This window comes from Amphiprion ocellaris, chromosome 19, assembly GCF_022539595.1.
Source record: "Amphiprion ocellaris isolate individual 3 ecotype Okinawa chromosome 19, ASM2253959v1, whole genome shotgun sequence".
NCBI classification, from domain to species: Eukaryota; Metazoa; Chordata; class Actinopteri; family Pomacentridae; genus Amphiprion; species Amphiprion ocellaris.
Window position 1 is genome coordinate 9,084,475 of NC_072784.1, and position 111,205 is coordinate 9,195,679.

Here is a 111,205-nt window from a genome sequence, read left to right on the forward strand (position 1 = left end):
AGTTACACTAGTTAGTATGATGATGAGATTCTCCACAGAACAAGAGTCCGGTCGATCTGAACATAGTCTGTAAATGTTCTGCAGGCAGATGTCCATTAGATAATAAAGTTTAGGTCCTGAGAGGTTCTTAATCCAGTGTTCTCTATGTTCTGGTGACTCCATCATACATGTGCAGGGCGTCATGTCTGCCAAACATGAAACATCACATGTAGCAACAACAAATGATGAAAAATGATCATTGTTTTATCAGCAGCTCCGTTAATTAATTAATCAGTTTAATCAGTCAGTCACTTAAGTCGGTCGGTCAGTTAGTCGGTTAGTTAGTTACTTAGAATGGAGCCTCCTTACCTGGTGATGAGGTTAGTTCGTTAGTTTTGTTGAAGGAAATAAACAGTTGCAGCTTGACTCATCTTAATTAATTGTGATTAAACTCCGCTATTGATCAGTTTTTCTTCTGATCAATTGATTCTGACGTTTAGTTGATCAGTTGAGCCTGCAGCCTACCAGCTGTTTGATCAGCAACTGTCCAGTTGATCACATATCAGTAATCGATACGGTCATTGATCAGTGTACCACGTGCTGCTGTGCATCGCTGTCTCTCTCTCTCTCTCTCTCTCTCTCTCTCTCTCTCTCTCTCTCTCTCTCTCTCTCTCTCTCTCTCTCTCTCTCTCTCTCTCTCTCTCTCTCTCTCTTCTCCTCTCCTCTCCTCTCCTCTCCTCTCCTCTGATTGGCTGCTGCTCTGCAGCATCCTCCTCACCGGCAGCACGCGCTACTCCGGTCTGTCAGTGTTCACTTCGACATTCAGTCTGAACGGGACCAGGACGGGACCAGGACGGGGCCAGGAACCAGGACCGGAACAGAACCGTGATAACAGGAACCTTCCTCTTTTTCTTGTCCCGCTCTGGTGGCTCTAACTCGGCTCGGCTCAGCTTGGATTGTCCTCGTGTGTTGCAGATCTGTGAGCTCGAACTGTTCCGGTACCGACATGTCGCCGGACATGAACGGGACCGGACCGCGCGGGACGGATCTGTGACCGCCGCGTGCCAGAGCGCGCGCGTCCAAGCGTATGAATGAATGACAGAAGATGGAGCGAAAAGTACTGAGTCAGGTCAGTGAGCTGTTTGTGTGTGTATGCTTGTGTGTGCGTGTGTGTATGCGCGCGCACACACACGCACACACACGGCTCTGCTGTGTGTTATTGTGTTTTACACCACCTCACCTGTACTGAACCAGGACTCAGGTTGAAGATGATAATGCAGCTCAGATCTGCATTCTAAGTACCTGGTAAGTGATGTCATAGATCCCCGTTATTTAAGTAATCAGTAAATTTAGTCAGTTGATGAGTCAGGATTTGCTGGTCTGTGTTCTTCTGTAGTTTATTCTCCTATATAAAGGTTTGTGTTCTGTGGTTTATTCTCTTCCATATAAAGGTCTGTGTTCTCCTTAGCTGCAGATACATCACTGCTGCTTGGCATTTTATCCTCAGGATGAACCAGTTTGTATCTAACAGGGTGTGATAATAATATACACCTGGGACTCCCCACTGGCCAGTTAGACCTGAAAAGGTCCTTTGGTTTGGTGAAACATCTTGTCAGCCAGTATTTTGGTTTATCCTCAGACATTCTTGGTGCATCTACAAATGTCATCAACATCTTTTGCACTCATGCAGCCCCAGATCATCACACTCCCACCTCTGTGCTTCACTGTCAGGACTCTGCATTCACTGTGGTAGTCCTGGTCAGGTTCACACCAAACATGATGGACTCCATCTGAGCCCAACTAATCTTATCTTCATTTGACCAAAGAATGTTCTCCAAAATTCATCAGGCTTCTTTTCATGTTCTTCAGCAAACTTGCATCTGGAAGTTTAGTTCTGAGCAGCAGCCAGGTTTTGTTCTTGTCCTTCGTCTTTCACACTGTCTGAGCTTCACACAAACTCTGATTTCCATTGATAACCGCTGTGCCACGTCTGAAGAAGCTGCCGTCTGTTTTTCACAGCTAGATTGTGAAAGTAGTTCACTGTCCATTTTCCATCCATGAGTCATTTTAGGGGCTCTGATTAGTGGTACTATGGCTCCTCCTGATTACTGCTGACTCTGTGCTTCACTGTTTTTAGTTGCTCACTGATCTTCCTGGATCCTTTTCCATCTTTGTCAAGTCTCACAGTCAGATTTTTCACTTCCTCTGTTCAATTGTTTTCCATGTGGAGCCATGATGCAGACATAGATAGACACAGTCCATTGGTCCAGAACTGAGAAGGTTCTGCTGTTCTCAGCTCATTTTAGAACCATGTTCATCAGTTAGACTGACTGGGAATCACAGATGGACTCTGTTTAGTTTCATTGATCACAGCTGGATTCACTTTGGTTCACCGACTTTCTACTTTGGGTTCTGAACTTTCAATTTAGTCTTTATAAAGTTTGTTTTGATTGTTGATCAGAAGAAATACTCTGCTGCTACAAGTAATCTGATTACTGTGAGGGGATACAATTTAGAATCAGCTCCAATCAGGTTTCAGTGTTGATGCTGAGCTCCACCCTGCTTCCATATTTGGAAGCTCTTGCTTCCTGTCAGTGTGTGTGAACACAGACACACACACTGAAACACACACTGACACACACGCACACACAGTCAGGGAGAGAAACATCCAAAGTGAGTTACAGAGAGGTGATATATGAATGGAAATTGGAATTTCTGCAGCATATATCAGTCTATTTATAGAACACACACACACACACACACACACACACACACACACACACACACACACACACACACACACACACACACACACACACACACACACACACAGAGACCTCAGAGTGTGTTCAGCTGTGGAATGAGGAGAGAGAGGGCAGAAATGACTGGCAGCGACTGAGGGGGCGATCGACACCGTCATCCATCACTTCTTGTTTCTGTCTCTTCCTCCTCACAGTGTGAGTCTGTCTGTGTGAGTTTTGCGTCTCTTTGTGGTTGTTTTTTGTGTCTCTCTGTGGTGGATTTGTGTCACTGTTTGATACACGTAAAACTAAGTTCTTGTTAGAAAGACAAACTTCATATAAACTGAGATCAGTAGCAACAGAGAATGAATCTACATGTAACAGGAATCAATAATGTGATCCGTCTGATCGACCAGATGCGCTCTGATTGTTTGGCAGCGTGTTCCTTCACATTAAGAGCCTGCTGCTGTTTGTCCGCAGTGGCAGAGGGAGGATGAAGGTGATAATCATCATCACCACACCTCCACAGACACACTGAGGACACACAAACATGACAGCAGTCAGTGTGAACAGGTGTACAGGTGAGGGGGCGGAGCTTCACTCATCATATATCTGACCATGTGTGACTCTTTTTGGTCCTTTGGTGTCTCTTTCAGTCTTTGTGGGTCTGTAGGAAACTCTCAGCAGCTGAACACGTGAACATTTGCATGTACCACGTGAAATGTTTCACACGTGTTATGAGACCTCATTATTCACGTGTGAATTTATTACCTGTGAAAATCATGTCGACACTTCACACATGAAACATTAATAAACATCTCATTTGTGCGGCTTTGATTCATAAAAGAAAAATTAATGCAGAAGGATTTTAAATATTTAAACTGAAAAAAACCATGAATGAAAACTTTGAGTATATAAAAATGAAAATGATTTAGTTTCTGTTAAATTGAGCAAGAAATTTAATGTTTTGGTGGCTGATTTTATCATCTTTAATAGACAAAACAATCTAAAGAATTTCCAAAACTGTGAATTAAAAAGTAAAATCAATCAATCAATGCTTATTCTTGTAAATAAACTAAATAATTATTTTATTTATTTCATTAAATTAGTAATTAACTTTTTAAACCTTACTTCAGTTTGATGTTTTCTACACAGGATTTTCTCGCTAAATTGAATCAGTCGTTTAATGTAAAATCTCAATCAGAGGTTTTTCTTGGACTTCATAATGTTTTCATTTGATTTTAAAATTAATTTCACCCCTAATCTGTGCCAGTAAAATAACATTAAACAGAGGTTGCTGCAGGTGACAACATTCATGTTACAGAGTACATTTAAATAAAAAAAAACCAATGTTTAATTTTTAAAGTTTAATATGAAAAACAACACAAGTGTCATAAACTCAACAGCTGCGAACAAACACACAGCAGCAAATCTACAGGGATGACAACCGCAGTACTACTGTACTCAAAGTACTCTCAATACTCTCATTACTGTTAACTCTCTGAAGTACAGTTTGTTGTGTGTTCAGCTTTAATCAACAGCTGTGATCAGGACTGAGTTTAACATGCAGATGTGGCCACACACACACGCGCACACACACACACACACACACACACACACACACACACACACACACACACACACACACACACACACACACACACACACACACACACACACACACACACACACACTAACAGCTGATCACCTGAATTTGACTCAAAATGACCAGAAACAGAATCATGTAACGTGTCGAGAAACAACCAACATGTTTTAGTTTTGTCTGAATAATCTAATCTAATCTAATCTAATCTAATCTAATCTAATCTAATCTAATATAATATAATATAATATAATATAATATAATATAATATAATATAATATAATATAATATAATATAATATAATATAATATAATAATATAATTAGAGCTGTCAAAATTAATGTGTTAATTTGGATTAATCCATCATCATGATTAAAATTTTAAATGCAATTAACCCATCTGCAGCTTAGAATGACTCAAGATCCCTGAAACGTCTCTGGCAACGCATTTCGGGCAGTTTGTCCAAGCAGACCTCCGTCCCACATGAGCAAATAGGCAGTTGATCCGGTGGTGGCAGAACCAACCAACTCGAAATGGAAGATGCTAAACAGCATGTTGGACCTTTTGGTGGGAAATTTGAATGCAGAAAAGCCCAAAATGGAACAGTGCTGCCTTCACTGCCTTCTGATCTTGTGGGACTGCACACAAAATCTACCAGAAGGTTTGAAGGTTTTGTTCTAAAAAGTCACCATGATAAAAGCTAGTTTTTTATCCACAGTAACTTTATTTATGATCTAATTTTTACGTTCATACTATGAATATTTCCAGAGTCCCAGGCCCTTGAAGTACATAGAGGTGGGTCCAAATTTATCACTTTTTAATGGACCTTTTCCATCATTTCTGAGCCTCAGAACTTTGTCAGTACAGCAGATAGACTCATAACATTTTAGGATGAAAAACACATTTGAGTTCTGGTAAAAACTGACACCAGATCAGTTTTACATGCATCCAGGTGTCACAGTTTAAACACTAAATCTGGTTTCTGTTCATTTTATATATAACTAACTTTGATCATCAGTACTATGGGATGTAGCTTAGTTTGAATAGTAAAACTGGAGCAGTTTAATGTCACACATTACCCTGGATGTGTTTCCATTTTCTGATAATTCACCAGAAAAAAAACTAAAAAGTGCATTTTGAGTAAACCTTCAAGGCTCATATCAGCATGTGTGATAGGTGGTTGGTCAGAACGAGTTCTAGACAATGACAGGATCATTTTACACACAAAATAGACAAATAGGATTCACTCTGTGGATAGAACAATTATATTATCACAGTGAAAGAGCCAACAGCGAGTACAAACTGACAGAAAACACACTAAGTGAACCTGGGCTCTGCTACCAATCTGATAGACTGGACCTCCGCCTGGAGAAGCAGCTCAGACACATGGAGCTGCACTCATTAAAACCACGTTAACAGAATCTGGGACAGCTGTTGTACCTCGTGTTTCCCATTTTATGCCACATTTTGTCGCTGATTTTGTCTGTTTCAGTTTGTGTTTCGGTTTGGTCTCATTTTACTGAAAAGAATCCTGCAGAGACAATCTGCTCCTAAATGTATTAGACAGTTTATTAGTGTGTATGTCTAGCTCTTCATGCAGCTTCTTCAGTCGTTTTACATCAACATCACAGAGAAACTATAAATGTTCATTTATACACACCTTGTTCCTGGAGTAAGCTGGTTTAATATGTCTGAGAATAAATAAATACAAAGGCAGCAGCAGTAACAGCAGTTTCATTATATAGAGAACAAACAGGGCAGTTTCTATAGGAGGAGAATCAGCTGGAGACCAGACACATGGACTACAACCCCCAGAGAGCTCTGAGCCAATCAGATTGCAGGGTCTGAACACACACACACACACACACACACACACACACACACACACACACACACACACACACACACATACACACACACGCGCGCACACATCTCTGCCTGTGTGTTGCTGTATTAATCAGTATTGTCATTCTGTTTGTGGTTCCTGCAAGATGTCTGAACTTTTGATGAACCAGTCAAATCATCTCTTGACATGTCACCACGGTAACGAGTGACTCACAGCTGAAATGAGCAGAATTTAACAGGACGTCTGTTCTGATCGACCTCATCACACTCACACATTAAATAACAACACAATAAACAATTTTTAGTTCCACAAAGAACATTTTAGCAACAGCTTGAGGCATCTTTGGTCGTTCTTTAAAAACCATTTGCAGAAATGTCTTTTAAAGAGCAACCAAAAGTATTTTAAAGAACCATCAAAACGTGCTTCCTTTTGGCATCATAAATACGTTCCACCAAAGAACTTCACCAAGCATAGATTAAGGAATCATTTTTCACGATAATTAAAAGTATTTCGGACAAATTTTGAGTCACTTTGTTATTTTAAGAACCTTTAATTTTGTGGGAGTTTGAGAGTGGAACTCACAAACCCAGGTGAGCAGGTGTGTTGGGCAGGTACGGTGTTAGTTACAGTCAGGAGAAAGGAAGGGGAGTTCTGACTGATGTTCGTGAACGTCAGGTAAAGTTCCCTTCAAGTAATCTTAAAGCATTGATGAACTTAAAGACCTAAACTAAAACCTGATTCTCATATATTCATGTCATGGTAAAGACCTGGTTAAATAAAAAGTCCAGTTTGTGCTTTTTACTAAAGTTCTCAGGATTATTTAAAACTAATTTCTTGAAGAATTCGGTTCAGAGTCACTGTTAGTGGAACCAGCAGCTGAACATTTTGTGGTGTTCTGCAGTCCAGATTCTGTTTGCTGTTCGTTGCTTCTGTTGACACATTCAGTTTTTGTCTGGCTCCTAAACCAACAATCCTCTGTTGGGTCTGAATTCATCCTGAGACACTGAAAGCTCTGGACACTGCTGGACTGCTCAGTGATTCGTCTCTTCAGGGTCGTAAACATCGAGGTGGTGGTTCTTGTTTTAAAAGCTCGGAACCGGAGGGTTCTGCTCCAATGATCACACTGTTCAGCCTCCCCAGGAAAGTTTATTCCAAGATGTTAAAGAGGGGGCTCTGACTGGACTAGCATCGAGGATATCCAGAAGGACCATCCATGAGATTCAGAAGGAGCATCCAGGAGGAGCATCCAGGGGATCAAGAGGGAGCATCCAGGAGATCCAGGAGGAGCATCCAGGCAATCTAGGAGGAGCATCCAGGCAATCTAGGAGGAGCATCCAGGATATTTAGAAGGAGCATCCACAAGGACCATCCAGGAGATTCAGAAGGAGCATCCAGGAGATCCAGGAGGAGCATCCAGGAAAATCAGAAGGAGCATCCAAGAGGAGCACCTAGGAGAACCAGAGAGACCATCCAGGAGATTCAGAAGGAGCACCCAGGAGATCCAGATGGAGCATCAAGGAGATCTAGAAGGAACATCCAGGAGATCCAGGGGGAGCACCCAGGAGATCTAGAAGGAGCATCCAGGAGATCCAGGAGGAGCATCCAGGGGGTGCATCCAGGAGATCCAGGGTTAACCCTAACCATAACAGCAAAGAGATGAGAGGAGCCCATTACATCATGGGAATCCCCCAGCAGGCTAAACCTATAGCAGCATAACTAAGGGAGAACTTCGGTGTTCCTGAGCAGCCCTAACTATAAGCTTTATTAAATAGGACAGCTTTAAGTCGAATCCTAAAGTAGAGATGATGTCTTCCTCCTGAGCCTAAACTGGGAGATGATTCCACAGCAGAGGAGCTGATAATTGAAGGCTCTGCCTCCCATTCTGCTTCTGGAAACTCTGAGTACCACAAGTAAATGTGCAATCTGAAAGTGAGAGGCTCTGTTAGGACAATATGGTACAATAAGGTCTTTAAGATACGAAGGAGCTGGTCATTAGGAGTTTCATATGTTAGAAGCAGGATTTTAAATTCTATCCTGGATTTTACAGGGAGCCAATGAAGAGGAGCTAATATGGGTGAAATATAATTTCTGTTGCTGGTTCCTGTCAGAACTCTGGCTGCAGAATTTTGTATCAGTTGGAGGTTTTTAAGAGAAATATTGGGACATCCTGATAGTAAGGAATTACAGTAATCCAGTCTAGAAGTAAAAAATGCTAGTTTCTCAGCAGATGTTCCTGATTTTTACAATATTACAATACTATTGGACACTGAACACAACCAGTACACAACCAGCACGAAACCAGTACACAACCAGCACACAACCAGTATACAACCAGCACGAAACCAATACCCAACCAGCACACAACCAGTATACAATGAGTACACAACCAGCATGAAATCAGTGCACAACCAGTACACATCCAGTACACAAGCAGTACACAACCAAATGCATAACCAGTACTGAACCAACACACAACCAGTTAACAACTAGTACACAACCAGTACTCATCAGCTGCAGAAAGATGTTTCACCATGCTGAATGTAGCTTCAACAACTTGCTCCTCTGTTCACTGTTTCTCAGCCATGATGCACTTATTTTATTGATCCAGTAGATTTTATTTTCCTCTCAGTCTCTCTGTGGAAACACTGCCTGCAGTTCAGCCTGAAAACCCTCTGAATGTTTCACTGTTGGTCACAGCTGAGTCAGTCCTGGAGAACCAGAACCAGGAAGAAGGTTCTGGTTTTACAGAATATGTTACTTTTTGAACATTTTTGATTGAGACATGTAGCATGAAGTGATATTAAGCACAAGTGTCTTGTGCTTAAACTAACTAAATATTTTAAGCTCAGATTTGATAGATTTTCCCAAATAAAACGCAAAACATATGCTTATTGTCATTACTGATGGAAAGCTGAAAATATGAACCTTCTTTCTGTCTGAACAGTTTCTGGCTGATAAATCTAATTGTATTGATTTTCTAAAGACAACATGGTTTAGATCACAGGGCGCCGAAACCTTCCTACACGTTCTACTGTCTTGTTTAGCAGCATGTTTATTTCTAACTGGAATCATCCTCAGTCAGGAAACAGAGAGGACAGTTGGAGATGCAGCCCCTCCCTCTGAGCTGCTGCCAACACAAACCTTCACTGGGTGTAGCTGCTCAGCTGCTAATTTTAGCTGCAGCGTCACCACAATAAATCTCTGTGGACACATTTACTTGGTGTGTGTTTGAACACGATCCCTGCCAGCGTCTGAGCGCTGAATTCCAAACACAGTGAAGTCACGCTGAGCAAATAATGAATCAGTGACATTAGTGAATAATGAACAGAAGGTGAGAACATCATCGCAGCCTGAACGGCTGATTAACCGTCAATTACTGACTTAATTGGTGATGAAAGAATGAGTGGATCAGTGCAGAGACTCACTGTCGACCAGAACAAGCCACACAGCAGCTGATGTTCAAGAGCAAACCTACAGCTGATGTTCAAGAACAAACCTACAGCTGATGTTCAAGAACAAACTTGCAGCTGATGTTTCCGCAGCTGATGCTTCCGCAGCTGATGCTTCCGCAGCTGATGTTTCTGCAGATCTGTGCAGTCAGCATGCAGTGGGGTTTGCAGCTACAGCAGTTCAGTCTGTTGAATGATGAACCGACCATCTGGCCTGCTGGACGAACAGCAGCAGGACTCGGCGACAGAAACAAGTTCAGACAGAAATAAAAAGTGAAAGATTCATCAGCCTGCGGGCAGCTGAGCTTCCTCTGAGCTGCATTTTATTATCTGCTTCATTTTTCACTTATATTACTGCGACACTTCATCCTCTGAGACACTCTGATATATGAGAGTCTGTCTGTCTCCACATTCCTTTATTAATGTCAGTTATAACGTCATGTGTTTCAAAGGTTCAACCATTCAGAGAGCATCCGACAGAGTAAATGATGAAATAATTTGGGTTAAATGCATTTCTGCTGTATTTCGTTTTACTTTTTCAGGGCTGATATTGGTGAAAGTTGATTTTCTCATGTTGTGGGTAAATAACTGTCAGCTGCTCACCTAAACAACCAGCTGAGTGACAGGTTAAAACCCCGCCTACTGCCTCACCTGGCCAATCGTGCCACAGCGTGACACTGAGGAGACTCCTTCTGTTGATGGATATTATTAGCACATGGTTTCAACCTTTAAGTAATCGCACACAACGGCTTCAGAGTGTCTCCAGTGCTCCCAATGTTCCTAGTGGTCCCAGTGGTCCCAGATTGAAGCTATTGAATGGAAACTGAAGGACTTTTTCGAGCAGCTGGTTTTCAAACTGAACTATTAATTTGGGGACCTGATGTCAGGAAATTTTCAACAAACTAAAAGTTCCTTCCATTTGTTATCAGCTGTTCCAACAAAACAAACTAAATGTTAATGTCCATCTTGGTTATTTACACTTTTATGTGATAATACCCAGGTTATTAATACTTTAATGTGGTTATACTAAGGTTGTGTGTTCATGTCTAGGTTTTTGACATTTTAATCCATTAATTAGTGCTTCAATCCTAAAGTGCAATTTTTTTTTGAATCTATGTAAGAGTCAATGACAAACTTAAATCTGCAGTCAAAGTTCCTGATCCAAACAGAACCTCTACAAACTCAGTTGTTCTGTCAGGACCTTCCTGCAGACTGATGCATTTGGTAACGGCTTGATGTGCAGCAGGTGAATGTGTGAGACATCAGTCACTGATGCCACGCTGCATGTTTACTGGTTTCCTGTTTATGCATTTTCTTTCTCTACCTGTATGTACCTCTAGATCAGGGGTGCCCAACCTTTTTTGACCCAAGATCTACTTTTCAAGTAGCCAACCTCCTGAGATCTACCAGTCCAGTGTCAACATCGCAAACCCACGCACATCATTTCCAGCCTGCAGTAAAGAACCAAACAACATTTTTTCTTGTTGTCACAAAACCACTCGACATCACATCACAAACCCTCCATCTCACAAACACACACAGACACAAATTCCTCTCACGCAGTTTCCAGTTTGCATAATGCGCTATAGCACAAACCCACTCTCTCTGCTCCTCTTTCTCACACACGCATGCCAATCTGCATGGTGAGCAATAGTCATAACTGACCTTAATATGAACTAAACAGAAAAATAAACGAGATACAAAACAGGTAGATCTCTGAGTTTGAAAAAAGGAAATCCCTTCCTACCTTAGTGGGAGACCTGGCACTGGGAGGAGGAGGCTAGCTTCTCGTGGTCAGGAGTGTAGGAACTGGTTGCAAGGCGTAGGCAGGCTGCAAGGTGGTCATCTGTTGTTGCTGATCTGTGCTTGGACTTGATGATTGTCATGTGCGAGAAAGCAGACTCACACAAATACGTTGATCCAAAAAGAGCTGTCAGGTTCAAGGCACATCTTCTGAGATTGGGATATTTCTCCTCCACCAGTAGTTTCCAGAACACCACATGCTCTCCAGGTTGAGCAGATGTTGATCTGGCCTTGATCTCAATGTCATTTTGCAATGTCAGAATCTCATCCTCAAGAGCGGAGCTTTCCAAGTCAAAAAGTGATTTGACTTTGGCGGCAATGTCACCAACATCAATACTAACACATATAGCTGGCTACAGGCTCGATGGATGCAGTCAGTAAAACGTCTCTCAAACTCTGAGGAGATGCTCTGAACATGCTCTTCATGACGTGCACTGTCAAGCTGTGTCACACCTTTACCTTGACGTTGTAGTTTTGCTTGCATGTGAGGGAAGTTGTGCAGGTTACCAGGCTGCAGCCTGCTGGACATCAGCTGTAGCTTGCTTTTAGACGTGTTCACTGAACTCATCATGTTGACTACATCTTTACCCTGCAGCTCTAAATTCAATTCATTGAGCTCACCAGCCAGATCAGTGAGGAAAGATAAATCTAAAAGCCACTGGTGGTCCTCTAGCTTTCTATGGTAATCCACATGTTTTGAAAGCTTCAGGAAGTCCTTGATTTCAGGCAACAGCTCCATAAATCTGGCCAAAAATTTAGCTCTGCTTAACCACCTAACATCCGTGTGAAGCAGCAGGTCTGTGTGCTCAGCATCATTCTCCTCCAAGTAAGCATGGAAAAGCCTTCTCTGCAGACTCCTGGTTTGAACTGAACACAGTCTTCATCGCAATATCCATCACTTCTTTCATATTTAAAATCTTTCCACATAACGCTTGCTGGTGAATTATACAATGATAATTCAGGATATCCGGGAAAGATTCACATTCTTTGCACAGTGCAATAAACCCACGGGTGCGGCCCATCATAGCAGGTGCCCCATCAGTTGTGATGGAGATCAGCTTGAAGAGGGCAGTTTTGTCTCGCTAACAAAGCTCATGAAAGCATTAAAAATATCCTCACCTCTGGTGTGTCCTTTTAATGGCAAAATGGTGAGTAGCTCTTCCTTGGCACTCATATCTTCAAAAAACCATCCTGATGAAAACACACAATTGACCCACATCCACCATATCAGTCGACGGGATTGGAGGGAAAAACACTCGCAAGCGTCAATATCCTTCTTCGGTTGCTCCTCCACAGCCACAGCCATTCCCTCACATCGCCTTGTAGTAGTATTGCAGGAGAGTTGCACTTCTTTAATGGCCTCCACGATCTGAGTTTTATTTTTTAAAGTCGTCAAACAAGCTATCTGCTGCCTGGAGAAAGGCTTCCTTCACAATATCGCCGTCACCGAACGACTTCTTGTGTTTAGCAAGGATGTGACTGATGCGATAGGAAGCAATAGTTGCGGCCTTATATCACCCTGGGTCTTCGGTTTGGTTCAGGGTGAAAATGGTAGGTCTTGGCTCATTTCCCTTCGGCCATGTTCACGTTTAGGAGTACGTGACCGCTCTGATGGCTAGCTGCTAGCTGCTGTTGACAGCTGTCAACTTCCTGTCATGCATGTCACGCGCAACCATAGGTTAAACGTGACCTACTTTTTTCTTTTTCTCCTTTTTTAAAATACTTTTTTTATGTGGAAGTGTTTAAGAGACTGATAGGGTGCGCAAAAAAACATACAGTCACATAAAAAAAACCCTTATTTAAAACATTTTTTTCCTACAACCCTCGCAGTCGACTTGGGATCAGCCCGTGGTGGACCAGTAGACCGCGATCGACTGTACCTGTATATATACCTCTAGATATAATGTACGTACACCCATTTTGTTTGTTTGTTTGTTTGACCTCTGTCAAAAGGAGTTCCACAAGGTTCAATTCTGTGTCCTGTTCTCTTCACAATTTAAATCAATAATGTCTCATTCACCGCAAAAAAAGTGTTCTCCCCATCTATATGCCTATACACACAATTCTGTACTGCTTGTCTGATAGTGCAGCCATTCAACCCTTGCAACAGGCTTTTGAGGAACTGCAAAATGCACTGTTCCAATTATTTTTATATATATATATATATATATATATATATATATATATATATATATATATATATATATATATATATATATATATATATATATATATATATATATATATATCCTCTTCTCAAAAGCCAGTGAATTCCTCTTACCAGGCAGAACATCGAATCTCTGAATATAAATATCTGGGAATCTATCCAGACCAAAAACTCACATTTAAATTTCATATCAAAACATTAGTCTGCAAGCCACGGCAGAAAATCTGATATTTTTACAGAAACAGAGCCACTATTTCTGTATTTTGCAGAAAGCAAATAATCGAAACAGTCTTCTTGTCTGTCCTAGATTATGGAGATGCCATCTACAGAAATTCCTCTACTTCCATCTTGAAAGCTTTGGATTCAGTTTATCATTCAGCCTTCAGATTCATTACCAACAGCTATTCCACTCAACACTGCTTATTGTATGAAAAAGTTGGCTGGACTGCAGTTTGTAATGATGAGGGTCTGTATGGGCTCTCCATGTCCTAGCAGTCAGTTGGCTCCAGCAGTAGGATGAGACAGGCATTGGTTTCCGTTTATCTATAAAACACTGATTGGCAAAATGCCACAATACATAACTTCCTTGTTAAATTCATTCCAAAGTCAGTATTCTACTCACCGAAGCAGTTGGCTAACACTCCAAGTCCCACGAACCTACACTGCAGGAGGTAAAAATACAGCTTCCCAGCTGCACGTAGTTGGAACATCTGGCAGAAAACAACAAAGCTTGCTGCAGCTCTATCTGTTGACCACTTTAAATCCATGCTCTTCACTATGCAGCTTCTGAATGTGACTGTTTTTAACTGAGCTCCGTCTTTGTTGTCTCGTTGATTGTTGACTTTTTATCCTGTTCACTGGACTCTCGACCTCATTGTAAATGAGGACTTGCCCTCAATGATTCCTTGAGATTTAAATAAAACTTGAAGGAATGAATGACATTTACTTGTACATTTACTTACTAAATATACTTGTACATACTTGCTACATACAGCTGCTGCTCAGCAAGTACAGCATCAGTACTGGACATAAGTGACTGCTGGTGGTCCTGATGTTGAGGAGAATAAACTTTTTGTCTGCTTTCAGGTGATCTGTGTGTTCGTGCTGCTGAGTGGACGAGTCTCTCCGGCCGAGTTAACCTGTGAAACGTTGATCCTGCTGTCAACTAACCTGACAGGTAAACTCTCGCCTCCATGTTTAACTCTATTGACGGGCAAACCGATGCAAACAGCTGATTCCTGTCTCATCTCTGTGTTTCTGTGTCTCTCAGCGAGGACATTGGCATTACTAAACCAGACATTCACCATCAGTAACTCCTCAGGTTTGTACCACTGAGTCCCTCGGCCGACCAACATGCTACCCACTATGTTTCAGATTCTACCATGATTGTTCTCTTTGGATGTTGTTCTATTTGTCGACAGTCATTACAGAGCAATCCTTACCAGTTAGCATCTCTTTGGTTCACCCTGGATCAAAGACCAGAACCTCCTCCTGAACGCTACTCTACCTTCCTCACAAGCACTTTCATTCACTGGCTGTTAGCAGCCTGCAGTGCGTTCCGTTAGTGTAGTGATGTGTTTCCAAAGATGGTGTGTTGTGCTGCCCACTGTTCTTTTACAAGCTGAGGTTGAGGCAACTTTATGCAAATTAAGTTTGTACAGCAACTGGATACCTCTACAAACTCCTGAGACACTTTAAACTAACTGTTGTTGATCTAAAATGAAGACTTAGCAGATCATTTCAGTTTACTGTTTTGAAAGAGAACGTTTCAAGGCGCCATGCTGGTCCAGTTTGAAACCCAGAAGCAGACAGCCTCTGAATGAAGCATTCGTCCAATCAGGTACAGCCGGTGTTTGATTCCTGTTGAAGAGCACCTGTCAATCAAGCATCAAATGCTGTAAATCTGTGCAACACCTTGGATCTAAAAACACCTCAGCAGCCACAAACTATAATACCTGAGCTAGACAGGTGTTCTCTCGAATAACCAACCCTTTTAACACCTCATGGCACCTGATACCTGATCAGTCCCAATCTGAACACTGTCAGTACTTTGATTTGCGAAGAGCTGATTTAGTTTTCTTCTTTGTCTGTCTGTCCACCTGCCTGTCCTCAGGTGTGTACTGTGACCTGTCTGTGGATGGTATAGGAACCTGTTGGCCTCGCAGTGCAGCAGGGGAACTGATCTCCAGACCTTGTCCTGAGCAGTTCAACGGGATCCACTACAACACGACCAGTACGTATCACACAGGACCACACCTGTCCAGGTGTTTCTTCTCAGCTCGTTACTTCTAAAATATCTCTAATCAATCAAACATATTAATCCACACTGACTCTGAGTCATCTAAGAAACATTTTCTTGTCATGTTGCAGTTTAGATGAAATTTAAATGTGAATGTTCTGATCCGATCCCAAAGATCTGGTTGGTATCGAAACTCAGCTTGATGTTTGCGTCTGTTGTCACACAGGTGTCGTAAACAGAAAGCAGAGTTTGTTGTGGGATGCTAGTGGTACTAATTTTGGATAAATTTCTCATTTCCTTAGCGATCAGCAGCATTATTGATCAATGACACAAATTGATCAATTCAATAGTTCTGTGCTGATGCCCTTTCAGTCATCAGACTCCTGGTTTGTCAGTCAGTTCTGTTCCATCAGCTACTGTGATTCAGGAACTCTCTTGATCCTTGTTTGTCATCAACACCTGAGCTCAGGTTGGACGTCATTAACCTCCACAGAAGTCTTTGTCATGGTGCCCGTTGCTAGCTAAACTCCCACTATGCTCTCCGCTTTCTAACATGAACTGTAGTCTGAGTGACGCCTCCTCTGAGCTCTACAGTATTAAACAGTAAGAGGCTCCACCAGGTGGAACAACCAGGTATTACAGCTGATCTACATTTACTGGCATCATGTAGAGAAATCAGGTTTTCTACATCTGTTGGAGCTTGTGGAGCCACAGTATATCTGACCGTCAAACACTACATTTACCCTTTAACGCTATATTCACCCTCAAAAACTACATTTACCCTCTAACACAACATTTACCCTTTAATGTTACATTTACCCTCTAACACTACATTTACCCTCTACCACTACATTTTCCCTGTAATGCTGCATTTACCCTGAAACGCCACATTTACAATACAATACAATACAATGACTTTATTAATCCCCGAAGGGAAATTCAATTGACAGGTCTCATCTGTTTACCCTCTAATACTACATTTACCCTGTAACACAACATTTACCCTTTAATGCTACATTTACCGTGTAACACTACATTTACCCTCTAATACAACATTTACCATCTAACGCTACATTTACCCTCTAATATTACATTTACCCTCTAATACTACATTTACCCTCTGACCCTTTAGACAGTATTTTACTGGAGCTTTACTACAAGCTTCCACCTACAGAACATTTGGGAACAGACTGGAGACAAAAGTACAGCCAGTCACAAATGCAATAATTTTTGTCCCGCCTCTGTCCCCAACCAATCAGATGCCGACAATTAGGTGTCAGCCAATCACAAGTCAGCACTTCGTGGTTGCAGTGACGTATGACACCTCAGTGTGGAGGAGGACTGGCTTCTTCTGCCAACTGCTTGGGGGGGGGGGTGGTAATAAATATCCTGTTTAATTACAGGTTTAGTTGTTGATCTGACTTAATAGCATGAGTCATCTTAGTGCTAACGTGTGTGTGTGTGTGTGTTGTGTGTCCGTATGTATTTGCGTATGTGTGTCAGTTGTGTGTCTGTGTGAGTGTGTGTGTCTGTATGTGTGTGTGTGTTGTGTGTCCGTGTGTATTTGCGCGCGTGTGTGTGAGTGTGTGTGTGTCTTCACCATCATCATATTCATCACAGAAATACCTTCGCTGCTTCTTCTCTCATGAAATCTAACCTCTGGCCTCTGATTGGCTGTTTGTGTGGTCAACTCTGACTCTGCTGACAGGCTGATGAGCCAGCTGTCGGTCAGTATTGATCAGGTGTATTGACTGTGAACTGATCGGATTTATTGACGAAGGCGAACGGTGACACCAGTTAGGACCAGATGACAGCTCTGGTGTTGCTATGGTTACGTTGTGTCTGCTGATAACACCCAGATGGATGATGTGGGAGTTTCTGCTCATATTGATCGATCGCATGTTGAACATGTCTGGACTAATGCAGGTGTCACTGTTTGATCAGAAAAGTGATCAGGAAGCTGCTCTGATCAATACAGTGGTAATCTCCTCAGTCTGTGATCAAACAGCTGATTTACCATCAGAAGCTACATTCAGATCTCACATCACAGCTTCCTTCCAGTTTATCTCCAGTTCTAGTTCCAGATTTATTTAATTCACTTCAGCACACCTGCTCTGTTTGAACTGGTCATAGTGATGCTTTTAGAATTCTTCCTCCTCAGAATGTGATTAAAGATGTGTACCAGAACCAGAGTTCTGACTTGGTGAAATGATGCTACAGATTTCTATTAGTTAGAAGCTGCAGCGAGTGGGTGTTTCAAACATACTATGACTCTGTAACCGCATCTGGCAGCTGTTTGCCTCCATTTTAGAGCAGCTGAGGAACATGTTTACTGTATTTACTGCTGCTGTTCCTGTTCACATATTGTACTGCTGCTGATCCTGTTTAGATATTTTACTGCTGCTGTTCCTGTTCACATATTGTACTTCTGTTGATCCTGTTTAGATGTTGTACTGCTGCTGATCTTGTTTAAATATTTTACTGCTGCTGATCCTGTTCAGATATTTTACTGCTGCTGATCCTTTTCAGACATTGTACTGCTGATGATCCTGTTTAGATGTTGTACTCCTGCTGATCCTTTTCAGGAATTGTACTGCTGCTGATCCTTTTCAGATGTTTTACTGCTGCTGATCCTGCTTAGGTGTTCTGATGGATGTTTCTTCTCCATCCTGTTTCCTTCCTATGAGACTCCAACCAACCTTCAGAACACAGAGCCGGACCTTCAGAGCCTAAATTAATGTGCTTCTTGTTTTTCCTCCTAGTTTTGACTTTCATTCTTGAATGAACTGATTGATTATTGATTATCTGTGTCCAGACCGGGTGTTCAGGGAGTGCCTCTCTAACGGCAGCTGGGCTCCTCGAGGAAACTACAGTCAGTGCACCGAGATCATCATCCTGGTGAGACTCTAATCAATACATCTGATCACTATCACTACGGTAATCAAACACTGATCAATATGTCTGATCAGTGCACTCATCAATCACTGATCAATACATTTGATCACAATGTCAATCAGTTCAGTCACTGTCAGATGGCCTCATCAGTGCAACAGATAAAAAAATCAATCCTCTCATTTAATTAATTAACACAACGACACAGCAGCAGTGACTTGGGATGAATTACTGAAATAAACCAGGAACTAAATTAACAGATCAGAAGATCAATAATCTACAAAATTGATCAGTTGGTTAACTGATTATTATTGATTGATTAACTGATTACTATTTAATGATTAACTGACTGATATTTATTTATTTATTGTTAATTAATTATTGTTAATTGATTAACTGATTGTTATTTATTGATTAACTGATTATTATTTAATGATTAAGTCGTTATTTATTTATTTGTTAACTGATTATTATTCATTGTTTAACTTATTATTATTCATTGATGAACTGGTTATTGTTAATTGATGACAGAGTTAACACTCAATTTTCCAGCAGCAGAAACACTTTTATTTTAAAAAGTGGATCTAAGTTAACGCTGGTGCTAAAAGATGGACAGAGGACACATATGTCCCAATGGACACGGAACAAGGAAACACTCTTACTGTGTGTGTGTGTGTGTGTGGACTGGACTATGTTTAAATTCATCCTCCACAGCACGATTATACTGAAACTGAAGTGAGTTCATGTTGCAATGGGTTCTTGGGTTCCTTCAGTCCTTCATATGTCCACCTTTATTTCTGATGAGTTCACTAATTTCTGTTCACATTCTTCAATCACTGTTTTGTTCTGCTGCTCTTTACTGGAGGGTTTGTGTTGCTCTACATTTCTCTGGAAAATACCACAAAGGTTCTGTTGGATTCAGGCCAGGACTCACACTGTCCAGGTCATAGTTCCACTTTGTTCCTGTGTAGAAGCTCTTGTGTGATGTTGTTCTTTTGATGGTTCTCCTGCTGGAATGTTCCTCGTCTTCCAGCTTCTGCAGACTGGAACTCGTCTTTTCAGTCGGTATTTTAGTTTGTCCTCAGATGTTCATGATGTATCCCGAAATGTCATCAACACCTTTTGCACTCAAGCAGCCCCATATCATCACACTCCCACCTCCGTCCTTCACTGTCAGGACTATGCATTCACTGTTTTAGTCCTGGTCAGGTTCACACCAAACATGATGGACTCCATCTGAGCTCAACTAATCTTATCTTCATCTGACCAAAGAATGTTCTCCAACATTCATCAGGCTTCTTTCCATGTTCTTCAGCATTCTTTCATCTGGAAGTTTACTTCTGAGCAGCAAAGGTTTTATTCTTGTCCTCCGTCCATAGAGGTTGATGTTCTGAAGTGTCCTTCACACTGTCTGAGCTTCACACAAACTCTGATTTCCATTGATAACCGCTGTGCCAAGTCTGAAGCAGCTGCCGTCTGTTTTTCACAGGTAGACTGTGAAAGTAGGTCACTGTCCGTGGAGCATTGTTTGCTGTGAATTGATTCTCGGTGAGGTTTTGAAGTCAGCTACAGTCTGTCAGTGACTGAGCTGGTTCTGGTTCTCTCTGATCTCCTGGGTCAGACCAGGTGTCCAGGACCTGGGTCAGCAGTGGCAGCATCATTAATGGACCATGTGTGCTGGCAGGTGATAGTGGGTGTGAGGGCCTCTGGTGGCTGGAAGGAGAACAGCAGGTCATTCTCAAACATATTTGAAATTTCCGGCTGGTGTTAGTGACTTATGATGTCACATGTGTTTCCATGGAGACATAGTGGTAAACAAACAACATTAGTTGACACAAGCTCTGCAGCATCCATCAGTGCTTCAGAAACTCTGAGCTGTTTCCTCCTCTTTCAGCCTCCATCTTTGTTCTGGAACAAGAGCACATCACTATGAAGGTTCTCATGGATCTGCGTGGTCCTCTACTTGCAGAACTCTCAGGTTCTGCTGCTTCTGGCTTTAAGAAAGTGAACACTGGCTGTGTTATAACCATGGTCTGTCCCAGCAGAACATACTTATCTGGGCAAACTATAGTACACAGTATGCAAAATAGTGAAATGTGCAGTTTATCTCGTCTACTGTGTCCAATGTTCACGTTCATGACACCAACATCTATGGCTTCATAACAGTTTTGTCAACATCACACAACAAAGTTTCACCACCAGAAGACTTCATGACTGGTGAAAGTAAAATGTATTTTTTTATAGGCAGGTGTATAATCCAATCATTGTTACACTAATTTATAACACGTTTCCTGCCCTTGTTTGACTCGATCTAATATCATTTTTCTCAATAAAACACAGATCAGCTGTAGTACCTGGTTGTTCCACCAGGTGGAGCCTCTTACTGTTTGACACTGTAGAGACCAGAGGAGGCGTCACTCAGACTACATGTTGGCAAGCTGAAAGCACTGTAGGAGCTTAGCTAGCAATGGGCACCATGACAAAGACTTTTGAGGTGGTTAATGACCTCCAGCCAGAACTCACGTATCTCAGTGTCAGACGCGACATGTTCAGCATGTGGCTGTTCATTTTATAAAACCAGAAATCAGCTGAGCTGCAAACTCCAGAGTAATATAATTAAACAGGTCCGTACCACATGGTTCAACAGAATGTAGTATGCAGTAAATACGAAATATTACATTCTTACGCATGTAGTACTGCCTTTATCAGTAGCATGTCATAGGATGATTGAAATTTAGTTAATGTTTGTTTGTTAGTTTGTTGTTTAGCTTCAACCATCTTAGCATCACACACACCGGCAGGTTCTCTATGTGCAACACACAACCAGACGCACACAGACACGCGTACACACACACACACGAAATAAACCAATCAGAAATGAGTGTGAGAACATGGATGAGTGATCAAAATGTCAGTGTGAACGAAAGAACCATCTGGACCTCAAAGTGTGTGCGTGCGCACACGTGGGTGTGTTTGTGCGTGTGTGCGCGTTTCTGTGTGTGTGTTCTGGAGTTGTATGCCTGTGAGGACACTCTGTACATTGTGAGTTGTCACTTTCATGTTTTTGGATTCAGTGTCCTCACAGAGACATAAAGACAATATGTGTGACCATATGCCATGTCATGTGACTCTCTGTCTCCCACGGAGAGAATCTGTCACCTATTCCCTGCACTCTTCTGATTGGACGGGGAGCTGGCTGCTGGCCAATCACAGCACCAGAATTAATTAGAGAGGTGTGTGTGTTTACAGAAAGGAAAGTTATATTATATTGAGGACAAACTTCCCTCAGTGTCGGTGCTTTTCATAAATCATAATCTATCCTATAACTAGTATTTATATAGTATATTTTGGTTTATTTTATTTTTGTACTGTAAGATTAATAAAGGCTCATCTTATCTTAAAAATAACGTGGAGATAGGAGACAGCATCACCACGGCAACACACACACACACACACACACACACGATCAGTTTCTCCACAATAATCAATGACCAGCATCAATATCATTCAGTGATGTCATACATCAATCACTAAAGCGGAGGAGAAACTCCATCTTTTTCTCAGGTTAATGTCAGATTATCCAAGTTTTTTTTACTTCTATCTCAGGTATATCACATCACAATCCTGAAAACATTATAGATCAGTTTTGTGGTTTAATTTCATCTGTCACTTTTTTATTGATCGTTTTTGTGGGGGTTTTTTGTGTTTCAGAGGAAGAGTAAAGTTCATTATCATGTGGCCGTCATCATCAACTATCTGGGTCACTGCATCTCTCTGGGAGCTCTGCTGCTCGCCTTCACCCTCTTCATGAGACTCAGGTAACACACCTGTCTGTCTACCTGTCTGTCTGGTTCGTGTCTCAGCTCCTCCCAGCAAGGACGTGACATGAAACGTGAAATCAAGCTGAAGCTTTCTAATTTAAATCCTTCGTAGCTACAGTCCTCAAAGATCATTCTGCTTTATTTCATCCATTTCAGTCATTTTGAATCTGAAACACAAAACACAATCACTGACCGTGTGTTGTGTTGTGACAGATGTTTCACCATGCTGAATGTATCTTCCAGCAACTTGCTCCTCTGTTTGTTGTTTCTGAGCCGTGCTGCACTTATTTTGTTGATCCGGTAGCTTTGATTTTCCTCTCGGTCTCTCTGTGGAAACACTGCCTGCAGTTCAACCTGAAAACTGTCTGAATGTTTCACTGTTGGTCACAGCTGAGTCCGTCCTGGAGAACCAGAACCAGGTTCTTATAGGATGCAGATGATTTGTTTTTGGAGGATTTTTAAATGAGACATGTAGAAAAATTAGATTTTAATTAAAAGAACAAGTGTGTGTGTATGTGTGTGCGTGTGTGTTGCAGGAGCATTCGCTGTCTGAGGAACATCATCCACTGGAATCTGATTTCAGCTTTCATCCTGAGAAATGCAACCTGGTTCATCGTCCAGTTGACGATGAACCCTGCTGTTACCGAGAGCAACCAGGTAACACACACAAACACACTCACACACACATGCACACACACTTCTGTGTAGTTACAATAAGCAACTCTGAAGTCTGAGGAACTGAAAAAGTCACTGAGGAATCAGAAGTGATTGGTGCTGACTATGTATTTGCTATTGCCTGAGTCCCCTTTAAAAGGAGAACTTCCTGATCCAGAGTCACATGGTGCAGTAAGATCCAGTCAGGCATCATAAAGGTGTGCTGCAGGTTGATGACAGTGTGTTATTGCCCCCCCGTCCCCCTCCAGGTGTGGTGCAGGTTGGTGACTGCAGGTTACAATTACTTCCATGTGACCAACTTCTTCTGGATGTTCGGTGAAGGCTGCTACCTGCACACCGCCGTCGTTCTCACATATTCCACCGACAAACTGAGGAAATGGATGTTCATCTGCATCGGCTGGGGTCGGTACACCTGTCCACCTGTCTGTCCACCTGTCTGTCATTGTGTCAGCTTACCTGTCCATCTCTTTACAGGTATTCCGTTCCCCATCATCGTGGCGTGGGCTTTCGGGAAGCTGTACTACGACAACGAGAAGTAAGTCACACGATCAGATAATGAAACACCTTTTTCAGGTAGACTGCAGGAATCTGTAACTCAGGTGGAAGGACTCACCTGTACCTGAGTACTGTGGGTAAAGCAGCACCAAGTGTTGTGTCGGTGGGAAGAAGAAGAAAGATGAAGATCTGTAAGCAGTACAAACACGTCATGTTGTAAAATCAGCCAAGAGGATCTGAGCTCTCATCTGATTGGCCCATGCAGCATGATGATGTCACATGTTGCAGCCATGTCTTTTTTATCGCCTTCACTGCTAGTTACTGACTAAATTAAGTCTAAAACTAAAGTTATTTCTGCCACAGTCCAAGCAGACGAGTCTCTACTGAGCATGTGCAGTGACGGTTTCACTTTATATGAGGAGTTTTCATTCCGTGTTCTTAAACCAGTTACCTCCAGGTTCTGACTTACAACATCCAATCACTGCACAGGGCTCAAGGTGACATCATCACTAATCAGAATGCTGGTTGTGTGTTGATTGGCAGGTGCTGGTTTGGAAAGAGGGCGGGGGTTTATACAGACTACATCTACCAAGGCCCCATGATCCTGGTCCTGCTGGTAAGAACACCGCCAGTCCACCTTAAATACAGCCAGTTGGTCCACCTTAAATCCAGCCAGTCGGTCCACCTTAAATACAGTAAGTCAGTTCACTTTAAATACAGCCAGTCAGTCCATCTTAAATGCAGCCAGTCAGTCCACCTTAAATACAGCCAGTTAGTCCACAGTAAATACAGCTAGTCAGTCCATCTTAATACAGCCAGTCAGTCCACTTTAAAAACAGCCAGTCAGACCATCTTAAATGCAGCGAGTCAGTCCACCTTAAATACAGCTAGTTAGTCTACAGTAAATACAGCTAGTCAGTCAATCTTAATACAGCCAGTCAGTCAACTTTAAATACAGCCAGTCAGTCCATCTTAAATACAGCCAGTCAGTCCACCTTAAATACAGCCAGTTAGTCTACAGTAAATACAGCTAGTCAGTCCATCTTAATACAGCCAGTCAGTCCACTTTAAAAGCAGCCAGTCAGTCCATCTTAAATACAGCTAGTCAGTCCACTTTAAAAACAGCCAGTCGGTCCACCTTAAATACAGTCAGCCAGTCCACCTTAAATACAGCCATCCAGAACATTATTTGTCTGAATAAACTTTATTCCACTGTCTGCTGTGAACGGCACCAGTCTCTTCTTCTTCCCCTCAGATTAACTTCGTCTTCCTGTTTAACATCGTTCGGATCCTGATGACCAAACTGAGGGCGTCAACAACCTCAGAGACCATCCAGTACAGGTAGGAACGACTCACCTGTACAACAGGTGACAACACAAAGTACAACCTCAGAGACCATCCAGTACAGGTGAGGCTCTTTTCTCAGGAGGCTGGGTCCAGATTTATCACTTTTTAATGGACTTTTGCCATCATTTCTGAGCTTCAGAACTTCATCAGTACTTCAGATAGACATATGACATTTTAGGATGAAAAACACATCTGAGTTCTGGTAAAAAAAAAAAAAAAAGGAACCTATCTGTTGAATGTAGAAACAACATTAATATTCTCATGTTTACTAGAACACTTTAATTGATAAACCAGTTTGCAGCATTCAGAGCTTGTTTGAGTCTTTAGATTCTCCTCTACTAGTGTTCGGTTGTGGTTCTGTTAGTTCTGTTTCATCCTCAGACTTTGAACAACAGCGATGATGTGGAATCTGGTATCAACACATTTCTTTTCTACAGAAAATGATGCTGCAGGAATTATCAGAGTTTAATTCATTCAGGAAATAGAATCTCACTGTAAAGCATGAAAAGATCCAGCTACAAGTTCAGGAGAATCAACAGACCTGATCCATGGACCTATAGTGAGAGGATGGTGGACGGTTTACCTGCAGCAGGTGATGATGTCAGATGAGTAACGCTGTGCTGTGGTTGGTCGGTGCAGGAAGGCGGTGAAGGCGACGCTGGTGCTGCTGCCTCTGCTAGGAATCACGTACATGCTGTTCTTTGTGAATCCCGGAGGAGAAGACGAGGTCGCTCAGATCGTCTTCATCTACTTCAACTCCATCCTGGAGTCTTTCCAGGTTCTCTTCTGTTCACTTTGTCATGCTGATGCTGCATCACCTTCAAACCCACAAACTTAATCAGAAAACTCTGCCAGGTCCAGAATTTATGGTGTTTATATGAAATGAAACATGTGGAACTTTTCCATATTAGGACTCATAGCCTGAACTCAAGCACACAGCCAATAAAAATCAGTTACCAAAGAAGGAAAACATATTTCTGTACCTCTAAGGTAGAACAACCATGCTAGCAGCTGACTGACCACCAGGTTAAAAGTGACACCAGGGTTCAAAGACAACCTGCTAGTAGCCTGTTAGCGTCTGTTAGCTCCCTGTTAGCTTCTGTGTGCAACCTGTTAGCACACTTAGCAGCTTGTTAGCATGGTTAGCAGTTTGTTAGCTTCTGTTAGCACTGCTAGCAGCTAAGACAGTCCCTTTTTGTGTCTCTGCAGGGTTTCTTCGTCTCCGTCTTCTACTGCTTCCTCAACAGTGAGGTACTTTCTGTTCTGCTGTTCATTGTGGGGTTCCTCAGGGTTCTGTTGTGTGGGTTTACACCAGACACACAATATTACTATTATAATATATATTTACCTGTCTGTCTACCTGTTGGTGTACAGGTGCGCTCTGCAGTCAGGAAGCGTTGGATTCGTTGGCAGGACCGTCACTCCATCCGCAGCCGGGCGGTGCGCGCCACATCACTGCCCACCTCTCCGAGCAGAGTGTCCTTCCACAGCATCAAACAGTCCTCCAACCTCTGACACACCTGCTGAACTCACCAATCAGAGTCCATGATGGGACTGCACTCAGCTAAACGGAGCTGGACCAGCTGATCAAATCAGCCAATCACAATGTGGGACACTGATTTATGACGCTGATTGATCAGGAGTCTTTTTGGCCCCACCTCACTTTACCTTCTGACCAGTCACTGGACTGACAGCTGCTCTCACGTGGTCACATGACACATCAGGCAGCTGGACTGTGTTCAGTAATCAATAACTTTATTAATAATAAGGTAAATCTGTCTATACTTATAGGTAGTAAGTATATTTATTTATAATTAATGAATGGCATTTGTCAATACTATAATATTGATCACCAGCGTTCTCTTATTGGCCAGAGCTAACACACACACACACACACACACACACACACACACACACACACACACACACACACACACACACACACACACACACACACACACACACACACACACACACACACACACACACACACACACACACACACACACACACACGCACACACACACGCACACACACACACACGCTGCAGTTGATCTAAAATCCTTCCACAGGATGAGGTTCCTGAATGCAACACAAACACACCACCAGGGGGCGCTGCCACCAACTGAACATGTGAATTCTTCTTTGGTTTCTTTAGTATTCTATTCTGATTCATTAAAGCACAAATCACACAGTTCTGACCTGGTTATGGCAGAATAAAAATTAGAACAAATGTCCTGAGGTAAGACAGCAAATATGGAAATTAGAAAGAAATATGCAGATTATTACAAATTCAGAGGATAAAATAGTAATATTGATGATACTTTTTGGAGTTATAAGAAAACACCAGAAACTAGAACTGTGTCCAGGAGTTTCTGTTTCTGTGTGTTTGTGGAACATTTGCACTTTGACGCTGTAAACAGCAGCTTCACGTTAACTGTTTATCATGAATTGTAATTACTGTCCACTGTAAACCTTCATTAAACCAAACAGGGCCTCCTCATCCACACCATTAGTACTAGCTGTAACCATAGCAACCCCAGTGACTATGACTATAGTAACCGTAGTAACCATAGTTTAGTTAGTAGGTCTGAAGGAAACACTCAGGATGAAACACAAACTGCTTTTTATTACCGTGCCTGATGTTTGTCTGAGTGTGTGTGTGTGTGTGTGTGTGTGTGTGTGTGTGTGTGTGTGTCTCTGTGTGAGTGTTGATTGATTGATTGATTCAGAGCTCTGATCAGTGGCATTATTAGCTGGTAAAGCTTGATATGTGATTTCGTAAATGTTGAACAAAGTGAAATCTCTAATGTTTCAGAGAAGGAGTGCTTGCTTTGTGCACCACACACAAGAATAAAGGAGGGCCGGGTGGAGTTTAATCTGACACTGTACATTTAGATGTTACCCTTCTGTATCTGCTGATGTCTGATATGTATGAAATAAATTCATCCTCAGGATTACTGTGGAGTTTCTTCAGTGAACAAGAACACACCATGGTCTGCTGCACCTCAGTATCATTCTGTAATTCCAGAGTGCAGAATGGTCTAACACAACTAATAATTAATATAATCTAATAACAGAATGATAGTGAGGTGCAACAGACCCTTCTACATTAATGTATCATTAAAAACCACATTTGCTATCAGTATGAAGCTAAACTTTACTAAAGTGATATTACAGAAGCTTATGTGAAGTGGAACAGATTTGTACACTGGTCAAGTCAGTGTCAGTGGAACATGCAGCTTCCAGAGTAAAAAGATGAGTCAGATCCACTCCAACGGATGTCACCAGAAAAGGCTTGCATGATCCAAATCTTCAGCAAAATGCAACATCTTCAGTTTGTAGGTTCCTGCACTGAGGTTGTTGTTGTCGTTTCTAGTACAAAGAGGTGTTTTAAAACCAGTAACACACAGAAAACGAAGGAGAAAACAAAATGGACGAGCAGTGGCAATCTGATACCTTAAGTCTTCATCTGGAAGGTCAGATGAGCTTCACTGTGAAGAACATTTAAACAAAATATGATACACATTTGTCAGTTGGGGATATTTAAATCCAATCTCAAAAATCTGGACCAAGGCGGATTCATTTTTAAATTGATCTTCAAGAACATCAACAACATGCATGGCAATATCAGCAACATTCATGGCAACTTCAGCGACATCCACAGCAACATCAGCACCATCCATGGCAACGTCAACACCATCCACGGCAACATCAGTGACATCCACAGCAACATCAACACTATCCACGGCAACATCAATGAGATTCATGACAAAATGAACACCATCCATGTCACCATCAACACCTACAGCAACATCAACACCATCCACAGCAACGTCAACACCATCCACAACAACATCAACACCATCCACGGCAACATCAACACCATCCACAACAACATCAACACCATCCACGGCAACATCAACACCATCCACAACAACATCAACACCATCCACGGCAACATCAACACCATCCACAACAACATCAACACCATCCACGGCAACATCAACACCATCCACAACAACATCAACACCATCCACGGCAACATCAACACCATCCACAACAACATCAACACCATCCTCGGCAACATCAGTGGCATCCATGGCAACATCAACACCATCCACGGCAACGTCAACAATGTCCACGGCAACGTCAACACCATCCACCACGGCAACATCCCCAACATCAATCAGTTTTACAGGCTGATTGATCAGTTTTACAGGCTGATTGATCAGTTTTACAGGCTGATTACTCCGTATGATCAAGCTCTTGGTTTTGTGGAGCATCTAATCGAATAATTTAACTCTGAAAGGGAATTTGTACAAAGTCTTAAAATTTCTGCAGAACATCAGTAAACAACCACTTTTACAAAAATCTGCTGATTCACTTTCCATCAACACGTTAGAAGCTTATTGTTCAGAGCAGGTTGATGTTTCATTTTCTCTTTTCATGGTTGACACAGGAGCTCAGCTGGTCGTCAATGACACAAACTGAACGGAGACACGTCCATTGTTTTCAGGACAAAAACAGAAAATCGGTTAAACTGTGAAAAACCTGCTAAAACTTTGGTTAACCTCTAAAATCAGCAGCAGCCAGAAGGAAACTTAAAGTTGTGTTTCTTTGGCTTTTGTGTGAATGTTTGAAGCGCTCAGAGGAAACCTTCAGTCTGTCATGTGTTTGTTTGTCTGAGGGTCCAGTTAAATGTAAGCAAACTGTGATCATCCTGTCGCTTGTCTCTTGTCTCCGTTGTCATGGCGACGGGATACAAACCCTGCATGATGGTGCTCACAGCATTAGCCTTCATTAGCAGCTCCATCGGCACCACTGTTTTATGGGCTGCTGTCACCATGACGACGGCAAACAACAGAGGCTTCGTTTTGTCTTTCAAGGTGAACAAACAGACGTCAGCATGTTATATCACACATTTACATGATTCACCCACAGATCCAACACGTTTCAAACATCAGACATTCTCCCTGAAGTTCAACCCTGTCAGCAGGGGGCGCCGTGCTGCCTCAGCCCCCTTCCGTCACTAATATCACATGTTTCCACTGAGAACACGCTGCTGTTTAAGTGTTTAATGTGCTCCATGTCACTTCCTGTTCTGTCAGCAGGTAAACAAAGAACCAGTAAACCAACCGGATCCTGACTGATGATACTGTTACGCCAAAAACACCAGGAAGTCTGCAGATATACAACCTTTTACAATCACATGACCATGTCTACATGGTAACGCTATCCCAGGCTAGAGGGTTTGGGCCAATCAGCAGAGGTCCGCTGTGATTCGTTCCAGAAGAAATTCATTTGACCTCCTGACCCTTCCCCCATCTGTGACATCACAGCTGTGTCTGCAGTTGGTTGGATAAAAACTGACACATAGCTGCTGTCAATCAATAACTTCTAATATTGACACATACTTACTGATTTCATAAACTGCAGCATCATCTTTAACTGCAGTTGTGATTGTTTCGTCTCTTTGTGGTCATAACCAGGTCCCACCCACCAACTGCTGCTATGGTAACCAGGCGACCCATGTTTCTCTCTTCACCTGTGGTGGTTTTAATGTGTGCCTGATCAGAGCAAATACATTAAAACTGGAAAACAGACAAAAGACAAATAAGAAATAACACAAACTGACAAATCATGCTAAAACAAAAGCATCAAAAATAAATGAAAATGGAAACGTGTTTTTTTTTTAAAAAAAATCTACGTTTCTAACGTCACCACACTACAGTCTGAAACCATGAAAATATCCTTAATGAAGATCAGAGGAAAAGAAGTCCGTCTGTCAGGTATCAGCTCACACCTGAGCAAATCAGAGTCACAGTGACACCTGGTGGCCACACTGAGGGTCTGCAGCCACCAGCAGGACAATAACATTATTATAAGTACAATAATACATAATATAACATGTACTGAACTGAGCTTATGTCCTACACAAGCAGATAAAACTGTTCAAACTAAATCTACAGTCATGAACAAAACAAATACTTTATACATTGATACCTCATATTTCATATTTACACTACCAGTCAAAAGTTTGGACACGCCTTCTCATTTAATGGTTTTTCTTTATTTTTGTGACTATTTACATTGTTGATTCTCACTGAAGGCATCAAAACTATGAATGAACACATATGGAATTATGTACTAAACAAAAAAAATGTGAAATAAGCCAAAACGTGTTTTATATTTCAGATTCTCCAAAATAGCCACCCTTTGCTTTGATTACCGCTTTATACTTCTTACTTTTGCTTTTCACTGCTCATAGAAGGTGTGTCCAAGTTTTGACTGGTGGTGTATGTATGTTGAAGCGTTTTAACACATTAATCTTTCCAAACTGGAGCATAGAGGACACTGTTTCTGTGCTTTGATCGGAGGAACACGAAGAAGAACATGAAGAAGAACATGGAGAAAATATGAAGGCGAACATGAAGAAGAACATGGAGAAAATATGAAGGCGAACATGAAGAAGAACATCGAGAAAATATGAAGGAGAACATGAAGAAGAACATGAAGGAGAACATGAAAGAGAGCATGACAGAGAACATGAAGGACAACATGAAGGACAACATGAAAGAGAACATGAAAGAGAACATTAAAGAGAAAATTAAGGACAACATAAAGAAGAAGGTGAAGGACAACATGAAGGAGAACATGAAAGAGAATAGGAAAGTTTTATTTATTTAAAATGTAAATTAATAAATTTTCAGTCACCAGATGTTATGTTTAATTTAGCAAAACTCAAAAAAATCTGTGAAACAACAGTAAAATCACAGTTAACAGTTACAGACAACCTGTCACTGCAGGTCCAGGTGTGTCCAGTCAGAGGAAGGCTGGTGGGGAACATCCAGCCAGGATTAGAGCTCTACTGCTGCTAATGGCAGGAATACTAAATATTAATTTGATGATGTGGTGGTTTATTTATTTTTTGTTCAGTGTTGAACACATTCTCTGTTATTTGTTGACTTTGATACCGACAATGTTGAGAACTGACATTGAAACTGTCAAGAATTTAGTTTTGTTAGATTTTCTTGTAAACAATTAACAAACAACAAAAAAAATGTATGTATTTGTGTCTGTCTAACACAGCCACATCTTTTGAAACACAGAAAAGATTTTTTTAAAAAATATTTCATGATAATATTTGAGATTGTGTACAATTTTAAGGGTGTCCCAAAACTTTTTTCCACCACTGTATAATTCAAACTATAATATCAAAGTGATGTTTTATCATAAAGCTGCTTTGAAACGTGTTTGTGAGCGTTGATGTCAGTTGCTGTGTGACGGTTACCCGACCATCCTCCAGTTCACCTCCGTGTCCTAGGGATGCGGTGATGCAGCGGGTTGCCATGGTAACAGCAGCCTCCTCCCGGCATGCAGCAGCGGCCCCCTCCCTCTCCGTGCTTCGGCAGGGTGGAGCAGCAGACGGATCGCAGCAGCAGCAGCGTGGAGGTAAGACACCTGTCTGTCCTCCTCTTCTCCCGGTCTGTCCTCCTCCTCTCCAGTCTGTCCTCCTCCGTGTCCCGGTCCTCCGAACCGCCGCCTCCTCCACAGCCTCTGTGCGGCGGCAGCAGTAATGTTTTCCGTTCCGTGACCGTCTGTCACCGCCCGGACCGCTCCGCCGTCTGCCGCTCGGCATGTTAGCCAGCGGGCTAACGCACAGAGGAGGAGGAGGAGGAGGAGGAGGTGGAGGTGCTGCGGGAGGTGATGCAGGAGGTGCAGCAGATTTAAACAGAAACTTTATTGTGTTTGTTGCTGCATCATCATCATGGAGGATTTACTATTTCTGAGCATGCTCACTGACTCCTCTGCTCCTCCTCATCACTGCTCCTGTTTTCCTCTGCAACCACATGTTCACCTCCTCATTACCTCCTCACATCCTCCTCTCCTCCTTTGTTCCTCTCCCTTCTTTCTCCTCCTCCGCTCTCCCGCTCTTATCCTTTTAACCTCCTATTCTTCTCCTACTTTTCTTCCTCTCCTTCTCTCCTCTTTCTCTCATCCTCCTCCACGCCTCCGGTTTCTCTTGTTCTCCTCCTCTCCTTCTACTCCTCTTTCTCTCCTCCACTCCTCTCCTTCTCTCTTTCTTCATCCTTCTCTCCTCCGCCTCTCCTCCACTCTTTCTCTCGTTCTCCTTCTCTCCTCCTCTCATCCTTTCGTCCTCCTCTCCTTCTCTGTAGGAGTGATGATGGATGGAGACTCCGCCCCCCTCAGAGAAGGCCCCGCCCAAGAGGCGCAGAGGATGATGGGAGGTTGGTGTTTCCTGAAACTCTGTTTATCAATAAATAATCAATCAGTAAAATTAATCAATACACTGAATAACAGCTCAAATGTCCACCCTGATCAATAACAGATTGACTCCTCTCAGACTGACTCCTTTTGTATTGACTCCTCTTATTTGACTCCTCTCTGACTCCTTTAAGATGGACTCCTCTCAAACTGACTCCTCTTATATTGACTCCTCAGACTGATTCCTTTTACACTGACTCCGCTCAGACTGACTCCTTTTGTATTGACTCCCCTCAAATGGACTCCTTTTACACTGACTCCTCTCAGACTGACTGCTTTTACATTGACTCCTCTCAGACTGACTTTTTTTGTATTGACTCCTCTTACATTGACTCCTCTCAGACTGACTCTTTTTGTATTGACTCCTGTCAGACTGACTCTTTTTGTATTGACTCCTGTCAGACTGATTCCTTTTACACTGACTCCTCTCAGACTGACTCCTTTTGTATTGACTCCTCTCAAATGGACTCCTTTTATATTGACGCCTCTCAGACTGACTCCTTTTACAGTGACTCCTCTCAAACTGACTCTTTTTGTATTGACTCCTCTTATATTGACTCCTGTCAGACTGAGTCTTTTTATACTGACTCCTCTCAGACTGACTCCTCTTATATTATCTCCTTTTACATTGACTCGTCTTATTTGACTCCTCTCAGCCTTGTGTTCAGTCAGTGTGTTTGTTCGTCTGGACATCTTTCTCCTTGTGTCTCCTGTCTGTGTTACTCTGCTCCTCCTCTGTTCTCCACCTCCTCCTGTAGAGTCTCCTTGCTTAATGATGGAGAAACAGGACGAGGTGGAGAAAGAGGACAGCTCCGTGATGGGGAAACAGGAGCAAGAGAAAGAGGAGAAGGAGGAAGACAAGCTTTCCGTGATGGAGAAACAGGAAGGCGAGAAGAAAGAGGAGCACTTCATGATGGAGAAACTGGAGAAGGAAGAGAAAGAGGATCATTCAGTGATGGAGAACCAGGAGAAGGAGGAGAAAGAGGAGCGTTTCATGATGGTGAAACAGGAGAAGGAGGAGAAAGAGGATCACTCAGTGATGGAGAACCAGGAGAAGGAGGAGAAAGAGGAGCGCTTCAGGTTGGAGAAACAGGAGAAGGAGGAGAAAGAGGAGTGCATTATGATGGAGAAACAGGAGCAAGAAAAAGAGGAGAAGGAGAAAGACGAGCTTTCCATGATGGAGAAACAGGAGGAGGAGAAAGAGGAGCTTTCCATGATGGAGAAACAGGAGGAGGAGAAGAAGGAGGAGAAAGAGGAGCGCTTCATGATAGAGAAACAGGAGGAGGCAGAGGAGCACTACATGATGGAGAAACAGGAGGAAGAGATGCCAGGAGAAGAGAAAGAGAGGGAGAAGGTTCAACCTCAGACTCCATGCTCCTCCTCCACACCTCCTCCTGAAGATGAAAGAGGAGCTGAAGAAAAGGAGGAGAAAGTGCAAAGAGAAGAACAGAAAGAAGAGGTTCGATCTGAGAGTCCACCTATACAGGAGGAGCAGGAAGGAGACGATGAAGAGGAAGATGGAGTCAGAGGAGAGGAACAGGTGAAGCAGGAGACAGTGGAGGTGATGGAGGGGAGAGAAGAGGAGGTGCATCAGACAGAGACTCCTAGCTCCTCCTCCACACCTCCTCCAGGTGAAGCCGGAGCTGATGAAAAGGAGGAGAAGGAAGCTGTGGTGGGCAGAGGTGAGGAGCTCCACCCACCTCAGGAGGTCCCTGACAGTAACACGAGCGTTCCCTCCCTCTCTGAGCCTCCTGCTGAAGAGGAGCTAGACATCCAGGAGGTGAAAACAAACACACCAGTCCACCAAACTCCGCCTTCAGCAGACCTGAATGTCCCTGCCGACGAAACGAGCGCTCCTCTAACCAATGGCCTCCTCAGCAAGCAGAGAGAGAAGCGTTTGATTCCTGCAGCTGCTCCTCCCTCCACAACCAAAGCTCCACCCAAGGGAGCTGCCACGAGGAGGAAAACCAGCACCTCCTCTTCTAAACAGGCTTCTGCAGTCCAGAAAACAAGCGCTCCTCCTCCCCTGAGGAAAGGTCTGTCCTCCTCCCCCTCACCTCCTCCTCAACCCCCCTCTCCTCCTCCTCACCTCCTCTTCCCAAACTCCCCCCCCCCGGCCCCCACCCACTCACCCCTCCCTCCTCTGTGTCATGTTTCTGTAAAAAAGGTTAAATAAAGGTTTCAGGAACGTTCTCTATGTTTTGTGTTTCCTGCTGAAAGTGACACAGACGGACACTTCCTGATTGACCTGGTTGTCGTGGAGACGAACTCACTAACCCCACTTTCCCCCATCCCCACCCCGACCTTTGACCTCTGCTTGCTGCCAAAGTATTTATTATTAGTAATACTCACGAACATGTGATTATTGATTGTTGCTAATATTCACTAACAATGTAATTATTGATTATTAAAAATACTAATGTGATTATTGATTATTAGCAGAAATACTCAGTACTATCTTTATGAATTATTAGCAATACTAGCATATAATTATTGGTTATTACTAATATTTACTAGCGTGATTATTGATTATTACTAATACTAACGTGATTATTGATTATTAGCAATACTACCATGTGATTATTGGTAATACTCCATAATGTATTTGCTGTAGCTGAAAATCCGGAAGAATCATGTTTACTGAATTCTGTTATCATCAGTTCTTTGTGTTCCTCCAACAGGAAAAGCAGCTGTAAAGGATCCTGCTGATGAAACCAATAAGGTAAAAATCTATGTATTGATTATTGACTATATCAGGTGAGTTAATCCTCACCTGTTGCATCTTTTGTTGTTCCTGAAACCTCGTCCAGACCTGCAGTTCTTTCTGTTAATCTGAATGCTTCATGTCTGAAGGAGATCCTGCACACTTTCCTGTGATAGTCACAATCTTATGAGGTCAGACCAAATAACAAAGTCTGACTTTTCTCCAGCAACAGCAGCAACTTCATTAGTTTCTGATCATTCTAAATGATCCTGTGTCCCATCTGCCACCCAAACCCTGGTGCCTGATTGAAACCATCAGCAACATTTAAGTCACCTGAATGCTGTCCAACACCGATGAAGACTTTAACAGCATGTTTGTTTCAGGCGTCCAGGACAGCGGGAGGCGCCAGAGCAGCCAAGATGATCTCAGCCAAGAGTACAGGTACACTACACCAGTTCAACTGGTGACACTACATCAACCAGTAACACCAGCTCAACCAGTATAGTGCTTATAAAGAGTGGTTTCTTTTTATTGCTTTTCAACATTGAACCATAGTCAGTTTAATTTGGCTTTCTTTTGACCAGAATTATATATATAAAAAAATCTTTCACATCAAAGGTAAAACAGTTACTAAAAAGTAACACCATGATGCTGCTACCACCATGCTTCACATCATGATACTGCCGCCACCGTGCTTCACATCGTGATGCTGCCGCCATCGTGCTTCACATCGTGATGCTGCTACCATCATGCTCCACATCATGATGCTGGCACCAATATGCGTCACACCATGATGCTGCCACCACCGTGCTACAAATCATGATGCCACCACCACTGTGCTTGACATCACAATGTTGCCAACACCATGCTTCACATCATGATACTGCCACCACCGTGCTTCACATCGTGATGCCGCCACCACCGTGCTTCACATCGTGATGCTGTCACCACCGTGCTTCACATCATGATGCCACCACCACCATGCTTCACATCATGATGCCGCCACCACCATGCTTCACATCATGATGCCACCACCACCATGCTTCACATCATGATGCCACCACCACCATGCTTCACATCATGATGCCACCACCACCATGCTTCACATCATGATGCCACCACCACCATGCTTCACATCATGATGCCGCCACCACCATGCTTCACATCATGATGCCGCCACCACCATGCTTCACATCATGATGCTGCCACCACCATGCTTCACATCATGATGCCGCCACCACCATGCTTCACATCATGATGCCGCCACCACCATGCTTCACATCATGATGCCGCCACCACCATGCTTCATATCATGATGCCACCACCACCATGCTTCACATCATGATGCTGCCACCACCATGCTTCACATCATGATGCCACCACCACCATGCTTCACATCATGATGCTGCCACCACCATGCTTCACATCATGATGCCACCACCACCATGCTTCACATCATGATGCCGCCACCACCATGCTTCACATCATGATGCCACCACCACCATGCTTCACATCATGATGCCGCCACCACCATGCTTCACATCATGATGCCGCCACCACCATGCTTCACATCATGATGCCGCCACCACCATGCTTCATATCATGATGCTGCCACCACCATGCTTCACATCATGATGCTGCCACCACCATGCTTCACATCATGATGCCGCCACCACCATGCTTCACATCATGATGCCGCCACCACCATGCTTCACATCATGATGCCGCCACCACCATGCTTCACATCATGATGCCGCCACCACCATGCTTCACATCATGATGCCACCACCACTGTGCTTGACATCACGATGTTGGACCAAAGAACCTTCTTCTACATGTCTTCTGGTGAACTATAGTCCAGATTTAATACAAACTATTTTCAACAGTGGTTTTCTCTTTGCCACTTTCCTATAAAGTGGTGAATACACATGCAATTACCTATTATACATTTCATATTTTTGATTAATTTACTTGAATTTGTAGAAATCCGTTTACACTTTGGCATGAGTCTTTCTTTTACAATTTTTTGTCAGAAAGGTCTACTTAACGTGCCCGGATAGCTCAACGGGTTAAGCGGGCGACCCATGTACAGCGACGCAGCGGCCTGGGTTCAATTCCTTCCCACAGCCCTTTGCTGCATGTCTTCCCCCCAACTCTTCTCCCTCCTTTCCTGTCTGTCTCCACTACACCTATCGAATGAAGGCAAAAAGGCCCAAAAATTAAAAAAAAGGTCTAATCAAATTGACCATGGTTCAATGTTGAAAGGTGATAAAAAGCCAAAACTTTCAGAGGGGATGAGTACTTAGAACCAATAACACCAGTTTAACCAGTTAACCTGTCTGTACCTTAGAGTCAGTTGATGGTGTTAACAGTCCAGGAAGTCGCTCTCCTGCCAGCCGATCATCCACTCCGAACAGAGACGTCAAGAAGGTATGGTCGTCTGTCTGTCCATCCACCTGTCTCTCTGTCCATACACCTGTCTTTATGTCTATCCACCTATCGGTCTGTCTTGTCCTCTCAGATCAGAGTGAGGAATGAAGCCAGCTGGAATGATTTACTGATGACTCACAGCATGATTTTACTGGTTGTTTTTAATGGTTTGCTGGTTTTCTGCTAACTCTGGAGTTTAACTGGTGTCACTGGTTAACATGGTTAAGGTTAGGGTAAGGCTGTGGTCATTGTTTTTACAGGTTCGGATGGTTCCATGCATGTGTTACTTGCTAATCAGTGTCTCTGATGATTGTGATGATGTTTCTAATTGGTTTTACTGCTCAAACTGGTCCCCAGGTGGCAGTGGTACGGACCCCTCCTCGGTCACCTGGCTCTACTCGTGGACGGACACCCCCCCTCCCCTCCCACCCAATGCCTGACCTGAGCAACGTGAAGTCAAAGGTGGGATCCACGGAGAACCTGAAACACTCCCCAGGAGGAGGCAAGGTGAGTCACCTGTCCGGTACCAGTGAGCGGAGCTGGACTCGGGTAGATCTTACCGCTGAGAATCTTGTCTGCAGGTTCAAATTGTTAACAAGAAGCTGGACCTCAGTAACGTGACGTCAAAGTGTGGTTCCAAAAGCAACATCCACCACAAGCCAGGTAACATGTCAGTCCATCACACCTGAGCAGGCTGATGCTTCTTTTTCCCTCAGAGGATGTAAGATTCTGTTTATCGGGATCAGAACTCAAACACTCACATCCATCTGAAGCCGAATCTACTGTCTGACAGGTCCACAGATTGAACCTCAGAGTCATCTGCTGACCAATCAGTGAATGAATGTGATCAATAAAAAGATGCCAAACTGAGTGTTACTGTGCTCTGCAGGTGGAGGGAAGGTGGAGATAAAGTCGGAGAAGGTGGACTTCACAGCGATTCAGTCTAAAGTGGGTTCTCTGGAGAATGTCACTCACGTTCCAGGAGGAGGGAAGAAGAAGGTAACAAACATGATGATAGTAAATTACAGGACAGAAAGTTTCAGTAGCAGCAGATTAAACTCTGAAAGGTTGAACTCAGCAGGAGGCTCCACAGATCACTTAACATCAGTCTGACCTGATGCATGTTCGGTGTTTTACAACATATAAAACACACATCACAGGGTACACTTATCTGGCATCATCTCACACATATATGATCTGTGCAAAGATTTAGTACCACGTGTCTGTTTATTATAGATTGAGAGTCAGAAGCTGCATTTCAGAGAGACCGCCAAAGCTCGGACCGACCACGGTGCTGACATCATCACCCAGGCTGACTCCTCCCCTCATCGCCTTAGCAACACTTCCTCCCCTGGAAGCCTTAATGCGGCCGAAGCTCCGCCCCTCGACACGCTGGCTGACCAGGTGAGAGACTCACTGGTTTGTACCAAATACACAAAATTAAACCCGCATAAAATGCTGTAAAAAAAACAAAACAACAAAAAAAAAAAAAACAACTGCTTTCTCCCCTCAGGTGTCTGCCTCCCTCGCCAAACAAGGCCTGTGATTGGATAACCCTGTGCCTGCAGACCCCACCCACTCCTGTTACCAAGGAAACCACCTGAATAAAGAAAGAAAAATCATCATTCAGCCTTCTCTTTATCACATTCACCTGAAGTCACCGGTGATCAGAGAGATTTTATGATGTTAAAAGCAACGGCCAATCAGCAAGCCAGGTGCAGCATTATTCCATGACAAGAAGTGAAGCTGGTACGAAGTGTTTCTCCACCTGATTATGCTCTGTGTGCTAAGCTAAGCTGAGCTAAACACGTCAAAGCTTCATTTCAACATGAAGAGGACCACTTCAGATGTTTCAGAAGATTTCAGATCTTCTTGTCTGCAGCAGACACACCGTGCTAATTGACCAGCCTGTTAGCATTGCTAATTAGCCTGTTATCATTACTGATTAGCCTATTAACAATGCAGATTTGCCTGTTAGCATTATTGATTAAACTGCTAACAATACTGATTCACTCATTAGCGTTACTGATTAGTCTGCTAACAATACAGATTAACCTGATAGCATTATTGATTAGCCTGCTAACAATACTAATTAGCCTGCTAGCATTATAGATTAACCTGCTAACAATTCTAATTAGCCTGTTAACATTATTGATTAACCTGCTAACTATAATTAGCCTGCTAGCATTATAGATTAACCTGCTAACAATTCTAATTAGCCTGTTAACATTATTGATTAACCTGCTAACAATACTAATTAGCCTGTTAGCATTATTGGTTAATCTGCTAACAATACTAATTAGACTGTTAGCATTATTGATTAGCTTGCTAGCATATTAGCCTATTAGCATTACTGATTAGCCTGGTAACAAAACTGATTAACCCGTTATCATTACTGATTAGCCTGTTGGCCATAGAATCTCCCTGATCACAGAACACCTCTCTGATGTCACCTCTCTCAGCCAATCACCATCTCTCCTCTGTGATCTCCCCCCACCCCAAGCATTAAAAATTACCCAGAATGCCATTTGATACCAGGTGCCAAAACCATTTCTGTCTCTGCCTGTCGGCTGTTGAAGTGCTTTGTACCAATAAAGTTCGTCTTGGATCTGAGCTGTCTATGGTTCTGAACTGAAGCTAAGTTTATCATCATTCTCACATTAATTCAGATGAAGAACTCCTGAAACTCTCATCTGGATGTCTGAGGCTCTACAAAGTCCTACAGATGTTTTATTACAGGTAAAGTTCATACATTGAAAATATCCTGAAGCATGGATACAGAACCAGCAGTAATGCTTCGTCATAATGTAAGACTCAAACCTGCAGCTCAGTTTGATTCCTTTCCTTGTCATCTCATGAATCAGCTGGTAGAAGCTGCTGCAGTCAGACAGCTGCTCTAGCTTTTATGGTGGATAACCCAATTTCATTGCTGTTTTCGTCTCCCTGCAAGAAAATATTTCATAACTCTTCCACATCACCATTTTATCATTTTCAGGACTAAGTTAGCTCCGCAGGATCAGTTACCGTGGAGATCTAACTGTACAGCTTCAGCTACCATGGAGATCTAGCATCTTAGCATCAGTTACCATGGAGCTCTAACTGTACAGCTTCAGCTACCATGGAGATCTAGCATCTTAGCATCAGTTACCATGGAGATCTAACTATGAAGCATTAGTTACCAAGGAGATCTAAGTGTGCAGCATCAGTTAGCATGGAGATCTAACTGTGCAGCATCAGTTTCCACGTAGATTTAACTGTGCATCATCAGTTACCATGGAGATGTAGCACTGCAGCATCAGTTAGCATGGAGATTTAACTGTGCATCATCAGTTACCATGGAGATCTAGCACTGCAGCATCAGTTTCCACGGAGATTTAACTGTGCATCATCAGTTACCATGGAGATGTAGCACTGCAGCATCAGTTACCATGGAGATGTAGCACTGCAGCATCAGTTACCATGGAGATTTAACTGTGCATCATCAGTTACCATGGAGATCTAGCACTGCAGCATCAGTTATCATGGAGATCTAACTGTGCAGCATCAGCTACCATGGAGATCTAGTGCCGCCACATCAGTTACCATGGAAATCTAGCTCTGCAGCATCAGTTACCATGGAAATCTAGCGCCGCAGCATCAGTTACCATGGAGGTCTAGCTCCGCAGCATCAGTTACCATGGAGATGTAGCACTGCAGCATCAGTTATCATGGAGCTCTAACTGTGCAGCATCAGCTACCATGGAGATCTAGTGCCGCCACATCAGTTACCATGGAAATCTAGCTCTGCAGCATCAGGTACCATGGAAATCTAGCGCCGCCACATCAGTTACCATGGAAATCTAGCACCGCCACATCAATTATGATGGAGATCTAGTGCCGCAGCATCAGTTACCATGGAAATCTAGCGCCGCCACATCAGTTACCATGGAAATCTAGCACCGCCACATCAATTATCATGGAGATCTAGCGCCGCAGCATCAGTTACCATGGAGATCTAGCTCCGCAGCATCAGTTACCATGGAGATCTAGCTCCACAGCATCAGTTACCATGGAGATCTAGCGCCGCAGCATCAGTTACCATGGAGATCTTGCTCCACAGCATCAGTTACCATGGAGAGCTAGCACCACAGCATCAGCTACCATGGAGGTCTAACTGTGTGGCATCAGTTACCATGGAGATCAAGCTCTGCATCCTCGGTTACCATGGTGATCTAATTGTGCAGCATCACTTACCATGGAGAACTGGTTGCTCCTGAATAAGAAAAAAAAAAATTCAGAATTAAGAGATGGGAAAAATAAGCAGCAAAGAAGAAACTACAAGTCAAGTTTGTAAAGAGCACTGACTGTTCACACCTGTCCAGGTGCTGCATCACACCTGTCCAGGTGCTGCATCACACCTGTCCAGGTGCTGCATCACACCTGTCCAGGTGCTGCATCACACCTGTCCAGGTGCTGCATCACACCTGTCAGTCACATGACATTACTCACATGATGTCACTGCAGAGATCAGCTGATCAGTCAGCTGACTAGCTGTGACCATAAATCTGTACAGGTGTGGAGTCCAAACCTTTACTTACCTTTCCATTGCTGCTGAGTGCTCTGATTGGTTGCTGTGAACAGAAGAAGGCAGATTTGTGCGTGGGGTTTACATGTTTTTATTGATTTATTTCCATCAGGATAAAAAGAACATAAAAAACAGCTTTGATGTCAGAGGACCGCCTCAATGACATACAAGGGAGGGAACAGGAAGAGGGAGGGGCTTCAGGGCAGCAGCAGTCTGTTTAAGCCAATAGGAGGACAGGGTAAAAGGCTGGGGTGGAGCTAAACTGAAGATCCATCCGTCAGGATGCTGCCGAGCAACAGTACTCTTCTGGCCACTCAGAGCAGGGGGCAGGGCTTGGCTCGAGCAGAGGGGCGGGGCTACACCAAAAGGGCGGGGTTAAAGAACGTCGTCGCTCTCAGCCGTGTGGAGCTGCGTGTCGTCGGCATCTGTCATGATGCTGCTGTCCTGACTGTCGTCCACCTCCGCCGCTGTGAGAGAAAAAGGTGCAGACAGAGAGACAGGTGGAGACAGAGTGAGACAGGTGTCAGGTGTCAGACAGGAGGAAGTCAGGTGTTAATGATGTTGTGGCGTCACTGATTGATCAGTTTAACTGGTGTCATACCTTCGTCCTCAGGCAGGTATCGCTTGTCGATGGCTTCTTTGATCTGATTGTTTGCTCCTTTAGGATCCAGGTCCATTGCCCAGCTAAAGTTCATCAGGGCCAGGTGAGTCTGACCCAACTTCTTATACACCTGAGACACAAGAAAGACATGTTATGATCTGATGCTGCTGACAGGTGAGTCTGACATCACGGAGACCTCAACCTGAACTGGAGTTCACATGCAGTGAACAACCTGTGAGTTTACACCTGTCAGACACTGACATCCTGACTGTGACTGAAACTCCAGAGACTCTGATCATGAGTTAAATTCTACCTGTCAGAGGATCAGCTGATGTCATTCACACCTGTACATGACTGAATTAAACTCTACCTGTCAGTGTCTCACCTTTCCTATAAGGAAGTAAACCAGAGACTCTTTGGGAACAATCTGCTTTAACTCCTCCAACTCCTGAAGAGCCGCCTGCAGAGAGACAGGTCAGAGAGAGACGTTGTCATAGTGACAGATGAATGAGCATTGATTTACTCCTCACAGTATTGACCAGTATTGATTACCTTGTACTTGTCATTGGCGAACAGTATAGATGCTCGGTGGAACTTGCAGAGTGGGTTCTTGGGGTCGATCCCAATCGCTCTGTTCAGAGTCTCTAAAGCGGCATCAGACTTCTTCAAAGCATGTTGCACCTACAAACACACACGTCAGTTACGATTGTTCTATTGTCTTCTTGCTATTTACCCTCTGAACTCCAAGCAGTTTATTTTTTGCTGCCGTCACATTTTTCCTCACTCAGTAAATACAATAAGGCTATAAAACACGTTGACAGGTTTTGGGTTTTGGAGGGTTAATGGACAATGCTACAAGCTAACAAACCTTTCTCAAGTGAAAGAGCAGCACAGAACTCTGACTGGTGATGCTAATGCTAACAGACTGCTGTGGATGGATAAGCTCGAAGCTAACAGAGCATGAGTCACAAATGAACAACGCCAACATACCACTCCGATGTGACAGAGCAGCACAGAGCTCTGAGGGTTGATGCTCAGAGCTTTCTTGAAGTGGATTTCGGCCAAGTTGAACTTCTCCTGTTTGTAGTAAATCATCCCCAGACCATACCTGAACACACAAATACACACTGTACTAATGACTGAATATAGATCCATGTGACAGTTAACTTCATTTGTCACCAGACTCCATTTCAATGGTGTGTTTACATACACACATGCTAGTGCAGCTCAACAAATTAGAATATGGTTTAAAGGTTTATTTTCCATCAGTTATTTAAAAAAAAGGTGAAAATGTAATATATTCTAGACTCATTAAATGTAAAGTTTTAATTAAAATTCAGGCCCCACAGTAGGAACTCAATGCAGTTAAAGTCAGGTCAGCTTTCCAGAGTCCATCTTTCTCTTTAGAATACCACAAAGGGGTTCTTCTAGATTCTGGTGAGGACTCTCAGTCTCCAAGTCCTAGTTTCAATTTGTTCTAGTGAAGAAGCTCTTGTGTGGATGTTGTTCTTTGGCTGGTTCTCCTGCTGGAATACTCCTAATCTTCCAGTTTCTTCAGACTCATCTTGTCAGCCAGTATTTTGGTTTATCCTCAGACATTCATGGTGCATCTACAAATGTCATCACCCATATCATCACACTCCCACCTCCGTGCTTCACTGTCAGGACTCTGCATTCACTGTGGTAGTCCTGGTCAGGTTCACACCAGACATGCTGGACTCCATCTGAGCCCAACTAATCTTATCTTCATCTGACCAAAGAATGTTCTACAACAGTCATCAGCCTTCTTTTCATGTTCTTCAGCAAACTTTCATCTAGAGGTCTAGTTCTGAGCAGCAACCAGGTTTTCTTCTTGTCCTCCTTCCTTCACACTGTCTGAGCTTCACACAAACTCTGATTTCCATTGATAACCCCTGTGCCAAGAATTATGCAGCAGCCATCTGTTAGTTTTTATTATTTGGAGGGAATACTGTACTCTCCAGACTACAAGCCGCTACTTTTTTCTCACACTTTGAACCCTGCGGCTAATGTATAGATTTTTACGGGCTAACGAGCTTCATGCCATTAATACATTTAGCCTCGTCACATCAGACCAGTAAAATTACCGAACAGGTCACAGTGGACCAATGAAACTGTTCGAATTAAATCAAACACACTCACACTAAATTCTTCCGATGAGTCATTTTGCATTTCAAGCACACACCCTCATCATGGAAAACACACGAGGAAATGCATATGATGCAGCTTTTAAGTTAAAGGTAATCGATCTGCCTGTTGAAGAAGGAAATACAGCTGCTGCACGTAAGCTTGACATCAATGAATGATGGTGAAACGTTGGAGTCGGCAGCGTGAACAGCTTGTTTTACGCTTGCCTCGTCCGCGAGGTCCATGCGGCTCCGTGCGGACAAATTGCGTCATTTTAGTGGAACATTTCCGTGTTGTGCACCTCCAAATTTTTCTAACTACCCTGACGGAGACACGCGGAAAACTGGCGGAAGACCAGGAGCTCTGAGCAGCAGAAGTTCAGAAATACAGACATTTAGACGATTCATCACACATAGATCACCGTGATAACTGGGTTATGAACAATTCATGGTGTGAAATTAAAACTAACTGCTGAAATGCAACTATTCGGTACAATGCCATGTTGTAAGTGGTGTTAACGATGGCAAACTTCTTCGACTCTAGTTTAGTACCAGAGTAGACTAGGTAGACGTGTGTTTGCGATACACTGCCCCCTGCAGGTTGGGAGGAGACGCCGCACGGAGTATAAAGTCACACACTGTCTCTCCAGCGGATTTCCAAGCGTCTCATTTCCGCGTAGCTCGTTGATGCAAACAAACTGCCCTGTTACAGGCACTGTTTGGAAAAAAGCATTTATGTAATTAAAAGTTTAAAAAAAATCTTTCTGTGTAAATATCTCATGTTACAACGTGGACACCTGCAGCTTATAGGCAGGTGCGGCATATATATGTACAAACATTTTTTTCTTTTTAAATTTAGTGTGTGCGGCTTATATTCAGGTGCGCTCAATAGTCAGGAAATTACGGTACTCTGGTGTTTAGCATCAAAGTAATCTGATTACTGTGAGGGGATACAGAATGTGCATACTACTGACAGTATTGTGAATATGCTGCTTATATATGGTGCAGTCAGTTCAGGCTGTTGCCATGGTTACCGTACCATGCGTTGTAGTGTCTGTTGTTGACTCTGATGGCGTTCCGGAAGCAGGCGAGGGCCCGATCCAATTCCTCAGTCAGAACAAACTCATGACCCAACAGAGTGTACGCATATGCAAAACTCGGGTCCACCTGTGAGAGACAGGAACAGAAGGTTAGTAGTGAGACGAATATAAAGAGTCAGACAGGTGAACACTGCTCAACAAACCTGCACCGTCTATTTCTGCACCTCACACATTAGTATGGCTTGTCCTACCTGCAGCCAACCACAGTAACCAGAGTAGCAGACTCACCTGGATAGCTCTCTGGAAGAACTTGATGGCGATGTCGTGTTCCCTCTGCAGACTGAAACAGTTTCCTGCTACACACCAGGCCTGCAGAGACACAGAAATTCACAGGTAGTGCCACATGGTCACCTTACCCGAGCAGCGCCAGGTCAGGTGTGTTTCTCACCTCTGGACAGTTCTTGTCCATGTCGGTCAGGTCTTTGGACAGGGCGGACAGCGCCACGTCTTTCTGCAGGTGCCACAGAGTGGTGGAATAAATCTCCATCCCTTCAACTCTGTACGACTCGATCCTGCGCACTTCACTGAACAGACGCTCCGCCTACAAACACACATCAGCATTACTGTAGGACAGGTGCATTCACCAGAGCACCACACACACAACACCTGAATGCAATCGCTGTCACTGGAACACAAGGAACTGTGAGAGTGAGTGCTTACCTGTATGTGTGGTGGAAGTTACCTGTATTCCAGGTGTGAGTTACCCATGTGGTATGTGTGAGTTACCCGTGTGTCATGCGTGAGTTACTCGTGTGTCAGGTGTGATTTTACTGTGTGTCAAGTATGGGTTGCCTGTGCGTCAGGTGTGAGTTACTTGCGTGTCAGGTATGATTTCCCCACGTCATGTGTGATTCTTTCATGTGTCAAGTATTGGTTGCCCGTGTGTCAGGTCTGAGTTACCCATATGTCGAGTGTGAGTTACCCATATGTCGAGTGTGAGTTACCCATATGTCGAGTGTGAGATACCCGTGTGTCGTCTGTGAGTTACCGATATGTCAGGTGTGTGTTACCTGTGTGTACTCGGCCAGTTCGAAGTAGGCCCTGCCGATGTGAGTGAGGACCCAGCCAGTGTTGTAGTGCTGGGGAGGGAGCGAGGTCAGGATGTGGATGGCCTCCCTGCAGTTGTATGAACACAGTGCCTGGTAACCACGTCCCAGTTCCCGTAGCAACGCCATTACACTGTCTAAACACATGGAACAGACACGTGTCTGAAAACTGTGCAACTATGCAATGAATGCTAAACATCATGCCTCTTTAAACCAATTAATGTGCTGACTGTAAAAGACAGAACCAAATTAAGGCTCAGGTTCAAATCCGGGTCCAGAACAAACCTCAGCAGTGCATTTATCACCCAAAGCAGGCCTCTGGAACAGCCGTATTTTATAGTATTTTATGTAGTATTACCTGCAGCAGCCCTCTGGTACTGGGGGATCTTGGTGTCTGGTAGACTTAGACTGGAATCCAGTCTCAGGATGTCCAGACTCTCGTTCAGGTTACTGCTGTTTGATGTCTTCGCTGATTTACATTTGGTTTTCCTATTGGGGATTTTTGTAGGAAACTTCATCTTTAATTTCTTGCTGTTTTCCTGTAGAAACAGAAGAAGTAATAATGCAGTACTTCATAGAAGCATTACTGTAGTAAATGTAGTAGTACCACAGAAATGATGTACCTTGGCAGTAGAGCTGGCACTAGTAAACAGTCTGGAGCTTCTTCTGGGCTGAACATTTGGAGGACCAGACATACTGGGACTGAGGACCTGAGGGGAGCCACTGAGAGAGACAGGTCATCAGACAGACAGGTCACTGAGAAACAGACAAGTCATCAAACACACAGATCACTGAGAAACAGACAGGTCTCAGACAGGCAGGTAATTGAGAGACAGACAGGTTACTGAGACACCGACAGGTCTCAGACAGGAAGGTCACTGAGAAACAGACAGATATGACTCAACAGCTTCCGGTGAATAAGACATAATCTTTAAGTATGATGTCACGGTGAACATGTCTGCTGTCAGAACTGTAAACGATGACAGTGTGAGGTCATACGACAGTGTGATGATGGTTTCTACTCGCTTTCATCACGAGGACACACAGGCAGCAGGTGTTATGATTGGGTACTGTGTTAACAGGTGACCAAGTGGTGACCAGAGCCCTGTGATTGGTTGCTGCAGTTACCTGGTGTGAGGAGCAGAGGTCTGTGATTGGTTGAAGGGGATGGGGAGGACATCTCTACTATTACCACTCTGACTGAAGACAGACTTTGACTGACTGATTCTGGAAACAGACTAACAGAGAGACACAGAGAGACAGGTGAGGACAGACAGGAGACAGCACAGAGTTAGCAGGACAGTAAATGATGAGAGCAAAGTACAAGTGTGAAGGTTCAGAATGTAGCGCCATCTGCTGGACAATCAGAGGTCTTACAGAGAACTCAGTCTGTGAATTAACGAACCTGCAGAGGTTACTGATACTGTGTGTATATCTCTGTGTATCAGTGTGTATTAGTGTGTATACCTTCTTGCTGGGGGCAGTACTTTGTGTTTCCATGGTAGCAGAGTAGTTCTGTAGATATGTGGGGTCTCCTGGGCTGGGCTCCAGTGGCAGAATACCAAAACTAACATGCCCGCGCACACGCACACGCACACGCACACGCACACGCACACGCACACGCACACGCACACGCACACGCACACACACACACACACACACACACACACACACACACACACACACACACACACACACACACACACACACACACAGGTCAGGTATGATGTGGGTGTTAACACAGAGTCACCTGTCCTGTCCTGAACTCACCTGGGCGTCAGAGGGCTGAGGGCTGCAGGTCCTCCCAGTAAACTCCGCCCACTCTTGGGCTTGTTCTGTTTAGCCAATAGAGAGCCGGCTGATGCCATGGAGACCGTGTTACCCAATAGGGAGCCGGTCTCCGGGGAGATGAGGGAGGAGTCAATGTAGGACACTGATAAATCAGATGTCAGCTTTCCATTTGATGATTCTAGATTTAAACGATTCAACTCCTGAAAAACAGCACATCATAATCAATTACCCCACCACAGTAATCTGATTACTCTGTATGATGACTACACTATAACCATGGCTAACAGAAGCTGTCACCTGTGTAACTATTAGTAATTAGCTGACCACAGTAATCTGATTGCAGCTATACTACGTACCAACGTATCCTGTGGCGTCTCCATGAGAGCGGTGTCTAGGCGATGAGAGGCGTTCTGGGCGGGGCTTACAGATGGTGGGGGCGGGGCTAGCGAGGAGTTCTGTAGTGAGGACAACCTAAACACTTGATCTGGATCGGGTTTATCTCCTGGAACACAGACCACAGTGTCACCTGCAGCTACATGACCACACGCCAACAGATGTGTTGAGTAGTAGTGTGTGGTGTGTTACCTAGGTGACAGAGGTTCTGGAAAGGTGACCACAGGAACGGGTTGAGGGTTAAACTCCTCTGGAAACACTCGGCACCTTTAGCAACACGATCTGTCTTACTGCTCAGAGAGATAGAGAGACAGAGAGGTCAGTCAACTGGAAGGGGAACTGGGACAGACTAGGAGGAGAACTGACAGGAGTGGGAGCACTGGTCTCCGTTCTTACCAGTAAATGTGTCCCAGTAATGACAGTGTGAAGGAGGCGGAGTCCCCAAACTCTGTGATGATGTCATCCTGGCTCTTCTGTTTGTTTAGCACTCCACCAATCAGAACCTGCTCTCCTTCAGCGAGCCTGAGAGACAGACAGGTAGGGGGACAGACAAGTAGAGGGACATCAGCCTGTGCAGGCATTTGGACACCGATTTCTGTCTGAGTCTTCGTGATGCTGCAGCGTCCTCAGTCTGAAGGTGACTGAACAGAAGTACAGTAAATCTAACTGGTCAGAGTTTCTGTGGATTTTGATGTGCTGAACTTGAGCTCCATGTTGTGAGTGTAAAGGTGGATCCATTAGTTCCTTTATAAACTGAATTCAGACGGACTTTAAAGAGGTTGTCTTTAAGGGAGCGGCCAATATGGGTTTTTTTGGGCCACCACCGATGCCGATTATTGATAATCAAGAAACTCTGATGACCGATATTTGGAATCAATACATTAAATGCAATGTTTTAACAGCTTGTGATAGCAGGAACCTGTTGTTCATAACGAGTAAGGGAGACTATAACTAAACATGTAAAATAAGAACAGGAGGGATTAAATTAGGAGGCTCTAGTCTGTTTACGTTTGATCGACTGAGATTAATCAGTTTCTCTAGTGCAGTTCCGTCTGCCGTCCTTCTGTTTTCCATTATCAATGATGTTTGATTTCGCTGCTTGCTGATACCTGTGGTGCTGAAACAGAAACAGTCATGGATGTTGAATGCAGGTATCGTTGTACGTGTGACTCTTATTCAGACATGTTCAGCTGGAACAGGTATCAGTCTTCAGGTAAACTGCACACTCCATTTATTTATGCAGGACAAACAATCACATTCACACCTAGGGGCAAATTTAGAATGATCAATTAACCTCAGCATATTTTTGGACTGTGGGAGGAAACCGGAGTACCCACAGGAAACCCACGCATGCACAGGGAGAACATGCACACTCCATGCAGAAAGATCCCAGGAAGGGCGGCACGTGAACCAGGGATCTTCTAGCTGCAAGACGAAAGTGCTAACCACCACGCCACAGTGCAGCCCGTAAAATATACAATAAAACAATAAAATAAACAGCAATAGAACAGCACTGAAATATACATCTAAAAGAAACAAAAGTAATAAAATGTCACCATGCCGCCAGGTATTAAAAGCCATTTTAAACAGGAAGATTTTGAGTTTTGATTTAAAAAGACCTAGGTCAGTGATAGTGTGCATGTCGAGGTGGAGCATGTTCCAGAGCCTGGGTGCAGCTACAACAGGTGAGCGACAAACACTAATCATCCATCCATCCATCCATCCATCCATCCATCCATCCATCCATCCATCCATCATCTTCTGCTTATCCAGGGTTGGGTTGTGGAGGTAGCAGATGAAGCAGGTCATTCCAAACGTCCCCCCCCCCGGCGCCGCTTTGCAGCTCTTCCTGATGGATTCTGAGGCGTCCCCAGGCCAGACGAAAAACATAATCCCTCCAGCGGGTTTTGGGTCTACCCCAGGGTCTCCTCCCAAGCGGACGTGCTAGGAAAAGCTCCAAAGTAAGTCTCTCCAGAGGCATCCAAATCAGATGTCCAAACCACCACAACTGGCTCCTTTCGACACAAAGGAGCAGCGGCTCTACTCAGAGCTCCCTCCGGATGTCCGAGCTTCTCACCTTATCTCTAAGGCTGAGCCCAACCACCCTGTAGAGGAAGCTCATTTCAGCCGTTTGTACCCGCGATCTCATTCTGTCGGTCACTACCCAGAGCTCATGACCATAGGTAAGAGTTGGAACATAGATGGACTGGTACATCGAGAGTTTTGCCTTGCAACTCAGCTCCCTCTTCACCTCAACGGTTCAGTACAACACCCGCATTACTGCGGACACCGTACCAAGCCGCCTGTCCATCTCTTGCTCCATTTAAAAACACTAATCAGCAGAAAAACAAAATTAAACGAACATGTACTTAAATAGCTTTGAAATAATAACGTGAATCCACAGACTCGATGATTCCTAATCCTCGACATCACACGTTCATCCACAAAAATCAGCAGCTGCTACAATAACTTGTACTAACTAGTTCTGTGTGTTCTTACTTGCTGAGCTCGACGCAGCACTTGGCCAACAGGAATCGAACCTGCGGAGTGGAGCAGCTATGGGCCTTCAGCAGCCGGTACGCTTTGTATGGCTTCCCAGAGCGGTAGTAACAGGTAGCCAGCAGGTAGAGCGCCTCCTCCGACCTCACTGACAATGAGACAGGTGGACAGAAAGAAAGACAGATGAACAGGTAGCAAGCAGGTAGAGCGCCTCCTCCGACCTCGCTGACAGGGAGACAGGTAGACAGAGAGGTAGACAGATATATGTTACCTTCAGCGTAAAGTCTCTCAGCGAGGAAAACTGCGTCCAGGTAGGCGTAGTGGTTCAGAGCCTGCCACACTGCAGCCTGAACACGGAGAGATAGGTTGACGTTAACTAGTCCTCATCGGTTCTGAACACTGATCTAAAACTGGTTCTGCATTCATCACAGTTCTGGTTATTATGGTCGGACATGCACATGAAGCTATTCATCGCTCCATAATGGTAAATCAGCAATAAACGTCATAAATCAATAAGCAGTTGACAGTCAATGCACTGAAACCAACAACAACCTGCTACCCACACAAACACAGTCTGAAACCACACTGACACAGGGAGTTCACCTGAGATCACCTGGTTACTGCAGGTGTAGCACAGTTTAAACACAGCTGTCAGTTAGAGGCAAGTAACCGGCAGGTCAATCTGATTTACTGAATTTCTACTGAAGTCCAGCAGAAATCACATTGATTTATTTCAGATTTCGTTCTGACACAAACACACCTGAGATGTAGATTTACTTCCTTTATCAATAACACACCTGACATGTAGGTTTACTTCATTTAGCAATAATACACCGATGGTGTAGTTTCAGGTCATTCTGCCACAAACGCACATGTGGTGTAAAGCCTCATTCAGTCTGATGTAAGTGTGAACAACAGACCTTACTGTTGTTCTCAGTTTTATTGTGGCTAACATGGCAGTTAACCAGCAGCTACCGGCAGATAGCTGACGTTAGCTTCTCTTAGCATCCAGAGGCTAAATAGCTGCGGGATAACTTCAGCCTGACCTGCTGCTCTGGTCTCAGATTTTAACATCAAACTGAACACACTGTAATCGGAGCAGTTTATGTTCACTGACGAACTTTAAAGCTGAATTTCTGCTGACTGAAGCAGCTCAGCTAACAGCTAGCCACAATGTTAGCCAGCTAACAGACCTGCTAGCATTGCTAACAATACAAAACTGCACTTTAAATTTGATGGATTTCAGTCGCTTTGCTGATCAGAACCAACACACAGTTCCATAACAGACCTTCAAACAACCCTTCATGCCCTACGATAAATTCGGCAAAAATACATTGAGTCAAACACGGTCAATTTGGGCGGAATATAAACTTTAAGAAGTGTTTGTGCTGCTTGAGTCGCCCTACGCGGGGCATTTTGACCTCAGACAGACCGAAGGATTATGAGACGAACATGATCAAATTATGTTGTATTTTCTTCGTAGTAAAGCACGGGTCGTGCTTTGCATCAATGCCGAAGCAACGTGTGGAACCAAACATGTCACAAAAGGTCAACAGAGCTGACCCCACTCCGTTTATTTTTACCAACAACACTGAAAACCTCGATCTGACCGATTTTTACATGGAGTCTGGTATGACCTATCTGAACTGTAACCAAGCTGGGGTTAGCTAATAAGGTACAGTTGTGTTAGTCCCAGACGCAGCGGCCGTCAGACGAACTGTTCCTCCATGGAGGGATCGCTGTTCTAACAGTAATAACACCGGGAAAAGCTCCGTGCTGCCACCGGCAGCCTACGCGGCCTGCGGCGGGCCGACAGCTATCTCACCGCGGACTGGACCAGCCGCTGAGGCCGGGACGGAGAAGACAGCGCGGGCTTCATAAATTCTCGGGAGTCTGCTCGTGACAACAAGCTGAAGGGGTGTTTTTACCTGGACAGGTTCCTGCAGCACCGTCATTCCGCCTCGACACTCCGTCCGTGTGTTTTGTCTCGGCTCTTTCTTCACTTCAGTCCGCAGAAGGAGCTGCAGCCGAACATTTGAACTCACCGACCGTTACCAGCCGAACACTGCCGAACAATCCCGAGGACGGTGCAGGGCCCGAGCGGAAATGTCCGAAAGTGACACGGAGAGAGACGAAGTGCCTGCACCGCCCTCTGCCGGTGGACCACAGTACAGCGACACTGTTCCCAGACTGGTGGTTTGTTTGCAGGATTAATTAGGTTTGTGTATTTGTGCCTTAGCATTTTTAATTCTTCAGTTTCTATATAAATCCAAAACTCAATATCTGATCACAATTTGAGCAGCGTTTTTTTCTTTTTTATATCGCAATAATCAGAAGCTCTTTGGCTATTTGACAACATAGCAATGGGCTGTGCAGCTACTCTCTTTTCTGATGTGTTCCAGTTCAAAAGTTTAATTAATTAGGATAGAAAGTGAGAGCTGAAAATGCAATAAAACAACAAGCGCAGGCTGTGGGGGCTGGTTTCCCACACAGACTGACCGTCACTATTGATCAGAAGACCAGAGGTCAACCCTGTCCTCTCCAACTAACCCTAACACTCTTACTCCAACTGGGACATGGGATACGATAATGTGTTGGTGCAGTGATGTATTTGTAACAAATGCAGCTTTCCTCTTCTTCTTCTTCTTCTGTATGCAGAGCTCAGGTAACATCCACCTGTTCTCTCTGCTGCTAAATAAATGACGTACAACTGTGTTTAATTATCAGTGTGAAACTAAGAATAAGGAAACAAATGAGCCAAGGAAACACCTGGTCAACACACATTGATGCAACACAAAACACGCTTTATTTTACTCGCTGACAGTATGACATTGTTTCCTGTTCACAGTTGTCATAACAGTGACATCATAACATCTCAGATGACACCATCATCACTCGACTTGTTAGAACAAACAAATGAGCAGGGCTATGCTAATGCTACTGCTAATGCTGGTTAGTAGAGTCTGCAAATGTGGAGGCAGGGTTTCACAGCACACATAATTACATCATTGACAAGGGCGGGGCTTCGCTGAGGAGAGGCGGGGCTACAGAGTGCAGTTTGCTTCAGGCGACAGTCGACATTTAGCCACCGTCAAGTATGTCTCCACCTGTACACACAAACGTCACTTTAACACCATCATCATCATTAAATCATCATCGTGACATCATCTTTTCCCTCCCTTACCTTGTGCATGTCCTTCTTCAAACAGGCCAGCAGTTCGTAGGTTCGTCGCAGCGACTCGTCGGCACCCAGACTCTGATAATAGTTTCCGTAAGGAGCCAACTGGAGGGCAGAGCTGTCAGGGAACACCTCTGCTGCGTCCTGATTGGCCTGCGGGATCAGGTGGTTAGTCAGACAGGTGAGCTGCATGGTCACAGTAGTACATAGTACTTCAGTTCAGTTTAATTCAGTTAAATTCAGCTTAGTCCAACTTAGTTCAAATCAGTTTAGTTAAGTGAATTCAATGTTCTTGATAAATCACCAGTTCACAGCATCAGTTATGTCATAACCCTTCACATGATAAGAACATTCTGTTAAAGACAGCAACAGATCCAGAGATCCGCTCTGAGACTTGTGTTCTCACCCTGATCAGCAACAGGATCCCTGTCTTCAGTTCAGACAGCTTCGGTGAAATCTGGTTCCTCGGAGCAGAACCTGCAGACAAAGAACGACTGGGAAACTCCCAGGACTCGACCAAACGATAGGAGATAGACAGCAGCTTCAGAACCTAGAACCAGTCAATCAATAGGAGATAGAGAGCAGCTTCAGAACCTAGAACCGATCAATCAATAAGAGATAGACAGCATCTTTAGAACCTAGAACCAATCAATCAATAGGACATAGACAGCAGCTTCAGAACCTACAACCAGTCAATCAATAGGAAACAGACAGCATCTTCAGAACCTAGAACCGATCAATCAGCTAATAACAGCTCTAAACACTGGCATTACATGAATGTAGTACTGTGTATTACTGTACAATATTCTGCAATACTGTATAGTACTGGAAACTACTATGTAGTACTGTGCAGTTCAATGTAGTACGGTGTAGTATTGTGTCATATGTTGTAGTACTGTGCACTATGGTTTAGTATTGTGCAGTACAATGTAGTAGTACTGTGTCATACATTGTAATGCTGTGTAGTACTGTGCAGTACTGTGTAGTATTGTGTAGTACTTTGATTGATTGATAGCACAATGTAGCATACTGACGGAGCTTCGCTGAGTCTCGTGTTTGTCGATCGGACTGATGATGTAGTCGGAGTTGCAGAAATCCTGCAGGAAGATTTTGTTGAGCTGACGTTGTTCCTCCGTCTGCAAAGAACTCTCCTAAAAATACACAACGACACAGAAAAACACCACAAATACACAGCGTTATACACAAAAGTACCATGCTGTTCCTCTGTCTGCAGAGAGCTCTCCTGACGAACATACAAAAATACTACAAACAAATAGTATTGTGTGCAGTGTTATTATCAGACTCACAAATTCAGAGAAGAGTCTCTGAGCCAGCAGGTGGAGGTGTTGGACTCTGCTGACAGCGATGGAGAACAGACGCTGGCTGTCTGTGATTGGCTGAGAGGAGACGCCCAGACACACAACTGACAGTAGGAGGACGACTGAGACAGACAGACAGGTGGGAGACAGACAGGTGAGGCAGGTGATGTCACAATACGCCACAGTGCAGGGTGATACCGCTGAAGAGTGGCAGTTACCATGGTAACCATCATACCATGGTAACAGTTCTGAACAGAGCACGTTAGCTGTGCAGCATCTGTTACCATGGTGATGTAGCTGTATAGCATCAGTTACCGTGGTGATCTAGCTGTGTAGCATCAGTTACCGTGGTGATCTAGCTGTGTAGCATCAGTTACCGTGGTGATCTAGCTGTGTAGCATCAGTTACCGTGGTGATGTAGCTGTGCAGCATCTGTTACCATGGTGATGTAGCTGCGCAGCATCAGTTACCGTGGTGATTTTGCTGTATAGTATCAGTTACCGTGGTGATCTAGCTGTGTAGCATCAGTTACCGTGGTGATGTAGCTGTGCAGCATCTGTTACCATGGTGATGTAGCTGTGAAGCATCAGTTACCGTGGTGATTTTGCTGCATAGCATCAGTTACTGTGGTGATCTAGCTGTGTAGCATCAGTTACCGTGGTGATCTCGCTGTGCAGCATCAGTTACCATGGAGATTTAGCAGGTTAAACAGAGCCTCCTTGGTGAAACTTTGACTTTAGGATCAACACCCCTCCCCAGTCTTACCTCTGTCCATGGCTGGTCCCAGATTAGTTCAGGTCCTGGTTCTAGTTCTAGTTCAGAGTGATCGGCTCTGAGCTCAGCTGTTCAGCGTTCTGATGTTTCCACCTCAGAGTTTAGTCATTTTATAGCTGAAAACTTGATGATTAAATTCATCAGCGGAAACATGAAACCAGCAAACAAGTGTGTGAACATAATTAACATTAACACCTTAAATCAATATTAATGCAGCATCAAACACAGACTGTGGACGGCTGGACTGACTTTAAGGTGGAAACAATGAAACTCCATCAATAAAAGTTTTATACCATACTTTAATGTGAAAGAACTCTAACATGTCAGCATCTTGGTGAGATTTCATTCAGTGAGAGATTTACCTATAAAGGTAAAACACCAGCCACAATTCTCCTCATCTGAACCTGAGAAAAAGCAACCAGTGAAGAATCCTGCAAACAGAAAATCATCAAATTCAGACAAACATGATGGAAATATTGTGATGAACATTTATATGTTTTATCAGGTTTAATTCAAGTGTTTATTACAGACAGTGGATCGCTGCAGCAGGACAGTTTAATATTTGTCTCTCCACCACAGCAGACAAATGTTTTCAGCATTGTCTGTTTGTTCATCGATTTGTTTGTCTGTTTATTTTGTGTTTTCATTTGTTTGTTTGTGAACTGCAGACTGAGCTGAAGGAAGAATCTGTTAGACGTTAAGGCAGATCAGAATGGCATTTAAACGGTGTGTTTGTGTTCATATTTATGTTTGGGTTCCTGGCCTAGTTGTGGTTTTATTCGTGGTTGTGTTTGTGGTCATTGGGAGACAACAGGATTGTGAGTACTTTTCTGTTGTCTGTTTTAATATTGTTTCCCCCTAAACATCTATCTTGCATGATTTTGGTCCTTCAGGATCACTGTAACGTGTTTCTAATATCTAGTTTGAGGACATTAGAATAAAAATGAATTTATTCCACTGTGCTGATGTAGTTTACTGTGTGTTTAAGATAATATTACTTTAAAGAGTTTTTGAACACAGGCTGAAATGGTTTGACTGTGACAAAATTAATATAAGGTTCTAATCCTGTAAACAAATGAATGTGCTGATCTTAAAAAGATGTCAGCGTCAGCAACTCACAAATAAAATTTACAGAACAAAAACCAGCTCGAAACACCTGAATATTTATATTCATTGAGCAGATTTACAGGAAACATGATGTACTGATGATGAAAAGACTTTTAAAAACAGCATCAGATCTTTGATGTTTGTGTCCTGAGAGATGTGAATATATTCAGCGCTGTCACTGATCTGAGTTACACCATACAGGAGGCTGAATATATTCAACACTGCATGACACTGACACTGAAGCCACAAACGGGGACCTGTTTAGTATCTTGGTATCAACAACTTGTTAACAGCATTACGTGATGTGCATCGAAAGCAGAGAAAACCTTTTTACAAGTTCGCAAACAAATAAATCACCAGCAGTTCAGGTTAGAACCACGTCAACACTTCCAGACTTCAGCAGCTGTTGTCAGCAGACTCTGAGAATGAGAACTTCATGGTGAAACTGCTGCTGAGAAAACTCAATACCAAGTATTGTAACTACTCACTGGTGTACTTGATACTATGAATTTGATAAGTGCCACTCATAAATTCAAAATCTGAGGACGGAAGGCACAGTTCGGTCAGTTTGTAGTTAAAGCAGCAGCATGTTGATGGAATCACCACGTTAACTGGTTTATTCTGGTCATCTTCACTGTAAAGAACATTTACCACAAAACAAAGTCTAATATAAAACACAGCCCTGCCTCGTTTTCCATCCATTATCTGTACAGCATTGAATACTCTGCTGGAGTCTCTCCCAGCTGACTCAACGTGAAGGCAGGGTTCACCTGGACAGGTCACCAGTCTATCACAGAACTACACATAGAGACAAACAATGACACCCACATTTACAGCTACGGACAAATTAGAATCACCAGTTAACCTCAGCATGTCTTTGGACTGTGGGAGGAAACTGGAGAACCCAGTAGGGAGAACATGCAAACTCCCAAAAAAAAAAAAAAAAAACAGAACCAGGCCAGGGGATCTTCTAGCTACGAGGCAATGGTGCTAACCATCGAGCCACTGCAATATTATGTAAATATTTTCAGGGTTCTAAGATCTTTATATAACCTTTATTTTATGCTTTACAGGTGTTGAGGAAGCTTTTTTCAGCTGTAGTTTGTTAAACTGTGGTGTGTGATTCTGAGGTGTTCATACTGTTCAGTTCATCCATTTCGTCTGACAAGTGTTGTTGCATCCACAAACACTTGTCAGACGCAGGTTACTGAACAATTTGTCTGTTCAATTAGAGCACATGAGGTTTATCTGTATCTGTTCATAAAATGGGAGGGAACCACTTTAAATATTAATATTATTAAAATTCATTAGCCAACATTCAATATACAAACCTTCTGTTTGTCTTCAAACATTCAGAGGTTTATAATCTGACAGGTGCACTAACAGCACTATATATTATGTAAGTCCCTATACCTCATCTGTAAAGGCTGGCATCTTACAGGTAAGTGTGTGTGTTAGTGGAAGAATCATCATTAACATGAGCAAACTAGAATCTGTCTAATAGATATGGTTTAAACCAGTTTAGTTCCTTTAATTCCGATAACATGCTCCAGTCTGTGTAACATAGACTGAATAAAAAAGATGGACGCATCAACCAGCCCGAAAAATGAAGCCTACCCGGAAGTGTCAAAAAATTGCAAAACCATTACGTCTGACAGGGGCTGACTCCAAAAAGCTCTGTAGTCACCAGTTTTACACAGCAAAAACTAAAACACCAAAGACTGCTATTCTACAGCTCAGGATTTTTTTCATTAGTTTTCATAGTCAAAACAAGAGATCGGGTTACTAATATGAAAATAAATCAATATTGAATTTTATATAAAGCATCAAAGTTTTAGTGACATCATGGGGCGTGGCTACTTGATTGACAGTCTGGTCTGGAATGATTGACAGATTGTCTGAAAGAGGCAGCCACGACTTCATTTACCGTAAACTCTGTTCTCCTTGTCTGGATTTAAATGGTAGCTACGTCCATCTTTCTTATACAGTCTGTGCTCTGTAATAAGATGATGGGATCAACTGTATCCAACGCAGCACTCAGATCCAGTAGGACCAGTATAGAAACCAGTGAGACCCAGCAGGACCAGTATAGAAACCAGTGAGACCCAGTAGGACCAGTATAGAAACCAGTGAGATCCAGTAGGACCAGTATAGAAACCAGTGAGATCCAGTAGGACCAGTATAGAAACCAGTGAGATCCAGTAGGATCAGTATAAAAACCAGTGAGACCCAGTATGATCAGTATAGAAACCAGTGAGATCCATCAGGACCAGTATAGAAACCAGTGAGACCCAGCAGGACCAGTATAGAAACCAGTGAGATCCAGTAGGCCGGTATGGAAACCAGTGAGACCCAGCAGGACCAGTATAGAAACCAGTGAGACCCAGCAGGACCAGTATAGAAACCAGTGAGACCCAGCAGGACCAGTATAGAAACCAGTGAGACCCAGCAGGACCAGTATAGAAACCAGTGAGACCCAGCAGGACCAGTATAGAAACCAGTGAGATCCAGTAGGACCAGTATAGAAACCAGTGAGATCCAGTAGGACCAGTATAGAAACCAGTGAGATCCAGTAGGACCAGTATAGAAACCAGTGAGACCCAGCAGGACCAGTATAGAAACCAGTAAAATGTATCAGGACCAGCATAGGGTTTAGGGATGTGGTTCTGGATCCAGTTGACCTTTTAATTACAGCGACATTATAATCATGTTAACAAAGAGGTTGATGTTGTGTTTGTATTATATTCGGAAGACGTGTTTGTGCTGTTTGTTGTATAAATGTTCTTATGAGTTGTGTTCGTGGCGTCCTTCTTGTATATTAACAGTGTGTTTGTGTCGATCCACTTGTTTTATTAATGATCTGTCTGTATATTTGTACTTTGGGAGTCAATCTGACCTTCTTGTTGTTTAAATATTTACACTCTGATAGCAAATACAGTCTTGTGAATCTTCATCATCTGGTCTCCATGGCGATTATGACTCACAGTGAGCAGCTCACCTGTGCAGGTAAAGCTGTGTTTTCAAACATCTGGAGCTGATGTCTGATATAAAGACTTGAATGTGAAACGCATATTTATTTGGTTTTATTATAAGTTTAAGTGAAACACTACACGTGTTCAGGGACTTTGAGTGTGTCAAGTGTTTGAAATTCAAACAGAATCAGACAGACGTTTGATGGTGAAATGTTGCTCAGGTTTAACAGAGTCAAGGTCAGAGAACGTCCAGCAGGGGGCGACAGCAGCACACAGTTTAAAAAAGGAACAAACTCAAATGGTGACGCCACCTGTAATCCCAAACTGTCATTCATAATTACAACCTCAGATGTGTTTTAATGGAGACACTTTAATGAGATTTCAGCAAAAAAGTTAAATTCATCTTTTGACAGCAGCAGCTTAATGTGACCACAAGCTCAACAGGAAGTGATGCATTTATTAATGCAGAATTAATAGCTCCACAGCATCAATTACTATCGAGATCTAGCACCACGGCATCAGTTACCATGGTGATATAGTTGTGCAGTTCAATTTCTATGGTGATGTAGCTGTGCAGCATCAGTTACTATGGAGATCTAGCACCACAGCATCAGTTACCACGGTGATGTAGCTGTGTAGCATCAGTTACCATGGAGATCTAGTACCACAGCATCAGTTACCACGGTGATGTAGCTGTGTAGCATCAGTTTCCATGGAGATCTAGTACCACAGCATCAGTTACCATGGTGATGTTGCTGTGTAGCATCAGTTTCCATGGAGATCTAGTACCACAGCATCAGTTACCACGGTGATGTAGCTGTGTAGCATCAGTTACCGTGGAGATCTAGTACCACAGCATCAGTTACCATGGTGATGTAGCTGTGTAGCATCAGTTTCCATGGAGATCTAGTACCACAGCATCAGTTACCATGGTGATGTTGCTGTGTAGCATCAGTTTCCATGGAGATCTAGTACCACAGCATCAGTTACCATGCTGCACACCTACATTATCTTTAAGCTGATCATATTGGTTTAAGATAGACACCTTCATGATGCTGTAAACTCTGACTTTAAACTCAACATCAGCTCAACATGAACAGGTGTAAACATGAACAGGTGTTGACAGCTTTAATCGCGTTGTCTTCATGCTGTCACAAATATTAATCTCCCCCAAACACTGAAACAGTAAAAATATTTGTTTTTAAAAACTTTATTTACAAATAAAAATAAACCAATTGGGGCACATTCATGAGTTGAACCAAAAAAAACTTTACAGGGTTGTAGTACACTCATGCAAATACAGAATTAAGATCCAGTATCTGAATAAATGGCTGCAGTGAAACATCAACACTCATGATCTTCATCAGTGGAAACTTTCAGCAGTGCAACAAACGAGAATACTAAATCCTCATGTGAACCATTTTCACATCAAAGAAAGAAAGAGAGCTCTGAGGAAATAAAGTCATTAATGATTAGTTTCTTTTCTTAATGTAAATCCTCAGAAATATTTTGTTGTATTTCGAAGAGTTTATTTTTATTTTGTTGTCAGACTCATGTCACATGACTCAGAGACAAAACATTTTATACCTCTGCTGACATCACAGTCACAGCTTTTCCCTACTGGTCAACTTCACTGTCAGTGACCTGTTGAAAACCAGGTTCAGTTTCAGTCTGAAGCGGTGCTGATTGGCTGTTGGCTCGACTATTCCAAGCTCTCATTGGTTGGCCTACCCCGTCATCACCCATGCGCACCTGTTACAGCCTCAGTCGAAGAAAACACCTGCAGCTGAACCGGCCAATCAGAGGAAGACACGGAGAGCCATCTCTGAAGTCTTTTTAGTGGATGTAGAGAATCTTTAGGAGACTGACCAACTGTTGTATGCCATCAGGAGAAGGTGTTCACTGTGCTCAGAGTTTTGTTCAAATAAGAAAAAATCGTCCCTCAACCTGTTTGTTCCGATGCTGCCGCCTTATTGGCTGTCAGTTCTGTTGGGCTTCGCTGGGGCTCTTCTGGATCGCTGCCGTTTTTGAATCAGGAAACAAGTTCACCAAGTATGTCAGACAAAAAACAAAAACTCTGGTTTGTGTAATTATCAAAGATGCATATGATTCTGTCTGAATAGCTGAGCTATTTACTGCAGATCATTTTCTCAGATTTGACACCAAAAAACATCACAGGATTGTTATCTTAAAAGTCCATCAGTGTATTTTTCTGGTCAAAGCAGTCCGACTCAGAAATCATCACCTGATCAGCAACAGAGAGCTGGAAATTAAGTGTTAGTAACAGTCCTGACAGGAAGTTAAATCAGGTTAATTTGTAAGTTAAATATCACGTACAAACCTGGGTTCTGTTAGAACGCGAAAGCCCCCAAACAGCTCGGAACAGACAGAACAAGAAGAACATTCTCATATGAAGCCAGAAGAAGAGCAGAGAACCGAGCAACTCGCAGCAGATTTTTATCTGCAGTCAAACTTTGTGCCAACGTCTCAGTTTCGCTGCTGAGTCGGTACAGAAGCTGAAGCTAACGGACAGGTGAGTCTGCTGCGACAGGTACACTCCACAGGTGAGTTCACAGAGCAACACCTTCACCATCACACCACTGACTCCCTCAGGTTCTCGTCTCGCAGGAGGGCGGAGGTGCGGATTGGAGGAGCGGCATGGAGAAGAAACTCGCTCTGAAGCTCCACCCGGGCTGGAGGATCCTCACCTGAACCCGACTGCTCGCTTCCGTACAGCTGACTGATCCGTTCACAGAGAAGTCCTTCTGTCTCCGGCGGCTTCTCTCGCCGTCCCTCCGTCTTCTCTCGGTATTTGTAGGACGCCAGTTTGACGGTCCGCTGCAGGAGGTGTTTCCTGTACGCCCTCTGGATAACCATCGCCGCCACCTCTTCCTGCTTCCTCCGCAGGGTGCTGCTGATTGGCTCATACGATACCTGTAGGTCACAATAGTTATCTGTCACTCCGCACAGCTGGATAAATTATAACAGCAGTTCTCTTAGAGTATTTGCAGCATCCTGTCTGGGAGATGTGAGAAATATTTCTGCAAAACAAACACTCAAACACTAGACATGACGCACCATCTACTGTTTCCACAGTATTTCTGTAGTATGTATTTACTGTGTGTTTGTAGAAGAAAGGAAATGTCAAGAAAAGGTTCTGCACTTCAGTGTAAACGTCCAAACCATCTGTAGGTTTGGTGTTATGTCAAGTCACAAAAGTTTTACTTGATAAATACCAAGAATAAATGTGTATAAACAATTTACATTTACATTCTAAACGCCATTCATTATATCTGTAAACTTATCTGCATCTTCTTATGTCATTTGCACATCTAAGCATATTCTCATCTGCACATTTTGTTCATTTGCACATTTCTGTATCACTTGTATATTCTGTAGATTTTTTCTAAATTACATTTTTTATATTTTTATTTTATTTATTTTATTTTACCTTCACTTCCCTTGTATTGTCTTACTGTTAACCCCTTCACTGAATATTTATGCTGCTGTAACAACTTAACTTCCCTCCGGGGACTAATAAAGTCATGTAAGTCTAAGTTCAGTTGTAAAACCATTAAAACCGAAGATAAAATATGATTGCAGGTAACTTAGTGATAGAATAGAGCAAACCTTTGAAGGGTTGTTGGCCATGAACTTCTCCTCCATGCTGGCTTTAAGGGCGTCCATTGACCCCGAATCACCCAAAACCTGAACACAAGGTGAGTTTAAGACCATATAAGATAATATACATTCAGATCAGATCAGATCAGGTAAGATGAGTGAGCAGGTGATGTTGCCTGTGCAGTGAGTGCCAGCAGGATGTCCAGACAATGGATCTTGTCTCCTGGAACCAGAGGAAGGTCCATTTGGATCAGTTTGATGGTGTTGGGTTTGGGAATCCTCAGAGGATCCTGCAGAGTGTCACAGAAGTCTGACAGCTCACTGTGGAACACATCAGAGTCTGTTAGAGTTCAATAGAACCTCCCTGTCAGAGCTCTTACAGAACACCTCGGAGTCACATTTGATCACCTGACCCAGATAGTAAAACTTTCTTCGATTCTGATGCACGTCTGACTCACCTGTACTGTATAAACTGTGAGGCGTCACGGTCAAACTTCTCCCAGGTTTCGTAGAACATCTCGAAGTCATCCTCGCACAGCGGGTCAGTGCTCTCCTCCGTCGCCACGTTGAAGTTCTCCAGGATGATGGCGATGTACATGTTGACCACCACCAAGAAGGACATGATGATGTAGGTGGTGAAGAACACAATGCCCACACCCGGGTTTCCACAGTTCCCTCTGACTGGAGATCCCGGGTTCTCGATGTCCGGGTCACAGTCCGGCGGCATGTTCATGATGGGACTCAGCAGACCGTCCCAACCGGCCGACGTGGTGATCATGAACAGGCAGATCATGCTGTTTCCAAAGCTCTCAAAGTTGAACATGTCGTCGATCATGGCCTCCTTCTTCACGTAGGCGAAGTTCGACATGCCAAAGATGGAGAAGATAAACATGATGAGGAAGAGGAGCAGGCCAATGTTGAAGAGCGCTGGCAGTGACATCATCAAGGCGAACAGCAGTGTCCGGATCCCCTTCGCTCCACGAATCAGCCGAAGGATCCGACCGATACGAGCCAATCGGATCACACGGAACAGTGTGGGCGAGACAAAATACTTCTCTATGATGTCAGCAAGGAGGAGACCTGAAGGGAACGAAGTAAGGATGCAGGGAAGGACGAGAGGAAGGAAGGAAGGAAGGAAAAGAAAGGAAAAGAAAATGGTTGCCGTTTTGTTGTTAAATTAAATAAATATATAATTAATAAAATTGTTGTTTGTTGCTAATGTCTTCTATACTTTTAACATGATTTTTAAAAAAAGGTTTTGGTTTTAAAGTCCTGACTCACCTACAATGGAGAGAATCACCACCACAAAATCAAAGATGTTCCAGCCGACAGCAAAGTAATGCTGCCGCAGAGCGATGATCTTCAGGCTGCACTCGGTGGTGAAGACCACGATGAAGACCAAGTTGACCCAGTACAGGATCGTCTCTTTCTCCTCGCTCTGCTCATCCGTCTCCACCATCATGGTCACCATGTTGAGGCAGATTAACACCATGATGAAGATGTCAAAGAACTGTTTGGTGACCAGGTCAAAGACCAGACCCTGGAACTTATTCTGCACAGAAACAGGAGAATTAAGTCCTGCTGTCCCAAAACCTTCATCTGGTTTTAATAAAGCAGAACTGAACCTACATTTGGTCGTGGAACAGGTTTCTGAGGTTTCTTGGAGCCCAACTTCTTCATGGCGTTGTAATATTTCTTCTGCTCCTCTGTCATGAAAATATCTGTCCCTCCCAAGTAAAGACAGAGAACCCAGTTAACTGAGAGAACAGAAGCTAGAAACTTTAAACTGTTTAAATGTGACAAGAGTAAAAACATATCTTTGCTTTCTGCTGGTTGAAGTTGTCGATGATGACTCCGATGAAGAGGTTCAGAGTGAAGAACGAGCCAAAGATGATGAAGCAGACGAAGTACAAGTACATGTACAGGTTGACCTCATACATTGGCTGAGACTCCTCCTACACCGCAACATGGTAACCATGGTAACCAGGTCAAATAAGGACTGACATAGCCCTCCGACACTTCACAATGTCGTTTCTTTTTTACAACATGAAAGATAGTCTAAAATAGACAGATTTAAAGAAGTTGTTGACAGTATTTGTGAAACACCTGTTCCACCTGAACAGCTGTTTCCAGCAGCTGGGGAAACTACAGATTGAGTACAGTGAACATGTTTCTGCCTCATGTACATCAGCTGTGAGGATTACAGTGGTCTGAACACATTAAAACGGTCCAGAGTATTTCCTGGTGCAGCTCTTCTGCTGCCTTTTATTCTCTGGAGTTCGTTGTTGAACGGCAGTTTTTTAATGAAGTCAGTGTTTTTGTTTTTCAGTGTTTAATTCAGTAACTGGCTCTTGGTTCTCTAGAGAACACTGATCAGATGGAATATATTCACTGACTTTCCATTAATTCAATTAATTTTTTTCATTCAATAAAAAAATCTACCAATAATTGATTATTGATTGTTAATATGGCCGACTATTGCTTAAGAAAACTACTCGCAGTACACTAGTCTCATTCCCTGTCCCAGTCCCAGTGTCCCAGTCCTAGTGTTCCAGTCCCCCAGTCCTAGTGTCCCAGTCCTAGTGTCCCAGTCTCCCAGTACCTGTCCAGTCCACTGACCTCTCTGGAGTCCACTGCAGCATACATTATGTCCATCCAGCCTTTAAATGTTGCCTGAAAAACACAAATAGCAATTTTTATGTCAACAGCAGTAAATAAAAGTTCAAAGATCAGAATCACTGACTGATAGTGAGTCTCTGGTGTACTTAATTATTTATTGGTGTATTGATCCTCTGGTGTACTTGAATTTCCTTCGGGATTAATAAAGTATCTATCTATCTATCTATCTATCTATCTATCTATCTATCTATCTATCTATCTATCTATCTATCTATCTATCTATCTATCTATCTATCTATCTATCTATCTATCTATCTATGTATTATCATTCTGGTGTATTGATCCTCTGGTGTATTGATTTAGTCTTTGTTTCTCAGGTGTTCACACAGACCACTTGCAGCAGCGACAGGTAGCCCATTCCCACGTTGTCGTAGTTGACCTTGACGTTCTTCCAGCGGACCTCAGTGAAGTTTTCCTGAATCAGAGCCAGACACTCCGTCTTGTTGTTGACCTTCTCAGGCAGGAAATACTCCTCCGCCGTCTCGTTGAAACAGTAATAAAACTTCCCTGCGAACAGGTTGACGCCCATGATGCTGAAGATCAGCCAGAAGATCAGACACACGAGCAGAACGTTGAAGATGGATGGGATCGCTCCCACCAGAGCGTTCACCACCACCTCCAGACAGGTGAGGAGAGGGGAAGCAGGGGAGGACAGACAGGTGAGTTTTCACAAAAATTAAAAGCAAAATTAAAGATGTTGATTCATTCGCTAAAACTAAAATGAAACATAATCTACATCCTCTGTCTCTCAGCCTGTCTGCCTGTCTCACCCTCATGCCCTCGAAGCGAGACAGGGCCCTCAGAGGCCTCAGAGCTCTCAGCGTCCTCAGAGACTTGATGGCTCCCAGCTCAGAGTATCCCAGTATGTTTGCTGTCAGCGATATCAGAGACACCTGCAGACACACAAGCTGGTGATGACATCACACTGAGGAAACCAGTGAACCGAGGTCACAGAGTGAAGACGTGACAGTCAAAATTAATCAGAGTTGCTTTTTGTGTATAAAGAATGTATCTTCGATCACAGCATCATCAAACCTCAGGACTTCAAATATCAGTCTGAAATCTGGTGGCAATGAAACAAACTTAGAGCTTGATGATTTGGATTTTAACAGTCACTAAAACAGCAGACTTTTATTTTGAGATAATTTAATGGTATGAACATTGTCCTCAGTTTAAACCATGAAGAAATTATTGACCATTAAATGCAGAAATATTTCAGACCACAGAGGAAACATTATGCATTAATTTGCTACCAGTAATCACTGTTATTGATCAGGTTCTTACGTCTACGATGAGGAAGTCGAGCCAGCACCAGGCATTGGTGAAGTAGGTCTTGAATCCGTAGGCGACCCACTTGAGGATCATCTCCACCACAAACACGTAGGTGAACACCTGATCTGCGTACTCCAGGATGGTCTTTATGACGCGACGCTGCTCCATGTAGATGTCCTCAAAGGCCTGTTCACACAGTCACCACCATTAGCACCTGCACAGGTATTCACTGATAACACACCTGTCAACACCTCACCACTACTCCAGCCTACTACAGAAAGTCCTCAAACTAAACCAAACTCATCATTGTACAAGTCCACGGAAGTAAATTGCAGTCTCAGTGCTCTCTGATGTCACGTCTTTTAAGAGATAAAACTACCTGGTTAAGAGCTGGATGATATTCATGATGAAAATAACTGGATTTTCCAACAAGACAATGCCCCTTGCTACATGACAAGGTCAGTTAAAGCCTGGATGGAGAACCAGAACATTGGAACCATGCCTTGGCCTGCTCAATCACCAGATCTAAATCCAATTAAAAAACTCTGGAAAATCATGAAATACAAAATGGAGAACCACAAGCAAATAAACAAAGCAAATTAGTTTGAATTTGTGCAACAGGAATGGGCTGCTGTGACAGCAGAACAATGTCATAAGCTGGTGGAGAGCATCCAAGATGCATGGATGCAGTCATCAGAAACTATGGTTATGAATCAGTACTAACTCCTGTGTATCATGTGACTAAAACAGACAGAAAAGAAAACATGGAATGCCTAAAAGCTGTTTTTGACAGTACGATGCCATAGCTATTGATGTAAGAACTTATTATAGGTTATAGGTTATTTGGTTACTGTATATCATGTGTTAGGATGAAAACTTCTGAGCAACATTTTTCATGGACATTTGGAACAGATTTTTATTCCACATTTTTGATTTGTTTCTGGGACAACCACAGGGCTGTAACCATCACAGTTCACTCTGTCATCATGCTGTTAATAACCTGATAAATCTCACCTGCGTAACATGTAGCAGCTGTGTTAGTAGTCAGAATGCCCATCATGTTTGTAGTCCACTGTTAACCATCTCAGCCATGTGGTCTCCAGAGGTTAGTACTCACTCTGCACACATCTCTGAGAACCAGTCAGTTCACACCATCAGTTCAAACCAACCAGCACCCACAAAACCCACGAGCAGCTTTCAGACTTAGGGAGTATTTTAAAATGCAAATATTACAATGTGTTTTGAAGCAAAATTAAAAAATATAAACAAGATCTTTAAAAAAAAAAAAAAAACCTTCAACACAGTCTCATACCAGCAGGCTTAGAGTTAAAACTAATCAGGAAGAAATCAGTAATCTATAATATTGATTCACTGTGTTTACCAGAGCTCCACTGCTCAACAGGATCATGAAGATGATGAATGTTTCAAAGTAGTTGTGTTCTACAATGGAAAAACAAGTTCTTCTGACGTTAGACCAGACCTTCCCTCTGCCTTGGGACGTGTCTATGTCCAGGAAGGGACAGCGACTGTAACACTCTGAAATATAAATGCACAAACAGTTATCTGTATAGGCCGATGATGCTGCAGTACACACAGGACTGACATGTTTGAAGAGGCCTTACTTTCACTGCAGCAGTCTTCGGGTGTGTTTGTTTCGTCATCGGCATTGTCTTCGTCCTCCGGGACTTCAGGAGGTTTCTGTACAGTGCTGCAGACTGATGACTCATCACCCTGAACAAACACGGCAGACTTTACGCCAAATGACACTTAATACTGTGATCACACACTATTTCATACAGGCTCATGTTGAAGTTTGACAGATCGGCAGTCCAGTTTAGAAGATTCATGTTTGATCTGTTTACGCATATAGAAACTGCAGATGCTACAGTTTGAAGCAGAACAAAAGAAGGTTTACTTGGGAGTGCTTCTCTTCATCCTCTTCATCATCTTCATCCTCCTCATCCTCCTCATCTTCAGTTTCAGGAGTCTCGAAATCGGACTCGGCCTCTGCGATGGGGACCCTCAGGGAAGCGATGTTGTGGTAGTTGCTGGTCATGTTGTCATGGTAACTGGTTGCTGTGACGTTTGACGCCGGCTGCTCGGAGGCTACAAAGGTCAAAGCTAAAACCTCCTTTGTTGTCCTGTCATCTTCCTCACAAGCAACTGAAAACAGTAAGAAAATTTTAAAATGTAAATGAATCTATCTCATACACAGCTACTCTTCTTATATGTTTATTGTCCAGCTCTGGTCCCACCGGTGACATCTGGGCTGACATGGGTCTTCTTTCCCAATAGAATCCAAATGTGTTCCAGGATCCAGGCCTTGACCCAGGCCACAGCCCGGCTGATCCGGTTTATGGCAATCTGCAGATTGTTTTCTCCTTCCTCTTCTGGAGCTGCCAGATTATCACCGCTGAATGAGCTCAGCAACAAGGCCAGGAACAGATTCAGGACCTGAAACGAAGCCAGGAACAGATTCAGGACCTGAAACAAGACACGAGCAAATCTAGGGCCTGTACTTTTATTGGTTTAGAAAGTTCAGACTTGTGTTAATGTTGACTGCCCTAAGTCAGCCTTATTCAAGGCAGAGCCCCAACCCCTGGCCTCAGACTGGGATCTGTTTGTAGCTTTAGCTGTCCTACTGGACTCTGGAGGATGTGATATGCTGAACCAGACCCAGGTCAGACACTGTCCACCTGCAGAGACTCACCACCAGGTTTCCAATAACCATGACCATCATGAAGACGATCAGACACATGGCCTGACCCGCGACCTCCATGCAGTCCCACATGGTTTCGATCCACTCGCCACACAGGACCCTGAAGATGATGAGGAAGGCATGAAAGAAGTCATGCATGTGCCAACGAGGAAGCTCGCAGTCCTCTGCAATGCGACAGACGCAGTCTTTGTAGCTCTTCCCAAACAGCTGCATGCCGACAACAGCGAAGATGAAGACGATGATGGCAAGAACCAGAGTCAGGTTCCCCAGAGCTCCCACCGAGTTCCCAATGATCTTTATCAGCATGTTGAGGGTTGGCCACGACTTGGCCAACTTAAATACTCGCATCTGGACATGAGACAGGCGAGGACAGAGGCAGGTAGACAGGTAATATAACTAGGTTTCACAACAAAGTTTGTTAATAAGTGACGACTATGGTGATGATGTACTGACCAATCGGAAGGAGCGCAGCACAGAAAGACCTTGAACGTTAGCCAGTCCCAGCTCGACTAGACTCATGGTGACGATAATGCTGTCAAAGATGTTCCAACCCACCTGCAACCATGACAACAATGGGCACGTTACCACGGGAACAGCTGTCAGCGGTGTGATCAGTGAGCTGCTCACTAACAAAGTCTGACCTGGAAGTAGTAATACGGGTCCATGGCCAGAAGTTTGAGGACCATCTCAGCTGTAAAGATCCCTGTGAAGACCTGAGTGGTCAGAGGGTAAAAGTTAGAGGACAGAGGTTAAAGGTTAGTCTTCTTGGGTTCTCTAACAGAAATATAATGCAGGTAGAGAAACAAGCAAGTACAAAAGGTACAGATATGTGATCACCTGAGGGAAACCTGTCTTACACACAGGAAGTAAGATGTATACTGTTCATTTTCCAGGAGATACCTTTGCACTTCAATTTAAGGGTTATTTTATTTTAAGTCCACTCTGAGTTTTACCAGCATGACAGGAATTTTACATGGTTTCAGGTTTTCATTTCATTGGTTTATCTGTCAGTGCCTTGCTCCAATGCCAATCTGTGGATTTCTTCTTTCAGTAAGTCTGTTAATGTCACCAGCAGGTGGTGGTATTTTCAACCAGACCTCAGATCGAACAGAGCTTATAATGATTCAAATGTATAATCAAACTGTTTCTCATCACTGACCAGATTCCCGACAGTCAGCAGCTCCTCGAACTTCTCCGTCATCGGATAATGCTCCATGGCCATGAAGACAGTGTTGAGGACGATGCAGATGGTGATGCCGAGGTCAACGAATGGGTCCATGACAAAGATGTAAAGCCACTGTTTTACCATTCGCCAACACCCACAACAGTTCCACTTCAGGAAGATGTTAGCAAATGCATACCAACATGGAGGACATGGCCTCTGGTCCTCCTCAAAGTCTGAAACACAGCAGCACAGTGGGAATATGAACTTGAAAATACACTTTCTCTAAGTTTGTGTTGATGGTGGAATGTTAGGATGCTGTGCCTGCAGCAACCGGCAGCAACAACAGTGATTACAGATGAAATTCACACACTAAGGGCTGGAGGGTGGATTGCTTTGATGTAGACACATAAGTGAGCAAAAAGGGAAAACAGCATCTAAACTGTCTTAAACACTAAGATCATCAAATGTAGACCAGACACTTTACATCTTTCAGACCATGACCACAAGATTCAGTGTAAAACAAAGCAGATCTTTAGACTAGCATTTTAATCAAAAATTTCCTTTAAATGTAGTTTAGTTTTGCCGTTTAATCTATTTTGATAGTAGACTGGTTCTGCTTCATTGTTAATACAGACACTAATGTTTCAACAGACTTAGCCAGCTCAGTGTTAATTACCAGACACACATCACGCAGTTAACAATTGATGATACTGAAAAGTATAATATTAATGATGTGATGTAGAATACTGCAGTACCATGTGTACCTTCCATGCCTGTATGGTCTTGCTCAGGGCTCTTTATGTCTGCAGATGAGTTCTTCTCCTGTGGTGTTGAATCTTGCTTCTCTAGGAGCTCTGCCTTGTTGGCCGCCTGCTTTAATGACAAAAAACAAACGTTCAGCTGTGTTGAGACGAATCTTTGTAAGTTTTCATGCATCACATCAGACCTCCTCCTCTCTCTTCTTCAGTGTCTCCAGGATCTGAGCGTACTCTTCCTCCTTCTGTTTGGCCTCGGCAATGGTGGCCTCGTTCTGCTCGGCATATGCCATGGCAACCACTGCCAGGATGAGGTTGATGAGGTAGAAGGACCCGAGGAAGATGACGATCACAAAGAAGATCATGTAGGTTTTACCTGCCGCTCGAAGAGTCTGCAGAGAGACAGACAGGTGAGACCTTATTATTTTGCTAATGCCTATATGGGCTTTTGAACTGTTATGCTGACATCACACAGCGGTGTGTATCTGATGTGACCGCTTTGTGTTTTATTCGCCATTCTGGATTCTCATCCTCACATAAGAAACTCTTGTAATCATGCTGCTTCTAGCTATGAAATAGTTCAAAGATCAGGTGAATTTCCATCTAACCAGCCTAAGTTTTAGTAAACAAGTGACTGGATGACTGTAGCTGGTGAAGCTCCGGCCTCAGCTGCAGCTTCCTCTGATCAACACTAAGCTCAGACTGCAGTTTCAGCCTCATTTCACTGGCTGCTGGTCGAGGTTACAGTTCTGCATAAAAGCTCACTATTAGATCTGAGATCTTCACCAGCTAAATATGCTGAAAGCTCAGATGGAGAAAGACTGAAATTGCGCTGCGTCTAAACTCTGGAATCATTCACAGTGAGATTACCCAGTTCATCTGAAACACTAAAGAATCTTCTCTACATGGTTTGACTCACTTTTTTCACTTTGGTGGTATAAATAAAGGACCAGTCTCTGTACTGGGACATGTTAGTTACTGACCAGCTGGAATAGGTTTTCCCAGAAGTCCTGGGTCATGAGTCTGAACAGAGCCAAGAATGCCCAACCAAAAGAGTCGTAGCTGGTATAGCCGTAGTTTGGGTTTCTCCCTGCCTTCAGACAGATGTAACCATCTGGACAGATCCTGAAATCATCGTCAATCATTGACCATTAAATCAGTCATCAGTCATCAGTCATCAATCATCAGTCATCAATCATCAGTCATCATTATCTCTATGTGAACTTACCCGGCATCTGAACTGTTGCCACACAACATAGCATCACGGTTTCCAGGCAGGTAGTAATAGTTGTCTGACGGACAGACAGACAGACACAGACAGTGTAAGTTAGTATCTCAGATGGATGATGAAAATGCGTTGAAACATCAGAACAATATTTGCAACCATCTTGAGGTCTTCCTACCTGGATTGTTGATGAACTCATAGTAATCAAAGTCACTGCTTCCTGTGTTGTTGCTATGGGTGTCATTACCAAGGAAATCTGTCTCGAGGACAAGGTCTGACGTGTGGTTCATAAGTGACGGCGGCATCAGGACACATTTTTGCTTCAAGTTTCCCATGAAAAGCTGCAGACCGATCAGAGCGAAGACGCTGAGGCAGAACACCGTCAGGATCATGACATCAGCCAGCTTCTTCACTGACTGGATGAGAGCTCCAACAATTGTCTTTAAACCTGCAGAGAGGACGGGTGTTACAGACTCCCAGCCAATCAGGTGTTTAAACCATCAAAGCGTTCACATGAACAGACTGAAGGTTAAGCTGAAGCTTGAAACTAAATTACAAATGCACACACACACACACACACACACACACACACACACCGGGGATGACAGTGATGGTCTTCAGGGCTCGAAGAACTCTGAACGTCCTCAATGCAGAAACATTTCCCAAATCAACAAACTCTGTTAGATACCTGAAACACAGAAACACACACCGTCATTGTCATCATCATCATTGTTGTCATCATTATTGCAAATATGCAGGTGTTCAGGTCAAAATGGCTTCTGCTGAGTTCTGTTCAGCCCAGTTAGAATCAATAAAAACATTCTGTGACAAAAAAATTTTACAAACTGTATGCTGTAGGATCAATAAGTTTCTCTCAGGGGTATTATTGATTATTGATTAGTGATTATTAGTCTGTGATCATTGTCTCTCAGGTGTGGTATTGATTATTAGAATATGTGAACAGTGTCTCTCGGGTGTGTTTTTGATTATTACAATCTGTGATCAGTGTCTATCAGGTGTGTTATTGATTATTACGCCATGCTGATGACCATGAAGTCCAGCCAGTTCCAGGGGTCTCTGAGGAAGGTGAAATCTCCGACACAGAATCCTCGCGACAGAACTTTGACTGTTGCCTCAAACGTGTAGATTCCAGTGAACACATATCTGTAGAACCAAAGAAGCATCCACTGAGACACGGAAACAGTAAAATACAGCAGAAAGACACTTTACAGCTGTTTGGACAACATGTTTCTTATCGTGTCATTAGACTGAGAACCCCCCACATGTTAACAACAATTATTAGTATTATCATCTCTAATAAATGAAAAGATCTCTGTCCGTCTGTCTTTTGCTTTTCTCGACAGTCATTTGTCAGATCTGCTTCACACTGCTGAGATCAGGGTCACTGTGACAAGTTAACAAACACATCACAGTTTATGGAAAAGGTATGGTAGCTGGTACAGCAGAGACGTGATCCTGAGGTCCCCAAAACGAACACCCTCCTCACCCCGGCAGCACTTTGAGATCCTGTCCATGAACGATACAAACAGGATCGGAAACAAAAGGCAGTCCAACACCCACAGGAAACAAGTCTGACTTTGTGTCGAGTATGTGGATATAGCATGTTATATTGTATTATATTGAAGTGTATTGTTGTGTATTATTCTGCATTGTAGTGTACTATGGTGTATTATATTGTAGTGTATTGTTGTGCGTCTGGACTCACTCAACAGTCTTGCTCCACGGTGGAGGATCGCTCATTGTCATGAACACGCAGTTGGTCAGAATCGTCACCATGATGAATAAACTGAATAAAGTTTTAGTTTTAAGAAACAAAAATCAATTCGCTGATCGATTATCAATAAACTGCAGATCAGTCAAACATTACGTTTCAAAGATCAGTCAGAGAGATGTCATGTGCTTCCAGAGCTGAACACCTGAACTGAAGCTCAGGTACACTGTGATGTTATTGTAAGTACACTACAAAGTACTGAGTGACGTCAGAGTAAATACGCTAAAAAAACTATACGGTGATGTCATGTAAAAGGATATGAATGAATGAGGATCTTGATGGCGAAGGTCCTCAGTGGGTTGAAGGGACTCAGCAGGTAACAGGCAGGTTCAGCATTAAATCTGTAGATAACGTTTCCTTTACTGAGGACGATGAAGGTCTGCAGACAGACAGACAGACAGACAGACAGACAGACAGACAGACAGACAGACAGACAGATAATGTGAAGGATCTAATGTACTTCAGTTTCCCAGAATGCATTTCACACACTCAGTTACTGAGTGATAATTTGAGTTTAAAATATTTCTGTGATTCTTTGATGTGATGTTCTAATGTTGTTCTGTCCATTTGACTGTTTTCTGTCCTTCAGACTGGGGTCTTGTGATGTTCCCCCTACAGACTCCTCTTAGGGCTTGATTTTTTAAAATTCTGAAGTCTAAAACATGAAATATTAAGAAATAAAAAAAATTGTTGAATTCAGAGGTAAAAAATTCTGACACATAATTTCAATGCCAAAACAGTTTAGTGCTTAAAAAATTGTAGAATTTTAAAATGTGCTGACGCAAATTTTCTGCCATAGAATTCTTGCTTCTCTGACCCTTCTGAGACAGATTAACATCATTTCCATGACCACAGGATATGAGAAGCTTCTCACTGCATCAGCTAGGATTAAATAAATTGTTGCAGCTGAAACATATTCATCACTGCAGTAATTATCTAATGGAAGGCTCTTACCTATTTGTTTAATTAAATCCAGGTGGTGACTTTTTTTTTTTTGGCCAGGCAGTGTATGTCCCTCTGTAGCTGTATGTTTTGTCACGCCTCGTCTATACTTCACAGAATGGGTTTAATAAAATATCAATTTAAAACATCTTTATATTCTCATTACATTCTGCCATGTTGTGAGATAAACTATAAATGAATATAAACTAAGTTCTCATGAATGCTGTTCTGCTCATCTGATCATAAAATACAATAAAACCTTCTGATGTTGAGATCCTAACATTACAATATTTTACTGCCAATTTCACAGATATTGATCTGTTTTCCAGCGACTCAGGGAATAGATAGCATTAAAGAGAGACCTTGTGTGATTGGTAGAAGGGATCCAGCTCCTCCAATGGGGTGTTGAGAAGGTTAGGGGGCGGATCTCCAAAGATGAAGGGGAGGGGCTTCCCGGCCTCCAGGTCACTGGCAGGCTTTGGAAGATCCTCCTCTGCTATCTGTCACTCACAGAGACAGCCAATCAGCAACAAGCTACTGAGATTATCATCAATCAGCACATTCTGGATGGTGTATTGATTAGGTGTCAGTGATTACAGGGTATTGACAGCCGATCAGTTTGTTTTATACCTCGATGTTCCTCTCCTTTCTCCTTTGTCGCTCCTTTTCCTCGACTTCGTATCGTCGTTGGATTTCCTCCAGTGAGGCTGGCGTGAAGCGTCTGAAAACCTCCGTACCAACAGGGGGCAGCAGAGACGGCATCTTGGCATCATGCGGCACCGCCCGATCCCTCCGTTGCTCAGTAACTGCCTCCTGGAAGAAGAAAGAGGAATGTCAGGTATTGTAACAGAACCATTAGGAGGTCTAGTCCACCTCGCTGACCAATCTCTTCATCAGATACAAGAACGTTGCTAGACAGTTAGACAGAAAACATGGAAACTAGTGGTGGGACGCGATTAAATTTTTTAAATCTAATTAATTACAGGCTTTGTAATTAATTAATCGCAATTAATTGCAGTTTTGTCAAATAGCATATTTGACACAATAAGTGAAGTTTTTCAATTCAAATAAAATTGTTGACAGTTGAATCAATGAATAGACAGATACGTGTTTATAATTTAAAATTTATTTAAAAAAGGAAAATGGGACATATAGAAAAAGTGATTTTGATGACTTAGCCTGAATTTAGTTGTTTTTCCACTGTATGGCACATAAAATCAGCATAAGTAGTTCAAGGAGCTTCAGAAAGTTGAAAATACAGAGATTCATTCTGTTTTCATCTTTTCTGGGTCTGATAAATGGTGTAATTTTGATGGTTCTTTTTATAGGAATATCAATTTTTATTTATGCAATTTTTTTTTATAAACAAAAAGTTTATATTTAAGTTATTAAAAGAGATATTTTTGTTGTTTAGGTTATTCCTCCTCCAAGGAGGCAGAGCCTCGACGGAGTAAAAACTTAAACCACAAAAATGTTTCATTTCTATTTATCTGCATTTTTCATCTGTCTGCTACATTCACAGATTACTGCAAATCTAAGTGCAATTATAGCGATTTTATTCAACATTTAAAGACTTTCTGTAAACTCAAGCACTGTCTAGAAAAGTGGTCTATTATGGGATGGCTACACCATTAGCATGACTCGTAGCTAACGTTAGCTCTGGTGCTAACAGCAACATGTTTTACATTGAGGTGATACCGTCGGCTTGAAGTGACGCAGTGATCAGAAAACTCTTTGTTGTACAATTTGCACACAACCAGGATTTTATCCAAGCTGCCATCAGGAAGATTTTTAAAAGGAAACCTTCTGTCCAACAAGCTCAATCTCATCTTCCTTCACTGTTTACCAGTGTCTGACTTCACTCAGTACTTCCTGTGCTTCTTCTTCATGGCTACAAACAGACTTTAGGTTCATTACCGCCACCTACTGGGCTGGAGTGTTCATCAGAGTTACCGTGTGCCAGAAACGAGGGAACTGAGGAGGGTGCAATTAATTGCGTTATCATTGTAACGCGTTATTTGCGCTGTAATTAATTAATCGAAATTAACGCGTTAATGTCCCTGCCCTAATGGAAACAAATCCAAAGAAAAACACACAAAAACAAGTATGAGAACTCGTCACAGAGTCAGTGCTGAAAACAACAGACAGAGACCGTGATGGACTGAGGTTTGCGGCAAACATGTCAACTCCTCTCGTACTGCATCAGGAGGAGTTACATCATCAGGAGGAGGAGATACATCATCAAGAGGAGAAAATCATCTGAAGGAGTTCCATCATCATCAGGAGGAGATAAATCATCAAGAGGAGATAGATCATCAGAAGGAGGAGATGCATCATCAGGAGGAGCTACATCATCGAGGAGTGACATCATCAGGAGGAGTGACATCATCAGGAGGAGCTACATCATCAGGAGGAGCTACATCATCATGAGAAGCGACATCATCAGGAGGAGATACATCATCTGAAGGAGATACATCATCAGGATGAAGAACTGTGTGTGTTCTGTACGTGCACACACAGTAGCACGCACAGAAACACAAAGAAACACACACAGTATTACACACAGACACACACAGTAACACCCCCCCTCGTGTCTCTGTTGCCAGGGGTGACCCCGCCCTTCGTTGCCATGGCAGCAGCAGCTGCTAGGAGTCATCAGTTTGACCCTCTGGTGTAAAATTACAGAGAGTACGATGACCCAGCTCATTCCAACACACACACACTGACGCACACTGACACACACAGTAACACACACACTTCATTCCTCTCTGTGTTCCAACATGATTTTCTTTCAGACCCTCCTCACCTCCCTCTGATCAACCGCCGACCTCGTGTCCTCCTCCTCCCCTTTTCCTTTCCTAATCTCTCAGAGAGCTTTCAGGTGGACTGCAGGCAGTGCTTCCACAGAGAGACTGGGAGGAAAATCAAAGCTACTGGATCAGTAAAATAAATGCAGCATGGCTGAAAAACAGTGAACAGAGGAGCGAGTTGTTGGACGGTACATTCAGCATGGTGAAACATCGTTCTACAGCTTAGAGTAGAGAAAAAAAGTCTGGAGGGGGAAACATGGAGATAGAGGAGACAACTTTAGTTCAGAGTTTTAACATCTGAGGAAACATGTTGGACACAATGGTTTTCCAGGTTTTTATTGACATTTTTGTAAAATAATTAACTTTTAAATGATGTGTAATTGAGTCCTATTGACAGAAGACATTTCTGAGTTCTCTCTCCTTCTTCATGTTGTTCTGTTTCTGCAGGACTTTAGATTGAAAAATGAACCACAGTGAAGAAAAATGAGACAGACACTAGAGTTCAGAGCGTTGAACAACTTCATTCTCATTGAGTTCTAAAAGTGTGTTTGTTGTGCTCCTGATGAAGAAGGTGCTCTGATTGGTTGATCGCCTATGTGTGATCTGTTGATCAGCATTAAAACATTTACTACTGTTCAGGTAGAACACAGCTCATGACTTTAACTGAGACTGAGAAAGTTTGAATGCTGGTGTTGAGGCAGTGGCAGTCGGATATATTGTGCAACTCACTGATTTGGACACAGTGAACCAGTTAGCAGACAGACAACAGAAGCAGTTGGTTTTTAAATGTCTAGTTAACTCTGCTGGGTCTTTCCTTCAGTCCTCAATCAGGGCTTCCACATGAGGACCACTGCTGCTCTCCATATCATTCAACTATTATAATATATATAATATAGCTCAAAAACGATGACACAGTTATCTAAAGCTCATTTAATTCCTGCAGTCTGTTCAGTCACCTGTAATCCACTACAGTGTCACACAGACAAACCCAAGTTCATGCTGTTTTCAAACTGTGAAGGTCTCAGTTTCAGACGACTGTCCTCCTGGAGGAGTCCAGGACAACATGTTCCGTGTTACAACAACTTGTTAAAACATGTTCTAATCCGACATGGACTTTTGTCTGCTTGCAATCCACACAATACAACGCTGTGCTACACAACGATCAATAATGTTTAGTGCTGATAATCAGTAGAGCTACTGAGTGAACCAATGAACCAGTAAACAAGTGAACTGGTGAAAGATTTCAGATGTGAAACTTTAGATCTGAGAAAGAAGCCCCCTGGAGAACAATCTGTCTGTCTGTCTGTCTGTTGGTCAGGCTGTCCACCTACTCAGTGACTCCTCTGGTTCCCACAAATATTAGGCTACAGGCAGCTAAATACAGCAAGACACACACACACACACACACACACACACACACACACACACACACACACGCACACATGCACACACACACACGCACGCGCGCACACACACACACACACACACACACACACACACACACACACACGTTTTCTCTGCTGTCAGTGCTGAGATGAGGGTGTGAATAGTGAAGTGTTTGAAGCACAGCAGGTCAGTTTAGTTCCACCTGCTCATATTCAGCATCAGTGGGAATAAAGTGATTTATGTGTGATTCATTTGTTGTATAAAAATGCCTGTGATTGAGTGATGAGTGTTCTTCTAACAGACAAACTCAACGGCCAAGTCCAGAGCTGATTGTCAGAGGTGTATGAACACTCGTGGTTGAGTTAATGTGACCTGCACTGCGCTGAACTGTATGCTGGTAAAATAAACACTGGTGTTTGTGTAGAAAGCAGTAACCAGCCATGAAAACTGAATTTCAGTTGGTTAATTCTTGACAATAGAGTGGCAATAAAAGCACCATTCACCTCAACTCATTCAGAGTGCAAGTCACCATTGATGCTGTGATCTACAGATGAGCAACAACTATTCCGGTCTATCCTCTTACTGACATCTTCCCAACATCTTACCAACATCTTATCAATATCTTATCAATATCTTAACAAAATCTTACCAGCATCTTACCAACATCTTATCAACATCTTAACAATATCGTAACAAAATCTTACCAGCATCTTACCAACATCTTATCAACATCTTAACAATATCGTAACAAAATCTTACCAACATCTTCCCAACATCATAACAACATCTTAACAACATCTTACCAGCATCTTACCAACATCTTACCAACATCTTACAAACGTTCCAACAGCATCTTACCAGCATCTTTACGTTAACAAAATCTTACCAACATCTTGTCAGCATCGTACCACCATCTTACGAACATCTTATCAACATATTTACAACATCTTAACAACATCTTAACAACATCTTACCAGCATCTCACCAGCTTCTTAACAGCATCTTACAAAGATCTCACCAACATATTAACATCTTATCAACATCTTACCAACATCTCGCCAACATATTAACAACATTTTGACAACATCTTACCAACATCTTTGCAGCATCTTATCAACATTTCACCAATATCTTATCAACATTTTAACAACATTTTTCCAGTGGTAGTTAATGAGTAAACAGCAGCAGCAGGAGTAGCAGATACCACAAAAGGCAACATTTAGTAACGCAGCAGCATTAAGAGGGTATACAAACTGGGGCAATTGACACCGTATCTCAGCGTGGCCTGTTGTTTTTCATTAATAAATACCATGTGAAGATCTTTAAATGTGTTTGTCCAAGCTATTAAATGTGGAAATTTGAAATAAAAGACAGTTGAATAGGGTTGGAGTTGATATAAATGGTCTTTCCAAGTGTAAACTTTTGTTTACAACTACACGTTTATGAGCTCCCAAAATGCAGACATTCAGCTGTATTTAAACATCTTGGATGAAATGAAGAACTCACACTCATCAACATTTAGTCTACAGTCTAAATTGAATGTTTGTCTCTGTTTCTCTTTGTTACTCACACATGCAAATATAAAGCATAAACATGCAAATGTGTAGACATGTACAAAATACACAATCACATCCAACATATATGAAGACATGATTATTAAAATATTAAACAACAGAAACACTAATGATAGTAGAAAACAAGTCTTACTGTTACAGCCGCCGTTGGCTCGATCTCTGCTTTAAACTAAAGGTGTGTGTGTTACGTGCACGTTCGTGTATCTGTGTTTGTAAATGTGTGTGTCCGTCACTAACATGTCATTCAGCCTCTTGTCTTTGTGATAACCGGCGCCACACACAGACTGACAGAGACAAACCGCATTAACGCTCATCATGTCAGTCTTATTTTTCACCTCCAGATGGCGTTGAAGGCAATTAAAATCTACATAAAATTTAAAATTTACAATATTTGAAAGGTATAAACTGTAACTTATTATTTCTGTTTAAAATAAGATAACATAAACTTTGAAAAACTTAATCCCTCATCAAAATTTACAACAAAATAGAATGTAAAATATATAGAACCAGATAGTTTCCTCAAAGGTTAAAGCAACAACACAAGAAAACATAAAAACAAACACATGCAAAGATGAGCCATGCTTCAAAAAAAATATTCTCGCATGGAAACGTGTTGCATCTGAATATTGCCTGCTTGGTGGCCGTGTCACTTGTGGACCACTAGGTGGTCACATGACAGCGCTTTAGCTTCAGTCTGGTAGAAGCGTCGATGTCACCATCTTTCATGAGGAGTCTTCAGTTCTAAAGTGCAGCACTGATGTAGATGTTTGTCTGTTGGGATTGCTGTTGGAGCTGCAGCTGCTTACAGGTTTACTTCAGAGCAGCATTTACTTTGCTGCTCTGCACATGAAGCTGAACCTGAAGATGAAGAGGAGGAGTTGGTTTCTCTGCTGTTCATTATTCACATCATTTACCAGCAGAACCAGAGCATGAGGAAAACAAAGTGACTGAAGCTGAACTCATTTAGTCCCTGAGCTGCCTACATTGGCTGCTATCAACATATAAGTTGTTTTCCAGGACAAATTTGGAGCTTGTGAATCCAGAAAATCTGAAAAAGTGCTAGAAAATCTTCAGCTGCAGAAAAGAAAAGAGGAGCCATGACTTTGAAAAGCAGACGGAGGCTCTAAAACTCTTCAGTTGGTCCAGAATCAGCTAAAATATTACTCAACTGTCCATCCACGGTCAGTTTCAGGTTAACGCCGACCATATGGCTGCGATCAGTGTTTACTGATTGATGTCACTCTGAGAGAAGTTACAGAAACATGAAATCTATCAGTCTGACTAACTCAGTTTCTCTTGAGTTAAATCTTAGAAATATTTGTTATTTTTTCGCTACAAAGGAACATGAGTTCAGTATGTTCTGCTCTTCCTGAAAGAACTGCAGCTGAGAAACGCTCAGACATTCGAGGGTTAATAAAATTACACTTGTCTTTTTCTGAGAGAGAGACAGGTGACTGATGAATACACACACACACACACACACACACACACACACACACACACACACACACACACACACAGCTGTTATCAGTGTTGTTCCAGCAGAGTGTGATGTTGTGTCACACTGATAGAGAAAAGTCCTTCTGCTTTTAATGCAGCCACACACACCATGATATGTGTGTGTAGGTGTGTGTGTGTAGAGGTGTGTGTGTGTGCATGTGTGTGTGCGTGTGTGTAACAGTAGACTGCAGAATGTTGTTGGACTCGGACAGAAACGTCCGGTATTTCCTGTCTCTCTCCTCGCTGAAGTCAAACCAAGTGTTAGAGCAGGAAGTGAATGACAGACCACAGCTGGCAGAGAACTCCAGCAGACAGGGGGCGCTGTTCAGATCATTTCAGGTAAAATTTAACGGTAAACACTTCAATATCTACAACCTGTGTTCATATCCGCCAGTTCTGCTAGTGATTTTATTTTGACCTAAAACACCTCAATTCATTTAAAAGTAGAGAACCAGTCAAACTTTTTTCCCCGATTAGTTTACTGAAGAATGTTTGACTTCACACTTCTTTGATGTGTGAAATACTTTAACTACTGGTCACTGTTTCAGTTTACTTTAAATGAGTCAGTTATTACAACGGTGACAACATGAAAGCATGTGAACAATATTTGACTATGAAATTTTTCTGAACCATTTTTTTTCCCTGAAGTGCCAGGATGAAACCAGGATGTTTAATAGTTGAATATTCACATAAAAGTTTTTCTCTTTAAACCAAAGCTTCCATGTGGAGATTAGGATGTGTATTAATTCTATATTTAATAGTTTTATGGCACAGAAATCTAACATACTTTTTTAACTATGGAGCAGTTCTTCTGTGAGTCAAGGCCTGTTTAGCTTTTTCATGTACATGTACTGTACGTGCACCCAGGTGTGATCTACTCACATGTCAAAAGTTCTACACAAAACAGCCAACGAAGGATGAGGAGAAGATAGTTTTATATATTTATATATATTAGGACTGGGACTTTAACACATTCATTTCGATTAATTAATTACAGAAAAAAATAATGCGTTAAAAACAATAGCGCATTTAATTGGCCCTTTCTCAGTGGAGTTTTTTCTGGCACACCGGTAACACTGATGAACACTCCAGCCCAGTAGGTGGCGGTAATGAACCTAAAGTCTGTTTACCAGCTGCAAAGAAGATACACAGGACACTGGTTCACAAGTAAGTTTGGTGAACAGTGATGGAAGATGAGACTGCATTGCTTAGCTTGTTGGGCGAAAAATTTTCTTTCAAAACTCTTCCTGATGGCAGCTTGGATAAGAGCGTGGCTGTGTGCAAACTGTGCAATAAAGAGTTTTCTTATCTCCGCAGCACTTCAAGCCGACGGTATCACCTCGATGCAAAACATGTTGCTGCGAGCACGAACAAGCTACAGGTCCACAGGGGCATTTTTTCTTATGCGCAAATGCACCTGAATATCGCCTGCTTGGTGGGCGTGCACTGGTGGGCCACTAGGTGGTCACATGACACCACCCAGTGTAAATGTTTGCCACCACTGTCCTAAATTAGCAGTATTGCTGAATACCAAACCATTATTTTATGTTTCTATAATGGTTAATCCACCAGTATGTGCAAGCACTTTAATCAAAGTGATATTTTTATGCTAAAATATAATTATTGTTGTTATCAATGAATTTTCAAATTTACTGTTTTACACAAAAGCAGAATAAAATAATAAAGCACATTATTAATTTTTGATTGAGATGCCAAATTACAATAATTTGCTTGCATTCCTGAACAGAAAAAATTGTTTTAGTGGTTGTATGTTATTCTTGACTCATTTCTGACAGTGCCATGAAAAAATATTTACTCCCTTCTCAAAGTCTTATTTTTTTTTTGCATTTTTTCCCGACTTTAATGTTTAAGATCATCAAACAAATGTAAATATTAGAAAAACATAACTCTAGTAAACACCAAATGCAGTTTTTAAATGATGATTTTATTTATCAAGGGAAAAAATAAATATAGAAATATTGATGATGTGAAGACATTATATATGTGTACAGACTTTGTGTCTGATGTTTGTGTGTCACTCTGATAAATTTGTCTCCTCTAGAGGTTTGTTGGTCCCAAATGTTGGTGTTAAATTTTGCTGTGTGTGTGTCTGATTGAGTCGTATCGAAACTCACAGACAGCCGACTTCAGTTTCTGTCTGAAATCTGTACGACCAACGCACACAGACACACACACACACAGACACACACACATGCACGCACGCACACACACACAGACACACATTTGTGTTCCCGTGTGTGTAGTTTGTGAGGATCACATTGCAATTCAGATGCCAAGAAACTTGTAACTGAAAAACTGCCAAATGTTTTGCAATTGTGCATGTGTGTGTTACTGTGTGTGTTACTGTGTGTGTGTCTGTGTGTTACCATGTGTTAATGTATGTGTGTCTGTGTGTTCATGTGTGCTACTGTGTGTGTCTGCGTGTTACCGTGTGTTAATGTGATTGTCACTGTGTGTCTATGTGTCTTATTGTGTTACTGTGTGTGTCTATGTGTCTTATTGTGTTACTGTGTGTGTTACTGTGTGTGTCTATGTAAAACTTCATTCAGTCTTATTTTTCTTGAATAATTTAAATGAAAAAACTACATTGCTAACCCTGCCGTTACTCGGCAACAGGACCTCCATCTGAGTGCAGCAAATAACAACAACAAAACAACAACATCAGCCTCCTGTGACACAGTTTTTGTTTGTGGCGTACCATAAACTTCAGTGCAGCGGACGGAGCATGCTCAGGTGTAGATCAGGTGACTGACTCGGCCAATCAGGAAGGTAAATCTGACTTACTTAAATTTACTAGAAACCTGTGTTTACTGTTAATTCACAATGTTCAGAATGTGACCAGGATGTACAGATGTCATAGATTCATATTTTTTATTAACACGTGTAGTAAAGCATCGAAGAGTGTTGTCACCCAAAATCATGTCACATCAATGCAGAGATATATATATTTTATATTCTATACACACACTTGTCAGTCCTGTTGTTGACGTGGTTTGTGTCATCCAGCTGTTGCCTCTTTTACACCGATCAGCCACAACATTATGACCACCGGCAGGTGAAGTAAAGAACATCGATAATCTTGTTATAATGCAACGTTCTGCTGGGAAACCTTGAGTCCTGACATTCATGTGGATGTCTGACATGTACCACTCACCTAAACGTTGCAGGTCAAGCAACCCCCCCATTTCAACAGCAGTCCTTGATGCCAGCTGCCACCCTCAGCCGGACAATGCACCCCGAGAAATAACAAAAACTGCTCAGGAGTGGCCAAGAGAGCACAACAAAGCTAAGGTGTTCACCTGGGTTCCACACTCCCCAGATCCAAATCTTACTGAGCATCTGTGGGATGTCCCAGGATAAGTCTGATCTAGGTAGATCCCACCCTGCAACCCACAGGACCCACAGAAATCACTGGTGCCACAGGAAATTCCCAGAGGTCCTGTGTCCATGTCCCACTCGGTCAGAGGAGTTTTAGCAACATAAAGGAGACCAACACAATATTAGGCAGGTGGTTATTATGTCATGCCTGATTGATGTACATCACAGGTCCTGAAGGTTCTTCTTGCAGGACACATCTGAGCTCTTCCTTCCTCTACCTGCAGCTCAGGAACTGAGACATCCTTTTTGAACTTCAACCCTACATTTGATTGCCGGGTTGTGCAGAACGGAGGCGGCTGATATCAGTGAAATGCGATGAGGTTCGTGTTCTGCTGCAGGATGAAGCAGCTCAGAGTTCATTCTGCTCCTCCATCATCTTCACAGATGAGGGAGATGCTTTTAATATCATTTTTCAGCCTCATAAAGGTTGCTTTGACTTTTAATGACACATCTCTGGTCCTCATGTTAAAAATTGGCAACTGCAGGCCGCAAAGGTGATGAGAACCTTGAATCAACCTGAGCCCTCTTCTGTCTGCCCTGATGAAGCAGTGAAACACACCTGAGCACTGCAAACATCTGTGAAGCCAAGAGTTCCAAAGTCTGTCTGAGTAAATTTGAGTGAATGAATGTGACACGATGCAGCAAACATTAGCATGGACATATCTAAGAGCTCTTGGTTTACACTGTGTAAGCTTCACATACGTAGCTCTTAGCTGATTAGCTTAGATGTTAGCAGCTAGCAGCACACATGTTTCTGCTGGCTTGCCACTGTGTGCTGCCACTCCTCTTTCAACACTGAGCAGAGATAGCTTCAGTAACCAGATATGTGTGATAATCCATCTATATTAAAGGTTTCCTGTGTCAGGAGCTGCCACCTCGTCTTATAGCACACTTACGTTCCTGAACTGATGCTAGCAGCGCTAATCTGACCAGCTAAATGCTATTTCCTCTGGCAGACTGTTAACCTTTCTGTGTGACCCTGCTCAGTTAGCGGTTAGCCTGGCCACAGCCACACTGAGCTAATTTAAACTGCAGCAGTTGTTGGTGGCAGCAGTTGTTAATATCTGATCCCTGATCAGCTTGTTCAACAGTCAGCTGGCCTATAAATACTGTGCCTGCTGGCTTATCTTAAACTCTAACCTCAGTCAGCAGTCCGTCTTATAAAACCCAACCTGAAGCTCATCATCCAGCTGATGAGCTCCTCTTTAAAACTATTCTGAGTCACATGGATCTGTGGATAATGTAGCGCTGCAATGCTGCTGCTCACTGATACAGTCTCCTATTAAGACAGACTGGTCATCTGGTTTCTGTCAGCAGCTTATCCACTCACAACATGTAAAGATTTAAGAATATTCCCAGTGAGACACCCGAGAGTCCCTGGCTGTGTCTTCTCTTTAACTTATTAGTTACGGTCACTCAGTTACCTGAAACATGATCAAAGTCGAATACTGATGTTTTGAAAAATGAAATAATCTTAGAGTGAGAAACAAAGACTTTCAGCTCAACAAAATGCACTGTGAATGTAAATTTAATGAATTTATTAACCAAATATTGAAGTTGTTGTTTTGGTGTCGATTGAACAAATGCGTTGCTGATGAACCTTCAACCTTTTCACAATAAAACCTAAAATCTGAACCTGTGTCCAGCTTCAACCAGCAAACTTGAAGCTGCCTCTTCATCCACATCTGTTGTTTGGCCTTTAACCTTTACAGTAAGCTGTCATTAACCCTTCAATTGCTGCAGCCTCTCACACACCGTAAACCTAGCCCTAACACTAACCCTAAGTCCCGAAATCTGAATCTAAACCTAACCCCAACCCAGTTCAATGGGGGGAGTCATTGAGAAAATGTCTCCATCCTAACCCTAACCTTGACCCTGACCCTAAGCCTAAACCTAACCCCAAACCTAAACCTAACCCAGACTCTTAATCTAAACTTATATCCAGCCCTAACTCCCTAAACCGAAACCTGACCATAAACCTAAACCTGAGTTACTGAACCTAAACCAGCACACACACAGAGACCCTGAACATACATACAGACACACAACATGTAAGATAGAAATGAAGACACAACACACACAAACACACAACATGACAGACACACAACTTACACTCAGCACGACTGAGAGGATCAGTGTCACAGCAGCACAGCAGGTGTGCTACACAACACCACACACACTCACACACACGCTAACAGCATTCACAAAAACAGTTTTAATGAGTACAGAAGTCAGACGAGCCACAACCATGACGGACACGCAACGCACACATACACACGATGCGTTCAGGTACAACACAGTAAACATGCAGACGACATGAATGATGCGTTCACAGTCAGCTGACACAGACTCAGTTACTGAACATTTTTGCCTTTTTTCAGTATTTACAGAAATTCAATATTACACTGAAACATCTCAAAAATTCTGGTTCCCATGGATTAGAACCAGAAGCTTAACTCCTGTTAGCGTGAGGATGTCGCTCATCCAGAGATAAATCTCAGGAGGAAAACTTCACACACTTTGAAAGCAACTTCAAACACAGAACAACACAAAGTCCAGCAGAACCAACGGGGACCGGTTCTGTGTAAACAGAGTGAAATAAACACAGGATGGTTCAGTCCTACCTGCTGTAGATTCAAGAATAACTCCAGTAAACATCAGCAGCGTGTCCGTCTGTCTGTCCACCTGTCTATCTGACGTCTGTCTTCCTGTCTATCTGTCTTCCTGTCTATCTGTCTAACTGGCTATCTATCTGTCTGTCTGTCTCTCTCCCTGTCTGTCTGTCTGTCTGTCTGTCTGTCTCTCTCCCTGTCTGTCTGTCTGTCTGTCTGTCTGTCTCCCTGCCTGTCTTACTGCTGCTGTCTTCGAGCGTCGCCTTGCTTCGCCTCTCCGACTGAAACCTGAGAGGTCAGGTAGTGTGTCACACACACATGCGCACACACACATTAAGCCACATGTTCATCAGTTCCCATCATAACTTTAATTCATTTGTTATTTATAGAAATGCATTGCTGAAACAAAACATAACGCTGACATAAAAACAAAACGTAAACAATGACTTCATTAATGAACATTATTTAGTTACTTGTTCAGTATTCCTTCCTTTAAACCAAGAGTTAAGGTAGCAGTTTAAGTGAGACAACAGCTGTTGAAAAGAAGCACAACAGGCGTAAACATTAAATACAGCATGTAAAGAGAACTCTGCTGGGGGGTGTTTTTAAGATAGAAAGTCATTCTTCTGATGAGAAACTTGTCTGTGCACCAAGACAAAAACTATGCTGTCAGAAGATAAACTGTAGAATCAAAATGTGAAGAATATGCTTCCACAAAAAGCAGTTTGTTTGCAGATTACAAAGATGAGTGTAACAGTGAAGCATCCTGTCGGTTTTGTTGAACTAGTAACTTTTATCAGTGTTTTATTTTCTGTACCTACTTGATCCTTTGTAGGATCATAATGATGAATGCTGACCCTTTAATGTTCTGTAACTGTAGATGTCCTGAGCTAAGGTCGACTTTCACACACAGAGCTCGATGCTCACTTACTACTGGGAACAACTTGGGGTTTTAGTGTTTTGACAAAGGTCACTTTGGTACATGGAGCAAACTGCCAACTCTGTCAGTGGAGTCACAGCCACTCCATATAATGTATTGGGAAAATCCTTTCAAGTCAGAAATATGTTATTCTTATTTTATTCAAGTTTTCACAAACATGTAGAAACTTTCAGACTCAAACAGGTAAACACTCTTCTTGTGTTTTACAGCCAGTTTGGAGCTTTGAAGCAGCAGGAACATTGAAGCTTTCAGGAGACTGGTGCATTTTCAAACATTCCCGTCACTGATGCTTCAGTATCAATCAGTATTAATACCAGTATCAATTAGTATCAATATCAGCATCAGTCATTATCAGAATACTGTATTTTGTAGGGTTTTAGACAGACCTCAGGCTGTGTCCATCCAACAGAACAGCTCATGTAGCAGCAGCAGTAAAGTCCTTTCACAGCTGACAGCTGGAGACTCATTAATGAGTTATACTACCCCCTACTGGCAACACAGAATAAGTGCAAAAGATGGAACAGATGAATGAAGGAAGCAGCATGGAAGGATCCCATGTAGAATTTTTCGGTCGGCTAATTTTCACAGTATTTCTATTTATTTTCTGGATGTCATCAGTGTTGCTGCTGCTACAGATTTCTATTCATCTGTCCTGAAACTACAGAGACCGCTGAGGTGTGGTTAAATGGGTCTGGCTAAACCATAACATTCCAACAGTACAAGTCTGCAGACTCTCAGGACCGTACCAATAGGTCCACACTAGAGGTGGGTAGATCGATACAAATATCAATAAAATCGATACCAGCGTTGGCATTGATATTGAATGACACCAGTGTAATAAGATCGATACTTTAGTCTCAGTTTCCCTCCTGCATGCCAATTACAAAGACTAGCACCGTGTGAGCAGCATCTACCACAGTCTGCACACTACATTTACCAGTGTCCCTTAGGGAACATTGGTAAATGTAGTGTCTGTGAATAAGCAAATGTTCAGCTAGTGAGATGCTTCATCTGTAACCAGGTGGGACCAAGTGGGCGTGACAAACTGACAATGTCTGTCATGCTTTATTATCAGACAATAACCATAAGGGGGGAATTTTTTGTATTCATCATTACAAAAGTAACTGCGAAAAATTTAATGTGAAAATGCATCTTAAAAAAGCATTTCCTATTTCAGTGACAGAAGTATTGAATATTGACCAAACTGTCAAAAATGAACACTGTTTCAGGAGGCTATCCCTTGCTTTGTGATTTCATTGGCAACCCAGATTCTTCCTCGTCTGACCCACAGAAAACCTACCCAGGAATTAGTCTGATTCTTAAACACTGTTAGCATTTACAACACAATCTTCATTCCAGACCATATACAGCACCTAACCTTTGTTCTAAACCTACCAACTACTGAAAAAGTTAGTCTGTAGTATTGGTATCAGTATCGATAGTGGCCCTGTATTTACTTGGTGTCGGGTCGATACCAAATCTTGCAGTGTCACACACCATTAGTCTACACTTCTAGGACCTTACATTTACATCCATTTATTCAAGACAGCGCCACCAAGAGCAATGGATGATCACTAAAGTGAACATCTTGCGGTTTTAAAGGATGATTTCACTCTATCAGAACTTTGAAAGGTTTATTTGAGGAGTATTCCACATGAAGTACTACTTCATGTCCAAGTGCCGATAGTTTTAAAGGTTTATTCCACCCAAATAGTGCTTTTTAACTCACAAGTTAAAGTTTGAAAGGTTTAATTCTTATTACAATAATGGTGATAGCTTGGTTGCTAAGACTTGCATTTGGACAGTGTAATTAGCGTACTTATGTCATTATCAGTAAAATAATAATGGAATCATCTGCTGTGGCCTCTGGATCTCAAACAGGATGGTTTGAAAAGTTGAAAGAGGCAAAATGCAAGGACAACTCTGTACGTAACCCCATAGCATTGATGCATCGAAAAACGTCAAAATTATTAACACAATTAAAACTGCAAAACAATGAGTATTAAAAACAAGCATTCACACTGACAGTTGTTGCAGCTTATTGACAGAGATCATTTCATGCTTTTATCATCTGAAGTATTAATTAATATGCTGGCTGGAGTTAATTGCCGTCTGAGAGCTGAGCTGCCAAGATCACACTATGACTGAATGAAACACATCAGCAAACAAGCTGAGTTGGTTTAACAGCAGCTTTCTTTAGTTAAACTGTGGCCATTTGCAGGGTTTAATGGGTCCTGAAAAGTGCAGCCTCCAGGTCTGCAGACACATCCTACTCTAAAGCTCAGCTACTGAGAATACAGCAGACAGAAAGCCTTAGATTGCATCCAAAATCACCTACTATACCTGCAGTTTGCCCAGACTTGGTTAAAATATAGTATGACAAATAAGTGTACAATTCGCCAAACACCAAATGTACTCTGAGATACTTACTCAGAAAAGATGGACCAGTTGACCTCACCTCCTGTATCCCACAATGCAGTGCTGGAACATTAACACTGATTTGTAGAGCATCATTAAAACTTTGCAGGTAACACGCTACTATGGACTTTTACCACCTCAGGAAGTTATACAATGAAATATTGCAGGCTGAGATATAATTTAGGCTTTTGATTAAAAAATTTTTCTCATATGTGCCGTTAACACTCGAAGCTGTGGGCAGAAGCAACATGTCAGACTGAAACAAGAAAAAGGGAAGCATCTCTGGCTGCTGGTCCTGATGAGGGAACTGAGGCTGGATGATGAAGTATTCACCTTCCTAACATAACATAATTGTAGCACAATATACACTCACTGACCACTTTATCAGGTGCACCTTGCTCGCAAAAGTGCACCTAATAACAACTGCCTTAATTCTTCATGGCATGTGTTCAACAAGGTGTTGGAAACATTCCTCAGAGATTTTGGTCCATATTGACATGATAGCATCACTCAGTTGCTGCAGATTTGTCAGCTGTACATCCATGATGCCAATCTCCTGTTCCACCACATCCCAAAGGTTCTATTGGATTGAGATCAGGAAATCTGTTTGAGATGATCTGAGCTTTGTGACATGAAGCATTATCCTGCTGGAGGTAACCATCAGAAGATGGTCCACTGTGGTCATAAAGGGATGGACATGGTTAGCAATAATACTCAGGTAGGCTGTGATGTTTAAACAATGCTCAGTTGGTACTAAGGGGCCCAAAGTGTGCCAAGAAAATATCCACAACACCATTACAGTACCAGCAGCCTGAACCATGTTGTTTACACCAAATTCTGACCATCTGATCTTGCAGCTGAAATGGAGCCTCATCAGACCAGGAAACATTTTTCCAATCTTCTATTGTCCAGTTTTGGTGAACCTGTGTGAATTGTAGCTTCAGTTTCCTGTTCTTAGCTGACAGGAGTGGCACCCGGTGTGGTCTTCTGCTGCTGTAGTCCGTCTTCTTCAAGGTTCAACATGTTGTGCATTCACTATTCTGCATTTCTTGGTTGTAATGAGTGGTTATTTGAGTTACTGTTGCCTTTCTATCATCTCCAACCAGTCTGCCCATTCTCCTCTGATCTCTCATGGCATCCACACAACTGCTGCTCACTGCATATTTTCTTTTTTTGGCTACGAGGCGACGGTGCTAACCACTGAGCCATGCCACATTCAAAGTCTCTTAAATCCCCTTTCTGATGCTTGGTTTGAACTTCAGCAAGTTGTCTTAACCTCATCTACATGAATAAATGCACTGAGATGAGGCCATATGATTGGCTGATTGGTTATTTGTGTTAACAAGCAATTGAACAGGTGTACCTAATGAAGTGGCCGGTGAGTGTATAGTGCACAATAACGTGCTTTAGCTAAAATGGTTAAAAAATAATCAGATTTTTTGCAGTCAACAGAGTATGTGAACAGCTTGGAGCCTCTGGTTTTTAAACCCCAAAGTGTTAATTAGGAAATAATTGGACCAATCTGTTTCTAGAGTGTCTGTATTGTTTCTGACCCAGAGACAAACAGAACCACTCAAGCTAAAAGACAGAGAACAGTAGATGTTCTCTATTTAAGGCAGTGTCAATAGATGCAAGTTCAGTAGAGGCTTGTGGAATTTGTTTGACTTCTATTTAAAGAGTGTCTCTCTTCAGCAGAAATCCTGAGAGGATTCATTCATTAGTTTATTCTGTGACCTTAAATGGACCTGATGAGCTCTGAGTAAGAAGAGTATTTAAACCGTCTCACAGAGAAGTCTCTTTGGTTCCCTCTTCTGCACTTTGTCTTCTCTGTCCTCTCTCTTCTGCTCTACTTGTTTTCATTTCTCTTCTGTCATGGCACCAAAGAAACCAGAACAGAAGAAGGAAGAAGCGAAACTTTCTCTGGAACCAGAATCTGCAAAGAAACTGGACTTCAACCCGCACAGCATCAAGGTCTGTCTGGTTGGAATACATTTGAAGCCAAGTTCCTTTAGTTCATTTGATCCTCACTGATGTATGTAAAGAACTCATTAATTTTTGTATTGGCATTTTCTCTTCTTTTTCAGACTGAGTTCAGCGCAGATCAGATTGAAGGTAAACACACACAGACACACAGAAAGAGAGAGAAAATCAGTAGATTGACCTGCTGTTTACAGACAGACATAATCAATAATCAAAGTTTGAACATTGTGTGTAGAGTTTAAAGAAGCCTTCCAGCTGTTTGACAAAACTCCAGACAATCAGATGAAGATTTTGTTCTCTCAGTGTGGAGATGTGATGAGAGCTCTGGGACAAAATCCAACCAACGCTCAAGTGTCCCGAGTCCTCGGACAGCCCAAACCTGAGGGTGCACAAACAAGAGTTTTTTTTATTATTTAAGACACCAATGTTGTGTCTGTCAGTGAGAATAAATTGACATCGTTATGTGTCTTTTCTTGAACAGAATTGCACAATAAACTGATGGACTTTGAGACGTTCCTGCCAATTTTGCAACATGTTGCTCAGTCCAAGGACAAAGTAAGACCAAAGTTTTCACCTCACATAGGCCAGAACGCAGTTTATTTAGGTAATATAAGTATTTGTTGTTCTTTCTGTGTGGACAGGGGACATATGAGGATTTTGTGGAAGGTCTCCGAGTGTTTGATAAAGACGGAAATGGGACGGTGATGGGTGCAGAGCTGAGACATGTTCTCCTCACTCTGGGTATGGTGATTCATTTTAATTTTCACATGTCTGTATGTGGGCTGCACGGTGGTTTGGTGGTTAGCACTTTCACCTTATAGCTACAAGGTCCCTGGTTCGCTACCCGGCTTTCCCAGGATCTTTCTGCATGGAGTTTGCATGTTCTCCCTGTGCATGTGTGGGTTTTCTCCGGGTTCTCCGGCTTCCTCCCACAGTCCAAAAATATGCTGAGGTTAATTGATCATTCTAAATTGCCCGTAGGTGTGAATGTGAGAGTGCTTGTTTGTCTTTGTATGTAGCCCTGCGACAGACTGGTGACCTGTCTAGGGTGTCCCCTGCCTTCACCTGAGTCAGCTGGGATAGACTCCAGCCCCCCGTGAGCCTAATGAGGATTAAGTGGTGTATAGATAATGGATGGATGGATGGATGTTTGTATGTGTGAAACTCCTTTATAAAGTAACACTGTCGGCATTGAAAAGTAACAGAATCTATTTTGGAACAAATTAAAGAAGAAAAGCAAACTCAGCTGTATCATTTCCGACAGATGAAATCTTTAGCAAAAAATGACCTTGCGTTGAGCACAGGCGTGTGATATGCATGTGTACGTTATGTACAGATACCGAATCACCTGACCTAAATATGTAGCAGGAGGTGGAAATTCATGGGACTTGGAAACACCCCCACAATTTAATCAATTTTTCCTTGTATGATGTAAGCCCCGATAAGTCTGCGGTGACCAGTGTGTGGTAAGATCACAATCATGTGATCATCAGCAGGCAGCTGACGTACTGTTCACTTGTTGTCATAGTTACAGTGATGCCGTGTCGCTATCTCACAATGATACAGAAATATTTAACAAATCCGTGGATCCAGACTATAAGCCGCATCACTGCCAAAATCTAATCAATTGTTCCTTGTGTCATTTTTGACCTTCTCTGAAAGTTTCATCCAAATCCGTTGGTCTATTTTTGAATAACGTTGCTAACAGACAGACAAACGTACAACGATCGTCACATAACTTGCTGCGTTCCTTGGCAGAGTAATAAATATGTTGAAAAGTTTTTCATGTAAATTAAAGCAATGAAGTAAGAAGTAAGCATTTCACAATGTGAAGATAAGTGAAGATATGTTTCCTTGTCAAATGTTATGTTTGTTCCATATTTAGTAAACTTAAATAAATCTATATATATTTTTCCAACCCCTTTTTTTGCATCTCCAAAGGTTTCCAATGCTATCCCAGTATATCTTTCTTTATTTCAGTGTGTTGCTTTCTCTACACAGCCTTAACCCACACTGAGCATGCTGTGACTGTTGTGTAATCTTTGTGTGATCAGGTGAGAGGATGACAGAAGCTGAAGTCAATCAGGTGTTGGCCGGACAGGAAGATGCTGATGGATCTATTCATTATGAAGGTAACAGACAATAAAGCCACAAACCTCAGAAAAACACTGACTGAACCAAACTGTTTTTGAATTTTTCAGCTTTTGTCAAGCACATCATGTCTGGCTGAGCTAAAGTGTGAGTTTATCAGTTGACTTCAGAAGTAAAATCCTTCTGATGTGAACTGTTTAATACAGAGACATGTTTTTGTGTTTCAGGTTGGACGTCCTGCTGCCTCCTTCATTGCTGTGTTCCAGATTATATTCTTTCTCTCTGAGATTGTTACGTTATTTCTGTAAAAACTTTTTTCTTTTCCTTGGATAATAATGGAGGAATTCAATAAAAATCAAAATCACTTATTTAACCTTCAATATTTCAGCTGGCAGCACTTTAATAAGCTTGTATTCATCTCTAGTTTGCTTACAAAAGAGGCTGTGTCGACTCTACATCATGGTGCTGCTGGTTCTGCACACAGAACAAAACCAGACCTTCTCCCAGTACTGAGAAAATAGCAGTCTGTCAGTGCTTTTAGCTCTTAAGTTTATGGATCTGTCTGCGAATTCCTATGTATTCTCAATTTTCTTTGATTTATTAAGTAAAACAACTGTGTGAGCTCTGTGTTGTATACAGTGACTTAAATTGTATGTCACTCTTTATTTGTATAACACTCTTATCTGCCATGCGTCATTTATACTGATCAGCCACAACATTATGAGCACTGACAGGTGAAGTGAATAACATCTAGTTATAACACAATGTTCTGCTGGGAAACCTTGAGTCCTGACGTTAATGTGGATGTTTGACATGTACCACCCACCTAAACATTGCAGGTCAGCAGCAGTCCTTGATACCAGTTGTCACCCTCAGCAGGACAATGCAACCCGACACACAGCAAAAACTGCTCAGGAGTGACCACAGGAACACAACAGAGCTAAGCTGTTCACCTAGGTTCCACACACCCCAGATCCAGATCTTATTGAGCATCTGTGGGATGTCCCAGGATGAGCCTCATCTACGTAGGTCCCACCCTGCAACCCACAGGACCCACAGAATTCACTTACCACAGGACACCCCAGAGGTCCTGTGTCCATGTCCCACTGGGTCAGAGGACTTTTAGCAGCATAAAGGAGACCAACACAGTATGGTGGTCATAATGTTATTCCTGATTGGTGTATACCTCATAGCATTTCTGTGCTAAATAAGAAAGTAAAGCAGTGGAAGCGGCATATGTAGATGACCGGACATCTCACACCTGTTATTGTTTTGATCATTGTATTCTTCTTGATGTTCTTTTTTTTTTAACATTGCCTCAGGAAAATTGGCTCGTCACATGTGTCTGTCAAAGGATAGCAAAAAGAAATGAACACAGAAACAAATACATAATTTTAAAAAACGAACAATTATAGCAGGATTTTCCATTCACCGCATTAAGACAGGTCATGTTGGCATAGGGTCAGTGTGAGGGTTGAAAACCAGCAACATTGCAGTTTTTCAAAATAAATGTTTCGGCTCCATGTGATGAATACAAAAACAAAAGCTGTTTCAAGTTGTGCTGTGTGAGGGAATTCACAGGACTCGCTGTTTCTCAGACCATGATAAACAACAAAATTGCAGCTGTCGCAAAAAATATTTGTAAACATGTTTTGGCTTCACAATCTTTTCAAATATGATAAATGTGAGGGCAAAAGCTGCTTCAAGTCCCTCTGAATGAAGGAATTCAGAAATGGCTTAGAGGAGAGACCACAGTGTTGGCATGGGATGTGGAGGTGAGCAACTCAGTCTGGGTCTAACAGAGGCTCATTTCCTCTTGCATTGTTTTGCCATTCAAGGTACTGAGTTATGATAGAGAAGGGACAGAAAGCATATGAGTGCTGGCAGTGAACATCAGAGCATCTTTGTAATGATATTAATGAGCTTTGAAAGCCTACAGTTGTCCTTATTGGAAGAGAAAACAATATGGTGAGGTCATGCTATGGATAGCATTTCACGTAACACACACCTGTGCTCAGCGCAAGGTCATTTTGTTTGCAGGTACATCTACTGTATATTAAATGGCCACATTCTATCGTGCCGTGATTTCTGATCAATGACTAATAAACAAATGCTGCATTTCTAAATAAAAAAAAATGCTGCATTTCTGACTGCCATATGGGGGAATGAACAGCCTTGGTGGAGTACTACGCTTTTCTTCTTCATATTGTCACATTAACATCCACATGTACTTAATACTTGAGGTTTTTATTTGTACATTTATTTTATTCATTTATTGAATTGCGTATGTATTGATTTGTTTATCTATTTCTCCTGATGGCAGGTTTGGTCCTCCATAGAAACGATCTAACACAGTACAGGCACTTTAAATGAGAGAGAAAGCAGTCACCTGACGAACAGGTGCGTCAGGTAGACCTTTGAACCAGGAAGGAAAAAAACTAAAAGCAGCAGCTCTGTAAACAGGTAAGCACCTACTGAACGGCACAGTAATACTGTTTATCAGTAAAATGTTTTGATTGTAATACAGTAAGAAAGTGTAAATATGGTGATGATGAGTGGTTACTAGTGAACATAAAATGAAATGCCGGTATTTACAGTGGAGATAGGAAGAAGTTGTCAATGTGTGTGTTGTAAGGAAGCGCCTAACGGACTGTTTTCACTGTGGTCTCTTACTGTGTTTTGTGCTCAGCAGCGATAAACACATAAAAATGTAACATGATACCAACCGAGCTGTTCATCCCACACAAGCCTATGGCCAGTTTAGAATTGCCAAATAACCACCATGCATATTTTTGGAGTGTGGGAGGAAGCTGAAGCATTCGGCTCATTTTGGCTGAAACAAACCTAAATGCTGAAGAAATTGTTAGCCAGCCAAGAACACTACAGTGGCAGATATTTCCCTTAAATTTCAATTGCTTTCATTTAATTTTCTTATTATTATTTGTTGAGGAAACACTGGCATTCTTGCCACACATCAAAATAGACACGTCTTTGCTACAGTTGCTACAGTAAGTGGATGAAATTGAATGCAGGAAGTGTTTGCCATTAAACAATCCCATAAACCATTGTAGAATCACCCCATAATTCAATGTTTCACACTGTTTTCTGATAGTACTGTAAGATTCGATGTACTTATGATACATTTTGTATATTACTTCATATAGAGATTATTTTTTAAATGTAATTTACTTCCAATCTCTTTTTTCTGCTCTGTGCTGCTACTCTTCTGTCTGAGCTGAACTGTAACATGTCATCCACTTTGTGTGCTTTTATGAGCAGAATGAATGATGGATCAGTTCGACGATGTGCTCTCCAGACTGCAGGCAAAGCTGGAGTTCGAATCTGAGTGGGACGTTGTTTATTTGGCAGTCTTCTTCATCTTCATTGGTGAGTGAAGGGTGACAGAATGTTCCTCTGTAACTCATGTACGCACACTTCTACTCAGAACTGACAAGTATTCAGGGGACTAAGTAGTAGGCAGGTTCGGCAGGATGATAGCAGAAAAGTTGAAACTCAAATATCATACATCTTTCAGAAATGAGACATGTGATCAGTGTTTCCTGTACAGGGGGTCCTCGGTTTACAACGTCATCGACCTACAACGTTTCGTCATTATGTCGGAACTGGTTGTGGGCCAGTCTTTAGTTTAATGTACGGTGTTTCATTGTTACGTTGGAACTTGTTACATGGAACTAGTTGATGAGTGGAGTGGACGAATACGTAGTCACGCTGTGCTATAAGACAGATTTGTTCACATTCATTGGTTGTATGCCACCTTGGATTACACTACATTCGCTAACTTTTTGCCCTTCATCATGGCTCTTCAACCTAGATAGCATAGATATAATAAAACGCTGGGAACAGGGTGAAACACTGACAAACATCGGTTAAGTTGTAAAAACAGTGCAACAGCGACCCTCTGTCATGAATGAGTGAGACTTTATCTCGTTTCCTGGTTGTTTATTGAACCTTCACACAGGCTATTGAGGGCTGTAGCCAACATCAAAAATAACTACAAAAAACTATGACTTAGCTCCAGAATTAGCCACCATTCCCAGCTCTCTCTACTGCTGACTCTCAGCCAATCAGAGGTGAGCTCACTAAACATGGCATGTCCACTGACATTAGGCAAATCTGGAACTGAACAATAAACACTGAAACCTCAACATCAATAACAATATCAGTCCGTTACAACATTCTGTTGTCTTGTTGTAAAATGATTCAAACATGCATGAAAGTCATTAGTTTTCATAACTTGTCCAAAGAACTGATCATAACGTGATGCACATAACTGCTTTGTTTACATTTTCACTGGAGTTCCAATTTCTGGTGAAAATCAACTTACATCACGCTGTAGGAACGGAACCCTTGTACTTTGTATGAAGTTAAATGAAAAATGAAAACTGTTCAAGCCATCATCATTTCACTTTTAGTGCCTAAAAACAAGATTGTTCTGACAACCATGATTATTATAATAGTATTAATGAATTCATTGATTTATTACTGCTGCTCATTCACTGCTGCATCACTGATATCTCGGCTACGGGTAAAAACAGACTGCTGTTTCTTCAGACCTGCTAACTATTAATTTATCGTCACGCTTTGCACTTGTCCTTGCAAGCTGTTGTGTTTTTTGTCATGATGAGGCTCATAGTGACACCGAATAGCACATTGTTTGAGCAGTGAAACCTGCTGCGAACATGCCAAGCACACAGGTTTACCATTCATCTCTGTAAATAAACAGGAAACTGTCCATTTTTCTTGGAAATTTCTACATTCAGTGTCCACTTTTCTCCTTTTTGGTAATGAGGATGCCACAGAGTGCAATGCTGACAGCAAAAGAACACGTAGAACAGATTATAATAACAATAAGGTAACTTTGGCCTTTATGGAACCCCCCAGCTCTGACCTTTTTTTACCGACAGCTCCAGCATGAACAGTTTGTTTGCTTGTCAGTGATGTGTCTGACCTCCAGTAGACAAATGTAAAAAAAGCACTTACTTTTATTGGAAAAATTGCAGTGAATATCTTCTCTGTAATTTTTTCACTTTGCAAAGTCACCATCTGGTGGGCCGGTTGCAGGCCTGTATGTTTACCAAGCCTGATGTGGACTACAGACCTAAAGATTAGTCACAGAAAATGAAAACAATGCAAGTTTCCATTTGTATCAAGCAGCAAAAAATATTGTAGCATGATGTGTTTAAGTTCACTTGCCTTACATTGTCTCTCCAGTGATGTGACTATTGCTCATGCACACACAGTGATATCTGTGCTGAAATTATATATTGTACAGCCTTAGTCTGAATGCAGATGTTGGAAGGTTTCCACCCTAAGAAGAGTACAGTTGTATAGTAAACAATTTTAGCAATTTATTTGTATTCCCATTTGCTGTTGTGCTGTCAGGTATGCTTCTTCTGCTGTTCATCCTGGTCCTCATCCGCTGCTGTTGCTGCTTCTGCTGTGAGGATGACAAGGTAAACACACATACAAGATTAAGCTGAAAACAATGGCACACCTGTTGTGAAGATTAATGTTTCGTCACACTTCCTTCTTCAGGATAAAATCCAGCAGACACATGACTGACTATAATATTAAAACTTGTGTCTTAACTTGGAGTCAGAGTGAGAAAGGATTCCCATAACAGGACAAATACAGGCAAATCATAATAGATGCACAAATATGAGTGACTGCATGGAAATACAGCTTTCAGTTAGGATACCAAATGATAAAGTTGGCATTTACTGCTCTCGAGTTAACAGATGAGAGTCTGTTCTATAGGTAGGAGTGAGTGAGTTTTTTGGTCATAGAGTCATAGAGACCTGAACCAAAAGACATGTTCACATACCTACATAACAGTAGATTTTATATTCAGATCCATTCCTCCTTCTCCTTCTGTTGTTTTAAAATTGCTAAATTTCTTTCTTTTAAAAATTAAAATTTTTTTTAACGTTTTATACTGTATATTTGAATGTGTTTTAACTTTGTTTCCTCTGTATGGTGACCTTGAGTGTTCTGAAAGGTGCTTATAAATAAAATTTATTATTATTATTATTATTATTATTATTATTATTATTATTATTATTATTATTATTATTATTATTATTATTATTATTATTATTATTATTATCAGTTTGTGAAGCTACAACATGCAATCCAAACCTATATTGACCCTGTATAAAAAAGTAATTGCCAACCCTAAACATAATAAGGGCAGTTAAACATTTGCCATACCTTGTGATCAGTCTTTCACATCGCCGTGAAGGAATTTCGGGTTGTTTCCTTATCAGCTGCCCTGCTTGCTGGGGTCAGAGTTGGGGAAGAGAGCTGTATGTAACTTGAGTGTCTGTTTGTAAAAAGGGATGAAGGCTGTCCGTAGGAAGGGAAGGCACAAGTGTCCACAACTTAATGAAAGCTGCTGTGTCTTGTTGCTTCATCCCTCCACAGGAGGTATGAGACTCACAGTCATACTGTCAGGAAATGAATGTGGCATCATTTGCTCCAGTAAACTACCAGTGGTGATGTTGATTACAACAGGCTCTTGCTGTAATTCTATTTTGTGATGTTAAGGGTGGTTCTTCCTGGGACCAATGGCTTTCCCTGTTCTGTGTAGTGTCCAAGGTGGCAGTTTCATGTTGGTAGTAGGTCCAGAATCTATACAAAATGGGTGTTGGTTACTTGATTGGACCTCGCCTTTGGCATCCCAAAGAGAGTCAAGCTGTGTCTGCTACACAGTATTAGCTTTACACCAGATGTACTGGGACCCATGTCTATCCAAAAAGTTCCACCTTTGACTCATCAGTCCACAGGATGTTATCCTAAGAGTCTTGGGGTTCATCTCTGTTTTTTCAGCAAATGCCAGACAAGTCTTTATGCTCTTTTTGGTCAGGAGATGTTTGCACCTTGCAACTCTCCACTGGATGTCGTTTTTGTCCAGTGTCTTCCTGTATACTGACCTTAACTGAGGCAAGCAAGGCCTGCAAATCGTTTGGTGTTTGTCTGTGTTCTTTTTGTGATCTTTTGGATGAGATGTCGACGCACTCTTGGAGAAATTTTGATAGACTGGCCACTCCTGGGAAGCTTCACCACTGTTCCATGTTTTCTCCATTTCTGGATAATGGCTCTCACTGTGCTTTGCTGGAGTCCCAGAGACTGTGACTTTGTAACCCCTTCCAAACTGATGAATATAAAGGACTTTGTTTTGCATTTGTTCTTGAATCTCTTTAGAGTTTGGCATCATGTACTGCTTTTTGAGACCCTTTAGCTACTTCACAATGCCAGACAGGCTCTATTTAAGGGATGTTTAGATTCAACAGGCCTGGTAGTAACCATATGTGGATGTGGCTGGTGAAATTGAACCCAACTGCCAAATTATTTTGGGTTTTCTTTGTCTTATATTAAAATTAATCTAATGATCTGAAATATTTAACTGTGACAAATATGCAAAAATAGCAGATATCTGGAAGGAGGTGAATTCTTTTTCACAGCACTGTAGTTCTATCAAATGTAGAAGTTATTTGGCATGGCTGCTGCACATGTTGCTTAAAATAGTTTGATAACTAAAAAAACAACCTTTGAAGGTATTTTCTCAAGAATGATCATTTTGAATTTCTTGAGACCCTTTAATCAGAAAGTAGTTACAATCATTTCAGATATATGAAAGCTTGAACGATGTTCTGTTACTCTTTCAAATAATATTTTTTGAAGATAGTTTTTAAAATCCTTTTTCACTAGCTGCAATATTGCATTCAGTAGTTTATTTCATGCATAGGTAATTGTACATGTTGATTGCAGGGTTTTCAGTCTCTGTCATAGCTACTCTCACTGTAAGTTTAATGCAATTCAGCATTCTTTCAGAACTGCCAAATGTCTAATGAAGATGATGGTTCCTTTTTGTTTCCTCAACAGCCTCGGAAACGGAGGTTTGGCATAGACAACATGGCTCTGGAGCCCTGACAGCTGATGCACTGATGAAGCTGGAAGCAGGATGTAGACTCGTGTTGCAGTCTAAACCCTGTAACAAAACAGAGGCTTTCATTCTACTCACCAATCTATATTCAAAATGTTTGCACTTTACCACCCAGCTAAAAAAATTGAACAGATGTGATCTTTCTGACTGCTCTCTCTGCTGTATTGGGTTTATTGTTCAACTACCACAGAGCAGATGGAAACTCTCAGCAGTCTATTTTTTGGTTTGTTATGTTTTGTTTTCAGTGTCTCTTTAGGTTAGAAATCAATTTCATTTTGTCTGCTGAAATAAACTCAGGGAGAAATGTGTTTATGAGTCACAGTTCTGTTTCTGTTCCTTTGTCTGTTCAACCACAACAACGGTTCCCTTCTCAAGGTATTGCTTCCAGGTTTTTAAGCTAACACGCTCAGAGGAACAGGGTGGGCTTGGTTCTCTGAGTGAAAGGATTTTTTCTGGCTTTTAGGCTTATTCCACAAGGTTAGTCATAGCACAGAGGGAAAAGGAGAGTGTTAAGGGTTCTAGTAGGTCACCAAGCCTTCTCCTACTTTTAGGCCTACAGCAGTCCAGTCTCATATTATCCAGGCTTAGAGGTGGAAGATGAGGACGATAGGAAGGAGAAAGTAACTGCAGTGACTGTCTTTTCTTGTGCAGAGAATGATGGGTAACAAATGGCAGACACCATATTTAAAGCGAAGGTAGCCTGGTGTTTTGAAGAGGTTTTTAGCAGAGCAACCAGGGCTCTGGATGTTGCCCTCCATGAAATCTGTATGGCAACCATCTCTTGGTTTAAGGAGGTTATGGAGGGACAACCCACAACAGCACAGGTGCCCCTTCTGCTTGACTTTACAGACCTGATGTGCAAACACTTCAGTTCACCTGCAGCTATGCACAAGAGATGCATCATCCTTAAGAAAGAGACTTTCAGAAATGCACAAAAAAAGATCAGGATGCCCCCTCTGGTGCATGAGTGTTGGCACTCTCTTGTGTCTTAGACCAGCTTCATTTTTGGCAAAGCCAAAGCCGCCTTGGTGGGTAAATATTCAAATGAGAACTTTGAAGGACGAAGTGGAGAAGGGTTCCATGTGAACAGCAGTTGAACATGGGTCAGTCAGTCTGGCAGGAATCGCAGTGATATGGATGGCCTGCAGCTCAATTCCACAGTCCAAAAACATGCTGAGGTTCATTTTTAATCCTCAACTGAGTGTGTTTGTTTGTCTCTCTGTGTAGCCCTGCAATAGACTGGCAACCTGTCCAGGGGGGATACTGCTTGCTCATGGAAAACTTTTATTGTTGCTTCCCCTCATTTCCTGGACTCTCCAAGGAACAGCCATCCATTATCTATACACCGCTTAATTATCATTAAGGTTACATGTAGAGACTTCAAACCTACGGACAATTTAGAGTTACCAATTAACCACACCATGTTTTTGGACTGTGGGAGGAAGCCGGAGAACCCAGAGAAAACCTACACATGTGCAGAGATCCCAGGCCCAGGTTGGGACGCGAACCGGGGATCTTCGAGCTGTGAGGCGACAGTACTAACCACCGAGCCACTGTGCAGCCCTCCAGGAAATCTAACATCTGTTAATAAATGTTGCTTCTCTCATATTAATGTAAATAACCTGCATTCCTACTCTGTGTGTGTATTTGTAAGACATCTTTTTATGTAGTTTCACAGCAGCAAGCAGCAAAATTCAGCAGTGTTCAACAAGGACAGGTTGGTGTTAAGAATAGTTTTATTGCACAACTAAATAATTTCCACATTTTTTTCAACATAGGCAGCTTATTTAAATAGATTAACACTTACTGGGAGGAAGTCATTTGTTAATGATTGAATTAGTGTTTGGTTTACATGGATTCAAAAACATGTGAGAAACAAAAATAAATATGAACACAGAGCAGACAAACATTTAAATTCAAACTGAAGTTACATGAACAAGTGACAAATAGCTCATTATTCAGACATACTTCCAACTTCATTTGCATCAACTAAAAATTAGTTTTTGACTTGGCACTGAATAATAGACAAGTGCCTGAAAACAAAACCTGAATGCCTCATATCTGCCAGTCTCAATATGGTGTTATATTGTGAATATGTAGTATTTCAATCCTCATCGAACCAACTCTGTGATCATACAACCGTCTTGAGGACATAAACATTCATAGTTCTTTACTCTCTCTCATCTCTACCATTCATCACACATGATATAAATACAGTGTAACACTTGAACGCTCACGACTTAATTTGTGTGATCTGTGTAAGGGTTAGGTGATGATTTTAAATTTTCCAACTGGGCACCATCAGGTCAACAACCGGATATATCCATGGAGGCGTCTGACATTATTATACTGAAATTTGAGCCTATTCAGACAATTAATAGCTGATGACAGTAACTTAATAACGTCTGCCAGCATGCACTCACACACATGCAACTTCAACTCCCAGCTCCTATTAGCATTAACTCTGAACTGCACTTCACAGGTTAATTATTCACCAAGTCGAACTGCCAATAAGAGCATGACATTAGCAAAATAAAAGGACAAAAATCACCCTTGCAAACAACCTGCAGTGGATTCAACCAGTCACCGATAGCCGATGTATGCGTCTATCACCTAACCCTAATCGGTGTTGTGTGTATATCTTCAGCAAACACCGCTTGAGGACACAGCTTTTTAACATTAAGTAAATGGCATGGCACTGGTTCTGCATTTTCTCCTGACATACAAAAAACTCCCACAGAGACTTGAACACCTGCTGATTTAACCATGGGGCCCTTTGAGATGTAACAGAAGGCTTGTTGAGAGTCCTGAGGGTGGACGGACTACGGAGCTGGGTGACAAAGAGATTGTACTGTTCAGTCAATGAACGGAGGGGAAATCTTTTTTTTTTTTGGTCACCAACATGTTTGCATTCGCCAAAAAGATCACAGTGGGTGATGTTTTCTCGTTTACTACTGCTTCCCCTCACATTCCCTTTACATTTCCAAACTTCTAACAGACTTTCTGTTAGAAATTCCAAACCTTAAGGGTGTTTTCAAACCTTGCTTTTACTGATGAAACACAGCGAGGAGACACATGGTGCACATTATTTGGATAACTTACATACTGAAATTTGAGACAATTAAGACACGTGATGACTGATGTCTGTAACTTAATCACCTCTGTCAGCTTTCACTTCACAGCATCTGTAGATACATGCTGCTAATTTCACAAACACAGCTCCAACTGCCAGCACCTGTCTGAATTGTACTTTGAAGGTACATTTTTACTGAGTCATATTCCTAGAGGCAGCCTATTAGCAGAATAAAAGGACAAAAATCATCCCCACCAAAAAAACAAAACAAAAAAACAACCAGAAATGGACTCAGCCAGTTGCTGAGAGCAGATATATTCGTCCAACCTTAGTACACTGCCATCTTGACATTCAAGCAGATAGGAACTTTATTAAGACCTTTCTCCTGTCAAGTAGGAGGATAGCCCTCTCTGATGGCAATGTGGCCAGCAGGAGACTTGATGATACAGAGGGTGTGGAGCTTGCAAAGACTGAAGGATTCTCCTTGGTATGCATTGCAACTTTCCCAAAAGAGTTCTATGAGGATTTTTAGCAAAGATTTCTGTCTTTTGCCCAATTATATAAGGGCAACCTCTTCCTCATGTGTTAGACATAATTCCATTTTCCAATCGAGGAACTTGCTGGCCATTTTAGAATGGCCCAAATGTTTGTGTGTGTTCTCTGTCACAGGAACCACCTCAGCTGAACCGCTTTCATTAAAAAGTACCTACTCCAGGGTAAGTTTTCTACACAAAGAGAAAGGCTGATCGGGCCGACTAGGGCGCTGTTAATGTAAATGTTCTGAACACCTTGCACCTGCCCAGAGTTCCTGCAGTGAAAAACCGGCTATTTTCAGTGATGCGAGGACATATTGCCATATGAGACTGGCAAGTCTGACATGTCCAGTAGGTCAATATCTGTTTTCATCACTGCCTCTGAGGGGTTTTGACATAATTACTTTGGAAGCGTAGTTGGTCTCAAAGTTGCTGTCAGTTTGACGAAATGCACAGTATGTGCACGTTCTTAATGCTAATTCTTGGTTTCTGTGTCCATACTCGTCCATTCGCACAAATAAGTTTAACACTGAAAACAAAAAAAAAAACAAAAAAAATGCATAAACAAAAGAGACACTGAGGTCATAGCATTATAGTATATATATATATATATATATATATATATATATATATATATATATATATATATATATAAAAAGTTTTTGATATTTGTTTTATCTTCTGACTGCATTTGCTTGTCATATTTTATGCATTTATTTTTAATTGTTAGTGTACCTTTAAGTTGAGACTACTTTGTGTCATTGCAGTCAGGTATAGCTGAACTTA

General features: G+C 42.3%; 7 protein-coding genes across 15 annotated transcripts; 4 read left to right on the forward strand and 3 right to left on the reverse strand.

The window, feature by feature from the left end:
• The first annotated feature begins 757 nt into the window (after positions 1-757).
• crhr1 (corticotropin releasing hormone receptor 1) lies at positions 758-28,013 on the forward strand. Its single transcript, XM_023269678.3, has 14 exons — positions 758-1,108; positions 14,674-14,764; positions 14,858-14,908; positions 15,701-15,820; positions 18,642-18,724; positions 22,430-22,536; positions 23,076-23,196; positions 23,463-23,616; positions 23,689-23,749; positions 24,253-24,325; positions 24,965-25,050; positions 25,696-25,834; positions 26,266-26,307; positions 26,431-28,013. Exons 1-14 carry the CDS (start codon positions 1,085-1,087, stop codon positions 26,569-26,571), a joined length of 1,293 nt encoding a protein of 430 aa, XP_023125446.2. The 5' UTR covers positions 758-1,084; the 3' UTR covers positions 26,572-28,013.
• A 4,379-nt stretch (positions 28,014-32,392) lies between these two features.
• maptb (microtubule-associated protein tau b) lies at positions 32,393-41,092 on the forward strand. Its single transcript, XM_023269680.3, has 11 exons — positions 32,393-32,511; positions 33,237-33,308; positions 34,104-35,381; positions 36,027-36,067; positions 36,433-36,490; positions 38,400-38,479; positions 38,837-38,986; positions 39,061-39,142; positions 39,369-39,478; positions 39,716-39,883; positions 39,993-41,092. Exons 1-11 carry the CDS (start codon positions 32,394-32,396, stop codon positions 40,023-40,025), a joined length of 2,190 nt encoding a protein of 729 aa, XP_023125448.3. The 5' UTR covers position 32,393; the 3' UTR covers positions 40,026-41,092.
• A 2,026-nt stretch (positions 41,093-43,118) lies between these two features.
• On the reverse strand, positions 43,119-54,702 carry cdc27 (cell division cycle 27). Its single transcript, XM_023269679.3, has 20 exons — positions 54,546-54,702; positions 52,889-52,964; positions 52,618-52,765; positions 50,515-50,640; positions 50,311-50,408; positions 50,082-50,227; positions 49,705-49,925; positions 49,402-49,501; positions 49,063-49,172; positions 48,558-48,657; positions 48,293-48,473; positions 47,899-48,071; positions 47,277-47,429; positions 47,117-47,197; positions 46,828-46,955; positions 44,635-44,752; positions 44,197-44,325; positions 44,030-44,104; positions 43,645-43,774; positions 43,119-43,510 (listed from the first exon to the last, which is right to left on the reverse strand). The coding sequence occupies exons 1-20, from the start codon at positions 54,570-54,572 to the stop codon at positions 43,419-43,421; spliced, it is 2,412 nt and encodes an 803-aa protein (XP_023125447.1). The 5' UTR covers positions 54,573-54,702; the 3' UTR covers positions 43,119-43,418.
• A 698-nt stretch (positions 54,703-55,400) lies between these two features.
• On the reverse strand, positions 55,401-57,966 carry gh1 (growth hormone 1). The gene is made up of 6 exons (XM_023269682.3): positions 57,880-57,966; positions 57,103-57,236; positions 56,830-56,946; positions 56,202-56,345; positions 55,802-55,948; positions 55,401-55,724 (listed from the first exon to the last, which is right to left on the reverse strand). Exons 1-6 carry the CDS (start codon positions 57,887-57,889, stop codon positions 55,662-55,664), a joined length of 615 nt encoding a protein of 204 aa, XP_023125450.1. The 5' UTR covers positions 57,890-57,966; the 3' UTR covers positions 55,401-55,661.
• Positions 57,967-63,161: 5,195 nt separating this feature from the next.
• Positions 63,162-91,678, reverse strand: scn4ab (sodium channel, voltage-gated, type IV, alpha, b). 7 transcript variants are annotated; one of them, XM_055005349.1, is made up of 32 exons: positions 91,431-91,678; positions 80,944-81,098; positions 78,768-78,950; positions 78,500-78,637; positions 77,456-77,574; positions 77,130-77,219; positions 76,439-76,567; positions 76,000-76,091; positions 75,582-75,851; positions 75,407-75,470; positions 75,162-75,303; positions 74,370-74,570; positions 74,179-74,293; positions 73,418-73,656; positions 72,900-72,971; positions 72,712-72,813; positions 72,250-72,606; positions 71,795-71,993; positions 71,455-71,702; positions 71,162-71,270; positions 70,921-71,075; positions 69,552-69,725; positions 69,038-69,160; positions 68,599-68,883; positions 68,208-68,261; positions 67,406-67,543; positions 67,218-67,322; positions 66,870-67,140; positions 66,047-66,668; positions 65,765-65,909; positions 65,598-65,675; positions 63,162-64,901 (listed from the first exon to the last, which is right to left on the reverse strand). In XM_055005349.1, exons 3-32 carry the CDS (start codon positions 78,897-78,899, stop codon positions 64,560-64,562), a joined length of 5,310 nt encoding a protein of 1,769 aa, XP_054861324.1. In that variant the 5' UTR covers positions 78,900-78,950; positions 80,944-81,098; positions 91,431-91,678; the 3' UTR covers positions 63,162-64,559. The 7 variants fall into 7 exon arrangements, with proteins under 7 accessions (XP_054861324.1, XP_054861323.1, XP_035803790.1 ...); XM_055005348.1 differs by having other exon boundaries at positions 74,179-74,296; positions 80,944-81,049; positions 91,431-91,677; XM_035947897.2 differs by having other exon boundaries at positions 74,188-74,293; positions 91,431-91,677.
• A 4,867-nt stretch (positions 91,679-96,545) lies between these two features.
• Positions 96,546-99,227, forward strand: myl4 (myosin, light chain 4, alkali; atrial, embryonic). 2 transcript variants are annotated; one of them, XM_023284147.3, is made up of 8 exons: positions 96,555-96,747; positions 96,861-96,888; positions 96,992-97,141; positions 97,238-97,311; positions 97,398-97,497; positions 98,811-98,888; positions 98,958-98,994; positions 99,075-99,227. In XM_023284147.3, exons 1-7 carry the CDS (start codon positions 96,649-96,651, stop codon positions 98,984-98,986), a joined length of 558 nt encoding a protein of 185 aa, XP_023139915.1. In that variant the 5' UTR covers positions 96,555-96,648; the 3' UTR covers positions 98,987-98,994; positions 99,075-99,227. The 2 variants fall into 2 exon arrangements, with proteins under 2 accessions (XP_023139914.1, XP_023139915.1); XM_023284146.3 differs by lacking the exon at positions 98,958-98,994 and having other exon boundaries at positions 96,546-96,747.
• Positions 99,228-99,615: 388 nt separating this feature from the next.
• smim22 (small integral membrane protein 22) lies at positions 99,616-107,121 on the forward strand. Of its 2 annotated transcripts, none has more exons than XM_023284187.3 (4): positions 99,616-101,310; positions 102,127-102,234; positions 104,251-104,321; positions 106,753-107,121. In XM_023284187.3, the coding sequence occupies exons 2-4, from the start codon at positions 102,132-102,134 to the stop codon at positions 106,798-106,800; spliced, it is 222 nt and encodes a 73-aa protein (XP_023139955.2). In that variant the 5' UTR covers positions 99,616-101,310; positions 102,127-102,131; the 3' UTR covers positions 106,801-107,121. The 2 variants fall into 2 exon arrangements, with proteins under 2 accessions (XP_023139955.2, XP_054860906.1); XM_055004931.1 differs by lacking the exon at positions 99,616-101,310 and adding an exon at positions 101,744-101,855.
• The last annotated feature ends 4,084 nt before the right edge of the window (positions 107,122-111,205 follow it).

Coding starts and splice junctions, on each gene's coding strand:
- crhr1 (XM_023269678.3), top strand. CDS start 1,085: ATGGAGCGAAAAGTACTGAGTCAG. Junction 25,051..25,695: donor TCAGAGACCATCCAGTACAG/GTAGGAACGACT, acceptor TGGTCGGTGCAG/GAAGGCGGTGAAGGCGACGC. Junction 26,308..26,430: donor ACTGCTTCCTCAACAGTGAG/GTACTTTCTGTT, acceptor GTTGGTGTACAG/GTGCGCTCTGCAGTCAGGAA.
- maptb (XM_023269680.3), top strand. CDS start 32,394: ATGCAGCGGGTTGCCATGGTAACAGCAGCCTCCTCCCGGCATGCAGCA. Junction 38,480..38,836: donor CGAACAGAGACGTCAAGAAG/GTATGGTCGTCT, acceptor ACTGGTCCCCAG/GTGGCAGTGGTACGGACCCC. Junction 39,143..39,368: donor CAACATCCACCACAAGCCAG/GTAACATGTCAG, acceptor TGTGCTCTGCAG/GTGGAGGGAAGGTGGAGATA.
- cdc27 (XM_023269679.3), bottom strand. CDS start 54,572: ATGACGGTGCTGCAGGAACCTGTCCAG. Junction 50,641..52,617: donor TGCTGCGTCGAGCTCAGCAA/GTAAGAACACAC, acceptor TCTGTCTCTCAG/GCTCGCTGAAGGAGAGCAGG. Junction 48,658..49,062: donor ACCTCTGCTCCTCACACCAG/GTAACTGCAGCA, acceptor TGTCTCTCTCAG/TGGCTCCCCTCAGGTCCTCA.
- gh1 (XM_023269682.3), bottom strand. Junction 56,947..57,102: donor AGAGACTCTTCTCTGAATTT/GTGAGTCTGATA, acceptor GTGTATTTTTAG/GAGAGTTCTTTGCAGACGGA. Junction 55,725..55,801: donor TGAAGAAGGACATGCACAAG/GTAAGGGAGGGA, acceptor TTGTGTGTACAG/GTGGAGACATACTTGACGGT.
- scn4ab (XM_055005346.1), bottom strand. CDS start 78,899: ATGCCGTCTCTGCTGCCCCCTGTTGGTACGGAGGTTTTCAGACGCTTC. Junction 71,994..72,249: donor TGGTTATTGGAAACCTGGTG/GTGAGTCTCTGC, acceptor GCTTCGTTTCAG/GTCCTGAATCTGTTCCTGGC. Junction 64,902..65,597: donor TGGCCAACAACCCTTCAAAG/GTTTGCTCTATT, acceptor TGTGACCTACAG/GTATCGTATGAGCCAATCAG.
- myl4 (XM_023284146.3), top strand. CDS start 96,649: ATGGCACCAAAGAAACCAGAACAGAAGAAGGAAGAAGCGAAACTTTCT. Junction 96,748..96,860: donor TCAACCCGCACAGCATCAAG/GTCTGTCTGGTT, acceptor CTTCTTTTTCAG/ACTGAGTTCAGCGCAGATCA. Junction 97,498..98,810: donor ACATGTTCTCCTCACTCTGG/GTATGGTGATTC, acceptor TTGTGTGATCAG/GTGAGAGGATGACAGAAGCT.
- smim22 (XM_023284187.3), top strand. CDS start 102,132: ATGATGGATCAGTTCGACGATGTGCTCTCCAGACTGCAGGCAAAGCTG. Junction 102,235..104,250: donor AGTCTTCTTCATCTTCATTG/GTGAGTGAAGGG, acceptor TTGTGCTGTCAG/GTATGCTTCTTCTGCTGTTC. Junction 104,322..106,752: donor TCTGCTGTGAGGATGACAAG/GTAAACACACAT, acceptor TTTCCTCAACAG/CCTCGGAAACGGAGGTTTGG.